General features: G+C 39.5%; 4 protein-coding genes across 10 annotated transcripts; 1 reads left to right on the top strand and 3 right to left on the bottom strand.

The window, feature by feature from the left end:
- Positions 1-2,362: 2,362 nt before the first annotated feature.
- On the bottom strand, positions 2,363-40,056 carry eng (endoglin). 4 transcript variants are annotated; one of them, XM_029445147.1, is made up of 14 exons: positions 39,965-40,056; positions 38,739-38,935; positions 25,780-25,919; positions 19,672-19,782; positions 15,710-15,887; positions 11,976-12,150; positions 11,773-11,875; positions 11,350-11,545; positions 10,512-10,663; positions 10,159-10,389; positions 9,828-9,894; positions 5,834-5,950; positions 5,697-5,744; positions 2,363-5,602 (listed from the first exon to the last, which is right to left on the bottom strand). In XM_029445147.1, exons 2-14 carry the CDS (start codon positions 38,794-38,796, stop codon positions 5,481-5,483), a joined length of 1,698 nt encoding a protein of 565 aa, XP_029301007.1. In that variant the 5' UTR covers positions 38,797-38,935; positions 39,965-40,056; the 3' UTR covers positions 2,363-5,480. The 4 variants fall into 4 exon arrangements, with proteins under 4 accessions (XP_029301007.1, XP_029301008.1, XP_029301009.1 ...); XM_029445148.1 differs by having other exon boundaries at positions 38,739-38,904; positions 39,965-40,052; XM_029445149.1 differs by lacking the exon at positions 39,965-40,056 and adding an exon at positions 39,192-39,231 and having other exon boundaries at positions 38,739-38,904.
- Positions 40,057-47,787: 7,731 nt separating this feature from the next.
- On the bottom strand, positions 47,788-53,747 carry ak1 (adenylate kinase 1). Its single transcript, XM_029444188.1, has 7 exons — positions 53,627-53,747; positions 50,403-50,440; positions 49,604-49,639; positions 49,326-49,489; positions 48,981-49,097; positions 48,702-48,893; positions 47,788-48,622 (listed from the first exon to the last, which is right to left on the bottom strand). Exons 2-7 carry the CDS (start codon positions 50,407-50,409, stop codon positions 48,554-48,556), a joined length of 585 nt encoding a protein of 194 aa, XP_029300048.1. The 5' UTR covers positions 50,410-50,440; positions 53,627-53,747; the 3' UTR covers positions 47,788-48,553.
- Positions 53,748-54,285: 538 nt separating this feature from the next.
- On the bottom strand, positions 54,286-78,297 carry gpsm1b (G protein signaling modulator 1b). Of its 2 annotated transcripts, none has more exons than XM_029444186.1 (14): positions 78,038-78,297; positions 68,912-69,133; positions 67,669-67,804; positions 67,201-67,343; positions 66,089-66,212; positions 64,597-64,712; positions 64,189-64,344; positions 63,989-64,097; positions 63,753-63,867; positions 62,122-62,192; positions 61,827-61,997; positions 56,897-57,041; positions 56,594-56,799; positions 54,286-56,438 (listed from the first exon to the last, which is right to left on the bottom strand). In XM_029444186.1, the coding sequence occupies exons 1-14, from the start codon at positions 78,097-78,099 to the stop codon at positions 56,235-56,237; spliced, it is 1,980 nt and encodes a 659-aa protein (XP_029300046.1). In that variant the 5' UTR covers positions 78,100-78,297; the 3' UTR covers positions 54,286-56,234. The 2 variants fall into 2 exon arrangements, with proteins under 2 accessions (XP_029300046.1, XP_029300047.1); XM_029444187.1 differs by having other exon boundaries at positions 56,897-57,038.
- Positions 78,298-96,620: 18,323 nt separating this feature from the next.
- Positions 96,621-106,664, top strand: lhx3 (LIM homeobox 3). Of its 3 annotated transcripts, none has more exons than XM_029444957.1 (6): positions 96,621-96,690; positions 102,162-102,333; positions 102,482-102,684; positions 104,357-104,508; positions 105,651-105,822; positions 106,231-106,664. In XM_029444957.1, the coding sequence occupies exons 1-6, from the start codon at positions 96,621-96,623 to the stop codon at positions 106,662-106,664; spliced, it is 1,203 nt and encodes a 400-aa protein (XP_029300817.1). The 3 variants fall into 3 exon arrangements, with proteins under 3 accessions (XP_029300817.1, XP_029300816.1, XP_029300815.1); XM_029444956.1 differs by having other exon boundaries at positions 96,621-96,696; XM_029444955.1 differs by lacking the exon at positions 96,621-96,690 and adding an exon at positions 99,563-99,659.
- The last annotated feature ends 15,232 nt before the right edge of the window (positions 106,665-121,896 follow it).

Raw genomic sequence — 121,896 nt, 5'->3', positions numbered from 1 at the left:
GTATGTAGTAGGTCTTGCTGCTTTTACTTATGTAAAAGTGTCAGAATATTTATTCCAGCTACTTGATGCTGTGAGAAAAATGCTACAATGTATGATTTCCTGTGTGGCGGAGGTTATGATTCCTATCTCAAGTTTAAGCACACACACACACACACACACACACACACACACACACACACATTTGAATGATTATTATAGAATCCTTGTTTTTTTTAAGATCTCATCCTTTGAGTCAGAAACACTTGTGGTCCAGGTTTTGTTCTCGTCTCCCGTAGTGTGGCAAACTTGAAAGTAACTTCTCCTCTTTGTTGCTAATTTGGTGAGAAGTCTCTTTTTACGACGCCAGTGCAAATGTGGAAGTGTCATCGAGTCAGTAACAGAGAAGTCGACAGAGGAAGCTCACACCTTCTGTGGATGTGATAAGACATCAAGTGCAAATGTTACAGCATTAGTAGCTGACAGGACCGGTCAAATAACGGGTCATTATCACTATACAGCATGTTCAACACTTTCTCAATTAGGCAGCTTACAGTAAATACAGAATATCTTAAAATTGTTCTTTTGTGTGACTGTTATTAATATGTTTTAAAACGTGTGTGGTATTTCTGTTTCTTTGTGCTATATTATTCCTCTATGACATTTCTTGTTCCAGGAGATCCTGGGAGTGTGGGCTTCCCAAACACCATGTGATGCTTTCACTCACCACAATGCCTGTGAGACAGACACCAGCAAACACAAAGCACATTTGTCATATTCATTTTATTAATATAATTTCAGACAAAACATAACTTTCTTCAGAGACAACATGGAAGAAACATGACATCAGTTGAGTACTGTTTCAAGAAATGGAGCCCATTTTAAATGGTAGGAAAAGTAACACTGCATTTTATACTCGACAAAATCAAAAGGAGATATTCTGACAAGGCTTCAGATTCGTTGGTAAGAATTCAGACTTTGGACATTGTTAAGAGGCTGGAGGAAGGATCCGCTCACATAAATAGGCATAGTTTCTATTATACACCTACACACAGACGCACATACATACAGTGCACACACACACACACACACACACACACATTTTGTTCACCGTGTCTGTGGAGGAGGAAGCTGTTGTCAGAGGTAACGAAGGGATCTGCAGGGTTAACAAGTGAATTAACTGGCAGCTTGTCTGAATTTACCGTCAGTGCTCAGACAGAAACTGTCAGTCAGTGGGGATTCTTTATAACAGGCACAGACTACCTGACATAAAAAAAAAAAATCCTAAAATTAAATGAAAAAAAGTCTTTATGAACCACCAAACGACGAGTTTGTGAGTGTTGAATATTTCACTGGGATGCGTCTCTGTGGTGAGAGGTTCTGTCTTTCAGAGATGTACTTCCCCATCACACCCACTGAAGATAGCACAATCAACGCAAGACAATGTCAGGATGTCAGTATCAGCAGAGTTATGCCATGTTTTTGGACAGCAGGGGAATCTTAGGGTTAGCAAAAGTCTAACTTTAGTCTTTGACATGTGGTCAACTGAGGGTTATTGAGGTCTATCTGCACTTTGACGAGTTTTGAGAAAAACGCATTTGAAAATTCAACAGTTCATAACGTGGACACTATAAAACCAATTCCAACCAATTTTGACTTATCACATGCTACACACTAGGTAGTGAAATTAAGACTATTTGGGCCAATTCAGTGCGTATTATGGGTAGAAACAAAACTACTTTTGCAGATAGTTCCGAAATTGTTGGAAAACTAGAGTCCCAAGGGGTCTATCTGACATTTCCCCACCTGAAAATTGAAAATGTAACCCTCAACTGTATTTTATGCAACTTGGCTTCATTTTAAGCTCTAAAAATGTTTACACAAGTTCCACGTGGCAGGAAACTTAAAAGTGAAAATTATATTTGCTAATAAATCTGAATTTTTAAGACTTTTTATTAAACTACTAATGATCTTAACTTGAACTACTATCTACTAGATTACATACATATAAAACAGTTGGCAGCAAAACGTTTTGAATAAGTTATTCCTGTGCTTAAAATGATCACGTGATTCATTTCCCGCCCTGCTATTGGTCGTCAGCAGATAGACCTTTGTGATACTAAATTTAAGCTTGAAGCATGTGGAGATAGACCTTTGTAGATCTCACTGACTCAGCAAATATATACAAAATCTGCATAAATTAGTGATGCAGATAGACCCTGGTAACTTTAAAGCCGTTTGAGACATAGACCTCAAATGTGTCAGATAGACCTTGTTGACCCTCAGTTGACGATGTGACGCACACCGTCTGTGATTACAATGTCATTAAAACTCAAATCTATAGGAGAATTAAAAAAACAAAAAAAACAAAGATTACAATACAAAATAAATCTTGTGCATTTTATATGTGCCTTGATTAGGAATTGTCCCAGTTCTCCGAATACGTAAAAGAACAAAGCATGATAAGATCATACAACACTTACAAAAAATAAACATGGTAAAAAAAAAACTACATATAGACATTACATACGAGTTTACCTCATCATATTGCACAAATACTCAAGTGGCAATTTATACTGGCCCTCTTTGTTCTGTCAGGCATGTACAGAGAAATGGGGGGGTAATAAGCTACATAGCTCACATACAATGAGGAGACATTTTACAAATGCAATCGCTTCGGAAAAGGCTGAATACTTCTGAGATTAGGTTTGAAGGTGAAAAAAATATATTTTAACCAAATCAGAAGGCGAGTAACTATTGGGAGTGTGAATATATAAATGCATTTAAAAAGGAGTCAAATGTATATAAAGAAACACTTAAAGATCACAATGTTGGCGCTTGTGCCAATGCTATGCACTGTAGATACACATTGCTTACTTATACCACAAGACGTGTGATGGGAATATTTTCTAAGAGGTAACAGAGTGGCAACAAAAAATATGAAAAATACATTTACATTTGTACATTGAAACAAATATTTGGTTTAACGGATCAACCGTCACTATACAGTTGTAGCCCCTTTAATGAGTCCACATTATGCATCTAGCATTAGCACTGCCGTGGCTGATGCAGCCTATCAAATGTAGAGAGTAGAAGTTAATTTGAACGAGAAACTAATTCCTCTCAAATGACAGTTTCCATAGCGGTAGGCATGTCACGTGACAGCTGGAAATAAAGCTGGAGTTTTTTAAAGTAGTCTTCACGGGCGTTAAAGCGTGACTGATTGACTGATGTATTGTCGCACATAACGTATCCTCATACAACGGTCCGTATGATATCTTACAAGTTCATTTGTTATTTATTGTGCGTATCCTACGAATGCGCAGCAACACGAGTGCGCCTGCTCAAGCATCTGCAGTGCAGAACCTGAAAAGATGGTGGATTGTGGCGTCAGTTAAGTACGGAAGTTACGCAACAAAAATACCCCAGCAAGCAACCCTGGTTCACGTTGTTGTATGTTGGTTATATACGAATTATAGTGCAATCATTTCCGTGTGTATAGGTGCGAACAGTGAATGAGGACAGCCTGTTGCAATGCATATAAAATGTTACTATTGATTATAATGGAATATACTAGTCCTAATAGGCTGCATTCAGATCTGGTGACTTAGATGGGAAGTTCAAGTTCAAAAGTTAGGGAAAGATGTGCGGGGGGTGGGGGTGGGGGGGTGTTTAACTCAGTTTTAGATAGATTTGTATCAAAGGTCTGAGTTACGGATTTCATCATCTTCTGCGTAAGGAAAACGTTATCAAATGTGAATTCCACAATGGAATATTTTAGTCAATTGTTTGTACCTAAAGTTCCCCCAACGTGCAATGAAAGTCTCTCGGAGCATGGTCTCATAGATCCATCACATCCATCAGAGGTCTAAAAATGATTTCTCTTGTGTGTGTGTTCATCTCTAATCACAAGATAAAGCACAACATTACACATTAGTGGCTGGCTGCGTTTTCAATGCAAAGAATTGAAAATGATGCCGGCAGGTTGGAAATCTTCAAATATAGGAAGAGGAATAGTTTATACGCCATAAACACGGGCTCTAAGATCTACAGGTCGACGATTAAACCTGCCTGAAAACACTTTATTGCAATATATTCAGTAAATGTATCTTTGTATATATGTGTTCAAGGATGTTAAAGCAGATCTGACATTTAGAGAATGGTGAAAAAATTGTGGTTATGACACATTTTCAGGCAATTGGCGATGGATTAAGAATGGACATTGTGCAAAGAAAAAGTACTGGAATTCTACCTCCAGACTATTTTGGGGAAACTCCACCCTGTGAGCGTAGCTGTGTGAGCGCCACTTAAGTACTACACACAGTATAAGTCTGAGGTCTGGAACCTGAACTCCTCATTATAGGAACATTACTCAGCTCTGGATACAGCCGTGCATCTCTGCATGCTGTGATGTACATTACAAGAGCGATTGTCTCTCACCTCAAATGCATTTTCTTCCCTTTAATGGTTCATAATTGCTTCCTTTGGGCTATAAATATGATTTAGCATTAGTTTCGTTGAGTAATTAGGGAATGTAAGTATATTTCTCTGCAACTTCCAATAAATACTGGAAGGAAAAATAAGATGTGACTTTCATATGAAGGCACAGACAAAGCTATCAGATTGCATGAACAATGGCATCGTGACTTTGTTTCATGAGCTACAAATGACCCAAAAAGAGATAAGAAAACCTAAAGTGACACAGAATAAATCAAAAATTAAGAAAGAAAGGCAGAAAATAATATAAATTCACCAGAGAAATCAAGCGTTAAGTTTAAACTTAGCCCCAGACTTCTAAATGACAGGAGGTAGCGTTTAACTATTGACCTCGAACTCCAATTAGGACAAACACCCCTTGAGGTGAGCATTTCATTGACTGGTTTGAGATCCTAACATGCTGAGCTTTTCAGTCCCCGGGACATTGTTGATAACTGTATTTTTGGACTGACCTACCCAAAAGCCCTTCATAGTTTTTGTAGCTTAGATGCAAAACAGCTTTTCATGTGGGCAAAGTCGGTCTTTTGACTGGTTCGTCTCCTGTCTAACTATTATTGTGCCGCCATCATACAAGCACAATTCATTGAAAGGAATGCAGTGAATTTCCTGTTAGCTCTTGGGGGGATATGGTTTGTTTTTCCTGTTGCTGGGAGCCAATTTTTTTTTTTCTTTTCCTCTTGCCCTCTTTAACTTCCTGTCTAGGAGCTTGACTTTACAGAGAGGCTGCAGAGGTGAGCGTCAGAGGCCATTGATTAGGCTTCTGTTATCCGTCACCCAGCTCCCCCCCCCCCCCCCCCTCTCCGATCCACCATTACAAACTCCCAGATCACATCCATTTCAGGCTTGGTGAGTCAAAGACGTGGGTTTGCTTTTTAATGAGAATTTGAAGGGGGCAGGGAAGGGAAAATGCTTTTTGAGCATTATTAAAGAAAATAAAAGCACAAAACCCGTATAGGTGACTTTGAAGGGAGAAGGTGGCTCTGCTGGTGGTGGAGATTATCATAATCTCATGCCATGCTGCTGGTCGGTGTGCTTTGGGTGCTTCCAATGCTTGCGTTGGCGCTGCTGTTCTCAGACGGGGAAGGGTTAGTAGAAACGGGTTGTCGTTTTGCCCCGGAGCACGGACATCCTGGAAAAAAAAAACACCGGAGAGAAGCCAATAAGAAACCCGATGAAAGGAAAGCAAAAGAACCAAGAAAAAGAAAGAAAGAAAGAAATCTTACTGGAAAGATTTGCTGCAGTTGAGCTAATGTCCAGTCCAGTTGGGTACCCTGGAATAAGCAGAATGAGACCATTTTAAATGCAGACAAATGTTATCTCAGATCTCTAATCAATCAGAAACAATGTGCTTTAGTCATACATTTGCCTGTTTTGATTTTGATGAACCACAGTGCACCAATAAGTAATACTCCAATCAGGAACCCTCCAAATGCAATGCCCAGAACACCAGGTAGGCCAAAATCAAAGCATTTTGGGGCTGAAACATACACATGAAAAAAAGAATCAACATGCATGCTTGAGTTAAACAACAGTAATCACAACAACCGCATGTCATAACTGACGGTTAGTGTATGAACAGTATGAACATAACTGAGACTTGTTCTTGATATGCTGTAGGTGGTTAATCACCGTCAACATTCGGATATTGTTTTGTATTATTGCCACAATTATGATTGTTATGTGATGATGCAAAAGAGATGAGATTTTATAGTTTATTTCAGATCCACAGTTATATAATGGAACACACAGGAACAGCAAAAGGTTCAAAGATTGCAGCAACCTTATCAGATTGGCTGACTTCTCCATAGAAGCGTAGCAAACACGAAGTATCAGTCGCCAGCGCCACATTTTGTTGCAGTGTAACAGAACGCCCACACAGTAATTGTCTAGTGAATATTATGTTTTTAGGCAATAAAATCTTGAATTCAAGATGTAGGAGTTGGTTGGAATGCACAAATAAAGGTGTTTTTAAGAAAAGAAAAACATTCAACAGTAACATACCCATGCAATGACAAAATAAATAAATAATTAATAATTAATTAAAAATATATATAAAAAAATATATACATACATACATACATATATATATATATATATATATATATATATATATATATATATATATATATATATTTCTCTTAAAGTTTTAAGTCTCTACAAGTCTCTTTTAAGTCCCTACAAGATTTTCATCCTGCCACGAGCCTAAGCCTCAAAAGTCAATTTAAAGATTGATGGTATGGATTCAATATCATGCAACATATATACAATCTGTACCAGCTATGGCATGGTCATTTAATACCCCTCCTAGTTACCATGGCAATTCAAGCAAAACCCATGCAGTAACTATAACAGTCATTATTTTTGCAGCATTAGAGATCAGCCGAACTGAACCGAAACATCTTCTCCGTTCTAAATTAATAATACAAATGTACAATTAAGTTTGGCATTGGTGATTCTCTGTGTGCTTGCCCCGCACAACGTCCTTCAAATCTGACAAACTTAATAGAAAACATAAAAATCGGAGCCAGCAGCAATAAAATGTAATTCTCCCTCAAATTCTTCTCTGAAAGAATAAGAGAACTCAAGTCCATGACATGCAGCGCTGTGGCAGAGACATCCGCTACTAGCCTGGCAAGGCCATCCCATAGTTGTGCTTCGCTCATTGTGGTCTGGCAAGGCTGTGAATGTATTACCTTGAGAGAGACGTCATTTTAATAAGGCTACAATAAATCATCGACATTTTCCCCTTCACTCAGACGTCGCCTTAAACTCAGCCGTTACTAATATTTGCTTCTGGTTTTCAAACATGCCAGATATTTTAAACGTCTTCTTCTTTTTCTCATTAATAGCTTCCACTAAGATGACTTTTGAAAATCATTTTTGACATGGAAAGCAGTCTGTTGGTTTGGAATGTTATGATTATGATCTAAGCCTCGTATCTGAAACGCGTGTACAAACACGTGCTTTTACATCTCGCCTCCTTCTACTACATGTAGAGAGCCTCCCACAAGTGTCTAGAACATTTGGAAGAAACCAATCATCACCTTTGCACGAGTTTCTCTCACCTGCTGCCTGCTGCCTGCTGCCTCCTGCCTCCTGGTGGAATGTGCTAAGCTAAGTACTTTACTGGGCTTCATGCAATCATCCCCTTCATCCCCTGTCCTGAAGTACGTTAAAGAGAGGACACGAAGGACAGGAGACAGTGGGATTGTTTTGTAGAAACGTGCCTGCCACTCATGTGCATCATGCGCAATTTAATATGTGTGTAATAATGTGCAGCGCAACTGCTTCTGCGGTGAGCCTCCATGAACTTAATGCAGATATCAGAACATTTAAACTGAACTGCATGAAGTCTGATGTAAATTATTTATTATAATGATGACGACTACATGATTACAGTAAATGCAATCATGCTGATATTTGATCAAACAAATATCAACAGAATTAAACATGAACCAGATCACAACAGTGACATCTTGTGGGCAACTGTGCAGACTGCGTCCCACACAGCCAACCCAGTTTGTTGATCTGTCAGCGAGGAACATTCCTTGACCCCCGCATGAGCCAGAAACATCACAGCAACTCGAGCAGGCTTTCTCTGGAGACGTTATTTTTTCTTTAATCAGTTGTGCTGTGTTAGTTTGTACAAGTGAGGCTTTGACAGCGAAACTGAATAAACAAGAGCAGGAAGCAGAAGCTCCAGTGCAGGTGGAGAGGACGAGGCAGACAGCAGGTCTGTGCTGTGACTCCCTAGAGCCCTCTGTATGGAAACTAGCAAACAGGAATGATTGCTGAATGGAGCACTGAGGGCCAGTGAGGGCCAGTGAGGGCCAGTGAGGGCCAGTGAGGGCAGAATGCAGTCTGCTAGTCCTGCTGATATAACCCGTGTGTCTCTGACACTGGATAATTAATGGAAATACATAAGCAGACATACCAAATTGACATGTCCCTTTACAACTGGTACTATTCCTGTAATGCAGGTCCCAGTCTCCAGAAAAAAAAAACTTTTTTTAATTGCCTAAGTTAAAGCAAAAAGAAAAGAAAAAAGACAACACAGGAAAGCACGGATGAGTAGTTTAGTCTGCTGCAACACTGACATTCCAACCTTTATCTTTCTCCTCTAGGAGGAAATGGAGGATAAAGGAAGCTTAAGGAATAAACAAATCCATTATCAGTTCATACCCAAGAAGTCTGACAAATTCCAGGTGATTCCCCGTTTACTCAGCATCTACTTCCTTCTGTCTTTTGGAAATTGCATCTTTTTCGAATTTTCCTATGAAATCAATCATCCGTCTGTTTCTGTGAAGTAAGACATCTTTCCTTGTTTGAGTCAACGGTGTTGAATGGTCCGACAATAGCATCAGGCCCAGTGGCTGTGTTTGGACAGCAGCACAGTCAGACCCCCTTGGAAACACAAAGGAAACCCCCCCCTCCCTCCCCTCCCTTGAGGGCCATTACTTCTGATTGTGGCCACAAGGTCAGCCTGCAGACCTTCCTAAAGGACGAAGCCCGGTCCCTGCAACCCCTTACTGGCTACACTGCATATCCTGAGTTCACTGCTATGACAACCGCCCGTGCTTGTTGTGCACTGAAAGCAACAATTGTAATGAAAATTATTAGCAATTTACTGGCCGAGCACCACGCCAGAAATTAAGTCCTATGGGCGGAAAAAAAGGTCATTCGAAAGTGTTTTGTTTTTTCTTCTCAGAGATCAGATCTTTTGTTAGAAAATTAAATATGAGATGTTCATCTTCATAGTAATGCTTTGTCAAGAAACTACACCTTTTCAGGATCCTTTTTTTTTTTTTAGCTTTCTGCATTTGAAAGCAATTTGTTTTCTTGTTTGTGTTGCTGAAACAAACTGAGGAAAAGATCAAACACTTAACGCTGTTTCAAATGTTTCTTATAGATGTTGTGAATTTTCTTGTTCCACTCAACTGTCCATTTACTCTATACGTTATATTACATTTATATAACAAAATGGCAACAGGATAAAAAATGGCGGAAATGTCTTTTAGTTCACCCCTCTCCTTTCCTCCACTCTGTCTCTGACTGTAGGCGTGTGTCGCCGCCCTTCAAGAAGTACAGCGGAGGAGGGAATGTGAATGGCAAAGCAAAAATAAATAAATTGGACCCCCTGTTGAAGACCTAGGATCTAATGTATCACATGTCCTATTCAACTGCTTTGTAAAATTGTTTGAGGTTTTTACCGTCTGTAAAGTTTGAGGGAGTACGTTAGTGTAGGAGAAGAAAGAAGAAAGCTAATACACCTGAGCGTAGTCGCATAATGACTCATCTGAATTGCACTCAAAAAAGGGAACTGATCCATATTTTGGAGTTTGAACTGAACTCACTTGGTTGTTGCAGACACGGCTGGGTAACCTCCAGATTCCTCTTCACTCTTCCTCCATATCCACATTTCTAGTGAGGTGGTAGAAGAAAAAAAATGTATCAACAAAACCCTTAAAGTCACTTGTCATGAGTGTGTCAAAAACTGCATTCAAGCTTCACTATTTTGATCTTGATAGATATGAAGAGAGGCCGAGTTCCATCAAAGCGCTGCCACCACAACAGATCTACACTGACGCTCAATACAAAGTATTCCAGACAGCCAAAAGAAAAGTTGCAAGACAGGTTATATTTTCTTACATGACATGTTGCATTTGAAAAAGTTGGAACTCCTACCTCACTGTAACAAAGTTTGACGGCGCATTCCAGGTCCCATGTGGTGGATGTCAGCTCTTGGAGCTGATCTAAGGAGAAGCTCAGTCGGGTGCTGTTGGGACAAGAATTTACGGAGCAAGCCTCTGGCATGAAGGGCAGCTCTTTCTTTACAGGGCATGTGCCCGTGGAGAGCACAAAGCAGCTGATCACCTTGATGGTCAAGACAATGCCTCCTAAAGTGTGCCCTGAAATCTGCAGGAAACGGAGAAGAGATCAAATAAACTTCAACTGAACGGAGAAAGCACAAATGGGCATTATAATCTAACAACGTATTACCCATGCAATCAGTGTAATAAGGGCGAATGATTTCTTACCTCAGCATAAATTCTCTTGTCACTCTGCACCTTGGTGTTAGGGTCCAGGGGAGAACGGTAGTCTGGGGAGGTGTATAGCTGCATCATCAGAGGCATCTGATGATGGGCATTAGTTGTAATGGCAGTGACTGCTGTTGGTGATGTTTCTATAACTGAGAGAGAAAGGACAAAACATAAAAAAAAACATTTACATCCACTTTATCAATTTCAATTACACTTGGGTTTATGGGTAGCTATCCTTTCCTAAGCACACTATGCTATCGTACCAAGACAGAATCCTCAAGATTTAGCGAGAAGTCTAAGGCTAATACCCGGGTTCCTACAGGCAAGTTAGATTTAAGACTTATTTAACGCACAATTCTTCAACTATTCTGATCCGTGCGACGTTAATATGTGAAGCATTTGGTAGATTATTTTAAAGAGAATAGATGTTACCAATTATTTAGATATTTTACAATGTATTGGCAGAAACATAGGATTTAGTAGCGATTAAGTCCTTATTTTTTGATAAATTAATTTATAACCTTTTAAGAATCTTTAAGGAACTGGGGAAACAATATATACTAAGAACTTGAGAAAATGTCAAAAGGGTCATTCAAATTGCAGCATAGCACATTGTGTTTGTAAAAAATAATACATTGAATGTAAAAATGATGATGATGAATATTACTTGCACCATTATTAAAGCAGACTTTATCCTCCCGTTGTTCCATCTCAGTGCTGGCAGTGCGTAACATGCATTATGTGTGGGCTGTGCTTTTTGCAGTACTCCATCTATTCTCTTTGTGGAAAATATGCCTCAAAGTTGAAACAGCTCTTTTACCCTTTATTGTCTTACCTGTAAGGTTGTCTTTTTGTCTTTGAACCAGTAAAACCGTAGAGTCCTGTGGTCTGAGTTCAGTGTAGCTGGTGAAAGTATTGACTTTGAAATGTTCTAAAGCCTTCCTTTGCACATCCTCTGCATTGTCGCTGTTCAGTGTAAATGAAGAACTTATTCTGTGTGTCATGGCGGGCAGCAGGATGTCATTGTTAGACTGTAGGAAGAGAAGTACAAATATATCAGTAAAGACTTAGAAACTACAAGTAGTTACTCAATAATGGGCACGGGGGAAGCTTACTGTGTGTAACACATCATTTAGCCCCTTTATAAGGTGAGCCGCATCACACTATTAAGGGAAGTCTTTGTCCTCTTCATAAATCCTATCTCACGTGGGGTTGTGTGTGTGTGTGTGTGTGTGTGTGTGTGTGTGTGTCAGCTTACACCAAACTTTGTGTGTTGTAGGTTGAGGAAGGTCCATGTGGTGCCCTGAGGTCCTCTCAGGAACACGCTGGTCTTCTTGGTGCCAACGCGAATTGATACATTGCTGCAATATGAAGAATCAAAGATTACATAACACAACTTTAGTCATTTAAGATCGAAAAACAACACACGAGATGCTTTGTTGTGTGGATCTCAAGGTTTACCGAGTGCTGGAATTCTCTGGGATGTTTATGATGTGAACCTCAGCTTCATCACTCTGTTGCTGTGGGGAGCAAGATTTGAAGGAAGAAACCAGGGGTTGTGTTTCAATCTTCATAAAGTGCTTCTCTACTGCATCTTCATTTCTAAGCATGCAGTCACCAGAGCCAGGTTTGGTTCCTGTAAAACCACAAACATGCATTCTTCCGTCAATGTTCATCCATTGTTTGCTAAACGAAAATGACATTCCAGGGGAAATTATGTGCAATACAATTATTTCTGTGTGCATAATCTCATATAATAAAGAAGCTCCAACAAACGGACTGCCAGCCCTTCTGTTTAAATGTTTAATTGTGGCAGTGGGATAGTGGCTGCAATAATAAGCAATAAGCAGTTACAATTAAAGCTTTTTTTTTACTATTTATTCAACAGGGTAGTTTTACTGCGAGTGATGCTCTAAGAGACTATTTCCATTCAGTGCGGTTGGTAAAAGAAGTGCAGTTTACAGTGTTTTACTGGGTGGCCAGCACTGGGGAGCCATAGACCAATCTGCAGCAGAAAACCAAACTGCTTGGACAGGCACATTAGTGCTTTGCCTTTACCGCTATGGGAGATGTTCCAGGAGCAGTCTCATGAGAGTACACTACGCTCAGCCTTTGACCAAATAATGGGGACTGATGGTTTACAGGTGCATCCTGTTGCAGTGCTCAAATTGCTACGCATGTTTAGTATTAAAACACTATGCTGGAAATGCAGCAGCAGCGCCTCATATAGTCCGATCACACCAACAGGCCAGTACGCTGAGCACACAACCAGCATGTTAAGCCACATTTTTGACAAGAGCACGACTACTTTGAACATATTATACCCAGCATTACGCGACAGGCATGGTTTGAGATTTTTTTTTTTTATCCATCGTAATAATGTGTTACCATTAGAGTACATCGAGAGTTCAAATTCAAGCTGACCGCTACGATCCTTCTTGCAGAGAGGAAACTAAAAGCTTTCAACAATGTCCTTTCAAGCCTACAGGAAGACAAGTCGTGAGCTGTGCAACTAGAATTTTAAAAGTAGCTCCCTGAACGCCGTGTTGTCGTCTTGGTCCATTATTTTACTACCTTACTAAGTATAAGCGCAGATCAAGCGCTATCCTGTTTCTTTGTGTGCCGTAAATCGAGCCTTCATTTTCCCAGGAGATCGCAAACCCGGAGTCAGAAAGAATTGCAAAAGTAAAAGCGAGGCTGATAGTGAACTAAACTTAAGTCCAATGGTGTCATAATTCTGTAGCCATTACTAGAGTTGGGCGAAATGTAAAGAAAATCAAATATCGCAATATCTTCGACCAAATATCTTGATATTGCGACCATTGGTGCGTTCATAGCATTTTTACACAATAAGATTTTTAATGTGGATATAATGACTAACTATAAAAGAGTTAGAACTGTCTGGTAAATTCAGAACATGACATCACTTTACTTTAATGCAGCTTTTAAAGTATATAGTAAAGTATTGATAAAGTATCGGTATATTGCGCAGCCCTAACCAGCACATTGTTTAATAGACATTTTACTTCACAGTGAAAACAGTAGTCGATTGCCACTTTAAATGTTTGTCTTTCACACTCCTTTACGAGCCTCTTTCGCAAATAGAAATAGCTACATTTCAAATCAAATTGAGCCACTGCAGAAACCTGAGGGACATTTACTTATTTTCTCCTCAGAAAGCTTTCATAGCAAAGCACCGTTGTTGCAGTCTTTGCAGACTTTATAAACGCCTACACCAAGGCCTACGCAAATTCACCTATCACCTCAATACGGGCCAAGGGATACAACAAAATAGAGATTTAAACTGTTGCACTGCTTGAGTAATTTAATGCCCTTGTGGACTACGAGTCAGTAAAAACACAAAAAGCCAAAACTAAGAGAAAACACAATTTAAATGACACAGTACGCCATTGGCAGACTGTAACACCCTCGTATTGTTAGACCTGGAGAAGGACAGACAACCATAATAAAAGGGATTAAAACTGAATTCATCCAAACTACTGTAAAAGACACTGGACATATTGCTGCTGGCAATATCAACCAAAAAATATGTTTAACGTCCAGCCTTTACTCAGACGTGAATGTTTTTGTGACTCCATCTTCAGCATCATCTTTCTTTTTCTGTGAAGAAAGATATCTTTCCTTGTTTCAAAACACACATCATTCATTAATATAGTACAAACTTTCACTTTGGTTACAAAATCAAAACTACACTTTTTTGATTTGGTTGATTTGTTTTAAGCCTTCACAGATCCTTTAGTTATTACATTCAGTTGTGCTGCTGTGATTGCTCATACTGTTATTGAGCTGACTGATAAAGTATTACACATACCAAAGCAGTATGGGCAGTGATGGTGTGTACATGTAAAATGTGAAACATAGAAGACAGACAAGTATATAAAATGTGACACAGCGATATATTTCAGTAGACTCTATATTCTCTTATTGATTGGAAGTGCCTTTGGTCGACGCTCCCCATTTTAAAACAGCATGGTGACTGCTTCGGTATGTGATGGAACTTTTGGGGGAGCGAGTGTTGTTTTCACTCTCTGTCACCTCCGATCCTACATACTGAGCTTTACGTTTTCTGGTTTAAAAAAATAAGAAAGTTCAAAAGCAACAGATTTCTTTTCATTTATTTAGCTGTGTATCTGTGGTAGTTGATGTTATATATTATTAAAAACCATTACGTGTACTTTTGAAGGTCCTCTGGTTTGTGTTCCTACTAATTGACACACTGAAGATCAATGTGTTGATGACTTACAGTCCAAGAATGTGTTTCTAAAAGAATGTATAAAAAGTGAGAATATAAAATATGCAAGCATCGAAAATGTGTTTATTTTTAATGCAATGTGGTCTTAATCATAGCAGTGATAAGATACACACACTTAAGATAAGAGGATGTTAGTGATACATTTGAGAGCGAGAGAGAGAGACAGAGACAGAGACAGACAGACAGACAGGCAGGCAGACAGACAGACAGCGAGAGAGAGAGAGAGAGAGAGAGAGAGAGAGAGAGAGAGAGAGAGAGAGAGAGAGAGACAGAGACAGAGACAGAGACGCAGACAGACAGACAGACAGCGAGAGAGAGAGAGAGAGAGGCAGAGACACACAGACAGAGAGAGAGAAAGAGAGAGAGACAGAGAGACACAGATAGAGAGAGACAGACAGAGAGAGAGAGAGAGAGAGAGAGAGAGAGAGAGAGAGAGAGAGAGAGAGAGAGAGAGAGAGAGACAGACAGACCGACACAGGCAGAGAGAGAGAGAGAGACACACAGACAGACAGAAAGCAAAACAGAGACAGAGATACAGACAGAGAGAGAGAAAGAGAGAGAGACAGAGAGACACAGATAGATTGTTGTCCGGAAACAAACACTGCATCCACTGGTGATTACTGTACTGCAGACTCACTGCTGAATTGTGGAAGCTGGAAAGATGCAGATAACATACTCCAGATAAAAATCAAAGTAAGGTTGATGAATCTAAATCTAATTTAAGCAGGCATAAAGTCATTTACAGTATTTTAGCGATCTGAGTATAATGCTGTCTCACAGGCAGCCTCGCTTCATATGTAGCCATGTTTTCAGACCTTGTGCTGTAATTGACTCCCTCCAAATACAGTTAGCAGGAGAAACCCCGTTAGTGTAAAACAATGTGTTAATAAAATATTAGCCAGTTTGTAGAAATAATTCTCACCTTTTGTTCCTGTCCATGACATTTTTATCAGATTTCGGATTGTGGTGAATGAAGTTACACCCCCAAACTTCTGTCTCGCCCACTTGACCAGCTCCTCATCTTGAGTTGGGAAGCCTTGCTTGTGGACGATGTTGGGATTTTTATTGGCATGAAGGGTAATTGTGGAGTCATTGTTTATCTGGAAAGCAGAGTTAGCCAATTAGTTTCATTAATTACTATTTACACAAAGAGCAAAGTCAGAATCACCTCAGTCCTAAAAGACATGAGTCTGTCTGCTACAATAACACAGAACTGAGTCAGCCAGCTTTATATTTATTTATATTCACCTCATGTCTGCTCACATTTTGTCATATCAAATCTCTCTCTCTCTCTCTCTCTTACCCTCCACCCAACTCTCCCTCTATTCTCTGAGCAGGGTGCTGTTAAAACGAAATGTTTATTATGGTTAAGTGTCCACGAGCACAGTTGCACAACTCTGTTGGAGCCATGGTCTTTCCTTTGCTTCCTGAGTGGGGCCAGGAAATGGGACCTTTTTTAGCTTTGTGCGTCACTACAGTCGGCTGGAATCTGGCTCCATACAAGGTATAAATATATACATCCATCGCGTCGACTAGACACTGCTGTTTCCTCGTCTGGGCCAATGGGAAATAATGGAGTTTACATTAAGCGTTGCATGAATAAGAAAGGCAGGGGAGGGGGGACTTTGAGCATATAGTGGAGATTGTCTACAGACAGTAAGCTTGCAGACAAGTTACACGTACAGTATGTTTTTAAAAAAAAAGTGCTAAATAAATACAAATTCAAGGAAGAAAGCATGTGCTTCAATTGTATTTTGTAAGCCCAATTTGTCCTTCTCTTCTTCAGCGGACCAAAGGCCTAAGTGTAAAATAAAGTGCTGTATAAAGTACTCTTTATTTTGTAAACACTCATTCTCACTGACACTCAAGAGAAGCTAATTATACTGAAGGAAACTTCTTTTTTTATTTATTTTTTTAGGAAAGTACAATGAGATCATCTACCAGAAATCATTTAAAGATGTCTTCTTCTTCAATGCAGCATAATGGGGCATGTGCTTTGTACTTTATTCATTCATTTTGGAGTTTTAACTACCATACAGATGGTTATTTGGACTAATCGACACATTTCTTCATGTGTGCTGGGTTATTTTTGGAAAGGACTGCATTTTTTGAAAATCAGCCTGGTAATGTTTATCAAGCGTGAGTATGTTTGTTTGAATAATGAAAGCCCCTCTCCTGGCCTGACCAGTGTGTGTGACCATTTGTGTGCGTGTGTGTCCTTGCGTCACAAAGCGAGACAGAAACAAATGGTGAAAGCCAAGTAAGCCTAAGGGAGTCATCGGTCTTTCCACATGAATATTTGATTGACGAAAAAAGAAATCAAAAATAGCGTGAAGGGAAAACTACAGAGATAAAAGAGGGAAAAGCAGTCACGATAGAAGCAGGCAGAGGTCGGCAAGAAAGAAGAGGAATGAGGATGGTAAACATTTTAATGATTACAGTGGAATTTTACTCAAGATTAGTCCGTGTGAAATCGGTTTGATATTCTGCAGGCTCACACTAAAGTTCAAGGGACTCAAAGATGTTTTGAGAGAAAAGTGCATCTCTGTCTACAGGATGTTACAGAAAGTCCTGATGATACTTCTTCTGCCTTGGGATGCGTGTATGAGTTTTAGATGCCCCGTCTTCTCACCTGATCAATACCTTAAGTCTTCCGTAAAAGGTGCTGTATTATAAGTATATCATAAGTAAGTATATTATACTGCCTAACGTGGAAAACCTGCTTTTTGCGACTTACTAAAAAAGTATGAAGACTCATAAAACCTTATAGACAAAAATCTTGCTGTCTCCATGTGTTTTTTTTATATATATATATTCTTTTTTTTTTTTATAAACAAGCCTGTTTACTCAGGCAAGATTTTAAAGGCTAACAAGAGCTGTGACTGTGACACTGAGCCAAGCTGTCAAGCTGATGACGTACTTTCGCAGACGCAGAACAGATGCCATTTCTCTTACACTGCAAAACTAAAACACTATTATCCCCCAGTGATACTGCTCATCCCACCAAAACATCCTGCAGTCACAAGCAATGTTGTCCAGGCTCTCGACAGGACATGATACAGGAGGTGGTATCACACTGCTGTCCGTATGTCAGTGGTGACATTCCTGTGAATATTTCGTCAGCAGGATTGGTCAGCTCAGATTTCTATTTTTATTTATATACCATAACAACCATTTTTCAAGCATATCAGAGCTTTTTGGTTTTTATTTTTCCGTATCTACCCGTAGTTTCATATCATGTCAGTGTGAAAGTGCATTGACATATAGGTTGTAAAAACAGTAAACGTTAAATCATGTTTATCTTTTTGTCAGCGTGAAATTATTTTTGCGTGTTGAAGCGGTTAAAGAGATGGTTTTGACAAGTGATGCATTCATGTGCAGGAGGAAAGCTCTAACATGAGAGTCACCTGCCAAACAGATTTGCACTCATGAGTACAAAACGTGGAAGACAAACAACCAGCCACAGCGTCACGATAGAAACAATGTGAAGCTTCCTTATGTTTTAAAGGTTACCGTTTCAAATCTCAAGTAGTCCCAAAGCAAAAAAGTGTTCATTGTGAATTCTTCCTCTCAAAGATGGTTTCAAATTCAACTTTCATGCTGTACTAATATGGACCGTCACCAGTGGCTGTCTCTCAGGTAGGAACAACATGTTGATCAGTTGCAGCTTTGACAAAGTCACCAATATGTGTAACATTGAGTTGGTGCAACGAAACAGCACAGGAGGCTGAGACTGCTTACGACACGCACTGATAATATTTGGAAGAATGTCCCGCAATAATGTAACCTGTAGAACCTATACGTGATTTGTAGTACCTGTAGACGCGTAATAGTTTAAATATTGGATTAATCAGGGCGCTCACCCGGTGGCCCAAGTACAAAGGCAGAGTCCTCGCCACAGTGGCCTGTGGTTCGAGTCCGACCCGTGGCAGTTTGCTGTATGTCGTCCCCCTTCTCTCTCCCCCCCCCTTTCCTAATCTGCATCTCTCTGTCATTAAAAGGCATAAAAAGCCCCAAAGAATATTGGTTTAATCAAAGTTATTTAAATGTTCCTTATCTCCAGAAACGGTAGTTCCACGTCTCTACTACAGCTGAAACTAATCAGTTACAGAAAGTTGGGACACCTCAGTCCCTTTTAATATAATGTCCTGTTAAAAACTGGTTCTTTATTTTAAAGATAAAAGACTGTGACATATTCAATAAAGACTTTTCTGTCAAAACCAAATGGGAGGTGTGAGCGGTTTGTTTCAGTAAAAAACGTTTTTCTGTTTTGATTCACCTCATTAGCTTCATCACCAATTTGAATACCAAAATAGATACACGACAAACACCTAACTGTAACAACCGCTAGAACAATTTTCCTCACAACAGTGTTATTCCTCTATTTAATTAGACACTCCAGCAGCTGATTAAAAGTTGTTTCCTGGCCACAGTGTGTAAAAGTCGGAATCTCCAATTTTATTGGAACATTAATTTTACAGCCGTTGCCATCAGCCCCTCTTGTTGCTGGCCACTCTAAAACTTCTCTTACAGATTTATAGTGTGGATAATAAAAGCTCCAAAACACAAACTGCCTCATGCAGAGCAGCGACTGGGGAATATCAATGGAAAACCGACACGGTTCATTGTCTCTCTTAAGCTGCTCTCTCCAGAGCTGCACAGCTGTGGCGGTTTGACTGTATTTAAAACATCTGGCACTAGACAGAAGCTAAATACATCTGGATACATTTGAAAATTATACAGTACTGAAAAAAATAACCACTTACACTTAATTTGTGATTAGTTAGTACTTGGTAGACGATCTCTTGTATCAATAGCAACCCGTCACATATCCAGGTGTGAGCACAGCCTTCTCATGTTCAAAAAAGAGGAGAAGTTACTCACGTAAATGTTAACATTGGCGTTGAAGTTGTATAGGCCGAAAGACGTGATTGGCGACGTGAGGATGAGGTTCATTGGCTTGGCGTTGGTCAACTCCAGAGAGAAAAAATTATCCTAAAGCAGAACAAAAGAAAAACATTTCATTATTGACTCAGTTATTTTTAAAACAACCCCAATGTACTTCAAACTGTATATGTTTACAGTGTCACTTATTTAGCTGTAAAGTGCTAACGCATTATAATGAGTTGTCAACTGCTAATTCTGCGTTAAAGCCAAAGACTTTGAACTTCATCATTGTGATCATTGTGTTGCTGGCAGAAACAGTTTGGCAGTGGCGTTAATCTCCAGGTGGAACACTGGGACTGATTAGGAAAACAAAGAAATCAAGTGGCATAAATATTCACTCACACTGTGAAGTCATCCATATGGGAACTACTGTGCTGCTTATAATGAGCGGGGTTTTGTGTGTGTGTGTGTGTGTGTGTGTGTGTGTGTGTGTTGGCAAGTGTACCATGCTGAGTGTGTGCTGTGTTATTCAAACAAAAGAAGACAAATCAAAAAACTAAATAAACTTTATGAAATGTTTCCAGTGCAACTTTTACTTCAAGCAAGGCCTCTTGCTCCTATTGCATAACCATTTACCGTGTTGTCATACATCATGTAGGGACACATGTATCAGCGCAGTATTGGAGACTGTGATTTTGTACAGAGTGACCTGATGTATGAGCATTTTGGAAAACTGGCAAATATCACAATCAAAATGAACAGTAATTATCATGACCTGTGTTTTTAGTATTAAAGAGGACATAGCTACTCCCCAATTTGCAAACCTCCCGATCTGACATGGAGTGTCACTAAATGAACAGACCTCAAATTGACGGGAGTGGAGAGAGAGAGAGATTTTGCTCGCGGCACTGTGTTTAAAAATAGTTCCAACCGCAGTTTAAGTCTAAGTTTGATTCCCCTTTCTACCATATTACTATTGTGTGGAGGGATGTGACAATTATCCTTGTTTTTGCAACTATAAAATGTCAACACATGCATCTCTCCAGAAAAAGCAGTGCCAGTCAATCGAGTATGGCTTGTAGTCAGAAAGGAAGTTCTCTTTGCTGTCTGCCTCCGTGTTGACACGGGCATTAATGAGGTAATGCAGCTTGGTTCTATTAATACATCTCCATGCAGTGCAAGTTACCAAGGGGGGGAAAAAAAGTCAAAAGAAAATGAAAAGCTATGGAAGTGAATTTTTTACCGGATGTGCTGCATTTTATATAAATGTATGCTGTATGTCTTTGTCGCATTAAAACTGTGCAAGACAGTGTGGAAATACACTGGAGTGATGATAAAAAAAATCTGAGAAACAATACAACTTTGCTATAACATTTGGAATAATACAAACCGTGTCAGAATTATTTTAGCTACAGTAGTTTCATTATGAATTTATGTATTTCTTATAACTTGAAGCCCAGTGTATCCTCCCACCATGTGGCTGATCTCGGTGCTAGTTACACACTGTATATAAAACACTCATTAACATAATTTAACACATAATGTAATACCTCATTAGCTATATTTTCAGCTGAGGGTAACACAATGGTGATGTGATTTGCTAATCACCACCACAGTCACTCTATGAATCAGCCGTAATTACCATGCTCCACATGTGCATAGGGTAAAACCGGTACCGCTGCGTTTAACGGATGTAAGTAGTGGTGAGTAAACCTTTTCACTGTTGAATAACAAGTGAGTTTAGAGGGATTTTTTCCAAGACTGACTTAATTCAAATAAATCCTCGTCCTAATTACTTTAACTTCGGTTATGGTCCCGAGATAATTGGATTTAGAGAAGTGAAAGAGTCGTGGATTTGAAATCAGTTGAATTTTATGACTCAATGCTTTAAAAAATATATTTCTCCACTGCGAGGCTTTAGTGGGAAATTAACACTCATAAATATAAAGTTCTGCTTTCATCCATCTGTGATGCCTTTTCACACCCAATACTTTATTCTGTTATTTGAAGGTAGATTGATTTCAGACCTCGGCCTGCTGGGGAGACAATGAACATGCTGGGGGGAAACAGTGTGAGTCCCTAATATTAAATTAATTTACTTGCTACCTGATGTTGCCAGAGCTGGATCCAAGAGAATTGTGATGAGCTCAGGCTTGAGCTATGAAAATGTTCAGACCCATACAGCACAAATGAGGTCTGAGGAGAACCGTCAACAAATTGCCTATGAGCAGAACACAGATGCTTTTGAGAGAGTGGCTCGCACGGCAAGTGCAATGGATAGAGGGATCTGTCATCATACACACACACACACACACACGCTAGCTCACCAATGTCTTGTACACATTGAGTTTGTTTGGCTGTTGCACCTCAATGTGTCCAGTCTCTTCTTTAAATAGGAATAGGCCAAAGGGGGCACTGCATTATCAGGTTAGGTTCAGGGGTAATCGGTTAAAAACAAGTGTTGCCTTGCTTATAAGACACTTGCTTTCCATCTTCAGTGCATTTTTTTCCTTGAATTGTCCTGAAGACCACAAGAGGGACTGAGTTATTAGAACATAAGTCCCAACTTCTTATCACAGATGAGTCAGAGACTCACAATGTCTTCCCAGAAATACCACGTTTTTTTTAAAACCTGGAACGTGTGGCACGTACATACAGTAAATGAATGAATGGCATTTCCTGCGGAGTTCATTGTGCTTCATACAGAGATAACTCAGGCATGCTTTCCTTAAATACTCCTTTCTAATGAGCTTCATTGTCTCTCCGTCTACTTTCCTCCCCTTCATCCTTTTGTGACTTTCATTCTTTCATTTGGAAGTACGAATCATGACTGCTGCTGACCCTGATCACTCACCTTTCTACTTTTCTTCCTGCGCTTTCAAGATACAATTGTTTTCCTTTTTGGAGAGAGAGCGAGAGAGAGAGCATTTTTTTGAAGGGTCTTTGCTGATGCAGTTTCCAGTTATTCTTTTGGCTCTCTCCCTTAACTTGAATTGGCTCCGTTGGTGTAGTCTCGGCCTTGTGCCAAGACCCCCAAAGCCACTGTGTGACATCAATGGGCCCTATGCAAGCAGCTCCTCCCTATGAATTCTCCTGGCTTATGCAGCCTCTCGATGCTCCCCTCTAAATTCTCCGTGCGGTCAAACTGTGAGAGTCAACTGTCTCTGGCAGGTTATAAATCAGTACGAAACACAAAAGAGATGGGAAAGAAGGTGATAAGAATATCGAAAGGACAAAGAGAGGGGGAGGGAAGGGCAAACCTCCCATCTGACTGGACAGTTTGGCAAGAGATGAAGACGTTCCCCTTCCTCTGTGTTTACACGAGAAATCTGTTCTAAGCAGACAGTGGAGAGCAGATACGGGGGTCTGTGTTAGTAGATTTACTTTCTTCTTTCTAATGTCCACTGGTAGTCTCACAAGAGAACAAGGATATGCAAACCTATTGCATCACACAGACCCCGAGTCAAATTCCTTTTGTGAACTCCCACAAACCCCACAGCAAGTTATAGTGTGTTGTAAGTAGACTTACACCAATATTTGTGCAACCTAACACTTTGCAATGAAATGCGTCTTTTCTTTTTTCGCCCACACAACATAATGTGTCTGGGTTTACTCTTCAGTCCTTCAAAAGATGACTGAGAAAATCATTTACTTCCTAATATACTTTAAATCTGTTTTGTCATCAAACAGCTTTTTTTTCTTTGATGATTTCCAGTCCATTAAATATGCTGTAACGCTGCAGTTCATTAAGACTTGGCAAAATAGTTCAACAACATGTATGCCAATAACCTAGTCTTGCACAATGTTAGCACACTTACTCAACGCAAAACTAAGAAAGGAAACAAATTTCTTGCAGACCTGGGCATATGTGAGGCTAACCAGCTGCATAAAACATGTTTATGTGTCTTTGTGTAACATAAAAACTAAACTTCAAAATCCTTAAATGTCAAATCCAAAGAAAATTATTTCTGAAAGAAAAGCACTCATACTTTATAAATCAGCATATCTTATGTTTCCCTTAAGAGATAAAATATGGCAGGATTCTCTGTAGCTTTCCTAGAAGCAACTGAAGGAAAGGACCTTGAGTGCTTTTATTAATTTTATAGAGGTGATGAATTCAGGCAGACGTTGCATTGTGCCTTAGCTAGACTGCACATCTGCTTCCCTTCTCATATTCCCCACCAAATGAGAAAGAATGGCCAGCAGAGTGAAAAATAAAAAGAGACATTAAATAAGCAGTCGTTGCTGAACACGAGTTATGTGAAAGTATTACATAAGTGAGAACAAACAAGAAACAAAAACACACAGAGCACACTGATAAAGAGATGACTAATGTGAGCTGACCGACAATGTTGGACAGTGAAAAATGGAGTTTGGCACAGCAATAACAACATATAGATTAAAACTTTTCTGGAGTTTCTTTCCGGTGTCATTCCCTAAAAAAGCTAAAAGTTGTACGATCAACATGTCACAATACACTAGCTGTAATTATGGTGTTATTGTTTAACTGAAAAAGGAATTATTTGAACACCCAGCCAGACTCGCAGCGCCGGGTTGTCAGTGAAGTCTGTTTACAGTAAAAAAAAAAAATGTAAAAAAGAAATGTAAAAACTGTGGCTTTTTGGAAACCCTATCTTTCTGTTATGTCTGGCATCTGTTAAGGGTTAGCGAGTTATTTGGCTAATAAAAGAGGGAGATGGAGTGTGTGTGTGTGTTTACATGTTGTGTGGGGCTTATTTATGTAAGGGTTAGATTTTGTACAACAACAATATTGAATGTACAGCAATCATATGAACCAGAATAAAGCTAAAAGAGAAGCGATTTAGCATAGCATTGTCAGACTCTAGATAGAGTTTTATAATGAAAGAAAAAGATCAAATCTTGACGCAGCAGAACCATAGATATCCTCACACATTCTTCTTCCCTGTAAAAAAAAACATGAGTCTACAACAGCTTACCCATAATGCAACTCGATCGTCGACAGTTCAGACGGATATTTGCCTGTGTTTTACGTTTTTTTTAACTTCTTACATATACAGTGTTTTCACCTGTAGTCTTCAGTCCTAACTTACGCTGACTCACGTGACATCACTTGAGGCAATTTATCAGATTTTGAGGCAAAGTTTGGACCTGGAACCAGACTTTAATGTGTAAGATCAATGGAGTTCCCCTTTAAAAATGCATACCCTTCAAAATCACATTACATATACAGTACCAGTCAAAAGTTTGGACACACATCCTCATTCAAGGTGAATGAGGATGTGTGTCCAAACTTTTGACTGATGCTGTAGTTCAGTTACTCCGTCCTTCCTTCTTGCTCCTTCTGACTCTAGCTTCTCCAATTAATCTCTGTGTTGTGTACACTAACCTCTCCATTCCTCTTCCGCCTGCCAGCCATCAGTGTTGTCCTGCCTCACTCCCCTGCCTATCCAGCTGCTCCTTGTTTGCAAGTAGTATCAGTTTATACCGAGGGGAGCTATCTGTCAATCTCTGCCAGGTCATCCATGTTGTCTTAGCAAACCAGCTTTTTAATGCCTTTTCCACCACAGACATTTTGACTGAACGATGGCTCTGTTCTATTCAAGTGGAGGCCATGACAATGTCGCTAAATCGTTTTTACCACTGTGAATTCAAGCTCATTCCCTGTGTTTGTAACAGTAATTGACCTTTTTTTCTTTTATTATCTGAGAGTCGTAAAATGTGTGGACCAGCACACTGCTTTTTCCTTTTAGGTGTGACTGGACATGACATATTGTACTGTCCACTCCAAAGGATGATTAATTAGCGGATGATAACACACCCATGCCATGACGGGCCACGGTATTGGATTTCCATGAGACGTAAGCTAGGTTGTCAGCTTGACAGATAGCTATAGTCCTGATTGTGTTGCATTTCACTTTCTTTGTTCTCTTGCAGTTCAGCTTTGCAATTTTCCTCTGGTCTACTGAGCAGGTTCCGTTCTGCTGCTACTATAGTCCAAGTTAAGATTATATTTTTCCTTTATAGTATTGCCATTTCACTAGCATACATTAACGTTTTACTCATTACTCACAAAATTAGCCCCAGTTCGTCAGCATCTCATTTGTATAACCTTGACATGCTTACCTTGGCAAAGTTCAGGTTAAGGATGTGAACCTCCGCCTTGTCCTCTCCGATGAAACTGGTCCAACAGCCAATTAGTTCCTCTCTCACGTACACCCATGGGTTGTCATTAACCTCCGTTGGATCACACGTCCGATTTGAGGCTGAAAGCAATCAAGTACAAATGGTTAAGCAGTGTCAGCAGCATATAATCAAGTTCCACTAAATAACCTCTTGCCTCCAACATTAATACGCAAATTCCGGCATTATCTAGTCTTGTGTTTCAAATGCCAAGTACTGAGAGATTACAGCTCAATCCACAACAATCCTGTCCTATTGAGACATGAATAGCACGTGACTGAAGGCCATTATTTAAAAGATAGATGGATTCAGAAATGTTACAGATTCCTTGTCTGAAAGGGGCTAAATTTGTTATTAGTCATTCTGAAAGCTTTTCCCTGGTCTCAGAGTATGGATGTTAAATGTGAGGGTAGGACTACATTGTTTAAAAACGAATCTGCCGCTTCACGTTTATCAGGCGTGTCAGGATACCGGGCTGCAGTCATTCATCAAGCCTGCTCACTCTGCTCTCTGCTATGAGCCTGCTGTTTAACCTGGGGATCCGTGTCTCTGGAGGCCAAATTAATCGAGCCGAGGCTGTGCGGTCATGGATGAGGTTGGGTATAAATGCCTGGCGTTTGACCTGGGCTATGTGAGTGTGTGTGTGTTCTATTGTGTTAGATTGAAAGTGAATATGTGCGTGCACATGCTCACTCTAACCGGTCTAAAGTTGACAGCGACAAAATATTCTCTAGCAAACTTCCTCTTTGCTGAAGAGAAACAGTGGAGAATACAATGTAGAAAAGAAGATGTCTTTCCAACTCAATCAGGGATCTCTTTCCTGGCCCATCTCCTTTGTTGAAAAGCTCTCACTGGGGCATTATGGGAGTCCTGTGGTACTACAGTCTTGGTGGTAACCATCATGGCTGACATCGTCTCTAATCTGGATTTCCCCTTTAGGGCAAAGCCTTAAAAGCTACCGGTCAAGGCAATTTTTTTGAAATAGACAAGCTACTGTCAATAGCGACTTACATTTTTTTATTCACTTGACGCGGATTTAGAAAAATGGCAAAACTACACCGTACAGTACGACATACAATTGACGAAATGCAGACGTTCCTCTGTTTGGTTGCCGAAGAAAGGATTCAGAGTGTCCCGTTGAAGATGATGTCACGACAGTTTCATACTACGGCGATCAGCTGAGCATCTCGCCTACACTGAGGGGGTACTATCCACAGTGGAATATTAATTTGAGAAAAGCAACTCGTACCAAAAGTCAGTCAAGTAGAGCCGTACCATGCAGTGGAAACATGGCATTAAATAAGCATATCTATGATGCATGTAGATGAATATAAGCAATATATGCCTAAGCACCCCCAAAACATTTGCTACTGAAGCATATAAGCGAGCAAGACTGATGTCATAACAGAAACAACTAATTTAGTCAGCAAATGCGGCATAACATAACGCTCCAATGACTTTTATGATGTATTTTGTCTGTCTAGTCAGCAGGCCACAATCCCTCAGAGAGAAGTGGAGTTAAACAAGTGAGATGAGAGAAAAAGAAAAAAAAGAAGAATGGAGAGGGAAGGGTTAAAAGGAAATTGCAAAGTTTGGAAGGTCAACAGGATGTGCCTTATTTAGAAGCAGAACGAATCAAAGACCCTGGTTGCGGCAATGTCATCACTAGCAGTGGAGGAGACACAGAGAGATAAAACGGGAGAGAATGTAATGACTGTAATGAAACACAGTAAGAAGAGAAAGAGCTAGAACATGTTACATAATCAGCTCTTTCTCCTGTTTTATTGGCCCCACAATGAAATCGGGTTGGTATTAGGAACTCTTAGTCATTTCGTCAATCCATTAATTTGTTCATAACATCTCTCAACCACGATATCGCTGATGGAAAAAAAAGAGCAGCTGACAATTTGATCACAGTTATGTCCTTTTTTTTATTATCTTGTCACACACAATATCTGAGATACTTCTTATGTTAGAGATGATCACCTCTTGTGTTTGTGTCCCATTCAAATCTTATAAATCGAATCTATCTACCACTGTCCTTTAGTTGTATTTTCTTCTCAAATCAAGGACATATTTGAAACTAATCAGGGGATATAGGAGGAGTATCATTCCTGGAACAATGTCTTCTTCTGTTTTCTAGTCTGCTCAGCTTTTGGACTGCAGCTTTTCTAGCAAATCAAGATGGAGAGCCATCCATGCTCCCTTGCCGTCTCTTTTTCCCTCCCTCACCCCAGAGGTCAAGGCTGGTTTCCTGTTATTCTGGCCCTCTGTGTTAATGTCTGTTGCTCAATATCCACATCCATAAAGTTATTTCTCTCTTGTTCTGCTGTGACAGAGTCAACGGCCCATGACTGTCGGCCGGGAGGTCTTGGTATAAATCACACTGACTGCGTAAGACTGTGCGCCTGCGTGTGTCTTAGTGTGTGTGTGTGTGTGTGTGTGCGTGTGCCACTGGTTCTCCTTTTTACGAGTCACCATAGGATATGAAGAACATTCATTATGCCCTCTTGACCCCGGAAATGCCAACGGCCTCGCTAAGCGGTTTGCTGGTAAATGAGGTATAGAAGAACCGTTCCATTCCCTGTCCTCTTCATCTACTTACATCAGTCCCCCCCATTTCCCATTCCATGAGAGGATATGTTTATGGATGTTGATGATTTCCATTTAGATGTTAGGTATGAGGGGGAGATGGGAGTAGGGAACATAAGAAAATGAAAAGTGCTTATAATCACATTTGTTTCCTTTAATTCTTCATTCAAATTCAATTAAACAGATACCAATGCATTTTATGCCTCAGTAGACTACTGATAATTACCATATTAACAACACTATTTGGCCAATATTCCAGACTTAATAGGCACTTTTATTCCACTGTAATCATATTAAACATATCATAGCAAACTGCTTGAATGCTTGTAAAATGAACAAGTGTGCAGCCAAAATCAATGATGGCCAATTTGCTGTTAGTGCAGCAGCTTTTGGGGAAATCAAGTTGTTTGACTGTGCCAATATCTGTGGGTGATGAATAACTTACAATATTATGCCTTTCTGCCCTCAGCATTCTCCTGGTTTTCTGCGGCACCCTGGAGCCACAACTAACAAGGAGAACAAAAACTCCCATCTGGTAACTTCACATGTCCAGGCTCTATCTGCGCTTTCTGTCCTAACCTCCAGGGCATTCCAGAAAAGGATAGAACACTAGTTCACCAAATCAAAGACATCCGTTTTCCACGTGTTCAATCGTGCATAGAACCATTAAGGCGGCACCATTTTCGGGCATCTCAGTATCAGCTTGACGTTAACTATGTTCTGTCTATAGGCATACTTTGTTAAGTTTAGCATCAGGATGCTCTACGTTGTCAGTTTATACTTTATCCGCTTTAACTTTAATCTCGAAATTAGCTACAACTGTTAAGTAGCGTTATGTGTGTTTCAAAGTTGGGTGGACCAAAGGACATCATATTGCTACAAATACGTTTTTGTGTAATGTGAAGCATTAGCCAGGTCCAATAGGCATTGTAAAGTGTGTGAGCAGTGCACTCGTGGCTCCAGCCCACAAGCATTACATTATGCTAATAGCTCATAATCCAACTTTAGGGTAGCATTCACTACATTGTCACACACTGTGTTAACATTATGATGATAAGAAAAAACCCATCCAACCAAACTGGAAATGAGTTTTCTCTTACTGTGAGTGGAGGAGCTGCAAGTAGAAAGCCTAGAGTTGCTGAGAGTGTTGTAAAGGCAGAACGCATCAAGCGAGGAGATTGTTCCTGCTCCATCCATTTACATGAGCACTAATTCACCATACAAGCAAGGCATATGGGGCAAAATAAGACGCACATAATTGAGAAGTCACATCATAAATCCTGGAAAGGTCACACTGTCCTTAACTGCACATACAGGAGGCACAGTTCCCTTTTCACTGTCATTATCACTTCTTGTTCTGAACACATTCTAGGAGTGTCAGCATCTCTTCAGTAAACAGAAATAAAAATAACCTTAACTAAATATAACTATTGCAATAGGGGTTATAACCAGAGGGAAGATTAGAATTAGAAAGTCACTTTCTGGAAAAAGGCTTCAATAAACATCTTGAAATGCCAATACCACGACAGATCATGATGATTCAGATAAGTGACAGATGTTTGCTGTCATTTACAAAAGGTTATGTTTTTTACATTTACAGTGGTTTTTCGAAATACAACACACTTGAAAATAGTGGATTCTGGCAAGGTTTGTTGTTAGCACTACCGGCAGTGTTGTTTCTGTGAGCTGGCTACTTCTGCCAGTAAATTAAAGATCTATATTGCCTGTCTGTAACACTGTTGCCTCAACTCTGAGCATCCATGATGTGCCCACATTGCAGAGTACTGACAGGCAGTGAAGAGGCCTTGCATTTTAAATATTCTATCACACCTCGGCTAAATGTTGATTTAGATTCAAGGCATTGAGTACCTGCGGCTCAAATAACAAGCTGCCTTTTCACTCACCTCGGGTTAGCGAGCAGGCAGACTTGATTTCATGCCCTGTCTTTCATGCCTTCCCTCATTGTAAGTCACTTTGAAAAAGAGCATCAGCTACTCGCCTAGAGTTTAGATGCAGAAGGAACACTTATAGAACTTGAAGCTACACTGCATGGCTGCATTTGAAAGAAATAAATAAGGGGGGCGGGAGGGGAAACGCTGACAGCAGACAACGTCAAGATCAACTGTCTCCCTTGGTCCCTAGGGGTAAAGTAAACTGTTTGCGTCCAGCGTCGGGCGACAGAGTCATGATGGGAAAGGGGGAGCGAGGGGTCAATGGTCCTATCAGAGTTAGTCGGAGAGGGAAAGGGGAGCTTTAAGGCTGGCTCAAGTCTCTCTGGACTCCACACACACACACAAACACAGACACACACACACACACCTATTGTCCCAGCACTTCCGCAACTGCAGATTGAGGCCTGACCATCCACAGGAAGGTAAACAAGCCCTTATCAGTGCTCTGCAGGGGCCTGCACTGTCCCCTGGCCTCTCACCCCTGCATACTACACATTACACACTCCATACAACACACAAGCTTCCTGACCATCTCACCTCCCTCTCCTAAATCCTGAAATTCTATCCTAAAAAATGTGCTGATTAGTCTAGTCAATCTAATGGCTTAAGGCTTTGCGTGTGTTCCTGTGGGCCAAGTTCTGCGTCTAATCTTTGCCGGAGAGGAACTGAGGATGAGATAGCGGGTCTGGAGACAGACTGTCTTCACACTAGCTCTGTTTACACCTCTGGGAGCCATTCGTGCGTCGTCTCGTCGTTGTCGGAAGCCGCCAAGAACAAGTCCAACAGTGGCGTTACGGAAGCTCTATGGCTCACTTCCTCCGTTGTTCCCTCACTAACGTTGTTCCCCAGTCTGCTGCTAGTAAGTCATTCCATATTCTTTGATGCAGATACAGTTGATCGTGGTTCATTGTAAGCAAGCAAGCAGCAGCTTCAGGTATGAAAAATATGCCATCATATTGATGCTGATGCTCATATACACTCTCAGGTGATTTGTTATATTCCAGACACCATCAGTTACTCCGTATAGTGCATCTTTTTCCTTTCAAATTGTATAGTTCGTTTTTACCCAGCATACACTGAAAAAGCACTCGCAAAACACAATTTATCATCTGAGTGTTAATTGGTGGATAGACAGACTCATTTAGAAAGTTTCATGCTAACTGCGTGCACCCAAAGCAGATTGAAGCTTTAGAGATTCATTGCACAGTGGATGCTCCCAATCATTCAAGATTGATGTAGCTTTGCACAACATATGCTTCGCGGAGAACCAACAGAGATTAGCTCGCTTTTCTTGACTGATTTTCGCCAGTAAATATTAATGCTTTCCGATACGAGGACGGCATAGTAATGAAGGCTGTGTTATTTCTTAAACAAATTTAAAAGTGAGTGAAGTTAAAAAGCACAATCCGTGTTCCAAAGTGTAGTCGAAACGAGTAGAAAACGAGCGACAAACCTCTAAAGTGCAATATACGCCATCAGAGTGGGTACCACTGAATTGATTGACAGCTCTTGATACAACAACCAGATGTTTTCTGACGCTGTCAAAAGTTGCTGACGCCTATTTTTATTATGATGGGTTCAAAAAGACAAAATTGTATATTTTCTTTGTAGTTCAAAGACTACAATTACATGCGTAAAGAAATATTTAAATGTATAGTCACCAAAGCACATGCCTCTAAACACATAAAAGGTGTTTGAATGTGTTCATAGAGATTTGAGACAGCTTCAAGTTTATTATTTCAATTTCACTATTTAACTAATGGAAGTGTCTGGACCAGGGAGAGCTGTTTGACAAATGTAACTTTATTCCCCCCCAGCGTCTGTGAGAGGATTATTAAGTATCCTGAGTTTGACTGTTAGATTTGTTGTAGTTACACTATATGAGGAGATTAAAATAATCTGTCAGATGTCTCAAGGCTTTTTCTTTTGAGTCGCATCGTCCGCTTTCTAACATATCACAGAAATACGAGAAAATGAGAAATCCAGTGCGGATACTCTCACCACATCAAACATACACACATCCTGCACGCACACAGTCGGACATCAGAGGGAGATTTGAGCTCTTTAAATACAGATTGACCGGTGTGGCACCTGAATCAACAGGAAAACTACCCGCCCAGTGCTTTGAATCAAGAGGTTCTGCCATTATACAACACTCAACTGCACATTGCACAACACTATCCACTTTAGAAGTCAAGGTATGTATAAATATAGTATGTTTTCTGAAGGACAAATGGCAACTACTTAGTGCAATAAAATGGCATTAATGTGCTCTGAAAAGCTATTTTGGGGTGTGCAGGAAATGGAACTCTCTTAAGGCCAAGAGAAAAGTTCACAGCAAAGGTTTTTCGTTTGTGCAAAAACATGACATGAAGCATCTGAGGTGACATTTTAGCTAAGAACATTTTGTTCACAGCTATTCTGTCATGGACAGATTAAAGGTCTGATTCTGCCCAGCATAAAAGAACCCTCATTAATTAAAGTCACTGGTGAATAAAGTTGTAAGGAAGACATATGATGTAAAACACTTTCTTGTTTTTGCCAGAGATTGGAAGCCCTCCCTACTTTGAACACCTTTGATTTAAAGTCACAGGTGAGATAGCTGACTCACCAAGAGTTTTCCCTTCAAATTCTGTCCAGGTACATTCCTTGCATTTCTGCAGACCCGAGGCTTGCCCATGGGTAGACAGACCTCGAGATAAGAGTAGATAATGCCATGTCTTATCTGCACAGACAGTAGGCATGTTGATATGAGCTTAAGTGGTCGCCATGCTGACGAGGCGTTTATCTCGCCCACTACTAATGAGCCATTCAGTGCTCATGCAACTGCATAATGAAAAGCATTGGGCCGGAGGGCGCACAAGCTTGTAGTCACACAGTGATGATGTTCAGAAGAAAGTTCAGACAATATACAGCAAAAAAAGTCATAATGATCTATAATGATGAGCGTTGTAGATTTCTAACCTCTTCTGTACTTAAATTATTTAGAAGAAGGCTTGACAGTCAAAGCAATGCAGGAGGGCCATTTAGAATAAGAGGGACGCAATTATGTAACGTAGAGGTAAAGTCCAGACACTGTATACCGTATAAAAGGGTCAGCATGAGGACACTGTTAAACACTATTTACAGAAACCAGAGTCCTCTCGTGGCAAGGACATCCTAAAATATATTTTGAATAAAAGAAAGCAAAAAGAAAAATTGGGAGATAACAGAAAAAGAGCTGCTGAGTGCTGCAGATTAATAAATAAATTAAATAGAAAAGTTGAAAATCTGCTTAATATGATTTATCCCACAATCTGTAGTAATATATATATATATATATATATATATATATATATATATATATATATATATATATATATATAAAATGGGGAGATAAGAGAAAAAGAGCTGCCGAGTGCTTCAGATTAATAAATAAATTAAATAGAAAAGTTGAAAATCTGCTTAATATGATTTATCCCACAATCTGTAGTAATATATATATATATATATATATATTATATTATATTATATATATCTGTACTTATATGCCCCACTGCATGCTAAAACCAATATGACAAACAGTCAAGTGTTAGCTGGTGAAAAACATGTGGGAACAAACACAAGAGAGGAACAAAGCGTTAGTGAGGCTCCCTCACTCTGCATTCTGTTTTCAAACAGAGGAAAAGCTCGGCAGTCAGAAATGGATTGTTATTTGGGAGGGGAATAACATTGAAGGAGATTGAAATCGGTCTGAGGCAGCGACAAGTGGTCGCGTCTCCCTGCCACCCAGTCTGACTGCAGGCAGAGCTGGCTCACTACAGTAAAACAGGGGAAGTGGACTGTTTAGACTCTCAACGCCATTTTTAACATGACGTCTTTTTTTTTTTTTTGGCTTTCGGTTCATTCTACTACAGCCTGCCTTCTGAGAAACCTTTTCTTTTTTTAATCACTGACAACCCATTTCTGCCAAATAACAAATAAGTTTGTTTTTGTTGGTATTGTCTTAATCTTTTGTCTAATTACTCAGTCTTTTATTTTCAGTTTTCTAACTAATCATTTAAGTGGGTCGCCATATCTCCCAGTCTTTATCTCTGTCTGGTCCTTTTTCCTATCTGTGTTTTTTTTAATCCCCTATTTACTTCCCTTTCCCTACATCTTCCCTCTGAACCTTATCTGCTATTTGACAGTCACATAAATGTGACCCCCCACTCCCTTACTGTCTCCATGAATCAGTCTTTATGAATTCTGTTATCTCCGTTTGTCTGTCTGTCTGTCTCGCTCCCTTTCCCCCCCCCCCCCCCCCCCCTTTATGAATAATTTTCAGACGGCCTTCCCTCCTTTTCCAGCGGCTTGATAATCACTTTTGTGCTTTTCCTTCAGCCCGTGGAGGGAGACTCTGGGGTAGGCACAAATACAGCAGGAGGTCGGCGAGTTAACATGCTTGATGCCTGGCTCCCACTGGGAAAGTTGTTGCAGAAAGGGGCTTATTTAAACAGTATGTCTCTGCCAAGAAACGCCGGGCAGACAGAGGATTAAAATCACTAAATACAAAGCCTACAGTCAGACGCATAGATAACTGTTTATGTGTCCGACTGCTACAGCCAGCTTAGTGGTGGTAGCAGTTATCATGAAGTGGTCTTGAAATAAAAAAAAGGTTTATCAGCCAAGCAATGCTAGGACTAAACAGACTTAATATCCTCATCATGGTAAGTACTAATTAGACTATCAAAACAATTGTATATATAATGTCTAATGTATCTGGAGTTTTGTCAAGTGTGAAAGAATACGTGTGATGATGTCATCGGGGTTATTTTTTAGCTTGGATTCGGAGACAATACATTTATAACAGAAAGCTTGTTTCACAAACTGAGGGTGTTTGTAAAACATGGGTAGAGATAAAAGACACTGATGAGTTGCATTATGGGAAATTAGGGCATTTTTGGAGCTTTAACTATAAAAAAAGTCAGAATATCTCTGAAAGTTAGATTTTTTTAATACTTTTGACTCTAAACCCCCACAACTTTATGGATGGGAAATATTAAATCTGAATTAAATACATTCATTAAATGCCTTTTAACAACATAGTGTTGCAGTAGCGGTGCACAGACCCAACTGAAATAAACAAGATTAACAAAAGAGTAACATCCAAACTAAAAAAAAAGAAAGCAGGCAGTATAGACAGTAGCCTGGTAGAAAAGGTAAGTCTTTAACATCTTTAATTAAAAAGGAAAGACTCTGTCCAAAAGATAGAGGGAGAATAAATGCCACTATTGCAAAGGCAACACGGCCAGTATGATCTTGGCACAAAGAAATACCCCAGTTAAATGAATAAAGGGATTTAGACGAATTGTGGCACCACGGGCGCTCACAGATAAACCCGTAGGCTGGACCATGTAAGGCCTTCAAAACAAACAGCATTTTAAAAGACAATTAACCTCACAGGGAGGCAGTGCAGTGAAACTAAGACCGGTGTGATGTTGTCTGTTTTATTGGAGCCTGACAGAAGCCTATCCACAGATTATGGATAAACTGCAGACAAGAAAGAGAGGCCTGACTGATCGCAGCATATAGGGAGCTTTAATAATTAAGGTGGAAAGTGAAAGTAAGGATGATATTTTCCAGTTTAAAAGAGATAGGCATAAGTAATCCAGAGCAGAGGGAAACAGGAGGAGGGACGGTCAAATTAAGAGTTGTGTCTGGGATACTTTTTCCTGTGGCTTTAGATAGGCAGACATAAAAAAAGAAAAGGAAGTTGAATCGGATGGGCTTAATCACAATCACATAACCACAGTTTTACTCTGATATCGCTGGGGGAACCATCCAGCAATTCCCATTAACTATAGAGTCTTTAAGTTTTGCTGAATTGCTAAATTCTAGATTCTAGGTTGGTATTAGAACGACTCCACAATGTTCATTCACATTTAAAAATACACAACAGTCTTGGACGTATCATATCACTGACAAACTATTGCTGGGTTAATGTGACAGTGTTACAACTGCACAACATCATCGTTCTGCATCTGTTAAAAAAATTAATAAATTCATGGCAACAGAACAAAGGCCGGGGGGGAAATGAAGTGGATAAGTAAGTATATGTAGTCTCAGACTTAGATGTCCCTCTGGCTTTACTAGTTCACTTGGCAAGGTTATATCTCTATAAATCAATAGATGTACAGTAGATATGGATGTCCAGGAAGTGATCGGGTTACTTAAACTGTATTAAAACCAGGCCTCAGACATGGCAAAAGGATTGAATAAGCCTGAGAATAAGCTGACAGAGGTTTGAAACATGTCAAAAAGTTAGCTAAAGCGAAACTGAGCTCAAATAATACTCGCTCTGCCATCGCCTGTTTGGTTGCAGGCTGTTTTTGATTTACTTCTTCGTTTGAGGAAGTTTTACATTGTGTCTGCTACCACATTGACTTGCAGCTGGCGAAGATGCCATTACACAAACTGACCCCAAATCCCAGTGAATATTACTGTATAGGTGCTGTTTATTTATTATTGTTTTGCATTTTGCCTTGCTCAGTCTGGGAAATGTGCAAATTTGATTTGCTATGTAATATATTGTTTTCCTGTGAGTCACACCTGATGTGTGTGCAACAACAACACAATACTAAGCCCAGGAGGCAGCGTCGGAGAAAATGACAAATCAATATGACAATATTTGACTGTATAATGACAAATATGCAATGCCTTAGACAGAGGAACACATACATGTCATACTAATGTTTTGAATAATGCTTCAACATTCAGTACACAGGATCACAGTACCCTGCTGTCTAAGAACGGCTCCCTCTGGGTCTCCCAAGGCTGCTGTAACCGAAAATAAATAAGGAGGAAAAGAAAATCTGTGGAATCTCTTTCAAGAGAGAAAGAAATTATAGTGAATTAAGAAATATGTCACAGAGGCAATTAAGGCTGAGCTAAACAGCTCCTTGCAGACTCCACCAACAGACAGCGAGACCGATCCCCTGCGGTGGAAGCTACATGGGGTCAACTCTCCGCAGGTCTGCCAGTTGGCCAAAAAATACCTCTGTATCCCTGCCACCAGCACCCCTGCTGAGAGGGTGTTTAGCACTTGTGGCAATATTGTGATTTGTCATACAGTAAGTCAGCACTGAGGGCAGATTTAGCGAACAGGCTTGTTTTTCTGGCACAAAATCTTGACAGTGATGTATGTTCACCAGAGCCAATTTGCCTTATTTAAAAAGCAAGTTGGAAATGCCAGTTTATTTTTCTGCTGTGTATTTACAGACACAGAGTGTGGGGGAAAAAAAAGCTTATTTGGCACTGTACTGTCTTGTTTCACCTTCAAGTTCATCATTGGAAAGATTAATGCCGACAACCTTATTTTGCTGACAGTTCCTATTAAAGCTATATTACATAACAGCAGTCTGAGGGGAATTGTAATTCATATACAATCAGCTATTAAAAAGCAGCTTGTAACAGAGATTGTTTATAGTTCACAAATGTCACAATTTACAGATAGTTTGTCTAAAACTGTCAAATATTAACAGCAGATTCATATGGATTTGGATCGATTTAGAACATTATATTGAAGATAATTGCATTACAAATATAATAATGAATCAAAAAATGAATAAATTAGCATTGTTTTATTTCACTGAAAGCCATGTGCCCCCCCCCCAAAATGCCAGATTGCTGCAGGGAAGTGAGAACCAAACACCCCGAAGCAGCGCTGCAGAGCACTGGTGTGGGGGCTGGATGATGGCCTGAGGGCACATGGAGGGTTTCAGATCCCTTTGCCACCTTGTAGGGATTACATGTCTGAATTTGATATGGGCAGCCACAGGCAACCAGTGGAGGGAATGTTAGCGGGGTGGGGGGGCAACAGAGGAGGATCACATCAACTCTATAAGCACCCCACATGTTTACTTCTTCCTTGTGCCTGCGCAGTCTTACAATAAAATATTCTTTATCACTAAAAACCTGAACAATTACACAAACAAATTCTCAGATGACCCAGTGATTCAATAGTTTTAATAATACTGTTTGGAGTTATCTTTTGTATCATCTCCCTACTCAATTAAAATACTGTATACTATATAATCCCTTAGTTATTGTAAGGATAAAGCATCATTGAAGACTTCACAACAACCATTTTGCACATAGCCTGTCTCTACAGGCCGGTTGTAAATTCCTGATTAAACTTGCAAGAATAGAAACTCTAGAGCAAGTAAAACTCTTCAGAACTCAGGACAGGATTAATATCTGCTTTTGAACTTTAGGTTGACAGGAATATGCCCTGGAGGCTCGACATCCAGTTGCCTAATGTTCTGTTGCTTAAAGTTATATACTTTTCTATAAATGTGTTAGCAAGTAACATATGATCTAAAGGCTGAAAACACTTACCAGAGGCTGCAGTAGAGATGCACAGAAGCAGGACGAACAGCACCATGTGACCCTCCATCTCTGTTAAGTTTAAGTTTGAGCTGTTGGTAGAAGCGGAGTCTCTGGGGTGTGAAGATGCTCGGGTGGAGGTTGAAGTGTCCTTGTCTCTGTGACAGAGCAGCAGTGACTGTGGCAGCGGAGAAGCAGACAATTCCAGACTTTAAAAAAAGAAATAGATGAGGGGGAAAAAAAAGAAGCCGGGAATCAATAAGGAAATGTGATGTTTGATAAGGATGTGACGAACTGCCAATCTCATACTCAGCGTACAATGCTAAAAGTGCTGTGCAAATCTATATCCTGTTGTCCAAGAGTGTGTCATGTAAAGGTTGGAAAAGACATTCTCTGATGCTGATTAACTATAAATGTGTTCATAAGTGTTGATGATTGAACATTAATATTAAAAGTGCAGTTTACCACTTGTAAAGATATTTGATTTCATTCTAGTTCCATGCAAAGGGCGTTGTTCAGTTACACAACTTGTTCATCACTGACAGTAAGGGAAATGTTGCTTAAATGTCTTAAATTCCTTCAGTGGGATGACAGGATTTCCCCCCCCCCCCTGAGACAATATTTCTGTCTGCCTTCCTGGTGCACAATGAGGGTCTGAACCCAAGGGTTATCTGGTGGTCACTAACTTCTGGTCGAGCGTTTCAGGAAGCACTACGGCATCGCTTTCTTTAAATAATATCACAATGCCGAGATCAGATAAGAAGGAGACTGCTCTTGTTATATGATTCTTATAGAGGGGAAAGGAAGAGCCTGTGTAAACTGTTTATGCACTTCCAAAGAAAAACAGGCACGTTATATCCCTGCACTTCTTGCTGAAAAACAGAGAAAACTTTAACTTTAACTAGTAACATGATTACTAAAAGTATAGGCTACTTTGCAGATAAATAATATAGGTTTAATTGGTAAAACAAGCAATTGAATCGACTAATAAACTAATAATGCTGGAATTAATTAGGTAAAATTGATCCATAACTCCTTGTTTTGACGACTTTGTTATTAAGCCCTTTGTACCGTTATGTGACGGTAAATATTTCAAAACAGACATAACACGGACTGGTCGAGGATTAAGGAAAGCATGGCTAACTTTCTGCCCTTTAGGCTACCAGGGAAATAAAATAGACCACACATCCCTGCGTAAATACGAAAGTGCAAACAAAGTTATTAATCACAAAACTTACTTTTTAGGTGCGGTGGCTTTCTTGAATAAAGTAGGCTTTATAATCCACGGGCGAGGATGTGGCCGATGTAACGATGTCAGGACTTTCCGAACTTTGTGTGCTGCCTGGGCGGTGCAGATTTACTTTTGTACCCCTCCCACCGGCCTTTTTTTCCCCTTTTCCTAGTAAGTGCTTCCCTATGGTGCTGCCCCTGTCATAGCATTGTTTTATCTCAGGGGTCACCAACCTTGTTGATACTGAGAGCTACTTCAAGGGTACTGAATAATACGAAGGGCTACGTGTTTGATACAAACTTCCTCAATAACATAGATGCACGGTTCACCTTTTAATGATAATATCATTATTAATAATAATAATAATAATAATAATAATAATATTCATATATGTGAAGAGACTGTCTGATCACATGTAAATGTTAATTATTCCTCACAATGATTATTAACAATGATTTACCATGGTAGGAAACGTATATATTTAAACATGCAACATTATTTATTTATGTTCTCAATCTATTTCCAACATTTGAAAGTCAGAGTTATCACATCTCTGATATCTTTGTAAATATCTTTATTGACAGTTTTGTATGAATGAGCACATTTGTAGCATGTTGTTCAAACCAGTTATATTTTAGTACAGAGTATCACTTCTGTAACATTTCTTAGGAAATCATAAACTGTCACATCTTCAGATCATATCGTGTTTGTACAAACACTAACTTTGTAACATCAGAGAGTGGAGATCACATCGGAATCTTTCTTCTCGTCTTAGAACAGTGTTTTCAATAACATCATTGCACCTTTCAAGACCTCTCCGTCCGAAAAGGCTTTCTTGTACTTTAAAAAAAATTAAGTTTGCGTTGCTTTCTGTGACTTGTTCACCGGCCTCGTGAGAAGAGATGCTGCTGCCCAAAGCTTTACCTCTCGGCTTGTTCTGCCCGCAGTGCTGCAGCTGGGAGTTAGTTAGTTAGTTAGTTAGTTAGTTAGTTAGTTAGTTAGCATGGTAGCTTCTGTGACACGTACCGAAGTGTCTCTCCGCAAATGAGACATACACACTTTTCTTTCACCGTTGTAAAAAATAATTCTTCCTCCCAATCATTGTGAAAATAGTTAGTTTTTTTTCGCTTTTCTGCCATGTTTAGCGTAAAAAACGCACCTCGCGCCCCACCGTAGCTGCTCCCGCTAGTTTATCTAGGGAAATGGAGATTTAGATTGCGCGTGGAATTGAACTCTGACCCCAGACAGGGTACAGAGTATACATAAAACATTTTTGTTTTTAAAATTCTATATTCAATATTGTCATTTTAAAATAAAGAATAATTCAAGTGTTTGTTTTTTTTACAGCAAAACAATTAAATACATTTTTTAGACGGAGCTTCATGGTGACTAGTGCTATTTTTAGAACATGCTCTGCAGGTGACTCACCTGGTTACACAGTGTCTATTAGAAATAGGTGTGCATCTCTAGTATTGTGATTTTAAGTGGATTGTAATTGTATATTTTATGATATGTCTCTTTACTCTTCAGCTATAGTCGTTATCTAATTATATATTATCGTTATTATTCTTATGTGACATTGTGTCTTTTGTTTTCAGAGAAATACGGTCGACCTCCATCATTACCTGTCTTCAACCTCCAGGTCTCATTGTGATATTACAACAAACAAAAAAGAAACCGTCAACATGACACTTAAAGGAGCAGTATGTAGGATTTAGTGGCATCTAGCGGCGAGGTTGCAGATCGCAACTAACTGAATGCTCACCCTTCTCTTTCCAAGCCTCCCAGCTTCTAGGTCTCGGGCTCATCACATGATCGGAGGAAGGGAACTCTGGATTTGACTATTTGTGCAACTTTAAGGACCTAATGATTTTAAATAAGGGCTATTTAAGTATTCGTACTGGGAAGTTGATTTACCTCAAAAAACATGAGCCTGTCCGCTGATTTACAAATATCTCTTCCCCAATATACAGTAGGTCTAAAGGGAAAAAATGTTTTGGGCCCAATGGCATCACGTGACGAACCCAGAAGTTGTAATTCCGCGGTCTAAGAAAATTGGCTTTAGAGCTCCACGCTCTTCCGAAGGGCTTGTTCAAATGTCACATAATAACACGAAAGGCTCTCTCTAGAGCCAGGGTTTGGTTTGTTCGTTCGTATCTACTGTATAACATGGTGGTGCTTCATGACTGCGTGGAAGAGGACACCTCCCTATGTACAGGTTTAGATTTGAAGTGCTCATTCTAAGATAACAAAAACACAACGATTCTTAGTTTCAGGTGATCATAGGCTATAATAATGAAAACATAGTTCTGAATATTATATTCCATTTCTGTCAGTAGATCCCCCTAAATCCTACAAACTGGTACTTAACAAAATGCTATTTAACACCTCTGGTGTCGTTTGAGCAACACACAAAGTGCTGCCTTTATAACGGATTCTACGTTAATTTATGGGATAGGTCGACATATTGGGAAATGCATTATCAATATTCTCATGTCGGCAAGAAAGCTAATCGGCACGTTTCCTAAAATGTTGAACTATTAAAGCATGTTGTCCCAGAACCTGTAGGACAAGGTTCGATTAGAAAATTAGAAAACAAACATCATACATTTAATATTAGGGCTAAAATTGACCCAAACAATGATGATATTGATGATGGTTAAAAATAATAATCATTTATTTGGTTTTCCCTGAATACATTCTCAAGTGGAAGATTGTTGGTCTTTCCGAAGTAGACTGACATTAAGGACTTTTGGACCAATAGCGGGTACAATAACCAGTGTTTTACCACAAAGAGCATGAATATTGAGGAAACACTTTGAGTCATAACAGTTTAATTTGGCATCGAAGGGTTTCCAACAGCACATCAGTCACTTATATTACTAATATCCTAACATTGTTACCACAACTCTTTTCTTAGATTCGTTTGAGTGAGGAAATGCCTGAACTTTACATGTAAAGTGCAATACTGTTGTATTACAGCTAACACAAAAAAGTAAAAAGAAAAACAATACACACTTTGAGAGAGATGTTTTAACAGACACAAAAACATTCCACATACATACCTTAACAGTGTTAAACTCTTTCACGCTCACACATATGTTTTTAGTTACTTTGTGTTGGCCGGAGCTACGCAGTATGGAGTAACTATTGACTAAACTAGTTAGTGTGTATGATACTGGAAAAGCACAGGTGTTACTAATGACATTAACGACGCCTCTGTTGTACAAGTGTCCCAGTAAATCACATTGTAAACCAACTTTTCCACTTTAACCAAATGTAAAAAAAAAAAAAGGTGAATGTGCAAACTGCATTTTATAACAGGTGGATGGAAACACACTAGATGAGCACATTCGGCTATATATATAATATTTTATATTATTTTGTATTCATATATTAAAATAAATAGTTTGTCTTTATTATTAGTTAACAAGTTTATCTTGATGATACTTCTCGTAAAGGAAAAGCATTTATCTTGTACCGCACTCGGCTACTTTGTAAAAAAATAGGCTGGAACAAAGAGTAGACACAACATCCTTTCTGTACTGAACAGACTCAGAGGAGTCATCGTTCCGTCAAATCAACTCTCCACACAAAGTGTTTTGGCAGAACAGAGGAGTGAGCTACAAAAGCATTTAGAATAATTACAAAACGTCTGTCGAAAACCCAATTTCACAAACAGCAATTCTGTCAATATCTCTGTTCTCCACTCCATATGTGTGTCATGTGTTGTACTTATTAACACACCGGGAGAGCAGAAACAAGCTCTGTCTCTATTCTCCTCCATTCTCTCTTCCATTCACTGAGAAAAGAGCAGTCAAGCTGTTTTCGGTGAAATGTGTTCCTAATCCGGTTATTAGAAGGCAAGTAAAGTCGTAAGGAGTGTTTGAAGTGAAGCGTATCTCCTTTCAAGATACCGTAAAAAGAAGTCTCGACTATTTTAAATTGTGCTTAATGTGCACTTGAACTGTAGACGCTCAACAGGAGTAATCTATTTATGATTGCAGATCACAAGCGCTTAATGATTTATTGGACTAATTGACATGTTGGAGAGCTAAAATCCATAGTGCTTTCACGACAGTTATACACAGAGCCCTGTTTTCTGGGACTAGTTGATATTCTGCTTATTGACTCTGTGAACTTGCCGTAACCTTGTTCCTTCAGGCAGCATGAACAAAGCACATAGTATACTACAATTTGACTCAGATTCTACTCTGTGTTACTTAAATGATTGCAATCCTGTAGCAGCCGACATGACTTGGTTTTAGTTCCTGAGGCATATGTCACAGTTGGCATTTATTTAAGATACTTCATCACATTTGAGGCTGGCCAAAGGACACTTGTGCAGTAGCACTCTCCTTCAATGGCTTTTTTTATTTTTTTTATTGGAGCCTTCCCCCAACTCTCCACCCCCACCCATGAGTAGTGTTTCAATAACAGGAAACAATCGGCCATCGTCTTTCATCACAGGTTGACGTTGGTTCCCGCACGGTGCCACTGGGTCTCTGTGGTGCCAGCCCTCCGCAGTCTGTAGCAAGAGGAGAGAGGGGATAAAGTGTACGCGCCAGCTTACCCGTTTCCTTATCGGCCTCCAAGGGGAGATCTGACGCATTCACTTGCAGCGGTAATATCCAAGAGTGATACTAGATGAACTAAGGCCCGTCAGCCTTACAGAGTCACTTAATGTACATCTACTGTCCCATATGGCAGCTACTTGACAGGGCATTCATTTTTAGAAACGTCCCATTTGTAACAGCATTTCTGAATATTGAATGTCAACTGCATGTAACAGTGCAGTTAGGATTCAGTTAAGGGAATGGTTCATTTTACATTGGAGCCACAACGCTGCATATAATTGTCTGTGACAGTCTAAAAAAGGATTATTTTCTCAGCAAGCTGGGCATATTTAAATCTGTGAATGTCCCCATATCACCCTCGGATGGATAACTCACTTGTAGCCCGGATGATTCCCAATGCACACAAACTACGGACCTTTTCTTACTTTTTATTTTATTTTGACACACTCATCTGACAACGGATCCACGCATGTATCATGTACCCATGCAATATGTCTATGACAAGCTTTGCTTTTGTTTTTCAGCTGCCATATACCACAGTACATTTCCCATCTTATTAGTTTTATTATTACCAAACTAATTGAAAAATGGCCATTTTGTTCAAGTAGGTGATACCAATGGCTGATTGCACATTAGTGTCCTTGTAATTATGTTGGACTCTGCAGCTACAGTAAGTGCGCACAATTATAGAGCATGCACACTATTTTTTAGGTTCATCTTATCTGCCTTGATGAGAGACTTTGATTATTAACCACTTGCCTAATTCAAATATTTAACCATTAGCTCTGGAGTAAAGTGAACATTTAATTATTTATTGTCATGAATTATTAAATGTTGTTTGAATGTTGGCTTTTTTTCATATGGGTCCTATCATTTCCAAAAAAAGGTTTATGCATTGATTATCACCACCTATTTTTGAAAGAAATTAATATATCTAGCTGTTCCTTTATTAAAGGGTCTTTGTATTACCACTTTAGTTTTGATATTTGATCATGCAGCCTCGATGAGTAGACGATTTAAGATGAAAATGTTAAACCAAATTGAAAATGGCCCATCATTTATTTATTCTCACTACGCTATTAATTATTTTGCTATTCTCCACCACACATCACACAGCCAACTCCTTACTCCACATACCAACCTGAACTAAACACAGATACATTTTACTACCACACACACACACACACACACACATACACACACACACACACACACACTCTACTCTCGGACTCTATTCACATCATCACACTGTATGACTGTCCCATGTTGCTACCTTATTTACCTCTTTTATTTTTGTCACATTATTTCACCAACAAAAGTCCAAATTAAAAACGTAGGTCGGGAACCCTGACGACCTCCTTGCCGATCAATCTCTTCTCTCCTCTTTCTCTACCTTCTCAAGCAAAAAGCTCAAATTCAATCCTCCTCCAACACCCAGAAAACTCTTCTCTATCTTCTCCACCTTCCTCGATCGCCCCAGTCCCTCACCTCCTTCTTCCCTTCTCCCAACCCACTTTGTTAACTACTTTGTGAAAAAAGATAGATGGCATACGCTCTTCATCTTCCAACTTACCAACTGACGTCGACTATTCATCATCCGCATCACTCCCCCCCCCCCCCCCCCCCCCCCACTCTCACTACTTTCTCCCCCCTCTCTCCGAATGAGGTTCTTAGTCTCGTTACCAAGACCTTACTATTAACAGCTCGGTTGTGTAACGAGCTCCCCATTGATATCAGGTCAGCAGAAAGTCTTCACACCTTCCCTCACAGACTGAAAACCCATCTGTTTCAACAGCACCTTGGCCAATCATTTTTATTATTTCTATATTTAGCACTGGTTGGTTTGGCTTATTGAAAACTAAAGGTTAACTTTTTATTCTAGCGTTTCTGTATGCTGCACATTTGAAGCTATTGTTCTGCACTTAAAATGATTTCACCCATTTGAAGCAAATGTACGTGCAAGATTCTTGCTTTTCGGAGTTGCATCCTCACAATTGTTTGCACTTATTGTTGGACAAACGAGTCAGTTGAATGAAATGTATTGTAATGTAATGTAACTGCAGGACAGAAGGTTAAGCCCACACACACGGTGACACAGTTTTGTCTCTGGCCCACATTCAGACTTGTGTCTCTTTCTTTCTCCCTCTGCTGTACGTGATAAGTAACACTGCCACCTCCTTTTCTTCCCTTGTTTTGTACCTTTTATTAGGTAAGAGCAGCATTCCTAGCATTCAAGCAGCATCCTCGATGGCTTTATGAAAGTGCTCACAGGCGCCTTTTCTTGATTGACTTTCCGATGGACACATCCTGTCCCCCTTCAGAAGCCGTTTTCCTCTTCCTCATCCCCACAGTGCAGTCATGATCAGAGCTCTCCTTAGAGGGTCGCCCGGATACCTGCTGCGGTGTTTGCTTGGCCAGCTGGAAGTGTGTGTGTGTGTGTGTGTGTGCGTGTGTGTGTGTGAGAGAGAGGAAGGTGAGAGGTAAAGGAAGACCTGTAGGTCATCACTGACTCAAAGGAAAATGTATAATAACAGTGGTGAACTGAGGCTGTAGCAGTGTGTCCTGTATCCTGTTGTGTCTGCATTGTCCAGCACCTTGACCATGTTGTCTGAATAGAAACGTGTTTCCTATTTCAACCATGATGCATTGTCAAAGTCCCTTGTTCGTGTGTGTGTGTGCGTGTGTGTCCAGGATTACTTGGAATGTCCGTCTGCGGTTTTGAAGACTTGAGTTTGGCCTTTTGGTCTCTGTTTTTGGAACCAGAGAGCCAGACACTAAACAAGACACTTTCAGGCACCAAAATGTTTCAACTTCTTTCATGAACTGAAAACAAACTGCGAAAGAGTTAAAGGTCTAAGACAGAAACACGGACAACACCTAAACTGCCAACACACGTGGTAGCGATCTGTCAATCACAAGGTAGCCCTAAAAGCACACGCTGCTTTATCGTTTATTTTACTGTAAATTGAAGCATAATTTACAAAATGAATATCATGTTGTAACGAAGAAGACTTGAAACTAGCGATTGAGATCATAAACTGGTCAGGGAAATGTTTACTAAGGAAATAAATCAAGTGAGAAATATGGTCATATTCTCATAGACTTCTTCTTTTTGCAACCAGTGGAGTCGCCCCCTGCTGGATATTAGAGAGAATGCAGGTTGAAGGCACTTTCGCATTGGCTTCATTTGTTCAGACTCTGAGGTTGCCCCTTGGATTAATATTTAGTAATATAGATTACATCTCATTGGAAAATCTTTTAAAACACAGTCGCAATTTATTCAAATATCACGTTTTTCCATATACTTTAATTATCTTTTTTACATATACTTTATAGACATCCATGTTACATCTTGATGAAAAACATATTTCTGTGCTTTAATTATAAATGATTAATAGAAAATAATGTATGAAATCCATGATGGTTGAGAAGTGATTTAAATGTTCTGTGAGATGCCGCCACCTACCTGTTTTAACTAAATACATGTATATAAAGTTTCACCAGTTTTGTCCACAGTGGGTGATCTCTGCTGTTGTTCAATGGCACAATCATACAGGAGTCTATTATTTTCCCATAGACTCTATATGGCAGGGTTAAAGCAAGATTGTGCGGGAAACAAGATTGTGTAAAGTGCAGGTTTCCCCCCAGAGTGAGCATGGTGCCTTTATGGTTAAGGAGATGGTCGGCACCTCATGTATACAGAACCTTTTAAGAGTCACTTAAATACATCCACATACATGTTCAGCACAGAATAGAAGCAAGGCTTATGTAAAGAAACAAATGGATTTTCAGATCTTGCTTTAAGCAGATTCATCATCGTTGTGTGAGCTTAAAACTCCCCTTGCTGGAGTAGGAGTAAAGTTAAGGCATCTATGATCCATAACGGCCTTCAGGTTTTTTAGTTTTTTTTAAACCAAGATGAGTGGGAAGGGTTCTATTTCTGTTCGTGTTTTGTCCTTATGAAATTGATACTGATCAAATAAAAAAACAACAACAACAACCAGACACATCTAGTCGTTTTACTTTAGTGCATCGATTGCCTTGGACACTTGGCTGAAGACCTCATCCACGGGCAGCTCAGAGTCAACCTAGGACACAAAGAATACATGTTAGAAGTTACAGGCAATTCACATTTCGTTTAGAATTGTCACTATCACTATCACACACCTTCCTGACAATGCCGCGGCTCTCGTAAAAGGCGATGACTGGCTCAGTTGCTTTGTAATACAAGTCCAAGCGCTTCTTGATGGTCTCCTCATTGTCATCAGAACGGCCGCTGGTCTCACCGCGCTTCATGAGCCTCTTGACCATGGTCTCTCCTTTGGCGTCAACATAGAGCAGCAGGCAGGGTTTGCCGATCTGTGATAACGGAGAACATGGTTGTGTAAGGTTTTTTATTGTTTCGCAGGGATGAGTAATAGAGCAACAGCTCACGCCCTCTCCTACCTTCTTCTCAAACTCCTCGCCCTGCTTCACCTCACGGGGGTAGCCATCGATAAGGTAGCCCTTGGAGACATCAGCCTTGGCGATCATGGCATCCTTAATCATGTCTAAGACTGTGTCCTGAAAACAGACACAACACATTATGATTTAACCTTCAAAATGATATTATTCTGCTAGTTTATTATACTGACAGATTTAGTCCTGCATAAATATCAATGAGGGCAGGCTAAATAACAAAAGCACCTCTCTGTATAATGCGATACAGTTAAACGGCACTACAAACTACATCCTTCAAAATGATCACAGATCTCTAAAACATTTCAGACTGTATATGTCACACTCTCTTACCAGGGGCACAAGCTCTCCCTTCTGCATGATGGCCTGGAGCTGCTTGCCCCTCTCAGAGCCAGAAGACACCTCAGCACGGAGCAGATCTCCGGAAGACAGGTGGGTGTAGCCATACTTTGCAACTACCTTCTCACACTGGGTGCCCTTTCCAGAACCAGGCCCACCTGAAAAAGAAAGACAAAAAGCATTGGTATAGCGCGAAAGGAGACAGTTGCTTTTTGTTGTTGTTGCAGTATTTAAATGAGTTGTGGTGCAAAATGAGACAGAAGTGTGCTCACCCACGACAAAGATGATCTTGGAATCCTTAATTTTGTCTGAAATAAGCAAGAACAAAAGAGGTTACGTGTCCATACATGTCATGTGATATGGCAAAGCTTTCTTTGAGCGCAAAAAAATAAAACCGAGAAACAAAAAAATGTTAAATTCACAAGTAAAATATTTGTGGAACGAACCATCTCGACATTCAAATGTGGAGGAAAGGTCTTCGGTGGATGCAGAAGTAATTATATTTTCCATTGTTTAGTTGCAGGGCAAAGTGTTGCCTGGTCGTCCTGTTTTGCTTCGGTGTAGGTCTGTGCTATTACTCAAACGGTGTTGCTATGGCAACTGTTGTCACCTGACCTTATAATGTTATGAAGCCAGGTAACTGTTCACAGGGAACTACAGGAGAACTGTGGGTTGTATATCTAACAACAGATTTATAAAAAATTAAAAGAAACCACACACTTTTGATAGGATCTAACTATAATGTCAATGTGTGCAACTATATCACAAGATATTGTAATATTATACAATATCTTGTTAATTAAATAAAATATAACAGCCTATGTAATGCAAATAAAGAAAGCTAGATCTCCACTGCAGTCTCAAAAGTCACCACAGGGGGGCGGTAGAGTCTAAGAAGACATCTGTCTCCAATAAAACTTTAACTCCAGTAAAACAGAAGTGAAGTCTGAGGAATATTATATTGATCCCATCCTATCTGTCACTGGGATGTCTGGGTATTTTTCCTTCATGTATAACTCCACACATCATTAATCATGATCATTCAAATCTCTTACATGATATAATATTTACCTGCCATTGTGTTGCGTTAGATGAGTAGTTTCCTTCAACTAAAAGACAGAAAAGGACGCAGAAGAAGTACATAAGTCTACTACAGTAGATATACAAGAGCAGACAGTCTAATAGAAGTTGTGTAGGTTACGCTTTCATTCAGAGAGTCCATCGCTGTACGGTAAACTGACATTGTGTATTTTGTGAGAAGCTGGGGTTCAATGTCTCACAGTCAGAAAAGGCAAGTGACACTTTGGTAAACTATCAAATGATAAATACAAGATCAAGAAATATCAACTTTGGATTCTCCAAATAAATTGCTTCCCATTGTAAATTCCAAGATATAGTGCCAATAATAGTTTATTTCTATAATAAAAAGGTCATACAATTATTTCCCCAAAAGTTTAAAACATTCTTTATTGAAAATATTTTGCACCATGTAACACTATAAGACTAACACGAGAAACCCGCTTCACTTCCAGACTTATACCGTACATGGAGCGCAACAAAACTAAGAAGCATTTACAGTGTGTCTCATCTCTGATAACATGTTCTAGTCCGTCATCTGATTGAGACAGGAAAGGCCTGTTCATTCCGTTTTAACAGTATATAGGGAAGACAGCAGCCGCTTGGTTTCCTGTTTACACTTCCCTTTGAACTGATTCAGAGGAATGAGGAAGGAGACATTGGTGCCGTGTAAATACATATCTTCAAGTAGCTGCGTCATGTGCCTCTGGTGGAAAAAGAATGTGTTTGAAAGAAGTGGCTTTAAATAACTTTAAGATTTAGCTCAACAGGTGTTGCGTGCGCCAAAAATAACCACCTAGTTTTGCATTTGCTTGGACGTTATAGGTCAAATGTGATGATGCCTTGAATGAAATTCAGTTATTTCATGCATGTTAAATATGTTTTGATAACTTCCATACAGCTATGGATGTTTGGAATTAATATGGAGTCAGAATGGGACCTTAAACCACCTGTACATGTGCAGAATATAGATTATATACTGTCTATAACTACTATTACATCACAGTGACATTCACCTTTCCATACAGTATGCATACTCTAGTTTTGCCTATTGTATTTGCGTGTCACCGTGTTACTAATTTCACACACACACACACACACACACACACACACACACACACACACACACACACACACACACACACACACACACACACACACACACACACGCGGACTGTGTTCATCAAGTAACCTGAGAAGTTGCTGGTCTGAGTTTTGTGAAACCGGATTTGTGACACGGGGAAAAAGGGCGAATTTCTTAGGTTACGTGGTAAGAGCCAATCTTGGACTTAAGTATTTTGGCTTGGTTACCAAGAAGGAAAGAACATACTGCACTGCACACAAAAATATAGTGACAGATATCTTTAAAAGATGTACAGTATAAAACATGTTGAGTATAATCACGGGATTCTAGACATATTCTTGTGAATATAAAAAACCCGTACATTCCTCGTAGCCTTACTTTATAAGAGATACAAGCGAGTGGAGTGAAATCAGATTAGATTTAACACAACTTGGATTTGACATTTGTGACAAAGAGGCTGTTTGCTCACTGCCACATGCCAGCTATTCAAACACACCAGTCACTATAGTGCCAGATTAATAAGTAAGCTTCAAGGAATGTATATAAATTGTTTCATTGTAGCTAAAAAATAAATATATTATACTGTACATGTTTTCATTTTATTTCTAGAGCTACCACCTGTTTTCTTGGATACTTTAACCGAGTATACACCAAAACTGTAAATGCCACCAGGCAGCCTGTTCTCTGCTTCTCACATGCAGCACTCCTCAGCACTGGTGGTGTCCAGTTTTATGTCATGGCCCTTTAACCCTGTGCTAAATGTCACTTGGAGGCTGGCATCTGAGTCAGCGCAGAGCCTGTTTGGGAATCCCTCCCTGGCCTATTATGGTGCCATGTTCTGGGTCCCCTGCTTCTTTGGCATGTCACAGGTGTTCTGGCTCTAATATGGTGCAGACAACATCCAACGCTGCATGGAATTGTGGCAGCGAAACATTACATGACTTTGCTTTAGTGTGATTGTGCCAACACATTTTCTTTTGCTATATCAGTGCAAGATGTTTGCACTGGACTTTATCATATGTGGACAAAGCCCTGTGGATGTACTGTAGGATTGGATCCATATAGTTCCCCCTTAACATATATGAGTCTGTTATGAATTCACAAATAATGTAATACCTTGTGACTGAGTGCGCTGTTAACGTCAAAATGTAACCTGATATATAGAGAACATGTGACTTTTGTAATTCTATCCTTGAAAATTGAAATATAGAGGTACTGGACTCACCACAACCCCCCCCCCACCCACCCCAATGTTAGTGACCAGTCCCACCCGCATGTTTTATTACTGTTTTTTAACATTCAGCCCTGCTAAAAAAAGACTCAGCTGTTAAGGGAAAGCGTGTCGACCGCTCTCAAAAAGCACATGGCGATGAATGCTGAGTGCCCGTAAGAAGCAACAGTAGAGAAAACAAAGTACTGAGCACATGATCTATTAATGCATTCTCTCTGTGTACCGCTGGTTACTAAGGCGCTCTGCAAAAATAATTGGGCATGCTGTTCCTTTAAGGGAGAACAGGGGACCCTTTGACGTCAGTGCAGTGGGAGATATGCCATGATGTTTGTGAAAGGATGGATAGAGCCAGATAATATCTGTGTTAGCTGTGGCTGTTGTGGATGTGTTTATGTTCCCAATTGCACGCTCTGAATCAAGAATCAATAGTACTCAGCCTCTAATCAGTTACTAATGACCGTTACTGGGGCTAAAAGCATGGCAGTGGAATTAAAAGGCTAGAGCATGCTTGAAAATGGCCTTTAATAGGGTGCAGGTGGAGATTAATGGCTACAGATTTGTAAAGTGAACCATCTGCAATGAAATGTCTGGAGGAAAAAATAACATTTAACTAAAATAATCATGTCATGCCCTCACTGTCAATGACACACAAGAGCAACATGCCTTTTGCACTGTGCGGAAATGTCTGATCTTCTGACAATGTCAACCATTTTTGTAACTGCGTGACTAACCAATGTGTTTCCATTACAGTCTGTTATTCTCACTCTCCATCCCATCTAACAGACCTGCCCACTCTGCCTGCCCACACTCTTTCTGTCTGACATGTCTCTATTCGTCACTCCTTCAGACCCACTCCCTGTCATTTCATGCTTCCTCCATGGAGCCTTTGTCCTCTGTACTGACCTCTCTTTCGTGCTGTGGCTTTAGATCCCAGTGCAAGGGGCTACCGTCCCTGGATCCCCGTGTGTGTGTGTCTGCACAGTTCCTACTGCACGGCAGCCCTCCCTCCCCCTTGCTATGCGTTTTTATAGCTCAGCTGAGCCTGCTCAGCCTGCGTTGCATTCTGGGTAAGAGGGAGGAAGCAGGAGAAGGAGGGAGGGAGGGAGAGAAAGGATGATGGGCGGGGGGAGGCATGGGTGAAATTACAGGGAGAGGGAGAGAAGGGCTGTGACAGAATTGACAACTGTAAGTTATTAGAGCATTTTGTGCAGCATTATTTTATACTAATATAATAGTAGGAGTGTTTGTCCTTATTACAGTAATACAACTGTAAAATCACAATTTAACAATGAAAAGGCAGAATAAATGTTTGAGTTTTAATAAATGATTTGTATTACTGAATCTTGGTGACGCAACCAAACTGGCAGTGAACCAAAAATGTTTGGTCAGCCCTTTGTGCTTTGTTCCACCAAAGATTAGAGTTTAGGAAATCATTTTCCAATGAACCGAATGCGAGGACACGTCTGTGCTATAGAGGTCAGTGTTACTCGTTTCATTTCCCTCAGCTTCACTACCTTATTCATTATGTTGCCAACACTAAATAAAAATAAAAAGGCCAAATAAACATCTGAAACATTTTATTAAAAGCATGAGGGAACATATTCATGTCATCAAATGGAACATAAATACAAAATATATTTATATGTACAAATTATGGCAAAGACAAATAGAAGCGTACCGTGTACTTTCTAAAAATGTTAATTCACAAAAAAATCTGAAAAAGAAAATATTAACTTTAGCTCCCAATGTGTTGTTTATCAAAGATAGATGAATCAAAGCACTATGAACTTGGTACATGATCCATCCTGGTTCAGCATTAAACATCTCTAAGGTTCATGAGCTTTGAGGTACAAAAATGAGGTATGCACTACTTTTGAATAAAAAGCTAGCCCATAGGTTAGGTCAAATATCCTTTGTACAGTACCATTATACAGATGCTCAGCAAAAGGCTTCAAACAAAGACATTTTTCTTTCTGAAGTTTCTAACTCTCTTGCTGATTTTTGAACTTTCATGGCAACACATGGATAGAAATATACACTTAACTGAAATAACACACTGTAACCTTTACGAAATGATTTGCAAAAAAATCTACACATTTATGTTAAAAGTTGGCAAAAATGTTGTTGCTAAAAATCAGAGGAAAGTTCTCAGAATCGTCATACTGTGTCGCCTTATTATTATTATCATCATCATTATCATTATCATCATCATCATCATCATCATCATCATCATCATCATCATCATTATTATTATTATTATTATTATGTTGTCCTACAAAACGTATGGAATACCTTTTATTCCCAACAGTGTGTTTCAGTTGTAATACAACGTTTTGACCACAGGGAGGCAGCACAACCTAGAATTAGTGCTTCAATATTGTTCATGGTATTAAGATTCCTCAAAATATATGACACATCCATCTGCTTCTATGTCTATGTTAAGTAATAATAATAATAATAATAATAATAATAATAATAATAATAATAATAATAATAATAATAATAATAATAATAATAATGGCAGTAAGCAGTTGTCTGTCATCAGATGTTGAGAACATTACAAAGCTAAGCAGACACATTGGAGAATGAATTATCACACAACTCTAATCTCAAATCTAGAAAAGAAGCTTCGTATCGTTTGCTCAGTAACCGTAGTTACTGCATACTGTGTGAAGAGAGCCATTTTTAGAAATCCACATAAATAACACTTATGTGGAAAATCAGATTTCACTCAGTCTGTCAATTTAAACCAATCATATTACTTTGTCTAAATCTGAAAAAAAGAAGCATGATTAGTGGGAAGTTTTAACTGACCGAAGTTTGTTTGACACTGGATGATGATGATCCCTAATACTGTTACTGCACAAATAACACCGCTTCTCCGTGAGCCGTGGGAACCACAACGATGGAATGATGAAAGCAGCATTGGTCAGATTCAGAGTACAACTCAATTGATACATTTTGTTGAAAATGTAAATTGTTTGATAAAGACAGCTGGTGTGTACTTATGTATTTATAAAACTAGTCATGTCTTCAACTCCGTTCCTTTCATTAAATCCCTGTGATTCCCACGGCTCAGGCTGTAGGTCTCCACATTAACTCTGTATGCCCGTCATGTGCCTCTACAGAACACATCTGACACCAGGGAATACAATCTTGAGTCTGAAAACAAAAAATGCTGATTAAGGCATTAGATTGAGTACATATTTCATGTTTGTTTCATGTTACCCCCCACTTATTTTCTTCTTCCCCCACACAACAGAGTTTAAATTCTGCTTGTTTTCCCGTTATATTAAAAACACACATTTAGAACGTAACACACTGAGCAACATTTGACAGGGCACCACCTATTGCACATGGAATTTGTCTTATTTAAAATTAAAAAAAATTAAAAAAAAATCTTGTTAGTTCACCCTTCAGTGCCGTCTTTAAAATGTTGGCTCATCCCTTTTTAATTTCTTCTGCTTTTATTTTCTCTGACAGGAAGTTATGCAGCATTAGTCACCAAGTCCTAGCTGGAAAAACCACCAGGAGGCTCTGGATCAGGGGACTGAGGGTCGTCGTCCTGGTCGTCTGAAGGCAGATGGACGCGCTGCTCGTCCATGCGCTTGGCCTGCACCCTCTGGATTAGACTGAAGAAGTCTTCGTCAGGCACTGTGGGGGCGTGGGGGCCTGCTTCTGGTGGGGCGCACCGCTGATCATCAATCCTAGAAGACTTCAGGTCAGACAAAATGAAACTTTTAGAGTAAACAGATTTATTTGGGCAGCTTCTAGCTATACAACAACATCCACCGTGTATGAGGTTTATAATTAAGACTTTAAGTGGATTCAACCCTCGAGTTCTTGTCATAATGTGAATTGAAGCCTTACCTGGCACTTGATAAGCATGTTGAAGAAGTCGTCGCTGGGTTCTTGATGCTCTCCCTCACCCACCAGGTGTCCCAGATTGTTGTGGGTAATCCTCAGGCCCGGAAGGTTACCGACATTAACCCGCTGGTCATCGAGACGGCGGCTCTGAGAGCTAGCAATCAAATCAAACAGCTCCTCAGTCTGGGGGGACGTGGTAATTGAAGGATCTAGGAGAAGAGAGAAGAGTCCCGTTATTAAGAAGAAGTTCCTGCGTCCTTAAAATAGCCACGCTCAGCCGGTGTGCAAACAGCGTTCTCAACAAACCCTTCATCTCGTTCGCGGTGCCTTCTCCGTTGTCTCCGTTCTCAGGCTCATCGAGATGGCAGCGCTGGTCATCCATGCGGCTGCTCTGGAACTTGCTAAGGAGGTCAAAGAAGCAGTCTTCATCGGAGGGGTCACGGCCCAGCTTCTGAGAAAGAGAGTGTTGCTTTTAGTGGAGCGCCCGGTTATGTTGAAACATTCCTACATTCAGAGAAACATCGTCGGATAATTCAACTCTTGTGAGTTACGTGATGAGGTAGAAATACAATCTGATTAACTCACCTGGGGTGGCTTTCCTAGCGAGACTACCTTGGCCTAGATACTGAAGGTGTTACAATATCATAAAATGTCATGTAAAAATAAACATTGCATTGAAGCAAAGTGGCCCACAGAGGTGGCCTGTGAGAGCAGAAGGAAAGATACAGCTGTAGCTGCCACAGAGCAAGTCAGTTACAACTGCACGGTGATGCAATAGCACAGTAATATGCTGTATGTATTGATATTTTGTAGTATTTGTACTTTTTGTTATATTTTTGGTATATATTCGGTTTAAACTTTCACACATGTGCAGTGTGCAGTTTCAGATTCAGCTGGTAGTGCTAGAAAAGAGCATATCGCTCTAATCAATGATCAGCTGATCAATAATTCAAATCGCTAAATGACGGAATATGCGTCGTATCTTCCCGGCTAGTCAGCCTTTGACGGTGCTGCTTCCAGTGTTTGCTTCAGCGAGGAGCTCTCACACATCATTCTGAATGATGCTCCCTCGCCCAGTGCCACAGTCTAGTTAATGTGTTTAAGCTTTGCAACTGAAGAGGATAACGTATGCATGAAAAATGTGTTCAGCAACAAATACACTGAGCCCGCAAAGCTGAATTTATTATATTTGACCGGCTCTCCTGAAATACTCTGCCAGTCACGACTGCGATGTTATGATGAAAGAGAACTAGTCTACTGGACGGCAGCAATGTAATACAAAATAATATTCAGCCAAAATGAAAAGTAAGCTGCCGACTGAGAAAAAGATCCTAGAACTGCAGATACAATGAAAATGATAATATAAATTCAAAAAACAACTTTCGTGTGTATTTTTTAACTAAATAATAAACTAAAAAAAGTACAGACTAGGCTGAATTCCTCCATCTTATCCTCCCAATTTCAAGGTCTCTACTTAGAAACGTTCCTAGAAGGGGTTTACTAAGAAATCTGGATAACCCTGCAGAGTAAAGAGACCCATGTTCTGACTTTCACCCAGCAAACAGCTTGTTGGAACAGGTTTATGATCACATTAAGGCGTTAAATCTGGGGAAATCAAGAGTTTTGACACCACGCATGTCAAAGCAAAGAGTTAAAACCTTTAAATGAACAATTACCATATCCACCAATTACTTTTCACCCAATTAAAATAAAGCTACCTATGCTAATATGACTAATTAATAATCAATGTATACTATATACAATATAAATACGATAAATAGTAATTATTGAAAGATAAACTATGAAATATCATACATACAATGGCATGTTGCTTTGTGATGATGTGTCATATTTAACAGGTCAAGTTACAAACAAATGTCCAAAATCAGGTTAATGGGGGACGAAGCAAAAGCAAACATCACAGGTTGAAAACAGCCAGATAGTGTTCCCATTATTAAAGCTTTTTGACTATACTTAATAATATTCACAAGTATTCCAATGTACCACATAGGCAGAATAATATAAAATCACCTTTAACACCAACTTGTGGATGAAGTCACTTTGCCTTAAAGCTAGAAGTGAAGATTTACACTCAGCACTCAAACTGTGCTTCAGACAAAAGAGAACTTTTGCTATTTATCCCTGAGAGTAAAACATCTATACGTGGGGTAAAAACTCATAAATACATACAGTCACGTGTCCAAAACATCTAAACAGGAAAGCAAAGTAATAACCTATGGTAACCTTTGCACCATGTTGTTGTTCAAGCTGTAAAAGATAAAAATCTAAAATCTTACCAGCAGCACTTCTTCTGTCTATCCCTCTCTTTCTCTCTCATTCCTCTGTGTGCCCTCTTTCCCTCTGTCCACATGCCTGCCTCGCATTTCCTTCCCCCATACTTTCACTCACTACTTCACTTTCTCTCTTTTCGCTCCCCTGCTGTACTCGACTCACTCCCTCTATGAAACTCTGCCACCACTCTCTGTCTATCTCTCTTTTTCTTTCTGTCTCACTCTCTCACTCTCTGTCGCTCTCCTGCAGGCCATTTGTGTCCTGTTCACCCCACTGTGGGAAAACAACTCATTATGAGAAGCAGGGGGGTTTGACGCTGTGGGGAGGGTAGCAGCTCTGTGATCAAGGTCACATTATCAGCAGAAGAGGGGGGAGAGTTGGTAGAGGATGGGAGTAAGGGGGTGGAACGATGGGTGAAGAGGTGCAGTCATGAGTAAATTGCATGCCAACAGTGGCAGCCAGCAGAGATCAACTACCTTCCAATGACAAAAACTCAATCCTTCTATATAATACCATTCATAACCAAGGATATTTTGTGACACGCACATAAAAATAGATCTTCCATAGGATTGTTATTTACTTGCTCTTTGCACACTAATCATCTCTGACTTATAAGCAGTTTCTGTCCTTGGCCCCATGGTCTCTGTGTGGATCTCCTCACTTCCCTTTCTGTATTGTCCAATTAATCAAGTAGGCCAAAGGGGCAGAGAGAGAAAGAAAGAAAGAAAGAAAGAAAGAAAGAAAGAAAGAAAGAAAGAAAGAAGAGAAGAGAAGAAGAGAGAGAGAGAGAGAGAGAGAGAGAGAGAGAGAGAGAGAGAGAGAGAGATCCGGAAACAAACACTGCATCCACTGGTGATTACTGAGAGAAATAATGTTGCGTGAGAAAGAGTGCGGGAGTGTGCGTGTGAATGGAGGACAATAAATGACTCTAACCTCATATGCTCATATCCTAATTAATTATGGATACTAGAATAAAAAGGAACAAGAAATTAAAACACAATCCTCATGTTCCCGTTCACTCCCTCCCCCGAACAGCAGCTGTAGCTTTTTCCTTATCGTACTTAAAATTCTAAAACTTGCTCTACTCTGTAATAGAAGAACAATGCTGTTTCTTTATTTCCATGTATTGGATCATCAACTGGTGAGGAAATGCTGACCTTTCGCCTGACACTTGCAGCCGGAGATGGAGTTTCAACCAACTTGTAAAACTAATGTTATCTTAATCCGCTAGGTAGCTACAGCTGATCAACTCTGCTAGCAATAGTTCTCATGTTAGCCAAAAGCATCAACCTTCACAGGCTAGAAAATCAGCTTGTCTTTTTCCATCTGAAATTAACAATCAATAACTTTGAAAATTACTAATAATTATTAGTAGTATATTTGTCAGCAGTGTGAACTGCATATGCATTGTGCTACAACGGGAAGCTTGACAGGCAACAGTACCTAGGGGGAATGTGGCTTAGCCAAGGATTCATTGCTAATCTATTATCATGAATTAACTTAAAGTTGTACAAATGTATATACTGTATATTCTGCTGATGAAGACCATATGCTATGGACTAAAGCTCCAGAACAAGTCGACAGTTCAATTACAACAGAGCTAACTCCATTTGCTGATGAAGACCATGTGCTAGGTTCGGAAAACTATGAAACAAATGAGTCGGTGGACCTCCAGTTGAGATGTTATACTGTATGTCAATGTACAAAATGTACAATTTAGTTTCCAACTTCCCATAACTGATACCGCCTAAAGAAATCACAAGTTCAAGCTTTAGGAAAGAGTGGATGAAGTTCACAGACGCACAGCTGGCTTCAAAAGATTGACAGATAAAAAATAAGGGTACGCTTCAATGTCATTAGGATTACCAACATTTAGCTTTCTAGCCCCCTGTGATGAACTATCATCTTGCAGCCCAGTAATTTCCATTCTTATCTAGCATGTCAGCCTGCTGATTACAACAATTAGCATTGTCACAGAAGCAAGGCATGATTAGGTGCTGTGGGGGGGGGCACAGAACGTTAAGGATACAACAGCTGTGAAACGGTATATTCATTACGAATCTAGTTCACAGCAAGTGGAGCACTGAAGACACCTTTTACACTGTATCTGACTTCTATACTGTATCATGGGAAATTAAGGCAAATGTTCCTAATTTAATCTCTTTAAAGCAGAAGCCCTGAAGATATTTTTGACGGGATGAACAGACAAGAAAGGAAAGGCAGTTAAGTGAAATCCGCAGTCAGCATTTCAAATCCCTGTGATGCTTTCTAGGAGAAAGATTAATTCCATATTTTCTCAGGTGGGCTCTTAGTGATTTTGTGAGTGAATTACAAGGCTGGCATATCTTAGATTTATGGCAAATGTGAACTGGACCTGCCATTACACATTTTGGTGCGCTGCTTAATACTCTGAGGCATGAAATAAAATATAGAGCTTCAGCCGTCTTTTTAAATAGATTTTTATTGCGTTTTCCTTCTCAAAACTGAGGAGTGTTTGAATTTGGATACTTCTGGAAACTGCACTCATACGAGTGCAGTAACGCTTGGTGTCGGAAAGTGCGAAACTTACATTTTATTATCACAATCATACATCAGTTTCAAATTATTAAACAATATGGGAAAACCTTTTCAGAAAAAGTATGTCACACTTCAGGGGTCTGAAGTGCAGACCCCTGCCAGATAAGCCTGATGCCAAAAATAGATGTAATAAAAATCTTTACAGGAATAGTTCAACATTTTGCTTTCCTGCCAAGAGTTAGAAGAGATGATTGGTACCACTCGTATATCTGTATAGTAGCTAGATGCTAGCTTAGCTTAGCATAAAGACTGTAAACAGGGGGAAACAGCTAGCCTTGCTCTTTCCGGAGGTACGTGTATACCACATAAGGAACATAGTTTTGTCAGGGTAAGAAGCCAATAAGAAAATAAAAGTACAGCTACTCACTGGCACTGGAGGCGGGACTTGCACTGTGATGTCATCAGTGTCTACAGGAGAGTCCAACCACAGCCTTTCGTCTGACGACTGGCTGTCAGAGTAGCCTTTTCCTTTGCCTGGCTGTGACAGCTGACTCTTGGATCTCCTGGGTATACTTTCTATGTCTTGGTTGTCACCATTCTGCAGTAGAAGAACATATTGTTAGAGCGGGATGGATAACTCTTTGGGGAGAGGTGTGTGGGCCACATTTACAGCCACTTCTCTCTCTCTCTCTCTCTCTGAAGTGACGTGAGAGATAAATCACCTTATCTGAAGAGTACTTCCACAGTTCTACACTGTCCATGCTGTTTCTTTTGGTGAATTTGGGTCTTGCTCCTACAGAAGAAGAAAAAAAAAAGCACATAAGAAAATGAACTTAGCTTATTACATTGCATTAAAACAACTTATCTCACAGCTGTTGAATCTCTCAACAGGTTTAGTCTTAAATTAAATCAAGCATGCAAGGCACTCTTTGTCTTTACTTGAGACAGCTTTCGGTCCCATGAGGTTTTGTGTGGATATGAGGTTTTAGGCAGACAACCAAACGATTTGTTGAGCTCCGCACCAGACAGGCAAATGTAGGACATGGGTGCGAGTTTCTTCCCGGAGGAGGGTTCACTCATGAAAGCAAACATCACACAAAAGCCAGGCTGACTGTAAAGATAAAGATCGCTTCATTTTATACGTTTCAAATGCTCCCAATCATTAGAGTTGCTGGGAATCTATAATAATCACAATCAACCCTATTATTTGTGGATAATGTTGACAACAGATTGAGCTTTAGAAATAAGAAACCATCGTCCTAAGACTGGGGGTTAAGTCGAGAATTTTCATCCTACCCCAGAAATGTACACACCCTTTGCTTTCTTTAACATGTAGCCTTGGTTCAGACATAACATAGACAACATTGGTCTGTTATGTCTGTCTCACGCTAAGTTGGTTTTACATTTAAATGGCCACCTCGTGTACACATAAAGTATTCCAGTCAGCTTACTCAAGCCCCCACACGTTGTTTATTATGGAAACATTGAACTTAAAAGAGCAGAATCTAAAAACCATTAAAAAAAATAGATTTTAACATCTAATCTGTAGTTTTAAGGTAGAAATGCACATTTACTGACATAAAAATATTCTTAGAGCTCAATGGCCATTATTTTCCTATCCTATTTCAGTGAGATGGGAGAGCAAGTACAGCTCCACGACAGCTTCCCCTAACCACAGTTTGCAGAGCGCAAACAAACAGGTTTTACATTCACATTCAAAAACACACACCCACACAAATACAAGCGCACACACACAGAAGTGAGCTTTTTTCCATCTGCCGCACCCTCTCTCTTAGCTCGCTTACACAAGGTTGAAAAAAAATCAGGTTAAATAAGCGCACGAACAACATTGGTGGAGAAGATGGATAGTTAATTAATTAATCGTTACAGAATTAAATCTACAGTCAACCTAAAATCAGCAGATTTTTGACTCCAGCTCAAAGTGTTATGTGCAAACTAAAGTATTACTTCATAAAGACATTGTACTTGTACAATGGTATAGCATGCATGTTTCCCAGGTGAAAGCTAATGATCACAATGTTTTTGAATAAGAAATAATATACCCGACAAACTCTTCACAATATGCAATAAAGGTCCTTCAGTAACACTAAAGACCACAACTCTGTTACATTCAGACTGATATAAATATGGACAAAATTATATTAAGGTTTTCCATTTCTGGCCGAGAGATGAGGAGCAGCTCGTTAGCTTAGCATTAAGACTGGAACCGGGGGAAAACAGCAGAGCATGGCTCTGTTTTAAGATCACAAATTCTGCCTACCAGCACCTCTGAATAGGGCACCAATTAACACATTATATCTCATATAAAAAGTATATTAACTTCAAGGGTCACCTTGAATCTCAAACTCTGAACTGGAGGGTGAAAGGTCGCTCTCATTGACCCCCAGAGACTCCATGAGCTGCTCCACATTCATTCTGGCTGTCAGTTCCCCGTTTCTGTCTCCAATCTGAGGAAGAAATGAAGAGGAAGGGACAAAGACAAATAAATCCACATGGGCCAAATTAGGTTAGGGTTAGGGTTAGGGTTTTTCTAGTGACTGTGTTTGTAATGTATTTAAAATGTCTCACTTCATTTGAGATGTCCAGGTGCTTCCGGGCGTAGTGGAGAGCTTGTTTGTGGTTCCCTAAAGACACGTATGCATTTCCCAGACTCCAGCAGGCACGGCCCTCCCCAACTCTAATAAGACGTGAACATACAGAGAAACGTTAAAAACAACTCCTTTGCTCACGCTTGTCTGCATGTATGCATTAGATATTGCTCATTGTACCTATCAGTAAGCTCCTGGGCTATGTACAGGTGTTTCAGGTGGTAGTCTATGGCCCTCTCATACTGCTGCAAAAGAGTGTAGGTGTTCCCAAGGCTGTAACAGGCCTGAGCCTCCATCACCTGGTCCCTCAGCTGCCTGGACAGCTGCAAAGTTTTCCTGTAGAAAAAGAAAACAGAGGGATAAAGTGAGCGAAGGAACATGTCTAAGATGTAGAAGATAAAGTGTTGAGTGAGAAGAGTAAGAGAGTTTCAGAGCTGAGAGAGAGAAGAAAAGAGAGTGCGTGTCATGCATCACAATTGTTTTCTTTCCCGTATTCAATTCGTTCTCCAGTCACATTTTGACCTTTTGCAAAAATGGGTTCATTTCACTTTCCCTTCCACTAGGTGTCAGACTCCCCTCTTTCCTCACCTGTAGTATTCAGTGGCTGTGTTGAACTGGCCCAGGAATATGAGGGCATTGCCAAGGTTACTGTAGGCTCGCCGTTCTGCCGCTTTGTCCCCAAATTCTTTGGCTATGGATAATCGCTGTGAATGACAGAGCAGAAAGGTCCAGTCAAACCAACTTAGCACAATATTTTCAACCTGCCTCTTCATTTTAGCAGCTAAATAGCATAAAATATTAACTTCTCGTCATTTCACCTTACTTTGCCCTATTTTTTTTTTCTCTACTTCAATGTACAAGCAAATGCAATTACACAAGTTAGAGATGTGCTGCTGCAGCAGTGAGGCTTCAAATCAGCTCCTCTGATTCCCTTTAAAAGGGAGCGTGCTCAACCCTTCATGGCACACTGATAGATCTGTAATAGGGAAGCGGGGAGAGACCGGCTTTTCCTATAAGAAAACAAGTGGTTTACAATAGAGAGTGACAGAAAACGTGGGGGAAGATAGCTTGAATCCATGCTTTCAAGTGATTCACCAAGAAACCAATTTCCTCCATTTTATTTTCCAATGAAAGGTCATCAATCTCTGCACACTTGTGTGTTAGTCCAGGGGGAGGAGGATCGGGATCCACTGAAAAACTCACCAAGGTGATATTTACTCTCAAAGAAGCTAGGACCTGTCATGACTAGCCATCTCTCGCTAGCATTCCAAAAGAAAATAACACAGATTTTGATTAAATCCCTTAATGTCTTTACCCTCTATCCCTGTCCTTGCACTCGCAGAAGCCAACTCCATCTTCTCTGCCGTTTGTATTAAATCAGACTGTAACGTGTACAATACAATGGCAAGAGTAATTCCCTCCTTCACTCTCAAACCGGCTGTGCATTAGCAAGTCTTGTATTTAGCATTTCAAATGTTAGTCAGTCTGTGCAAAAGATCTTTTCTCAACAAGAAGCAAATGCATATAGCTTGCTTCTTCACTGAAATGAACAGCAGTGTAGTCTGGCTGCAAATCATGCAAACCGGTTTGATCACAACACAGTAATTTAATTTGTGTGGTAACCACTCGTTGGCTTCTAGGCAGCTCATGACGACCACGGTCTCCAAATGCATCGTGTGGCACTGTTGCTTCAGGGAGGACATCCAAAGATCCCTGGCTAGGAGGTCATAGCCACGCAGACCCAAAACACCAAATCACCCCCGAAACCACTTTTTATTGCGCATGTTAATTGTTTTAACAAGCAAAACAAACATGCTCTACCTAAAACAGGAATATGTGTTTATGTTGGCGTTTAAATTCACATTATTTTTGTATTTCCACCCCCATCAAGTGGAAGCCAGGGCAATATCATAGTGAGTCAACTAAATAGCTGCAAGGTGAATGACCTTGTGTTAAAGAGCAAAGTAAGGCTGTAGCCCTGACGCTGCAAGGTCACAGTTCTGGCACAATAACAAGGCTGATAACTCTTATCCGTGCCCTATTATTATTATGATGCTGGTAAACATCTTGAATTTCTCACCTGACGGTGGAACTTGATGGCTTCGACAAAGTTTCCCAGCAGATAGTGGGTGTTGCCCAGATTCCCATAGGCCCTCCCCTGAGCAGCTCGGTCTCCAAGTTCTTTGACCAAACACAAGTTCATCCTACAGAGAGAAGTACACACCGATAATAGCAGCATGTAAATTATGTTAAAGGAAATTGTTGTTGGGAAAAAAATATGGTATGATTAGTTATGAAACAAAAAATATATTATTATTATGATAATAAAAATGACTAACTTAGCCTTCATGTTAAGTATATTGTGTTTATGCATTAGTCCTCTCTTTACCCTTTGACAATCTCAATTTGATGTTAACTGCTCCATTATAAAAAAGGCTTTATTATTAGGCCTAGATAATTGCCCTGCGATGATGATGATTATGGGTTAATTTTGTTTCATTCATCCATGCAATGCCAAATGTGCATGCTATTTTTCAACAAACCTTCCTCACATTTATGAAGCTACACATATTCCCACCAGTGAGGCTTTTTTTAGTGAACCTTCAGAGTATTTAACACCTCCACTTTTTCTTTTTTCCTGATAAATCATTTATTCAGTTAAGTTTTCACTTCTTTGCAGAGACACTAACTGCATTCAATTTCCTTTAAAAGTCATTGAGTCGACCTGAGACCAATTCAACTGGATTTAGAAAGAAATGTAGTATATCTAGATAAACTTGCCGTGAGCGGAAACTCTACAATGTTCAAAGTTCACGCAGCCAAATTCAGTCTGGAGTGCTTCTTGACAAGAATTGTGAACGTATGAAACTAAAGATGCAGCGAAGCCAAGAGTGAAAATCTGTGTGCAGTTTATAAGTTGGTTTTTTTTTCCCCCACAGATGCACTCCTATCAAATCAAGATGTGCCGCGCAGGGAACAGAAGTATTCAAGAATAACCAAAGGGGTTATAATTGCCAGAGGTTGAATCAAAGTAGGGATCAAAGTCAGTGCCAATTTCAACGAGATTTCTTTTTGTGCATTTTGACCCCACAAAATGTAGTCAAACTCACTGATCTAGGCTATCGCTGTGATTTAGATTTTCTATTGTAAATATCCATATGATGTACGAGTTCATTCCTCAACAATACATACTCATAAAAGCCGGTAGCCCTTTGCAGTGTGTCTCTGACATCAGGAGGCAGGTCCCCTGGTTCCTGGCTACAGCCCCATAACTGCTGTTTGCCCTTCGCGTGAAACACGTTCCCTATGTTATACAGTGCTCTGGCCTCTCCAACCTGCAATCAGATAATAAAGATACAGAAAGATTAAAGAAAAGAGTAAAGAGGGGGATGTAGAAAGATCTCTCTGCAGACATTAAGATATTATAGTATTTCAATTACAAAGATTTGATTTTATTCAGAAGATTGTGTTTACTGTATGTGAGCATCTGGACATGTCCACAACATTGTGCTCAAACATTTCTTACATTACAGCAAATGAAGTATAACATGTAAAATGTCTCAAATATTAAACGCAAATAAACAATACAGGCAGAAAACTTAATGTATAATAAGCTTTTTTTAAGAAGATGCTTTAAAATAAAATAAACATGCATGTTACCTTGTCTCCCTGCTCTTGAGAAATATCCAGGTGTCTCTGACAGCACACGACAGCCTCATCAAAGCGCCCTAACACTTTTAACGTGTTACCAAGGTTTCCACTGGCTTTTCCTTCTCCAATTTTGTCTCCTATTGTTCTGTAAAAGCAAAGAAACACATATTTGATGTTCAGTGGTGGGAGCAAAGAGCACAGTTATTCTAAATTTCCTTAATCTACATGTAATTAAGTTAAACAATATCCATTAAGGTACTGTAAGAAGATTTAATTGGGAGATTCTGTTTAGTGCACTTTTTTAATTGGTTGCTAACTTCCTAGTACCAGGTCCCAGGGGCCATTGTGAAACTAATGTAACAAGGTAAAGCTCCCCGGGGATTTTGATAAGTTCCCTGCTGAAGGACCAGCTGCACTCACTGCAGGGGAGCAGATTACTCATACAAGCCAAATATCCAGCTAGTAGTTGTCGACTGTTACTATATGAAAGTCCCCTCACTTTTTGAGGAATTTTCATTGTCTAACTCAATGTCAACATAATAAAAACCCATGATGCTCTGCATGACCATATAACCATTATCAGATCACAATTAAAAGGCTGTATTTTTTATTTAATTGCATTCAGGCTTCAGAGAAAGCCACAGTAGAATTTCTGTTTTTATTTGTTATAAATTACATTGTTTCATCTGCTAGTCTTTAAAGTATCAAAACCATTTTAAACAATGCAAGGTTTCTTTCCCCAGCTATGACAGTTCATGATTAACTAAATAAATTCTGCTTTTTTGACCCGATTAAAAAAGCACCTTCACTTCAACGATCTATAAGTATAAGACTGTACTCTATTTAAGTACCTATTGTAAGTGCTTTAAGACCAAAGCAAACAAACAAAAACAAATGTATTCAGTGCATCTATACACTATTTTATGAGTTTCATCCCATTTTAAATGCTGGTATAAAGATCTACAATCTGTTCTCCAAGTCTGGGGAGAGAGATTTGTAAAAACTAAATACAGATGATTACTGTTGATTGTGTACAGAAAGATAGATGACCACTACTTAGTTTCTGACTGGAGGAGAATACCTTTTCTCCCATTCAAATTAACACAGTGGTTAGAACATGGTATAACTCACTTGTTCCAGCACCTATTGTCACAAAACTTTGACTAGCACAAAACAAGTATTTGGAACTTGACCAACTTTTTTATGCAGTAGGTAGCAGCTATTAAAAAAAAAAAAAAGGTGCAATGTTCACCTGGCCAAAGTAAGGTCATGTTTGTGATATTCCAGGGCTTTGCCATACTCTTTGAGGTAGAAGTAGGCATTTCCCAGCTGGCTGTAGATGGCACTGAGGGTCTTCAGGTCTTCGGTGCCGACCTGCACGGCTGCCTCAAAAAACGCTGTTCCGCCTTTAAAGTCCCCGGCCTTGCACAGCCGCTCTCCTTCCAAGGCCAACTCCAAGCAAGAGGCCTCCATCCTAAATGGTGCAGCCGCAGGATGACACATACATACAGGGGAAGACGGAGAAAGAATATTAGCACTATCAGAGATAATATGTATAGTAACATGGACACTTGTTACAGTGGAATATGTTCTCAAGGGTGAAGAACAAATAGCAAGAATCACCATGACGACAAGGTCCGTATCCATATGGACTGTTGCCTTAGCAACTGAGTCTAAGGCTTAGGGATGAGCACCTTGAAAAGGTGTTGCACTTTTTGCTCATTACTGCTCATATCAGCTGGTGTGCGGTCTGATTTATAAAAATGTAGTCGTTTTGCCTTACTATGCTTATATCAAGCTGAGATTTATATATTTATATATATACACACATATATATATACACATATACATATATATATATATATATATATATATATATATATATATATATATATATATATATATATATATATATATATATATATATATATATATATATACCATTAATTGATATTGTTCATAGTCCGTGTGAACATGAAAAAAAGAAATCAACAAATCAATAATTAAGTGACAATCCAAGTGTATCTCTTCCCCCCCCCCCACCTTGCCAAGCTGAAATATAATAGAAGCAACATGTTCCAGAAATAACTATCAAAAGCGCAATAGGAGACTTCCTATCATCGCTACAATGCCTTAGTTACCATGGCAACTGCTGGATCAATGACGCTGATCCAGGGAATGTAAAATAGTTTGTTTTGTGTCTTTTGACAACTTCCTTATTGTCGAGGGGACATTTCAATCAAAGTCTAGGGTATTTGATGCAACCTATTTTAATAATCTGATAAGTAAGCATGTTGGGGGAATAAAATGCTGTGCACAGAACGCATACACACACTAGTTTTGAGTTGTTTGTTCAAAATAATTCAGAAACCAGGTGTTATGTGAGAGGAATATTGATGCATTCAAGCCAGAAGTGGGTGCGAGTGTGGTCATAAGGCACGCGAGTGTACTACCATAGGGTAAAATTGTGCACACACAGCACTCAAGTCTCAACATGCACAATGAAGCATAGTCAGCGAGTTGTATCCAGAAAGTATACACCCCAGATATATTGTATAATCCAGGATAAACTAAAGACCAGCCAATTTGGTTGCAGCTCTAAATTCCAGATACAGTATGTAGAGTTAAGCAAGGATTATCCTTGAATCTAATCTGTTTTACAAAGGGCATTCAAGAGTATAGCAAAGAGATGTGCACCTTATGTAGTTTCACCTGCAGCGTTAGTAACAAACTCAAAGCATCCTTTTCATTTGTTTCATTGAGTGCATTGAAGAAACACTTCACGGCCTCCCCTTCTTTACATTCCTCCTCTCCTATAAAGAATATCTCTCTGTTCTTTATTCTCCATCAGGGCTCAAACTTATGTTTTCATATCTATTAATTTGATCTATCTGCACCCTTTTTCTTCATATGTCCACGTTGCAACTCCCAAACTTTACATCTTTTCACTTGCACTCAAACTACAATTTTTATTCCTTGTAATGTCGGTTATCTTAAATGTATTTAAGCTCAATTTACTCAGAATTAGTCCTATTGTATTTTTTACCTGTTTTGTAGTCAGGTAAAAATGTCTTACAGTTTGCCGAAAACATGAATATAAATTGCATTGGCAGGCATTCTTCAATGCCAAGAGGATTTAATGTAACAGGTTATTTACATTACCAAAATTATCCTTCGGGTCCAATTTTTTTCAACTTTTCCTGATCTAGAATCAGTGGGCTCACCAAGGTCATTTGGTTTGCAAACCCTTGCCAAGCAACAAAATCACTAAAGAACTAGTTCTTTTCAATATTCGAACTGTACCTGTGTTTTTGCTTGATTCGTGTTTTGTCCACATACACCTGTAGCTCCAAGTGTAACGGCCTTAGCATTGCTTGAGGTCGGGGTCCTGAGTGGACCAGTCTACACATAGCTCTCTCAGCTCCAGTCAGAGGACAAGGCTCAGATTCCATGAGGGCAAGGGTTAAAAAGACTAGCTATGTCTAAAAATGTGAGAAATTAGCAACTCTTTACATAGCGATTGCAGTTCATTAAAGCTGTACACTTATTACTGATAATGCAGTGCTGAGACTGATATCGGCTGATATAGCCAATTGAGATGACATGTCCAGCTAATTTTCTCTGAATCAAAGTCCATATTGTCCACTGAATTACTCCATAACAATCCAAAATGTCAACAGAGTCGCAGAAAACCTGGACACAATCCAACTGGAATGTCTACGTACAGTCCCAGACCAGCCAAGAAGCACATCTGCTTTTTAAGTCTTCGAGAACGTTCCAAAAACTCAACGATGAACCCTCTACTCCCATAGCCAAGCCAGTTAGGAGGGAATTGTAGAAAATTCCACGAAAGTTCCAGTTACAATTGTATGCATTAGCAAAAACATGTTGATTTAAGTCTTAAGAGGGCATGTTTTACAAATCGCACTGAATTTAAAATCAAGAAGTTCAGTTGTCCGCTGCGGTCATGTCATTCAGTTCTTACTATCCCAACAGAAATTAGTCCTCTCTTTTCATCCTCTTCAACCTGTCCTCAGCTGTGACAGCGAGATCCATTGTTCTGCCTCGTCATTGCAAGCCACACTATGAAAGAGGAAGTGTGTTATGTTGGGCACAATTTGGTGAGAGCAGGGTTAGTCAGGGACGACAAAGCGAGTGCAATACCTTTAAGCTTGACTACTGCTCCAATGAGAGACAGAGAGGAAGGAAGGAGAGCGAGACAATTGCTAATCCAGTGACCTGCACCTCCTTGGTAGAGATGACACAGTGCACTGATTGGCCCACACTAATCCAACTATCTGCTGACACTGGTAGAAACATTATTAGCTCACCAACCAAGATAAACTCATTACTTTATTGACAACACCTGTGTGTTTCCTGCTATGACATGAAAAGGGTCTATTGAACTAACATACCATTATCAAACATGAAAATGTAGACATACTGACAACGACACATTTTAATACTAGGATGAGTTAAATGCAGAGTCTAAATGTCACTGTGTGTGCTGTGTACATGTGTGTGACCATTAAATGAGGATTCAAAATACTCAATTTCCCTTTCCATGTTTAATTCAATGAGATTACCCCACTATCGGAATAAATTGATTATTGTATTCCTCTTTGCCTGCTTTTTATTTTTATTTCTAGACATATCCTTGTGTCAGTTACACTGTGTCTCAATACCACTTTGACCACTCTTGGCTTTTCTCACAGCAGACATTTTTGACTTGTCAGAGTAGGAAAAGCACAGGTGTTACAAATAAAATGAACGATGGCCAGGACGCTGAGACCAAAGCAGCTACATGGAATTCAGCCATCATTCATTATATTATTTACACCTGTGCTTTTGTTACTGTGACACATTAAAATGTCCTTTGTGAAAAAGGCTTATGTGCTGACCTTTCCAAAAACAGATGCTGATACTGCGGCATATCCTCTATGATCTGATGGAAAACAATCGTTTGACCTTGGTTTTAACTCACCATGGCAGTGTCTACCAGATGGTATTTTAATAATAATAATAATAATAATAATAATAATAATAATAATACATTAGACTTATATAGTGCTTTTCTTGCAACTCAAAGACGCTTAATTAAGATTTTGTTCTTTTTTTCCCCCTTGTTACTTTTATCACTCTTTAGTAGTAGATGATATGTAAAAAAGAAAATATTGTGATATCAGTAATATATGTTATGTATAACATTTTCTGAATAATCAGTTGAAACAGCTGATGAATGACAGAACCAGAAAAGAAATTCAGTTATTGGCTAATCCTGGGAATTTAGTAGCAGCACTTTAATACATTGATGAAAAATCAATTGAATATTGCCATAAAGCTGTCCTGACCATTGAATTGCAACATAACTTACAATGGCCTTCTACAGCTAGAGATATTAAAAACACGGATTTCATGACAAACGGCATGGCAAAATCTCTAATGCTAGATATCATCTCACAGTATATAGTTATATTCCCGAAACCTATAACACTTTCAGTATTTAATGGTACTATATTATCAGTCTGGTTTAGACAGCAAGGTTAATGTTAACAAATATTAAAAATGTATGAAGTCAGAAATATACTACTACTATAAAAGGGAAACTGCATTTTGAAACGTTTTGTAGCCGTTTTGTAGCAGTTTAAAAAAAAACAAGAATACATATTTTGGCCATCAAAACCATTCAGTCCCCTCATTAAAAGGCTGATCTGAAGTGGCCAAACTGTCCTTGCTCATAACAAATTTATATTGCTGTTGGAGCAACATGTCCCAGCCCTAGGGCGAAAGTACTCTAAACATCTTTTAGGTGGGCAGGCAACAACAGATGAAAAGTCATCACTCTGGAAAGGGGTTAGAACTGGTTACCACTGAAGATAACAGTCCTTTAATATGTCCACGGTCATATCTTTGGCATTAAATATGACAGACTTAAAATTACAACAGTGGGGGGAACCCTCCAGCTCTAAGATCCTTCAGTGAGGAAAAAGCCCATAGATGTTGATCAATCAAATAACCAGGTCTGCACAAGTCATCAAAGGAGGGCCTACAGAGTTGTAGATGGCACCATGGCTACTCTTCAGTGCAAATAAGAAAGTGGAGCAGGCACTAATAGCAGTAGCCAGAGAGATGAAAGGTACAGGGTCAATGAGGTTATAAGAGATCATCGAGGGAATATGTTTATAATTGAGCAATCGCAGCCGTGATGTAGAAGACAGCAAATGCAGTTAACCAAACAGCTAAACCCTCTCTCCCTTCAGTTTTCCCCGGGGATATGGCACTGGACAAGCTTACATTTTTTGTCTGATGCTGCACGCAAGGTTTCAGCATGTCCTCAGGAAGCTCACAGATAGCATTAGAAGCCGAGGAGAAGATCCTTTACTTTTTATCTCCTTTGTTTCTTAAACAATCAGCTTTGTCTGACAAAAACAGGTGGATTTAAAAGAATGGCATTAAGAGAATTTTCATGATTGGCAAGGACTATGTCTTGTGCAGCGCCTGATGGAAGGAGTACAGGCAGCATACAATGCAACAGGCTGAACAACAAGCTTTCACGGAGGTATGATAGAAAACTAGCATATATCCAATCAAAAGATGGATGATGAGGCTTTGAAAAGACATCAGTGCAGTGTCTTCATGGGTGCATGACAGTGATAAGGAGTAAAGTTGAAGCAGGTAATTACAGAGGTGCTGTAACAGAGGAAAGATGAGGAGGAAGACATAAGGATACAGAGTCGAGCTGCAGATGGTGCAAGGGGCCTCTGCAAACCACGACCGAATTGTAAAACAGATTGTGGGAAAAGGGTGTAGCCTTAAGAACGCCTGGCGACATGGTGAAATAACTTAAGCTGTGAAGTTGTAAAGTTAGAGGGCGATATCTCATCACTCATCTTGATCAAAGTCAGTAAACTAAAAGCACTGCGTGAGAGCTAGCTACAGGGCTAACTGTCAGACAGAAAGAACGATTAAAGAAAAAGAGAGTGAGAGAAAGATATTTATGGGCATGTAAAGCAACAGAGACAATAAGACAAAGAGAAGGATTATTCTTCATGAGGATTTTCACAGTGACTTTCATTCTTGCCATCTTTGTGGTTGGAGTGAGAATGGATCTGTGTGGTACAGTCTGCTACTCCCTCTCCTCTGATTACCACTCTAATTGGTCTGTTTGGGAGACACTCATCCCATAATAGCCTGCCTGTGGTCTAAGAGACAGTTTCCCAACTGTCACCATGGTAGCACAGAGTACATGTAACATATTGGACAGGTTTCAGGGGGTAAAGTAAAGGAGATAAAAGCGAGGTGTGTGTGTAAATTGAACAATAACATGTCAAAGTTTTGTTCTTTGAGTGGAAAACAGCACCGTTTTCTTTGTTGTATAGTAAACTGAATGTCTCTTGGTTTTGGCTATCAAAATATATCACCCTGGGCTGTGGTAAATTATTATAATGTTGTATACAAAACCATTCATCAATTAAGGGAGAACACCATTATTAATCCATAATTGGGAGAATAATCGGTCATGGTGATTACTGTTAGTTGCAGCCCTACATTGCAAACTTAATAAATGTGGGTTTTGGACTGTTAGTCAAACAAAACAAGAAATTAAATCTTAGGCTTTAGGACGTTATGATGGGCTTTTTTTATTTTTATGGATACAGCCCAGCCAATTAATCATCAAAACAAAAATAGGAACCCTCGATACAACTTTTACAACCTAAATAGTTGTAAATAAATGCTGCAACCTGCAACATACTGTACACCACCTCTTCCATTATATTTTATATGAATGAAAATACAAATCCCAATAAAATATATTTTAAATTAGGCTATAATAAATAGTACAATGTTGTATGGTACAAAGTTCCGATATGCAGTCACAACCTGAATATAAAATGTGATCCAATTAAATTCTGACCATGTAATTTTATTGAAATGTATTTCTTCATAAAACTAAGCAACATTTTCTTTTATGTTTTTTTCTTCCAGCTTCTCCTTTATTCATGGAATCTTATTCCATATTCAGGGATCTACACTACTTGCCCCATTATTCTTGGCTTAGCTAAGAAACTCTGTGCTCAGAGTAGTAATCCGGCCATAATTACACAGTGCCACGGTTAGTTGTCAGGGAAACCAAAGTGAAACTCTCTAGGAATGTTTTCTCCTCTTGTAGCGCATTTATCCTTCAGTTAGAGCAGACTCTTTCCTTCTTCTTTTTGTCTTGTGAAACTACTTTTTAGTTTATTTTCTTCTCTTGAACATGTTTTGTCTGTAGCAATATTAACGAGGCAGTATCATATAATATTGTCCTAGAGAACATAACATAACATGATATTTAGGGAAGAATAATTGTGATTTTACAACATGGGCAGAAATTCTCATGACCCTTGGTCTGTGTGAAGAACATGGCATGGATCTAATGACATGCACATTGTCAGTGTCAGCCAGGCATTTATCCTTTCATAATGAGACATTTAAGGACACCTTGTTTTGTTTGATATTTATTATGTTATGTAGCCAATTCTGTGCTCTTCTCAAAGTTGATATAAAGAAGTAAGTCTAACTAAGGTTTCAGTCCACAGATTAGCATCCAATTTAACAGAATACCATTTAACATACTGTAACATAGGTTATTTTGGAATACTTCTTTCAGAGTTGCTTATATCCATAGCCTGACACTGTTTTATGACAATATCTAATAAACATAATTAATGTCTGGAACCAAAGGACACAGACACACGCACGCACGCACGCACACAACCCTTATTGTAGAAAGGTCATGTATTGACTGCATCTGTTTGTAAAATAGAGAGAAAGCAATGACTGAGGGTAGACCTTGCCATATAATCATAACCAGCACTGTGACTCTGCGTTCTTATCGTGTGTGTGTGTGTGTGTGTGTGTGTGTGTGTGTGTGTGTGTGTGTGTGTGTGTGTGTGTGTGTGTGTGTGTGTGTGTGTGTGTGTGTGTGTGTTTGTGTGTTTGTCTGGGACATGGACAACCTTGCAGGGTTCATGAATGTCACTTTAAAACTCTCAACAGTTATTAACATACCCAGCAGTTCGCTCTGTGTCAGTGACACTGTCTGGGCTTCAAATAAAGGGGGGTGTAATGTCACAAACAAAAACACCGAGTGAAAGTCTGTTCTGTTAAATGTTGGTTAGTTTAGTAAGGGATAGAATTTCAGGTTAGAAAATGTGCTAGCTCAAAGTTTATTACACATTTGGTCACATACTATTTTATCTTGATTTGGCTTGCAGTACTCCCCTCCAACAATGCCTTTGGAACATTTTAATATGCAGTTTTCACATAAAGGCTTTCCCTGAGTTTTTGCATTATCCATGGGTGGTATAGATGACGTATTCTACGTGACTGTAATCAGTGTTATGGTCAATAATCATTTTTAAAATGTCAAAATATGAAACAGAGGCGCAGTCGTTCTGACAAGTTTTACTCAAATCTGATCAGTGGATATGACTTGACACAAAGACAAACCAACTCACAACTGTCAAAATACATTAATAAGGAGAGCTGAAACAATCAGGTTAGTCAATTAACTATTAATCAGCTAATTCTTTAAGTGTCGATTATTAATTCAGTTCATTAAAAAATGAGCTTCTCAAAAGTGAGTATTTGACGCTTTACTTTGTAATATCTGATACAACAGTCATAATGGGTTTTTTCACTTTTTTCTGATAGTTTATTCGCAAACTATTGATATTTCTCAATTGGGACAGTTAATAGCGCAAACATACAGATAGTAGTGAGGCAAGAAAAGACGAAAGAGAACATTTGCTAATGATAGTGACCATGGTTATGATGAAATGTACATCAAATATGGGGATGAAACGGACATTTTGACAAGTTGTGCTACACAAATGTATCTTCCCACACAATACCTATGTGCATGTTCATCCATGTGATCTCCTGACTTTGTACATATCATATAGTGTGATTGTGCACCCACATGGCACGTTTAAATCAAACCCATGTGAACTGTCAATGTGTCCAACCTGGACAAACACACTCTTTGCTATATTCCTTCAACGTCCACAGTTTATGAGGCTCCTCTTAGTCTGTACATTCCAGCCACAGCAGCTCAATGACCCGAGCCAGGAATGAGGCTTGGAACCGGGCTCTGGCTGCAACTGTGGCTGGGTCTTGAGCTTTAAAATCAGTGAAAGCTGGCCGGTCAAGTTCCGCCTGCCTGACTCCTCCTTAAGCAAAAAGCCCTGCGCTGGCAGCCTCTATTATTCTCCCCTGCTTTCTGTCCCTTCAGCCGCTCCCTCTTTTCTCTTTCTCGTGACAGCCATTCAAGGACAGACAAGCCTGAACTCCCCCCCTGTTTGCCGGTGTACCCCCCCCCCCCCCAGGGTCCTACCTTGAGTGCAGCCTCTTGCTGGCCAGATCCTGGTCCACACCGTTAACAGCCGACTGAGCCATAGAACCGCTGCTAATGTGCCTGCCTCCTAGCTTGCTTCCACCCGCTATGAGGCCCCCTCACAATAATTTCCTCCAGAGGCAGCTACCCTTTTCTTCTTTCTGTCGCTCCGCTTCTCTGTCACTCACTCCCTCCCCCCTTTTTCTCTCGTTCTTCACCACTGTCTATCTCCCTCCCCTCCTTCATCATTCGCTACAGCAATGGCAGCTGCTGAGGAAGTGAGGTATTGTGCAAATAAAACATAAAAACCGCAAGCCCCTCCCCCGAAATTACGTCACAGGCTGGGTTGTTGCTTATGCGCGAGAGCGTTGAATGAGATGGCTGGTGTGCAAGGGCAAAGTGTGAGTGTTTCCAACACATTTCATGCACAGACACATTCAAAGTATTTTATTTTCTCAATGTTTTATTATTGATGTCTCTTCTCCAACACGTTTGAAGTTGTTGTATATCGTTAAAAAGTAACCTGTAGGCTGTTTTACCTCTGGCAACACCACAAATGAATGTGTTTGGGTTTGTTCAGAAGTGGGATGTCATGCTGTCCTGTAGTACACTTAAACATCACAGCTGCAAGGTGAGAAATTAAAACCAAGGTCAGCAAAAACATGACGATCTAAATGCTGTTCCTTCTCCATACTACCGTTACGTTCTTTACTTCTTCAATTAATTATTAGCCTAAAAGCAGTAGATTTTCAAAATATATAAGTCTAAATAAATATAATTGTCATGTCCAGCTCTGTTCTAAGGTTATGTTTCTTGTCATTTCTTCATAGTTTCCTGTTTTATTTTTTAAATACTCTGCTTCAGACAACTCCCTTCAGTAACGCCTTTCTGGCCGTTTCCACCCCCTAACCTTCGCCCTGACCTTCACCACCCACTTACTCACCTGCCTCCTATTTCCCCTAATCAGCCCAGTAGTATATATACCAGTTAATTTCCACTATAATTCTCTAGCTTTCCAGCCTTGCATTTTCTACCTGTCTGAACCTGCCTTCCTCAAACACTGCCTGTTTCCCAGAATGGTGATTCATCGCCTGCCCCCTGCCTGGCTAAATTTGCCTTTTGCCGATTAATCCCCTGGTTTTGACCTTTGCCTGTTTCTGGCTTAAAGATAAAAAGAATTTTAACTGCTCTGACTTTCTGGGTGTTGTGCTTTTGTCTGTTCTGAATCATAATATTATCTGGGACATGACTCATGATTGTGTTATTATTTTTTAAAGCCCCTGAAAACATCTTAAAGTTATCATTTGGAAGATCTCTGTTTTGTTCTCTTTGGTGGCACCTATGGCGATAAGCGGTAATTTCAGGTGTGTTTTTTGGATCTAAACTTCCCAGAGATCCAAACAGTGTCGCCTTTCCTGTGAAGGTCGCAACAGACAACCAATTTGTAATACTGCAATTGAAAGGGCTTCCATCAGTTAGCCAAAAGCTCAATCACCATCTCATTCAGCGATACATAGTAATTTACAGGTGCAGGCAGCGATTCTAATCCAATACACTTTTTGTCCAATTCAGCAAATATCTCTTCACAGTGCGCTAGCTGTACGTTTTATGTGTATACTGAAAAGAAATCTAGTTCTCGTACAGAGCCCTGACTCTGTAAATGGGGAAACAAACAAAGTGGCAACCCCACCTTTTTCAAAGTGTGCTCCGACCTGCTCGCTGTCATTTAGATATGTGTCACACCCCCTTACTAGATCTATGACAGCAATCTACATTGTCAGCTTTGCAGAGCCTTCGAGCCTTTCACTTAACAATATTTATACTCTTTATTTTAGCCTTTTATTTAGATGGTCATTGAGTTTGTTTAGTAACCCTTTCATACATATGCTTTCATAGCCCAAAAGCAAAGGTGCAGTCCACCCTATTGCCCCGACACCCAACCACCTGGTTTGCCATTGCCATAGTAAAAGATAAAGGCGCAACAAGCACCCTGTAGTACCCAACTATATTGGTCAACTCTGTTTTTGTGAAACACATAAATATAAAACATTGAATATATTAAACTAATGCTATAGGACAGTGTTTGGCTTGTAACCCAAAATTATATATTTTTACATGGAATTTTGTAGGGTTATTATGATGTCATTTATTTGTTGGCCATCCAAAGCTTCACTGCCCGTCAACACCAAGTTCCTGGTTCATATAGTGGTTCAGATCCGGTTAACCCACTGCCACTTTCCAGTTTTAGAACACTATTAGTGCCTCCTGCTATTATTAAATTATGATACATTTATTGCCCAAATAATTAATTTACACATATTGGCTGCATTACTCACTAAACAATTAGAGTTTATAATGCAGTTATATTATACAGTCCTAATATATTTAATAGAAAATAGACACTATATTGAGATAAATGGATCACATAGAAATTGATTAACAGTTATTCCTAAGCCTTTACTGGCACAACCTTTAGTATATCAAAGATCACATTGTTGAGGGATCATATCTGCCTGTTTTACACTCTTTCACAAACAGATGGCGCACATGAAGCCTCAAGAATCTAACCCTTTTGTGAACCAACTTGCTTGACAGCTTCAATGCTTCATGAAGCTTAATCTCGCCATCACCAGTGATGACAATTTTTATAAAAACAAAAAAACAAAACACAACATTACGAAATATTATAAAAAAGGAGTTCCTCAAATACTCAGTTATTCTCCCAAAATAAATACACAGAGTCTAATAGGTGTTACCTGCTCTTAAACTGAACAATCACTGACCCACCTGGCCTGAGGCAGCCCCTTCTAAAAATATAGCCCCTCCCACTAGGCTTAACCATTACATAAGAAAAGACAATTAATGCAGTTTCTAACCAAATAAAGCATTACAGGTTGTTAAACCTCCTTCTATATAAAAAAGGGTTATCTAAATTTTCATTAAGAAATTCCGGTATGACGTTGCCTCTAGGCAACATACCCATTTTTGGCCTTTTACATTCAAACAATACTTCCCCAGTTATAATGCAATACTTTGAAGAGGCAGGGCCATAAGGAACCAATTGCAGTGTTTCAATTTGTCACTTCTGAGGGCCATCCAATCCCTGTACGCCCAAAGTGAGAGTTGTGTTCGGATACGCGGCAGTAAGTCGGACTCGTTCCCAGTGAATGTTGGCCTCCGGCAGGTCTGCGCTTTATCACCAATCCTGTTTGTGATTTTCATGGACAGGATATCGAGTAGTCGTGGAGGAGAGGGGTTGCAGTTCGGTGGCCTGAGGATCTCATCGCTGCTCTTTGCAGATGATGTGGTCCTTATGGCGTCATCGGTCTGTGACCTTCAACAGTCACTGGATCGGTTCGCAGCCGAGTGTGAAGCGGTTGGGATGAGGATCAGCACCTCAAAATCCGAGGCCATGGCTCTCAGCAGGAAACCGGTGGATTGCCTACTCCGGGTAGGGAATGAGCCCTTACCCCAAGTGAAGGAGTTCAAGTACCTCGGGGTCTTGTTCACGAGTGAGGGGACGATGGAGAGAAATATTGGCCGGAGAATCGGAGCAGCGGGGGCAGTACTGCAGTCGCTTTACCGCACCGTTGTGACAAAAAGAGAGCTGAGCCAAAAGGCAAAACTCTCGATCTACCAGTCGATCTTCATTCCTACCCTCACCTATGGTCATGAAGGCTGGGTTATGACCGAAAGAACGAGAACACGGGTACAAGCGGCCAAAATGGGTTTTCTCAGACGGGTGGCTGGCGTCTCCCTTAGAGATAGGGTGAGAAGCTCAGCCACCCGTGAGAGACTCGGAGTAGAGCCGCTGCTTCTTTGCGTTGCGGATGTGGCCCGGAGAAGGGAAGTTTGGGGTTCCTTACTGGAGCCGCTGCCCCTGCGACCCAACCCCGGGATAAGCGGTAGACGATGGATGAATGGAATAATAGGTGAGTAAAGCTTAATTTGTAATAGTTTAATGTACTTTATTTGCTAATTAAGTAATAGAAACTTGCTCAAATGCAAATGTTGCCTTGAGGAAACACCGTACCATTATGGTAAATTGGATAAATGATGGATTTCACTCTAGTGAACGCGTGGCTCTTGTACTGCAGGGACTGCAAGGACTGTGGCATCCCGAGGAAAAAAGTGTAGAGCTTGCTGAAATTCAAAGCTGAAGTTGCAAGTTGCCTTTGCAACGAGATGAAAGTCTTGAAGAAGAGGGGAGACCATCACAGAATGTTGAGACCTGGCTGAGAAGAAGGGCAGAGGCCCTGCCTCTGTGTCAGGACAACCCAGACCATTGGCCTGTATGGGTGGGGGAAAAGGGCCGGTGCAAATATCCTGTTTGTTAGGGTATAGGGAAAGTGCAGTGTTCAAAGTGTGTCACTTATCTATGCTTCACTGCATAGTAGAACTGCTTCATGAATTTCCATAAGCAGTGAGATAGTTAGATGAAATATGCTTAGACTCTTCGACCCATTCATTCCAATGGGTGGTTCCACAATGGTACAATGTTGCCTGGTACCATTGTGGAACTTTTTTCATTACTTACCATTATGGTACAGTGTTGCCTCAAGGCAACGTACCCCAAAAAAGAACCCCCAAAAAAATATTTTTGGAAATTTCTTTAGATTAGGTTTTTTTGGTATATTCTATGACAAAAAAACACTCCAAACATTTTTTCCCAATTGGCATCATCATACGTACCTAGAGGGTTGCAACACAATTTAACATAAACAAAAAAAAAACCGATAATAATGCTGCTCACGGGATCTTGAAAACACGCGAGAATATACTATTTAAATTAGGGAAATTATATGTCCCTGTCTTGCCAAACAAACTCACAGCTGTTGAGGCGGCTGTAAATCTGCCCGACACTGTAACACATGTAAGTAAATATAATGCTTGTGTGAATGCATAAAACAAGCGGCCAAGTGTGCACCCAGGTTCGCGCTACTTAAACTGGGGAAGAAGGAGGGAAAATAGCGAGGTTTGTTTACTACTTAGCGAGATCGGGAGAACACAATCGATGTGTGTCCGTGTGTGTGTGTGTGTGCGCGCGCAGTCAGTGCCGGAGGCGGTCCGTCACAGCACCAAATGCACGTGACTCTTTCATTAATATTTAAATTGATTTAATCCATTTTATTATATTTATATATATATATATATATATATATATATATATATATATATATATATATAGATCAATGGATCAATTGGATGGATGGATGATGATGATATATAACATTCCCATATGGATAATACATAATACACTACTTTGTTTCATTGTCAGCTTGCTATTCAGCCATGTTTTTGTTTTGTCTAACAATATACAACTAATTGTATATTACTCTGAGCTTCATTGTACTGTTTATATACTGGGCTTGCTGACTCGCTGCTATTAAACACAATATGACACTTTACCTCAGAAGTTTTCTTTAACTGCTATTGTTTTGTTCATATTTTCTTCTCCTATCTTTTATGCTAGTTTTGTATATAGCCTTTTTATATAATTTTAATTTTTAATTGTTACCTTTTCTATGTATCTGTACTTCTTTCTGTCTTTGTGCTGCAACACCTGAATAACCCCTCTGAGGATCAATAAAGGTTTATTTGATCTTATCTGCAGTACCTAAGGTTCACCATAAGAGTGCAGCACTGCACTTGTGAATGACAAACATTTGTTTTCCATGCTGAAACCTATGGCTGAAGCGTCTCAAAGGCACAAGAGTACATGATAGGAACTACACGGGATGGAAGCAATAACATGAAATGAAAAGTTCCCCCCTAAACAGACAGAAAAGATCAAATAAAATACAGAATACATGTTTCTAATATGCTTAAAGGATTATCTTCCTGTCAATAAATGCAGATCCCATGTGTAATTTTACAATTTGAAGTGAGATTTTCCTCCTATTGATCAAATTACTGACAAACTATTTATATGCTTGACATTTACTAAAGATTGATGATTTATTTTTGTGGGTTTAATGTTATTTCAAATTTCTTTAATATTCAGAGCTGCTGCTTTTGAAAAACTAAGGATTATAAGAAAAATGTTCCTAGAGGACAAATGACCAGCCGCTAATCTTCAGAGTATGTTTATACTGTATTTGTTTTTGTCCGCCATTATATTATTGCAATGGAAACCACTTATTTTAATGAGACTCCACTTGTACATTTGAAAATAATAAGCTTCTCAAATCAGCTACTTCATACTCTTATATGTTGTTTTCTAAAATAAAACATGTTTTTTGGTCCCTTGCTCTACGTTTTGTTGTATTTTTGCCTTAATCCTCCGGCCGTATATCTGGTGGATCTTGTGCATGGCAGCAGCTCATTACAGACAACAAGGAGCAACAAAAGCAAAATGAGATTGAGGTAAGCTGATTTCAGATTTAAACTGAGCAACTCAAATTTGTTTCTCATTTTGTGAGGCCGCCCATTTTACAAAAACAAAACCATCTGCCTGCATCTATTAGGTACTCTTGAAATGTTGTATTGTTTTTCACAGGGTCGTAATAGGTTCAGTTGGTACGTATGTAAGAAGGGGACATGCATTTTGTTTGTACTCCCTCTGGATATCACTGCATTTATGTGGAAGAAAGCTTGAAAATAAATGTGTTTCGTCATTGTTCATGAAAGCTAAACATCTGGGTTCAAGTACATCATTGACCATGAGTCAAAATGGTCACATCGCTGATACTTTCTTACCATTTCGCCACTATTTAAGCTTGAGAAAAATGATTTATAAAGCACCTTAAAAAATAAGGGACGCCTTGGCTTTCTTAGCTACCTGTTAACAATAAGTAAGGTGCTGTTGTCTTCAATTCTGCCTATTTTGGTAACTCCAGACTCCCACCTTGCACAAACATAAAATATGAGAAATAAATTGGTTAATTGTTACCAATAGGTGCCATAGTTGGTCTTCAGCAGCTGGGGATTATTTAGTGCCATCTTCTCATTTGATACTCGTCTACTTCCTGCTGCTGTCCGTGAGGGACCAAACAATCCTCACTCTGGTGGTGGAGACATCCTTATCACAGCTCCAACTGCACAAACACTCAGTAAACCAGTAACCCAGCACCAACACAACTAGGAGGACAAACGTTGGTGTCTTTGGTGCTGCTGCTGTTGACCATGACCCCCCCTTTACCAATGAAAGATATATTATAGTTTTACAAGTACAAATGTACCTGCATATTTACAATGTTCATATTATCTTCCACAAAAGAGACAGAAGATGTGTCTAGTGAGACACACTTCTAAAGTGATTTTTTCTTGACTTTAGCCAGTTAGTACAGCAAACTATTGGTAACAACAACTTTCTTGGCACATGTAGATTTCTGGTATGATTATAGCGATAACCGTCTGCGTCCTCTGATAAGAGTGTAAGATTACATGAAAGACTTGGGGGGGAGTGTAGTAAAAAGTAAACAAGGAAGCATCACTTCGTCATTGATTCCAACCTCTGCTGCCATTTCAAAAGTGTAATGAAACATTCCTGAGTTGCACAAACTTGTGTCTAGCCTATCATCTGCATCGTATGAACATTTGGGATTACTCTTCTTGCAAGATGTTGTAAAAAAAACAAAAAATACATTTGGTTATATTGACAGGCTCATGAGAAGATGGGTTGCTAAATCCACTTGTTTGGATTTTTTCTCTCCAGAGAATTAGTTGACTTTTGTCAGGCAGTTTCAGGCCTATATATGTATGCAAGAATTAATTGCACGTCCAAGTATGAAGTGAGGCAAATGCGAAAATCTTCTAAATCTGTGTTAATGAAAAACCAAAGATGAACCAAAACCAAGTTTTTCACACAAGACAAGGTTAAACAGACAGAGATAAAAGATGAAAGCTGATTGTAAACAAGTAAGACATTTATGGCTTCCTGGTGTTTAAAAAACTAACACCTACATCATTTGTCTCTGCCCCAGTATGTAAGTTCCAAATACAGCTTGTTTTACACTAGGTGTAAAGTGTGCCCTTCTGTTCAGACTGCTAAATATGTAAAGCTTGGTTTTATCATATGGTCCAAACATATAGAATAAGCCTGTTTAAAAACACTTGACCTCTCATGTGAAGATTACTTAAAATCTGCCCTCACTGATTTAATCAGTGGGATTTATGGACACGCATATAAACCTTTTAACTTTATATCATTTTAAATATTTTGGTTTTTTGCAATCCGCATTTTCAAAACTGTACCCATGTAGACAGCTTCTAGAGAATGGAGTATATAAACATGGATAATTACAAGTAATTGGACTTCATGTTTCATAATGTAGTCAAAATGTACAGATATGCAACATATATTCATGATCTATAGGTGCCACATTATCTGGTGCACACATGATGAAGCCATTACAATAGCAGCTTTTCTCTTGCAGTGTTGTTTCTCTTGGCAGTGCAATTATCCATATAACATCTGGGCTTTCTAATTTCAGAAAAAAGGACAAAAGACCTATGTGGCTTGTTATAATACACTACGCTAAAACCTGGCTATTTTATGTGCAGTTTGATACTAATGATAAAGCAATTTATCAACAAAACTAAGTGATGACAGGGGGCTGGGAAGGAGAAAACAATTTGCATAATGGAAAAAAATCTGACATAATCTACTCCAGAACTCAGCCTGCATGGGAGCTTGGAGAGAAGATGAAGGGAGGGAGGGTGGGAAGGGAAAAGCAGTGGATGAGCCTTTAAATCTGAGAATCCAACTGGAGCTCAAGTCTCTCAGCTCTATCCCTAAACCTATTTGAATGCATGTTATCTTGCAGCAATCCCCAAGACAATGCTTTGGCCTCCAACAATCCCCTTAAAATAGAAGCATAGCTTTGTTGATTTTGGTTTTGTCTCAGTTTTACATAATGTTATGCAGACATGAGTGATTTCCAGCAAAATCATGTAGCCATCCTCCCGTAAACTCAACATTGTGAGTAGATCTTCTCCTGGTGACCATAGGGTGGCAGTGTTGTTTACTGCTCTCTGGCATGAGATTACTCAAGGGATAATTGTTAAAGTGAAGATTATAAACACACTAAAATGGCACAAAAAAGCACAATTATTAAAAACTGACACTCAGAAAGCAAAACCTCAGCTTAAGTCTCATTTGAACACATTTTCTTTTGCAATTCAAACGGCACTTTTTGCCACACACTGCACATGGTTCTACTCAAAAGACACAGGAATCTGACACAAAATCACGTGTTTGTCTTTTCAAAAAAACTGCTATTCAAAATGCCACACCCATGGACCAATTGGCCAATACACTTGCCACCTGGCCAAACATCTAACTGCTTGATTGTTGACTCAACAATCAGGATGTAGGCACTATAAAATGACCACAGGTGAGAACCTGTTCACAACAACAACGGAAGACAAAAGCGTGTATGGAACAAACTGTAAATCATGCTTTCGTTTTTTGTCTCCAGAAATGGCTTGCTGGATTTATGTACTTTACAGTGATATTTTATTTAGAATATTTTCTGTTCTGATTTTTTTGTGCAAAACGCAACCTTTGGAAATGCATGGATGTATTTACATTCTAAAGAGAAATATGTGTGCAGTACTGGTCTTATGTGTTGAATATATGAATATATTGACCAAACACAACACACTACTGCACACTGATAACATTTTTATTTCTCTTTAGATTGTGAACTCACTTAATACATCCATGCATTTCCAATGGTTTCATTTTGCAATGACTCTCAATATCTTTTTTTATTTGAGATTGGAATAAATTTGCCAAATGCACCAATACACAAGTCTTTGATGAAGAGTCTAAGAATATTTAACATATTTATAAAGTTGTCAGTCTTCCTGTTCAATAAACTAATCACTTAATTTCTTTCAGGTTTACTTTCAGTGTTGTATTTGAGTTATTGATGGAACCACTGTGCACATGTTTATATCTCAAATTACTTCCATCGCCATGTTGGAGGCTATAGTGTCTTTAGTTACACCTGTCATCATGGCAACCGCTGTCTGGAGACGCATCCTGATGCTAAATGTGCAGCAACACTCTCCACCTTAACCAAGCCGTTTAAAGTTGACATTTCATGGCTTCCTCCACAGATTTTTGAGCGATGGTATTGGCTCATAAATAGCTGAAAACAGCATATGGGGATGTGATTTAGAAAAGTATTGATTTGTGTTCACAGCTTATACTCAGCCCCTCCTGCCCTACTGAAAACAGGGCGTCTCACCCATTAAGCCGCTGTACACTGAAAGAAAGTTATTACCTAATCAGGAGAAATGGAGAATAAACACACTGGAGTGGAGATGATCTGTTTTCCCTTCTAGTGGCCTAGTCAAACATTGAGAGGTGACTGCTGAAGAATAGGAAAGGAGGCTATGACTAAAGAATACTATGGCAGGAGACAGTGTGTGTATGTTACTCAGCATTGTCTAAGGAGTGCAAGACAGAAACCATGGAAGCAAGTGTGTGTCTACTTTTCAGGTTAGCATCTGGGTGTGTCTGTATGTCAGCTTGTCTATTCTATAGTGTATACCAGCTTATACATCATCTGTCCATGCGTCTGTCTGTGTGTATGTGCCGACGTGTGTGTCGCTCTGGTCTGTCTGTCTGGACGCGTGATAACGCTTAGCCCTCGTGAAGCCGCTTGCCTCTCTGTTGTGGCTCCTTGTTCTTGGCCTACTTTGGGAGAGGTGAATTTAGGGCAACTCGAGTCTATGGGTAAGGGGATTAGGTCTCCAAACACGCTTCTCTCCAGTTTGGGATTTTGCCCCGATGCCAGACACTTAAAGTCTGCCAGGGATTAAGATAAAGAGAGAAGTAAGAGCGGCGTGTATTGTGGGGAGCGTGGGGAGATGTTTTCAACAACAAAAAATGTAAGAGGAGGGGCAGGTGGTGGTTAATAAAAATATGTACAGTATGGTGGTGATATGATCTGATACATCAATGCTTTATTTGTTGACCTATTTGGCTGTGGCGCGTGCCATGATGTCGGTCAGTATGTTTTCAAGGGATAAGACACAATAATGAAGAAGCTGTTCTTTTCATTTCCTTTGTATTAGTGGATGATCTCTGCTTAATTCAGTGGTTTAATTAGGAAATGGCACAGATCTTTGTGTAATATTATTGGTCTCAGTTTAGGAAACAAAAGCAGAGTCATTTCATTTGACAAGAGCATTAAGTGTCAGGAAGCATCCGGGGAAGAATCATAGTCCATCTGACGTGAAGGTTGAGCTCACAAAGTAGGCACGCTTGCCACTTTGTTCCAGTGACTCAATTTTGAATCTTCTAGCATTATCTGCATAAAATGACATTTTCGTAAGTCAAAGGTTTGCTGAAATACTGTAGTGTCTATGAAGAATCTCAAGCATAACAACAGGTGCAGCCAGAAATAAAAGAAGCCTCTAACTAACAGATATTTTGCACTGAGAACAAAGTGGCACGTCCTTTGAATTATTTATTAGATAGAACGATAAGAGCATCAGGTTGAGGTATTAGTGTTCCTGAACCTCTTATTTGGCTTTCAGAAGTCTTCACAAGATACTGTCTTTTCCTTTGTCTTGACAAAGTGTGTGTGTGGGGTGGGGGGGGTGGTGGGGGTCCCTCGACCCCTCCACCCTCCGTCTGGAGGCTCCTCCTGCGTAAGAGGCCGCTGCTCCATCAGGCTCCTCCAAGAAAGTGGGTCATGAGTCTGAGACTGTGGGATTACCGACCGTCAGGCAGGCGTGTGCCGGGCCGCCTCTTATCCATAATGTTAAGACCCCCACCCACTCCCCCTCCCTTCAGTAGAAAAGAAAAGCAAAAAAACACATGCCCTCCACCACCCCGGGTACACAAACATCCATCTTTAGCCATAAGCCTGTTAGCCTAAGACAATTCAAAACTTACTCCCAATGCACCACAGCCATCACAGTGCAGTGATTGACTAACAAGTACATCATGTTGCAACTGCTCAACTTCTTAAAAGTCATGGAAATGCATATTCACAACAATTACAACATGGTACTATTACAACAAATACAAAAAAATACAAAAAAAACATTGGCTTGCCCCAGTATGTGTGATGTATATGGTGTAACCAATACTGTTTCCTAATTTACCGAATCCACACCAGCTCAGCAATAATGACACCATGATTAAATGCTAGCTTTTAAACAGCTGACCCTGTGATACTCATGGCAGGCTGGTTGTCTGGTATGCTCTGACATGGAGTATGATTAATCAGCAAATAAATTACTAATAATAAATACATTAATTTTGCAGCAGAATGATTACATCCATCATTCGAGGTGACTGTTGCCTTGTACAGTCGCTAATCAGTCCCTCTCTTGACTTTCCACCTACTGATGGTGAAAGAAAGGGAAACGTCAATAAGGGACTGTGTGACACAAAGTAAGAGTTGGGAAAAGAAAGATGGCGCGTGTAAGATGGGAGTTAAAATCGAATAAAAGAAAAAGACAATAACACAAAACCATAGTTTGTTGTTTTTTAAGAGTTGGGGCTGTTTCATGCTGCAGAGGGAAATATAATGTATCTGCTCGTCTCATTGTTTTGGTCCAGATTGGGTCTAGCTCACTGTGTCTGGGAGGGTGCATTAGAGAGAGAGAGGGGCGGGACAGAGATTTCAATTAGAGCTCAATTATAAGTACTCAGTGCCACACATGACCTCCTTAAATATCCAAACACAACATTAAATTGAACCATGGTGTCTCATTCAAATGATTGAGCATTTGTTTGTTATGCTAGCAGGTATTTTGTCCGGCCTTATAAGGGTATCGATATATATATATATATATATATATATATATATATATATATATATATATATATATATATATATATAATATGTAGCTAGAAAAATCAAGTTAAAAGACATTAATAAAGTTGTTTTACATGATCCCATTGCCCTCTAAAGGGTAAAGAATAATACATATTTTTGGTAAAATTGTTCTTTTGGTAAAATAAGTCTGTGTCATTCATCTCATTTAGATGTTATTATGAAATATTTTTCTGTTGAGACTTCTCATTTGATCAAAATAAAAAAAAGAACCTGCTTTAAATTTGTCACCATTTTCAGACAGTATAGGACAATACTTGCAGCATAACAGCAACTAATTATTTTAATTTTATTTGTGAAACATAATAATCTCCTCAGTGGTCATCATCATCATCATCATCATCATCATCATCATCATCATCATCATCATCATCATCATCATCAATGACCAATCACTGGTAACACCTGTGCTTTTTCAGCTATGACACACTGTGGACGTGTGAAGATGCTGTAAGAACATATTATAAACATTTCAAATAGTAATATTATGATTAGGATCACACCAACTTTCTAATGGTCCTGAACACAATTGCAGACTGCACAATTAGAGCCATAACAAGGATTTTTAGACATTAAATGAGTAAAATGTTTTACTTATTTCAGTGAATCATATTTTATTTATTTAGTTAACTGTTACAATTAATTTAATTGTTATTTTACCAAAGCCTGTCTGATTTTTTTTAATCCACTCTGGACAGGAATACAATTCTGGAGGGGATATATTGTATACAAATAGTGTACTCTGCCTTTTTTTTTAATTAATTGTAGATTATAAACACAAATCACCAGAGAAAATACAGAGGACATAACCTCAGTTTCCTTGCTGGTAGCTATGGGAACATCACCTAGCTTTTAGGCAACTAGGTACTGTTAGTATGTGGAAATATTAATGTGTGTTTGCTGAGCATTGCATTAACAAGCCTTAACAACAGCAAGATAAATATGGTAATGAAGAAAACTTAAGTTAAGAATAATGCAACAATTTTGATGTATCTGCTTCTGTTAAATAGTCTACCACAAAGCCTTGGCCATGTGCAGCATCCTTCGCATTGTTTTTGATCAAAACATGCCGAAACACAACAATAAAATATCCTATCAAGCCTTCCAAAGCTGATTAGGTCTACATAACTTACTTTAAACCAGCCCATAGATGTAAAGCTCTTTAGAAATCTTGTTTTCTGTATAAAGTATTTCTACCAAAATATACCACCTGCAAACCAGATAGACCCCACAGCAGGCCAACATCTGTAATGACAAGCTAGGTCAAGCCTCAGTTTGAACTTTGACCTCCCAGGCATTATGTCTGTCTCTGGGGTGGCTTATCATTGCTCTAAAAAGCTGATATTTCCCACCCTGGACAAAGACGGGTAAGATACAACGTAACCAGTCGGGCCCCCAGACAGTGCGTCGGAACTGAGTAACAGCATCCCCCATTTAAATGGTTGGACAGTTGTTGGCCTTTATTGTCTGAGCAGGGACACATGTTGGGTGGTAAAAGTGTCAAGGCCTGACTGAAGGGCCATTGTGTTGCTTTCCAGTGGTAGCACTCAGGCTTTGTTCCCTGTGTTGTTCATCATTAGCATATCAATATTAAAAGGGACTGATGCCGGGCAGAGGTGGCAGCCTTTTTAGCCTGGAGTAGACCCTCATGCACAAATAATGAAACCTGCATTCAACTCTTAAGGGCCAGCTGCTGAGATAAACCCATAAATTGTGATGAATCATATAGAGCGCTCCATTTTGTCAATTTTTGTAAAATTTCCAAAGATTATTTCAAATGTCTTACAGTACACATGAAACACTTTTGAAGCATTTCTCCAGTTCTTTTGGGTGAATAACAAAGGGCTAAATGGTGTCACCCATTCCACCCCACCCCTCCACCATACCTCCCTCCCCTTCCTTGACTCAAGCCAGCTGACCCCAAGACTGGCTGGCCAGGGGACAGTTAACCTTGTGTGTGTGTGTGTGTGTGTGTGTGTGTGTGTGTGTGTGTGTGTGTGTGTGTGTGTGTGTGTGTGTGTGTGTGTTGGAGGGGCAAAGCCAACAGAGAGTGTCGGTTACTCTGAGGGCCAAGCGGAAAAGCGGTTGGGCAGTTTAGCCAGCTGCTGGGGGAGCGAGCCACGGCAGGCCTGGTCAGTGAAACCTTGCCAGATGGAGCCATTTCAAAACAATGAGAGCTGCTTGCTATGGTTGAAAACTAGAGGCTGGTTGCTTAGGGGACGCAGAGGGTGGGCCTTTATCTACAGTATCTACAACCTGTGCTTGGGTTTGAAATATCTGAAAAATATTCTTTTGGTCAGCTTCCTACAGAAATGTTAATTTCCTTAAAGTTTTCCCGTTCTAAAAACTGTTGTTGACTTATCTCTCTAGTAGCGACTGATTGAGACCTTTCTGAAAATGAATATAACAACTAAATAATGCTAACAAGTTCATCTTATTCCTCTTATTTTGCATGTTCACTGTCTTGTCATTCCCTTGCCGTAGTTTGACATCCTCATGCTAACTATTTCTTTCTCATTTCCCTCTCTCACTCTTTCACACACACTCGCTCTCTTCCTCGTTCCCTCCAGACAGCAACAGGCTGAGGTGTCCTGGGACTCCTCTGCTTAGGAGTAACCAAGCCGGGGTAATGAGGCGTGTGATTGGTGCCCTCCCTCCTGAACAAGGCCAGTCTTTGGAGGACATGATTGATCATGACAGGAGCACAATGGTAGCCTGGTGTCAGAGGGGTGGCAAGGGTGCGCATGGACCCCCCGTGGTAACACTCAGTTACCCAACTCAGCTGTGCAAAAGCAGTTACACACGCACACACGACATGTATGCACGTATACGTGCACAATTAAGGACAGCACAGCACACAGAGGCACTTGTTGACATACGCAAGCATGTAAATTGACAAGTACAAACAAGGCAAGATCATGTCCTCCACTAAGTGCATGTAAATGCATGAAGTGCAACACATTGACAGTCAGAGTACAAGTTTCAAAATAATTCTGATCAAATCTGAAACACCTCCCTTGAGAGATGGGCGGTAGATTTTAGGAGCTTATTTTCAAAATGTATCATTCTTCTACCCATATTTTTGTAAGTTAAGTTAATTAAGGCCTTTAATGGTAACAGTTGTCTCTTTTAGAAAACTGCTCATGATTCATGTTTTGCTGATTTAGTAATATGTTGCATTTGAATGCATTTCTTCAGTGTGTTAAAATTATTTATTTTGCACTGTTAAAACGAAATCCAAAACAATATTTCTTAACTACATTATGCATGGGAAAAGAAACACACACACACACACACACACACACACACACACACACACACACACACATATATATATATATAAAAGAAAGAATATGTGACAAAAAATATGCCATCCAGTTATATGCTGTATTGTTTTAAGTATTAGCAGTCCTTTGAGTGAATGGGGATTTTCTTTTCTTCCTAAAATATAGTTTAGATCATACAGTATAGTGCATAGTAAAACAATGTGTTTACATCTTTGCTCCATTTGAAAACCTTTTGAGTGCAAAAATACAAATATAAGCTAAGATCGTTTACAGATCTGAGTAAAAATGTCTGTTCGTAAAACTATTGTCTTTTAAGTGCCCTCACTTCAAAACGTTTCATGTGCAGCGTACTGTTTGTTTTCAAGTAACCCTTAAGGGCCGAGGTCTCATCCATTTGCAATCTTGTTGAACCTGCTCATATTCAATGTCAAAAATCAAGTTGTAATTTGTGCAAAAGGCTGAATATTTATAGAGGACCCTTGATGGATGATTGCGGCTGCTTTCTCAAGTAGGACCCAGGTGTGTTATCACTTTCAATTTTCTGTGATGATGCTCTCAATTTCACAGTGAACAGACAAAACAGGATCAAAGTCTTGGCCTGTTTTCAGAGTTGGCTCATCATGATATTCATGTGAGGGAGCCGAGTAAATCAGAAAACAAAATGTTTGTGTTAGCTGTGGCAGCATCTCCATAGTCTTACAAGACAATTTCTCATTTCTATTGCTGGTTTTTGCTCAGTATATCTTTCAAATGTCCTCTTAAAAATACAGTAACTTGGTTGTTAAAGTCAAAATAATTAAGAGGAAAATGACTCAAAAAAAGTATCATTATGAATTCACCTTTATTAGTAACAGTGTTGTTAAAGATGTTTATTTGAAAGGTTTCAAACGTGCATAGGTCACTATGCACATCTTTATCCATGCACTGCTTTACAGTGGAATACCATAGACTCACAGTGGATTAAAGAAAAAGCAAAGCAGTCTTGTTGTTGTGCTTGTAGTCTAAGCTCATTTGATGCTGCATTGGCTTTAGGTTACTGTGTACATCTTCTTCCAGATTTACAAACAGTTCTCCCTTAATCTGCATAAAGATCCACACTGACTTGTTGACCAGAGATTACTGCCCATGAAAGCACCCAAAATGTGCTTCTCATCCACGAAAACAAACATCCTCTAAATATTGTTTGTTTTTTTTAATCTCGACATCATGTCAATGTGGTGGAATTGCTGAAAGGCGGGAGAGAGGATGTTGAGGTATAATGAGAAAAGTGGAACAAAAATGGTTGATTTCTTTCCAAGTTGGGGAGGCTAATTGCCCTGAGTGGACTAATGAACAGCATAGATCTAATTGGCTTGCAGCACTTGTGGGCTGGCGTGCTGAGCGAGTAAAATTGAATCAAAGCTGTAGGACTACGTCAGAGTAGTTTTGTGCATCGTTGTGGTAATTGGCATCGTGTCAAAAGCATGAAGCATGGCACTGAGCCAAATAGATGCCCAGCTCTGCACAAGCGCGTGAATTGAAATATTACAGGAAAGCATAAATTAGGAACAATATTTTTTTTAAAGGAAGAAAACAAATAAAGATGTTACTACTGAACCAAGTTAACAACTGTACATGTTAGGATTCAACCTCGTGTTTCCACTTTAATAATATTTTTTTAGATCATATTTCTCAATCAGAAGTATTTTAATTTAAAACAGCGTTTCAAACTAAGACGTGCAATTGTAAACTAATCCCAGCAGTTGTGGTGTGCAGCCAACTTAACGGTATGTACGCTCCGTCCACTTGTATCATTAATGCGATGCGGTCTATTTTTAACAAAACAAAAGAGAGACGCAGCGATGGAAATGCATGACAACAATGTCCCGAGCACTGACCAATTGCCCCATTGTGCGCCGTGAAAGGCAGACACGTGCAACACAACATAGATAAGGAGAAAGAGGGGAGGGCAAGTGTGTGTGCGTGTGCGTGTGCGAGCTCTTAAAGATAGCCACGGGGGATATAGGAGTAGCACACACGCCTCCTGTTTGGAGAAACTCCCCTTTCAGCACCCTGGACAGAGGCAGCGCTGACCGCCGGTTACTTCAGTACTTTAGTAAAGTCGCAGGCAGCCGGGCTCACAGTCAGGTCAGCTGACGCTGCTAATGGTCAGACACTTTTTCCACTGCCACAAGCCCCTCGTTGCCACCTCATCTCGAGCTTATCAACACGGAATCAAAGAGCAACTTGATGAATATTTACAGTTTTCGTCCTCGGTGGCTGACGACAGGAGAAAGATCGACGGGCATCCTTTTGAAAAAAAATTCCGAAAACGAGCTGCCATCGAACAGAGCTCAACTCAGTGTCGAGAGGATAAACCTCCAGGAAAGTGCGGTTTTGAAGCCATCGTCTCAGTAGCTCGTTAGGCTTCTTCTTCTTTTTTCTTCTTTTTTGTATCATAGGCGTTACGGCGCTTCTTTCTTCAATTTGGGTCATCGGAACACCTTCAAGATGTTGCTTGAACACCCGGGGTCAAGCTGTCAAAACACCGGAAATTTCTCCCGGTACAGTTCAGGCCAAGGTAAGAGCCACTTTTAACTAATGTCATTGTGCAAATGCATTACAATTGTGGGTTTAGGGGCATTACTGAGTTTTAATTGATGTATTGGGGTCAGTTAATGAGTGACAATTGGCGTGAAAATTGAGGATAATGCTGCAAATCGGCACAGCAGGCTCTCTGAAGGCGGCTCTTGTTTTGCAGAGTGATCTCTGACAAGCGTGAAATGGACCTTGTATTAACTGTTTTTATTTTATTGTGAAAAGCAAGAACACTGACTTCATGTTTGATAATGTGTGGATTAGATAAACCCAAATAGGACATATTGTAGACATTCAAAAAGTAACATAAAGATGCTAACAGTTGCAGAAAACCTTCTGTTATTCACCAACCCCATGTTGATGTATACAGACTGTTTAGAGGCGCTGCGTGTGGGAGACGTTATGAATCTGTAATGAGCCTTCATTGTTGGAGAATCACACGAACAGATGTTATGCGCGTGCTGTCATTTCACGCCGCCGCCTGCGGTTGTAACGGGAGCGCAGGCAGGGTGCAGGGAGCGGATATGGAGACCACCGGACCCACTGTGGCGACAGCAGACCCTCAGCGGCTGTATCTGCCAGCAGGCGCGGAGCTGCTCCCACCCGCAGTCCACCGACACGAAAAGCTCAACAGGTGTCACATTCCTGCCCTGACAGGTGGGACACCTGAGGTTGCCAGTGGAGGTGATAATGTAAAATTGGTTGGATTCAAAGCTTCACGATAATAGATGCATTTATTGGTGGCTTGCACAAATACTTAGTGGCACCCAAAGAAGGAAAATGCACGCTTTGGTAGTTTGGCCAGTTTCTGGAATGAGCTTTAGAATCATTATGAGGCTGCATTAAGTGTCTCTAAAGCAACACAAACACATATTTTCATTTTATTTTAAATAAAGGGTTTGTGTAACATTTTTGAGAGTAAAACTGAAATACCATTTTGAATCAGGCCCAAATTATTTAAAACAAATAAACAAATAAAATTTGACGCTAGAAAAAAACTAAATAAAAATAAAAGCTCAAACAACAAACGTGAATTGTCTTGATCTCTTGCGATTGACCATTTTTCTGATAGTCATTTTATCGCTTTGTTGTCAAATTACTGCCGGGCTCAACCCCTCAAAAGTGAGCGATCAATATGACATAACAATTATTACAAAGCTGAAAAGTAAGAGGGGCACACATGAACCCCGCACCTTTCTCCAAAACGTCTTTCATATACTTCTAAAATGCAGGCAAATAGGACATTGATTTTGGATTCATCAGCGGCCCGGGCTGCTGTGGCACTACATGTGATTTCCCCAGGCGCTCTTTTGTGCCAAAGATCAGTGTCAATAAAATTCATTGGGGTGTTGGCCCGATCAACATGTTATTGAACAGCCAATCTCTCCCCTAAATAAACACTTGTCTTTGAGCACATGAGATGGAGATTGTGTGTGTGTGTGTGTGTGTGTGTGTGTGTGTGTGTGTGTGTGTGTGTGTGTGTGTGTGTGTGTGTGTGTGTGTGTGTGTGTGTGTGTGTGTGCGAGAGAGAAGATATTTAAATGTGCTTATCTTACATCTGATCAGAATCAACGATTATGATACATGGGTAAGCAAGTAACAATTTCATTTGTAAAATTGTTTGTGTAATTTGTAAAAACGCACTGTAATCCATTAATAACAGTAATAATAATAATAATAATAATACAATCTAATAGCAGTGGTCTATTAATACTAATAGCGATACAAAAAAAATGGAATTTGTATCTTCTTCCAAGTGTAGAAATATTTGTACCTGTTCGTAAGTCAATAAGATCGATTAATTGAGAGAAATAATTACTGGGCCACTGCTGTTTTAATTTTTGGTTTGTATTCTGCTGGAAAACCAAATTAATTAAAAGACAAAGGTTTAAAAAAGACTATACGTCCATGTGGGCCCAAACTTTCCTTTGCTCGTGGCAGTACTGGAATCTGAATTAAAAACGTATTGCCAAGGCGAATCCTCTCGAGAAACCCCTTTGGTCGATTTACATAATAAATCAACAACATAAGTGTCCTTCTTTTCTGGATTTTCTTTTGAGGATGTAGATCGAGTTCGTTTTGTTGTTCTCAAGTGCTCATTTGCATCAGTTCAGAGTCCACGCGGGGATCATTAACATTGTATGTAATAATGTTCTGTCTAAACGCGAGCCTTGTTGGGCTTCTCACTCAAAACAGTTAAGAGAATATTACGCACTTGCTATAGCAATATAACAAACTGTAATCAGAATTAGTTGCAGAATATTTTCCAAATAATAAAATTTCAAAAATGGCATTTGTGTGCCTCTTTAAAAAACAAACAGTAATAGCATGAACACTCATTTTTTCTTTCCCTTTTTATATGTGATTTAGCAAAAAACAAAAAAAAGGCCATCATGTCGTCCATTGGTAAGAATACGTAAAGAGTCATTTCAGAGTGGATTTTTAACAATTCATTTTCAGTTTGGCAACACAATTAAAAGAAAATAAATATGTTTTTTTTTCATGTTATTTGGAGAGTAATAATATTGTTACTCGTCTCTGAGTGACGTTACCACGAAACACTGAAACCCTCACATGTCCCTCTCACCTCCTGCATGTTGATTTCTCTTCCGGGTAAAGTACTCGGTAGGTGATGTTAATCTATCTCCCTGTCGCCCAGGAAACGGTGCAGCGTAATCCTGCACAGGCTTCAACTCAGTGAAGCATAAAAGCAAACTCTACAGCACACTGGCGCGCTCGTGTTCGCATTGGGGCTCCTGATACAGAAAATTGACAACACCTGCCTCTGGTGTATGAGTGTTAGACAGATCACAAACAGGACAGATTTGCATTCATGTGAGCGCAAATCATGAGCAATGGATGGACATGGTGAGCGCAACTCTCCAAAAGAGGCACCAAAAAACACGGAGATGCTACTTGCTTTGCTGTCGAACAGTGAGGGGCTACGGAAAGGTAACCGGAAGCCAAAATATAATCAATTTATTCGATTTCGCACTGTTTGTGTTACACACATTTATATACGTGTGTGATTACACACTTTGGACTTTAGCGTATTTAGGCCTTTGCCTGTGGCTGATAATATTTACACCATGTTGAATAAGTGTATACTATTGTAACTGGTATATGAATGATGGATGCTACAGCTGTGCAGTTTTAATTTGGGCAAATTGTCCTGTCGCGCGGATCAGTTTTACAGCTGGTGAGACAGAGGACATGTGCCCTTTTCGTTGCTCCAGATATTTTACGCTTCAGGATTTTATTATACCTTTGATTTATCCGAATGGTCGTTCACATTTAGATGTATTATATTATGTATGTTGCGCTCTGTTCTGGAGGGTAAATCAGGCGTAACTTGGTTTACACACTTGGTTTTCATTTGGAAATCGTTTTTAGGCATTTCTGAGTCTGACATAAAGCTTTGTGATAAAGATTCAAAATGTTCTACATATCAATAATACAGTTTTAACCACATGATCATGCATACACTATATATACGAAGTGTTTCTATGAGCTTTTGTTGAATGGTTGTATGTTTAATATTCACTACAGACGTCCACAATGTGTTTACTCATACACAGGTCCGTTTTGAACAGTTAAGAGGGGGGTATTGTTGTGATGCATCGAGCTTCATCTACTCCAAAGTTTGATATTGTGAATTTACGCAAAACATTTCCATTTAATTTGCAAGCATCTATATTTGTAATGTTCCAAGTGGGCCCCATAAGGCGAGCAATTTGCTTGGACACCTTATTGGTTTGTACCCATAGGCCGCAGCTTTCTAGTTTTACAGAGCGCACTGAATTAATGATGACCTGGATACACCTGTTCTTGACGTGGCTCCCACCAACACAGGGCTTCGCTGGTGATGCTAGAAGAAATAGTTCATTAATGTGTCATGAATTGTCCACAACAGAACAATAGGAATGCGATTCCTTGCACGGATAGAATATAAAGTGGTTGAGCCTCTTTTAATTACTAATAAAGAGGCCTGACTTTGCATTTTAGTTGTCCTTATTTGTACTCTTGTATATATCTCAGATGGTGTTTTTGTATTTACTCTAGGCCTGTCTGTCTGAAATTTACTTTGCATAAAAAGTAGCTGCTGCTTGTTAAAGATGATTACACGTGACACAATAATAACCAGCCGACCAGCTTTCGATTAACAAGCTCTTAATTCTTAAAGATGGTGCTGTAGTTTACGCCTCATTTAGAGATTTGAAATGATTTGAAATTAATGTTTTTCTTTTAAGAGTCCTGCAAACGTCGATCTGCACAATTGGATGTATGGATTTATTTGGATTTACTTTATTCATCTTTATTTGCAGAATAATTGTGTGAATGTCGATTTAAACAATGAATGTTTAAAAAGTAGTTTATTTGTCCGTTTATCGCTGAAGTTTGCTCTGATACCCATCTTTATTTCTAATAACACTATAACAGGTTTAAATTTAGGTTTTAAATGTGAGTTATTTAATTATCTGTTCATCAGTGAGATATAGTAGCATACATACACAAACGTTTTATTTAAATGTACGAGAGAGCCCCTCTGCGAGTCTGAATGAGCACATGAAACCCTCTTTTTCACAGGACTGCATCCGAAATGTAAATTAAATATCTATATATTTCAGACATATGGACTAATTTATTTATTTATTTCTCGATACATGAAACTAAATCCGAATTAGATGGCTAAATGTAAATATCCTATTGGTATATCAAAACGTCAGGTGACGGACATTATGTGGACAGTCGCTGTTATACAGTAAACCTTCCGATATTCGTACAGGAAGGAATTAAGATTACAGTTTGGATACTCTGTTTTAATATATAATGATGGATCTCCAATAGGTCCATGTAAGTTCACGCCTCCATACCCCCTCTCATTTTTTTGACAAATGTTTTATATCTATTTTATTTTTCAATATTTAATTGTTTGTGTATTCGGGTGTGTGTGTGTGTGTGTGTGTGTGTGTGTGTGTGTGTGTGTGTGTGTGTGTGTGTGTGTGTGTGTACTGTGCGATGCAATTATGCTTATATGGTATTTAGTTGTTTTGCTACATGTGGTTGATACATTGATTATGGACGTGTGGTACAGGCTGTTTATTGAATACAAATCGATATAATTTGATCTCCTATTTAAAATTGTATATTATTGCATAGACTGTTTAACATTTTTTAAATAAGACGAAATAGACAGCTATTTAAAATCTAAAAAATGAGAATATATAACAAGAAAGTGAATAATTGTCTCTAAGTATATTCACCTTATATTTCTGGTGTCACCTTGCATAATTCATCGTGTGTACATTAACAGATAATTACCTTAAGTAGTCCTATAGTACGTGTGCACATATTAAGCACAATAAGCAGGTTCAAATGTCACGTGTTTCCCCTACGCCATTTAGCATAATATACACTGAATTGACTAAAGTGATTCCATCATGTCTCCTGCAGAAATCCCAGTATGTGCAGGCTGCAGTCAACACATCGTGGACCGCTTTATCCTCAAAGTGCTGGATCGCCACTGGCACAGCAAGTGCCTGAAATGCAGCGACTGCCAGGCGCAACTGTCGGAGAAGTGCTTCAGCAGGGGCGACAGCGTCTACTGCAAAGAGGATTTCTTTAAGTGAGTAGCTTTCAAAAATATCACCATTATACCAAATATCAATACCATTTAAAAGAAATACATAAAAAAAATGTATCTTACTATTCAGACTTTAATGATATTTAGAAAGTTATTATGTATTGATGGAAACTGTTTAATTTGCCAAAAGGAGATTCGGGACCAAATGCGCAGCCTGTCAGCAGGGGATACCGCCCACACAGGTGGTGAGGAGAGCGCAGGACTTTGTCTACCACCTGCACTGCTTTGCCTGCATCGTGTGCAAGAGGCAGCTGGCCACAGGTGACGAGTACTATCTGATGGAGGACAGCAGGCTTGTGTGTAAGGCCGACTACGAGACCGCCAAACAGAGAGGTGAGGAGCAAAAATGACTGTCTCAACATATCTATTACTGGACTGAAAACTGCGTAATTTGCAGACCTATCTCTGCATGTTATATGATGCGTTTGTCTGCAGACTTGTTTTTTTAGTGCCTGCTTTGAGTTGAGCTCTTGACGTGACAATGAGGTCACCCATAAAGCCTGACCCACCTGTACTAATTGCGTCGTTGCCTGCAACCCAATCGATCGCAAACTGCGTAAAGTGGAGGCCTGGATGCTTCCACTTGCACTCTGCTTTGAAGGAATCAGCTTTCAATAACTGTTATTACAGTTTTGTGTGTGCATCTTCCTGAGTAGAGACAGGAATAGAGAGGAGTGTGTGTGTATGCCTGTATGTGTATATGAGAGTGTACAATAGAGAAAACCAATCTATTATCATGCAGGTGCAAGAACGCTTCAGCTGTAACAATAGTTGAACTCATATAAATCTAAATTGAGTTAAATGACAAATGCATGTATTATTTATATTTTCTTCAAATTCTACATTTGTAGTTAATACACACACTTCCTGCTTTTATTCATGTGTATATTAACTAAGTCTGAACATAAAGAGAGAATGTTAATCTGTGACTCAAAAGAAACATGTGCAATAATAATTTACAGTAGTATTTTATCTATTTACCCCAAAATAACTCAAGTTAATATTTTGTTAGTAATAATTTGTCAAAAATATTACACAAATATTTTAACAAGTTGAAAAAAGTTAAGCAAAGCCATATTATCAAAAACATATTATTACCACAAACAGAGACCTACCTACAGTATAATAATATTTTTTCATTTGAGGTTTGTTGACAGGTAATAATTAACAATCATATGGGCTTTTGCAACTAGACTATAATCATAGCTACACAAGTTACCAGAAATAGTTTGCAGCAGTTAAATATACTTAACATGTGTTGTTGGGAAGACGTTTATAACAATTTAGATTTTTAATATGCACAACATACCCTGATTATACCATCCAACGCCACATTACCTTCCCAGCATGCTCTGTTCCTGACAGGGCAGACTGCATGGTCAAGTTTTATCTCCCCATCTGTTTGTTTGAATTTACTGCCAGACACCAAGTGTTGATTTACACGGCGAGTTAACGCAAGTTTTCACTAAAAACACACACGTTTATTTTACTAATGAGAGGGCGCAATTACTTGGGCAGCATCCATTTAGATGATGGTTTTGTATTTTGCTGTGCTGGCCAATAGATGTGCAGACATGATGCGATTATGCACATGATGCCATATTTTTGTGGTTTATAGACAGAGAGAGAATTTATAATTTTTATGTTACATTAGAAAGTTGTATATCATACGAGTTGTTTTATGTTATCTGTTGCTGTTTCTATCAAAGATTGTCACGTAACTGACCTCAAATATATGCAAATAAAGAATTTTTCCCCGGGGAATGGAAAGTTGGGAAGTTGAGCAAGCAATTAATTACAAATGTACAAGTATTATAACAGCTGGAATTATTAGACTTTTACATTCACTGTTCATTCTATCATTTCTCTTATGTCTAGCTAATTGAATTATTTCGAAACTAAACCATATTTCTCGAGAATTGAGGCCTGGAGTCCTAAGAGTCCTAAGAGGCAGAACAACTGTCCATCATTGGCTTACACTCTGTGTTGTCCATTCGCTTTTCAGAAGCAGACTCGACTGCAAAAAGGCCACGAACAACCATCACTGCTAAACAGCTGGAAACACTGAAGAACGCTTACAATAACTCTCCCAAACCTGCCCGTCACGTCCGGGAGCAGCTTTCGTCAGAGACGGGCCTGGATATGCGGGTTGTGCAGGTAAAGTGTATTATTATCCATTAAGGGCTATTCCATTAGTGTCCTGACTTCATTATCAAGGGACAATAGTGGCTGAACTGGCACAAACCTACTGTACGAATAAGTGTGTGAGTGTTGGGGGGAATTTACGGCTAGATGGAGTAAAATGAAGTCCACATGAAAGTCAGCACGGTTTAAGTGCAAGCTCGTTAACAATGCTAAGAGGGCCCCTCGCTTATTGTCTGCTGCTGAGGAGCCTCACGCCGGTTGCTAGGTGGTGGTCATATATATTGTTTTATTTGCAAGGACAAAAGTAGAGACGGAAGCCACTAAAATGCTCCTCATTATTCAGTGAAAGGGAAGGGGTGAAGAGGGTTAACTTAGGGCGGAATATCATTAAAGAGAATATAAAACTGCTTTTTGTGCTTGTGACTGAAATTAATACATTTTGTGCGTAAGATAAAATGAATAAGAAATGGGCCATTTGTTTCATCAGAAAATCATATCCATTTGCAAACAGTGAGGTAATAGGCAGGTGAAGTTTATGACTATGTAGTGTTTGTGTTTTCTAAAGTTACATTTGTACTTCTGATCAAAAGTGGAGAGAGAAAACTTTGACTCATTTCAACCCTGTGGCAGGCTAAGCTGTCTGCTCCCTGGGGTGAGGACAACTAGCTGTTGTGAAGTTAATTAAACGTGTGATAAATCTGATGAGAATTACTGCTCAGTGTCACTGTTTCAATCTCCCACTTGGAGTCACAAAGGTGTAAAGACACGTCCAGACATTTTTATTTCTTTAAAGCATATTAAGGGTCTCAAGGAAAGAGCAGAAGATTTTGGATGTAGGTGACTTTGACTTGTGAGGCATGATGACTAAAAAACATTGTGCGTTATATGTATAGTTATGGTACCGAAGACTGAGAGGATTTTGTAAATTAGGTTCATAAATGCAAATTGTGCGCCGAAGCATTTTGTTTAATTTTACAGCAACTGTCTCAAAAGTTTATTTATCAGTCTTTTACAAAAAAAAGAAGAAATAATGGCCTTTTCTTTTTATCTTATACTCATGCAAATTGTTCTTATTGTTCTAAACAGTCAAATGTACTTCTAATAAGTCACCTTATCAATTAACAATGAACACATCTCATCTTTTCACCCCCCAGGTTTGGTTTCAGAACAGGCGAGCTAAAGAGAAAAGGCTGAAGAAAGACGCCGGTCGGCAGAGATGGGGGCAGTACTTCCGCAACATGAAGAGGTCACGAGGAAGCTCCAAATCTGACAAGGATAGCATTCAGGAGGAGGGCATGGACAGTGATGCTGAGGTTTCATTTACAGGTACACTGTCAACCAAACACTATGAATAGAGGCCACTTTTCACAGGAGTCATTTTGACAAGCTAACATAGCTTATTCACTAGCCAGCAAGGCACATGTTGGCGCTGTGCAGTCACAATAGCTCGCCAAACTTCTTTTTGTGTCCCTGTACTGTGTGGTGTATTGTGCTACTGTGCTACCCTGGCAGTTTGATCCTGGATGTGTACATTATTTTATTCAATAAAAGAGTAATTGAGGGCGTGATAAAGCTTCCCAAGCTAACGAAGCAAGCATGTTAGCTCAGTCGTTAAAGGGACTTTACGTTCACACAGTTTGTTTGAAGGAAAAGAGATATATACCAGACATTTATGTTGTTATTGTGGACTATTACAGTTTTAGTAAATGCAAACCTCTTGTCCTTGTTGCACAGATGAACCACCCATGTCAGAGCTTGGCCTCACTAACGGCATCTACAGCAGCCTGAGTGAGTCCTCTCCAGCCATGGGGGGCCGCCAAGGCGGCAACAACCACAGCTCCTTCCCCCTGGAGCACGCCGTCCTCCCCTCGCAAGACCAGTTCCACGACATTCGCTCCAACAGCCCCTATGGCCTTCCTCAGTCGCCAGGGTCGCTTCAGGTGCTACCCAGACACCAGCCTCTCATCTCCAGCTTGGTCTACCCCGAATCCGGCCTTTCTATCATGACCCAGGGCAGCGGGCCCGGGATCAACCCCGGCGTGAGGGTCACCATGGGGGCCGCCAACGGCCCCAGCTCAGACCTCTCGACTGGCAGCAGCGGAGGATATCCAGACTTTCCTGCCAGTCCTGCCTCGTGGTTGGATGAAGTTGACCACGGGCAGTTTTGATTGGTCAACAACAAATTTGACTCTTTTCTTTTAGTTTTCTGTGTCTTCTGTTGGATTTTAGGAATTGGGAAATAGTCACACAGGACAGTGATTGAGCAAAGGACTAGACTGCTGTCCTTGGATCTCACAAATATCTGATTAACAGGTCCACTCAAATATCTGGGATCTGGATGGAAGGAAGGAGGAAAAGGTCCTTCATTAAAAGCACTTGGCTTAACAATTGTCCTTCAGTAGTGAAACCGTATGTAAAGCAAGAAATCTGTCAAAAATGTTTCGTTTTCAGATACCACCATAAGCTTTTTAAACAATGAGACTCACTCAATCATTTGGATTTTCACCAACTCCCCCTCTTTATTCTCATCTCTTTGTTTTCTACACTGTGTTCAGGAGCAGAATTCAGTTCAGCGTTCAGTCTTTAAATGTCTGGTTGTTGCCAAATGTCTATATATATATATATATATATATATAAATATATATATATATAATGGTTTATCATGCGGAGACTTTATTTTTATACAAACCCTTTCCCGGACATGAATAAGAACCCAGATATGAGGACTTTGTACATTCTTAAACAGGGATATAGGCAAAAATGTAGATGTTGTCTTAAATGGTACTTAGGGGCCCAATTACGTCTATGCATTTGTGTGTTCTCAGATGTATCTTGTTCGTTTTGTTCTACCGAAAACAACCCCAAGGAAGAACTTGTTGTAGCACCTGGGGTTTGATGTATATGTTTGTTTATGTGGAAAATGTTTTATGTCTTATTTATTCCCTCTGGTAATGATGACGATGATGATTATGATTCCTGATTAAATAGCAGGACTTTAATAAATTTGTCACCTAAATCAACAATGGAGTTCTATCCTTTTTGGTTGGACTACAACATCATACGAGACACAATGAGCAATGAGTCTTAGAAAATAATTGTGTTCAGTGGTTAGAGAACTATGATACATTTCACAGTAATTTAAAATGTCTTGTCAAAGCCAAGAAGCATGAGCCAGGTAGAGTCATCCTTGACATTTATCTTATATCTTACATGCAGCATCTATCTTGTGCATTTATCTTCCAAATCCACAGCACTGATAGTGAAACCAGAGCAAGGCCACAGTTCTGCCTGTGTCTGCAAATTGAGTGTCTGGTTAACTACCAACACTGTATCAGGGGTTCAACAGCTCTTTAGTGGAGAAATGTGATGCAGACAGAGAGTCAACTCATCAATTCAGAGATTACTGGGTCTTGTTTGCCCAAATGCCCCTATGGGAAAGGAATCTCCAATCCATTAGCCGAGAAGAGATCAAGTGCCTCTTGTGAATTTCCTCATTTGTTTAGTTATTCAAAGTCAGGTTCAATTAAGTAGATTAAACCGTATCTGTGTAGGTGGGCGCATGAATGTGAGTGTGCGTGTGTGTGTGTGGAATCGTACGTTTAAGTATTTGTTTCTAAAATGGCTTGTGATATAAATGCCTTGCACGATTGTAGGTGATGATCGAGTGTTACATTTTAAATCTTTTACTTTCTTTTCTTTGAGTGTTTCTAAATCCAACACTAAATACTTTTTTTTTTTTTGGACAACCAGAAGTGGAAAGTAACGTTTACAATACTATACTTGAAGTATTTGTACTTTTCTTACAGTAAGTATTTCCATTTTATACTATATACATTACATTTACTGCATTTCTTGAGAGAATATTGTACTTTTACTCCACTACAGCTATAGTTATAAGTTATGTTGAAGATTTTACATACAAAATATGATCAACATAAACACGAGATACATTAGTATAGAAAGTATAGATTAAACTATCAAGGGGAATATAAAGTAATTAGCAACATTAAATGCTGTTTACACATAAATGCATTGACAATCTAAAACATTTTGTATAATGAGTATATATTTATTTTTACTAATTTGTGAGTATATTTGCTGATAGTACGTCTGTACTTATGTAAGAACTATTTGAGTATTGCTAAATTTTAACTCGTAGTCACACCGTCAAATTAAATATGCGAAACTTCATCCATGCAACTGATGTGTTTAGAATCAAGTTCTGTCAGTTTAGGACGAAGCATGAAAAGTAAATACTGTTGCCTTGTAAATGTATGAATGTCTCTCTGCATGATTGTCCAGCTTTTAGTGCAGATCTGTAAAGTATGACAAGCATGAAGGTGATAGCCAGCTGTCCTCAAAACTATTGTTTTGGAGTGCAACCTCCAACTTCCTCCAGCGTTAATGGCTGCCTGCTCTGCTCCTCAGGTTCCCACAACAAGAAAAGGAACAGCGGACAGGATATCCAGCTGAATCCTTCCAGCTGAGTGGCAGGTATCATTGTTGCCTCGCAAAAGCGACAGGTGTGTAACTTGACCCAGAGAGGGTTTGGCAAAGTCCGTAAGGGAGTTAGAGTGAAGTGTTAAAAACTGTGTTAATCTCCTAGATACCCTTCTTCAGTTTGCTAACCTTTTTGTTTTTGGGGTTAAACCAAATGGATTTTAAGTCTTTGAATTTTTTGACTGCATGGATTTTTTTTTTTTTAAATCACAGCGGACAAGCTTGGTCACAAAGTAGGTGTGAGATTTTAGTGACCACAGGATGAACTCTTCTTCGCAAATAACTGGGATTAACGCACCCTACTCTTTCAGATTGAGTAGGAAATCCACTGTTTTCTGAGTGAAGAATTAGATTAAGTTGGGTATGCAATTTGTCCGATGGGTTGTATAAGACTGGCAGAATTAGTTTTTAGTGAAGTGTTAGAGTCAACAATAGGAATGCATGGGGGGTGAGGGGGGGGGGGGGGTCACAATAATTAAGTAAATGGTGGGAAAACTATGTGAGAAAAAAAGCTCTTCTTCCTGGTGATGAAGTGTAGAGCTGCTGTAGATGGGGATACCGAGAGATACAAGATACAACAGTTATCTTGTATTTAATACAAAAGAATGTACAAAAGATTATTGAACGCTATTTTATCTGCAGAGGGAAAATAATGTGAGAAATAAACATAAGGGCTGTTAATAAAAACTGTGCCAGGTTAGGGTTCTTTAAAGGCCAAATGCTTCCTGACTTTCTACGAAGAGCACAGCAGTTTTAAGATACTGAGCATTACCTTTTTCAAATCCAAGATTTATAATCTAATAATAAAGAATGGAAAAATTGAGGCAGGATTCTGAAAAACACAGATACATTTTTTTATATTTTATATATAAATAAATAAAATATATTTTTATTTTTATATTATATATATAATCTATCCTCAAAGGTGTTCAATGTTTACAATGATACAACCCATGTTTTCATTATAAATATAAATGTGGTGCACGTAAAAATTCCATTACAGTAGTTAATAACATGTGTTAATATAACAACAATCTGCTGTCATGTTCACACTGAATTATTTTCCAATCCTAAACAAAGAAACATTTCCAAATTCACATTTACTTGGGTGCTTTTACGTACCTCAAATTAAGTTCACCTTAATGGTCAATTTTTGTACAAGACTTCCTGGCCCGCTGTTGTTGGCAGTGAGGATGAAGACGACATTTCTTTTGTCCTTTTCGCTCATCCATCCCCCACTTCTTCACGTCTTTTGTTTTAATTGTGTCTAAAGCTCTGTAGCTGCATCTCTGCTTTAACTCAACAAAAAGGCCTCACATCAATGTTTTTCTTATGGATTTACTCTCTATTTATTTGAATCAATGTGATCTCACTGATTGCTGAAATTTGTCTTTAACATGCACAAAAAAAGTATTAAAATAATTTGTATTTATTGTACATTGCATTTGAATATTTCACCAAAATATTATTAGATATCTCAGAATGTTTAGTCTCATATCCTCTCAGATAATCTGGTACATAAAGAGAAAAAGCCCTCTTTCAGAAGACATTAGCTTTGCCTCTGATGAAAAGAAGATTTTGATTGGTCCTCACTGAGACAAGTTTGTGATTGGATTAGCAGTAAAAATCTACCATGCAATTTCCGAGATAAACCTTTTTATTAAAAGATATAATCTCTCTCTCTCCCTTTAAGAACTTTTAGATAACTCGATACAAGCATATCATTAAAGATAAGACCTCGTCTTACATGTAGAGTGTATTTTATGATGATATAAGCTTTAGTAGTAGTATATTTAGATTTAGATTGTTTTTAAAAAACACAACAACAAAAAAAGTATGTATTTAAAGAGTACAGTTACAATATGTAATTTGTGTTTGTGTGTAACAGTAGTGTTTTAATGATATTCAAATTGATTACAGAAATGATTTATATTTAAATTATAAGACTAAAATAAAAATAGATTCCTCATAAAGTCACCAGTACTGGAAGTATAACAATTACACAATATAAACTAGAAGGTATAAATCATTAAATATGAAATCATATCCCAATGACTGTTGAGGTTGCTTTGCAGCTACTGTTAAACTGTTGCTTTTGACTGTCCTTCTGTAAAGGACTTTTAGCCTGGCAGCATGCCTGTTGTCTCTCACACACACACACACACACACACACACACACACACACACACACACACACACACACACACACACACACGGGCCCCCAGCCCCATGTCAGATGGTGCTGAGTAAATCAGGGCTGACAATAACACCTCCCTTGGGTCCCACACATCACAGCTACAATTCAGACCTAATGGAGCAGCAACGGAGGGGAGGCCGCTTGGTGCGTGTGTGTGTGTGTGTGTGTGTGTGTGTGTGTGTGTGTGTGTGTGTGTGTGTGTGTGTGTGTGTGTGTGTGTGTGTGTGTGTGTGTGTGTGTGTGTGTGTGTGTGTGTGTGTGTGTGTGTGTGTGTGTGTGTGTGTGTGAGCGCAAATGTATGCATGGAAGCGGCGTTTCATTTTGGAACCTCTGGAGGAGGGGAGGGATGAGGTGGAGAGAAGAGGAGGAGCACAGTGGATTATCTGTGGTACAGATATCAATCAATTAAGGCAGCGTGTTAATGAATAAGATCCTGCAGTGGTTAGGGCTTTGTGGTAGTACAGAGGCAGATATGGGAAAGGTAAAGGTGCTGGGGGAAACTGAGAGGGAAGGAAGATAGGTCATACATCAATAGAAGATATGATATGGGTTTTTGTTTTTCTATGAAATGATCAGAAAGTAGTTTGAACACAATGGTCGGAGAATAAAAAAAGAAGAAGAAGGAAATACATGTTTCTATGACAGTGCACACACAGAGGCAAACAAACTGCAAACGCAGAATGACCAACAAAATACTTTTGTTTATGTAGATTAATGGCAGCAGCCGCATTAACTAATCAACTCGGTCATTAGCGTGTGTTTTTACTGACAACTTTAATCAAATCCATCACGGCTCCACCTCTCCATTACCCGCGGGCTGCATAATTATCTCTTCATTTCACTCTTAGACGGGAATGCAATATCTGGTAATCTGTCTGCAATGGTTGACTGAAATGCATTCAGGAACATTCATATTAGAAACGTATTGGCTAATGTATCACTCAGCGCTTCTTCTCCCTGCTGGCATTTAGATGTTTGTCATTTTTTATACAATCTTCAAAGCACTTAATACAGGCATTAACCCGGGAGTGTGTACATGAGAAGCATGCTGATGTTTCAGATAGCATGTTTGTTCGAGTGTCATCATTAACAACTTGTTTAACACTTTGAGCTGGATGTAAACCCAGGGATATTTACCAGATGAAAAGTTGACATAATTCTAACAATTATTATGTTTTATTATCCAGTCTAACTTATATTATAAATCTTACAAGTTATCAAAGCCCAACATTATTACTAATGATGAAATTGTTTACTTATTCTAATCCAACATTCAAAAAAAGCACTCTTTTTCTTTTTAAATAATAGAAAACAAAGAAAGCAGCTCTTTTGCATTTTGAAGCTGTTTTGATAAATGACTCAAACAAATGATTGCCCAATCTGGATTTAATTAATTTTCCATGGATCAACTGAATAATTGACTAATCATTTCAGCATTAATTGTTTTTTTTATAGGTGATAAATCTTCCATCTGCAATTCTGTTGGTTTATCGCAAACAAATTCCCTGGTAGATTAACAGCAACGACGCTGTGGACAAGCACTGGCAGACATTTTATGAATGTGTTTTAATACTAATGCTTTAGCTGTACTTCTGATGTATTTTGCCTCCTTATCACTGTTGTCAAGATTCATAACAGCACGTGTTTATATTTGCCTCACAGTGGGATAATCACCCTTTTTCTCATTAGGAACCTTGGATCCTGCGAAGGGCCATTTTGGGGCCTTCTCGGCATCCATGAGGTGTTAACAGCTCCCCACGGGAGGCTGTCTGGCTCTCACATAACCCTCGACCTCACCCGCCCACAAACGAAACACTCACCAAACCACTCAGACTCACAGATGGTCGCTATACCAGCAGCCAGCGATCACGCTTTTCAATTATCGCTGCGCCTGGGAAAGGCCATTGCTCAGCTGTCACCGCTCAGTTGACACAGGGAGTAGAGGAGGAGCCAGAGACAGAAAAGTCCTGCATCCAAAAGTTGGAAAACCCAAGGAATAAAACTCCAGTCTTTGAGGAAACACATGCACGACAATTGCTACTAATAGCAATCCAACCAGCAATGCACTGCTTTGACAGTGACCATCAAATTAGTCTTCAGAGTCTGCTCTGATCTCTGGCTGAAGGAGGCGATAAATCACTTAGTATAATTGTTGTTTTTGAAGTCAAAGTGGCAAAGAATGGAGAGGGGAGCTGAAGCACTCGCGGCTCACTTTTGTTGCCTGTGTGAAATGGAGAGAGGGGAGGAGAGACAAGCCCTGCATGTTGTGCTTGTTAGCGTTTTCATTTGATTATTGCTTCATAGTGGGGGAAGGAGGGCAGGATATTGATGAGCTTTAATGCTGTTTTCCAGTCGGCTGTTTTTCAAATAAAAAGCACTTTTACTGGATCTCAATATGTATCACTTCACTGTATGTGCATTTTCATACCTGTAATCTAGCAACCTGTCATCTGCCATCAACAAACATGCAATATTGTTTTTTCTATCTGAGGTGAATTTCTTCAAATGATTTTGTCAAATCTACTGGAACTAATTCTGCCAGTAGCTTCTCAGTAAATGAAGTGCCTTTTTAATGACATTTTCCAAATCAAAAATCTCTTTTTCGTCATTAAAATGTTATTTTTTTATTTATTTTAAACTGTATCCACCATTTAGAGCTCACATTATTCCTCCCCTGACGGGTGCTGCATCTATGGGGTGAGGATGGGGGGGGGGGGGGGGGGGGGACAGGTAATCAATGAGCCCAGAAACATGTGGCAGGAGCCAGGTCTTCTCTCATTAGGTCTGACATAACAGGAAGACATCTGTCACAATATAAAACCGCTAACAGGCCCACAGTACCTGTGCGGGTATACAGGTCACAGTTTATGGATTTATTTGTCTGTCTGTGGTGGTTTTAACCGTTTTTAAGTGTATCGTGAGTTCCTTTTTTTGTGATCATATCCAATTCCTGTATGATATTTCTTAACTTTCCACTTCATATCTAATTGATTAGTTATAATATATAGTTGTACACAGAGTATAGCTTTGTTTTGAATAAGGTGTTGTTTTTAAAATGTGCTGTAATTCTAGGTTTTATATGATTTATTTGATTTATTTCTGAGATACATGTTGTAACCATGTGAAAAATAGCACGTCTGTAAATTCATTCATTGTACCTATCGTGAACACGAGTGCCCAGGTTTTCCATTTGACTGTTTCCAGCCATGCTATTTGTCTTTCCCACAGAGAGGAAGTAATCCTGCTTCAGCACGAGTGCCCCCCCCCCCCCAAGGTCGCCACCATCAGTCGCCAACACTCAATCCAGGTTGGAACATTTGTTCCTGCCCCTCTCTCCCTCAACCCTTAGCTGTTGTTTTCTTTCTTTTTTTTTCATAATTCATGTCAAAGCATCTCTGGAGAGATGAGTGAGGGTGGTGTGTGTTGGGGTAGGAGGGGCTGGGGGGGCGGCGGATGGAGAGGACAAGGGGGTGGAGAGGGCACACACTTAATCCCTGGGTCAAGATGTATTTATTGAAGATTAATAACCGAGCAGCAATCTCATCATGCTCTCGATGATTTTATAATTTGGTTTCTGGGGGTAGGGAGGGCGGGGTGAGGGGGTGGGGGATCAGGGACAAAAGCTAGAGGGAGACGCTGAACTATTGTTAACGCAGGAGCAGGATACTGTACAGTGCATGACTTTTGTTTTATAATTTTAATCTTAGATATCTGAAAAGGTTTGTGTGCTGTACGCAGACACACGTTCATACAGAGCTGATCTCTTCTCACAACGAAACAAGGCATTTGTTCATATGGAAACTGTAACTCTTAATATTGCATATGTAAAGTGGCAGCATCCATCTCATTCAGTTAATGGTTTTGTCGCACACTTGGACCAAACACCCCGAGAGAGGGAGAGGTAGAGAGGTTGAGGAAGAGACACCTTTTGTCACCAAGCAACAGGGGAAAAAATGGCAAAAAGATAAATTTCCGCTCGGGGTAAAGGTTCAAGGTTCAAGGTGCAGTCTCCCATCCAAATTTATTTATACCCTTAATAATAATGAGTGGATTGAATAGATTGTTCGTCCCTGACCTTGGTGATCAGGCAAACCTTATGCCACTATATCAAATCAGACAGGCAGACATGTCGGCGCTCTGTGACGGCTGCCACCGTCGGCCCAGAGATGGAGGGAAGTAGGGAAGGAAGGAGAGGTGGGAGGTATGTAGAGCAGAAGTGATGGGAGGTGAAGGGGCACCATGTTTGCATTTTGTATGGAACGAGGAGCGTGTGAAGGACACTGAGGAAGGGCAAATGTGCTGGGTGTTTTCAATTTTGCACTTGTGTGTATTTACGTACTTATGAATGTGTGTGTTTGATGGTTTTTAAAGATGCAGAAAAAGGAGGCCTCGAATTTCTTAAACACATACAATACTATATTTTCACTGGGCTGTGTGTCGACTAATTGCTTTTTACTTTATGTCAAACGTATTAAAGAAAATACTAGTGTTGGTATCATTACATATGAAAAATTACAGCCCTTTCTTTTTGTTACCTTAATAATAAAAATGGCAATAGTGTTTGGTTCAGGCTAAATTATTTTAGCTAAGATTAGAGTCAATTGTATTGGCTAAGAACACAGAGTATCACGCTGACCTAAGCCAATCATCTTCAACAGTACGGTTTTGGTAATGGTTCAGTGGTAAAGCTGACTTTTTTGTGTATATCAACTGAAAAGATGGCACTTCTTTTTGCTCAAATAAGTGCTTTTCCACTGAGATCAGCCTCTTACTGCACATCGTCCCACTGATTTCATCATCAAAACCCTTTTCCAACTTTCTCTTCCCACACACTGAGTCAACCTTCCTCTGCACTTCCCTCTGGAGACAAGATCATCACTTGAATCTCCGAGCATTAGCCATCAAAAGGCCATCCCAGGCTGCATTAAATGTATTTAGATCTTACAAAGTGCTCCCCCTTGAATCCATCACTCCTTTCAATGACCTAAGAAGCAACAAAAAAAAAGAAGGAGGTTGAGGAGGGGGTGGCGAACAGACGAAAAAAGGGAGCTCTGGGATTTACGGTGACAAAATGCCGGGGTCAGGCAGGGTGTGTGGCGGCGGTATTGATCAGTGAGCCATGCAGCGCACACGTGGCCCGAACCTTGACCCTTAAATAGCAAAGGAATCTCAATCCAATAGACTGGAGTGTCTGGTACAGCTAACACACACAGAGACACATACAAACACACACACACACAAATATATATATATATATATATATCTGTACAAATACACTCATGGTCTCGCTGCAATTGCTACCAAACAGCACACCACCCCAATCAATATCAGCAGAGCATGATTTCCACATTATAGATTGGCAGTTCCTTAATAAATGGAAAGGTGGGCGTCTGTGTATGAGCATGTGTGTGCTTGTTTATGTAGAGAGAGGATATAAAAGATTCTGAGAGGAAAGAGACATGACTAAACGATGCAGGAAAAGATATAATACTCCAACTCAACCTCTAATTGCACTAATTGATTGAAACCCAAACAGGAACATATATGTGTGAGAATTATGGCGCAAGCAGAGCAGAGATATTAACATGCAGAGTGATAAAAACACACTAAGAGATTCACATACATGAATTGTATCTATATGCAAATTATACAAAAGAAACTAATATTTAAAACAGAGAACTGATCATTAAAAAAAAAAAAACATATTTATGTATCGGCCTGTATTTAGTTCATGTTTAGTTTTGGGCTGAATAGATGAATAAAATGTGATTGATTGATGATTCAATTAATTTAATGATATGTTTTTATTTTTGCCGGATTATTTATTTCATACTTTTTTTTACAGCATGCTTTATTTTCCTTTTTTCTATTTTAGTACCATGTAAACATGCAGCGTCTTTGTTTTGCTATGACATACAGTATATGTCATATACATGAAACTATCATATCAAAATACACATAGCATATGGTCAATGAGATCTACGAAGAAGCGTTAAACAAAACACAAAAGCACTTTCTTATACAAAACATAGTTTACAATATGCATGATTTTATGGGATTAGTTGTATGTGGAAGTGGAGTTTTGAAACACCATAATAAATCATACTAAACTAAATAAAGCACATTTCTAATCTTCATTTATGTTTCTCATGAGGTTTGTCCAAGTTGAGCTCAGCTTCTGTTTGGACATTACTTAGAATATTGCAAATTATTGGGTTTCAGTCCCATATGTAGATTGCCTACCTACATAAGTGCATGGTCAAATCTCCAAACAAAAAAACAGTTTGGATTATTCTTATGTCAATGAAAGGCTCTCCTCTTTATTTAATGCCTCTGCCCACTTTGCATTTCTGTGATCTTGATGCTGACACGCATTCACCCTCGACCCTACACAGTACGCACAGGCATGACACAAACATAAGGCTTTACTTATAATCACTTCTTCTATCTTCTTAACCCCCCGCCTCAAACAGTACACTCGCCCACACACACACACACACACACACACACACACACACACACACACACACAAACACACACATATGTACCTCCCGCTCCCCAACAAACACAAAACCCTTTTACGTAATGAAATTACATAGAGTCATATGTTACACTGTCGACTAGAGTTATGGGTGCGTTTTACATAAAATTCACATCGGGGGCATTGTCCAGGATGCATGTGTGCATACGGATTTACATTTTAAAGGGTATTAAAGAAATGAGCGAGGTGCAGTAAAATGGAAAGGGGAAAAATGAAAAGGTGGCCAAATTTCCTGTTCTATCATCTCAAATCCTGGCAGCCATAAATAACATAAACACACCCACTTCCTCTCTCACCCTTATACACACACACACACACACACACGCACACACTTGCACAGAAAATATCAGAGACACATGTGTGCACAAGGTAATTTTCTATTTTTTTTATTTTTTTACAAGAGGTACAAAAACATTTGTATTTCTGAACCAAACTGCAAATTCTTTTTACTATTCTGTGTATTCATGCACTGATGTTTACCAGGATTTAATCACTGCTTAAGATAAAGAAACCTTTTCCTTTTGACGTCACTACGGCTTCACCAACAGGAACTATTACCCTATCCAAACTTGTGCTTTTCACACTTCCCTCCCTGTCTCTCCATGCAGAGCCGTGATCACCAGGGGGCTCAGAGCCATCGCCTCTTGGCCAGCCTAGGCCATCCTTAATCCAACATGGCTCGTTGGATTCCAACAAGCAAATCTGATATTTCTAAACACTGGATTATGCTTTTCTTTTATTACTGCTGGAGCTGGAGGAGAGTTGTGGGGTTAGGGGGTAAGGCCGAACTGATAGGATTACCAGAAAAGCCCGTGGACTTAAATATGAAGGGAGGAATGATAAAAAATAAATACATATATGTGTTCATTAAGATGATGACTGAATGAAAAACCTGAATAAAAGAAGGGCTAAAAATACCGATAAAAGGTAAAAGTAGGTCTAACGGATTAATAATCCCAAAATAAAATGAAAAGCATCTCAACAATGACACAGAAGACAAACACACTTGATGACACACAGTGAGCAGAAACTTGCACACACATCTCACATAAGCTCCACAACAAAGAAATGTGCACATCGGCTGAACCGAAGAGGAAAGGATGTATACACAGACAGCACGCAAACACAGACACACAGATAAACCACTGCTTGTGAATGTTGGGCAGATGCTATCACGCCACAGATAACCTTGTCACGATGCAGCCCTCTGCCATTCCTGCATGTGTATATTTTCCTGATGTACACACCTTTATGAGCGTAATAATAACATCATGCCTCGGTGTCACGGCGTGCTAACAGCAAAGAGGAGAAGCTGAGGGAGAGAGAGAGGGAGAGAGACAGTGATGTAGACTGTAAGATGCAGAGGAAGGGGGTAAAAATGACCTTGCTGGAAATAACAACAGCAACCCTTAATGTGTTGCATTACAAGATATGTGATAAAACACTTTTATGGGGATGGCTGTAAATGCTGCGGTCTCATCCCACACTGTGCCCACTCAGCGGCCCATTCCATGTGTGTGTGTGTGTGTGTGTGTGTGTGTGTGTGTGTGTGTGTGTGTGTGTGTGTGTGTGTGTGTGTGTGTGTGTGTGTGTGTGTGGGATTGGGGAGGGGTTGGTGTCCAGTGTCCAGATCCAGTGAACCTGAACGGGGGGGGGGAGCAGCAGCAATGACTAATTGTCTTTGTTCTCACCTTGGTCCAGGTTCATTCTGGGAAAAATAATGTGTTATAGTCATGCAAACACTTGTATCTGATGTGGGCATCATTGCTTTTATTAGACTCTGTTTTCTCTTGAGGCATTTTATCACAATGAGAGCTTTATTTTGCTGCACAGACAGATGATACATATATAGTGTTTCTCAAGTTGGCTTAAAGAGGTGTTTTTCATGTTTTTCTTCTCTTCTGTGTGAGTGGGGCTGATAGAGGAGCATAGTGAAGATGGATTTAAACTCAGCATTGCCCCCTGATGGATGTATCACATAATAGCAGCACCTTAACTTGAGGTGTACTAATATGTATTATATAGCTAATATTCATTGTTTGGTCTATAAAATGGCAGAAATGAAGGAAAATGACAATTACCTTAAGCCTAATGTGACGTCTGAAAATGAGCAATAGTATAAAAAAACAAAGTTATTCAATTTACTGACACATAATACAAAAAAAGCAGCAAATCCTCACAACTGAGAAGCTGAAACTAGATGATATTTGGCTCTTTTTCCTTGAAAAATGACATCAATGATTAATCAATTACCCATATGATTTCAAATGAGTTATCTGGTAATTAATTTATCAATAAATCAACTAGATTAGATTACAAGCGTGTAGTTTGTACTGTATAGTACAGGAGTCTTCAACAGTCTTCAGCAATAAAAAATGTTTTTACAAAAATGTTTCTTTGCCTTGCGCATTCACATTCCCTTCTCCGCTGTACTTCACGAAGGGCGCCGACACACACACCTACAGTCAGTTTTTGTCCCCCTCCCCGTCGCACGGACCTCTTCAAGCCTCTTCCATACAATATATACAGTAGGTAGTAGATCCCTGCACCACGCTACACCAGTTTAGGGGTCCTTGGCCTGAAAAACATTGAAGACCCCTTGGTATAGTATGTATAGGTTTATTTACCCAAAAACTGCCACACAACAGGGATTAATTGTATTTCTTTCCGGCATTTTGATCATGTAATATTTCCACTTTAATAGTTTAAATCAAGTGTTAGAAGTGAATTAGAGTTGTGCAAACACTGACGAGGCTTTGTGTACAAATTTACAGGCATTATTGCTAAACTAATTTCACCTCTGTCCTTCTTTCGATCACATATCCATAATTTTACTATCCTTTAACTCTCTTTTTGGTTAATGTTTTTGACCGTCAGAGCAGCTACATGTTCCATCCTTTTCTCTCCTTTATTTTAGCATCTGAATATGCCGAGGCTTGTCATTTTGATTGTGTTTTAAACTTCTGAAAATATGATTTCCACACCGCTCTCGCTCTGTGCTTCTCTCTGCTCTCTGCTGTCCGTCTCCTTTCTGCCTCCATCAATCTTTCTCTTTCTGTCACTTTTTCCTTTTTCAACGTTCACCTTCTTCCCCGTTTGTGCACCCTGACACTCCTTCTGGCCCTCATATCCAGGCGGTGTAGATGTTAGGCCAGGACTTATCGATCAGACTATAAATTACCCATGCATCACTTCTCCTCTCCTCATTGCGTGTCTCACAAGCCGTCTGAGACCTTATAGAGAGAAGAAGAGAGGGGTGGGAATGGGGAGTAGAGCGGGGAGGGAGAGAGAGTCTCCGGCAAATTGTTAATTAAATACGAATCAATCCTCTGCCATTTATCAGGCCATGCATCCACCTCACCTTTAAGAGGGGGGTTGAGGAAGGTGGTGGGGGAGAGGGACAGGGAAAATCAATAAGGCGGACTGAGGGGAGGGATAAGTGTTTAATCCACCAATCAAACTATATCATGGCCATTATAGAGAGACAACTGGACATTATGGGGTGAACAAGGTGGGTTCACGCTTTAGCATCTACTACGGTATGTAGCATTCAGAAAGTGTTGTCCAGCCACACTGGATTGTGGCAAGTCAAATATAATGATACATGTTAGCTTGAAAGATATTCAGTATTTGGAAGAACGCTTGGTAATTGCAGAGATAAACTAAAATCCATATGAAGTGAGAGTTTAATCAACAAAGGTGTGTACTGTAGAATCATGACCAGTGTTGTGACGTAACATGTCATTTTTTATTTCAGTCACAAGTATTGTATGGGATTAGTAGTGTCCAATATTCACTCAACTCCTGAGGGAACTATCCGGCTCTTTAGCTGCTAAATGCTCCACAATGTTAAATATTTAGTTGTTCGCTATGAGAGCTTATTCTCATTCTCATTCTTATTATGAACATGAGTGCAATATATTGTGATATCTGTCCCTGTGTGTGTGTGTGTGTGCGTGCGTGTGTATTCTCAGTGATGTGTTAATTATTTCAGTCCTGGCTGACCAGAGAGACTCTCCCAAAGTCCATAAATCTGCGTAGACTGAGAATAACAAGTGATCTGACCTCCCAACTGTAAATCTGGAGGAGAGTGCTAAAGTTAGCACGGGCAGGAAAACGATCCTGATAGGAGTTTTAGCACGTTTACATTGACTGAATGTTA

This window comes from Cottoperca gobio, chromosome 12 (genome assembly GCF_900634415.1).
Source record: "Cottoperca gobio chromosome 12, fCotGob3.1, whole genome shotgun sequence".
In the NCBI taxonomy this organism is placed as follows: Eukaryota; Metazoa; Chordata; class Actinopteri; order Perciformes; family Bovichtidae; genus Cottoperca; species Cottoperca gobio.
Note: the sequence above shows the minus strand (reverse complement) of the source record. Positions and strands in the feature narration are given on the sequence as shown.

Bases quoted from the DNA above. Each gene is read 5' to 3' on its own strand.
- eng (XM_029445147.1), bottom strand. From the start codon at position 38,796: ATGGAGGGTCACATGGTGCTGTTCGTCCTGCTTCTGTGCATCTCTACT. The intron at 11,876-11,975 runs GTAAACCTTGAG...TTCATATTGCAG, and splicing joins CCAGAGAATTCCAGCACTCG to CAATGTATCAATTCGCGTTG. The intron at 5,603-5,696 runs GTAAGATTTCTT...TTTTTTTTCCAG, and splicing joins AACTGCAGCAAATCTTTCCA to GATGTCCGTGCTCCGGGGCA.
- ak1 (XM_029444188.1), bottom strand. The intron at 49,098-49,325 runs GTAAGAGAGTGT...GTCTGTTTTCAG, and splicing joins AGGGAGAGCTTGTGCCCCTG to GACACAGTCTTAGACATGAT. The intron at 48,894-48,980 runs GTAGGAGAGGGC...CCGTTATCACAG, and splicing joins GCGAGGAGTTTGAGAAGAAG to ATCGGCAAACCCTGCCTGCT.
- gpsm1b (XM_029444186.1), bottom strand. From the start codon at position 78,099: ATGGCTCAGTCGGCTGTTAACGGTGTGGACCAGGATCTGGCCAGCAAG. The intron at 56,800-56,896 runs GTTTGTTGAGAA...CTCTTCTCCTAG, and splicing joins CACCGCGAACGAGATGAAGG to ATCCTTCAATTACCACGTCC. The intron at 56,439-56,593 runs GTAAGGCTTCAA...TCTGACCTGAAG, and splicing joins ACATGCTTATCAAGTGCCAG to TCTTCTAGGATTGATGATCA.
- lhx3 (XM_029444955.1), top strand. From the start codon at position 99,563: ATGGATGGACATGGTGAGCGCAACTCTCCAAAAGAGGCACCAAAAAAC. The intron at 102,685-104,356 runs GTGAGGAGCAAA...TTCGCTTTTCAG, and splicing joins CGAGACCGCCAAACAGAGAG to AAGCAGACTCGACTGCAAAA. The intron at 105,823-106,230 runs GTACACTGTCAA...CTTGTTGCACAG, and splicing joins TGCTGAGGTTTCATTTACAG to ATGAACCACCCATGTCAGAG.